The sequence below is a fragment of the Thunnus maccoyii genome, chromosome 10 (genome assembly GCF_910596095.1).
Source record: "Thunnus maccoyii chromosome 10, fThuMac1.1, whole genome shotgun sequence".
In the NCBI taxonomy this organism is placed as follows: Eukaryota; Metazoa; Chordata; class Actinopteri; order Scombriformes; family Scombridae; genus Thunnus; species Thunnus maccoyii.
In genome coordinates, this window is record NC_056542.1 from 14,449,574 (window position 1) to 14,556,816 (window position 107,243).

Consider the following 107,243-nt stretch of genomic DNA (forward strand, 5'->3'; position numbering starts at 1 on the left):
GTCTGTTTACTAGATGCATTTTTATCCACTCTGTGGTTTTGGCCAGCTGAGGAGCTATTGACTTAGTATTTTGTAGTACTTTATAAAACTTTGTGTCAATAAAATACAAAAGTCTTGCTCATGAGGACAAACAATCCAAATTAAACACATGGGGAAAAAAAAGTTCAGTTTGCATTGCAATTAAGAAATTAAGACATTTTAAGCAGCTAACAATAATGTCAAACTTAGCTTGACATTATTGTTAGCTGCTTAACCTCGACAGAAATTAAATGCCTTTCTCTCAGGGAAGAAGACAATTAAACTACAGAGAATATAGTTAAATTCAGTTACTTTAACAACAGCATAAAATTTGCACCTCCTTAGTTTGGTGCACAAAAAGAAACAAGGAACGGATTTTTAAAAAGTTAAAAAGATTAAAAAGATTTATAGTTGTAGAAACTCCAAGTATAAGACAATACAATTCAACAGCACTACAAACTGCAATCTCCAAAATGGCCATAAAGGTGAATCTACATCTCTCTAAAATAGTTTAAACAAAAACTGAACATTATGACTTTCATGAAGTTAAGCTTTATTGCAGGACTGTTTTCTTAGACTACATTACTTTTTGCTAGATGTAACTAATAAACTGGAAACTGAGTGTATATCCTGAGTTGTAAAATAACAAAATGTAAACATCAGATTTATAAATGCATTCATCTAAAATCTGTTCAAATCTGAATAAGAAAGTGTGTAAAGTTGCGTAAGAAAATGTGTGAGAAAAAATGAATGTCAACAGTGCTAATGCAATGTGGTGAAACAATATAGCAGGTAAAGGTGACAGTGGTCATGTTTAGGACTTTGGTCTTTATTCAGTAATGCTAATGATATGAAGTCATGGTAATCAAAATCTTTAATCTCAGTCAACACAGTAAAACAGCCATTGTTAGACAAATAATTCACAGATCATGCTCCTCCTTTGGTTTCCTCCTCTGTGATTGCCTCATCATGGTTTTTCTAAATCATAAGGAACTGCGTGTGTGTGTGTTGCCTTTTCTTTCCCCTTTTTACTACCTCTCGAGGGAATGAAGGAAGTTTTTATAGGCCTCCGTGAGCTCTCCTACAGTGTACTCTCAAACTCTCTCTCCCCTCCCCCAACTCACCCTCGTATTATCACCTTACCTGGCTGTGTTTTGCAGACACACCCGGCTACTCCATATCAACCAATCACTGCTCCAAGAGAGAAACACCAAGGAGGTGTACTTCCTGTGTTTCGGGAGAGAAGAATGGGGCAGGAGAGAGGAGAGAGTTGTGTACTTTTTTCCAGGGGGAGTTCACACAAGAGTTCATGTCGGCATTAGAGTTGAAGGAAAAGGACTAAAGTAGTGGACAGACTCTTGTTTGATTTATGAGAGATCTCCTTTCTCAGGAACAGCGGCTGAGAGAACAAGACAGGGAGGAGGAGGGGGAAGATAAGTGTCAATCTGTTGAGACTTGTTTGGGAATTTGAGGAAGGAGGGGAGGTGGAGAAAGACAGAGAGGCAGCAAGAGTGAAAAGCAAGGAGAGCTCAGGCGTAAACACGAGAGAGAAAGAGAAAAAGTTCCGATTTATTTAGAAAAACAAGGACATTCATTGTTTATTATGTCACATAGACAATGTGAAGGCAGTGGATGAATTCTTATGTGTTGTGCAATCCCATGCTTTTGAGCTAAGCTGGACGGGGGAAGGACCAGATCTCCCAAAGAATATTACATTCAGGTGAGTTGCCTTACTATTTTTTCATGGATTTCAGATTAACGCTTGTGTAAGTTGCTACTGGTTTGAACACAGACCTGGCTTAGTTGTGGTACACATGTTACATGCCGTGCCTATGTGTCACAGGCCCTGGCTTTCTGAAAGACGTCTTTTGGTATGCTGTGCTTTGCAGGTCTGTGCTGCATTCTTAGAAAACTGTAAGAGGGTGTCACCTTTTCTCTGGCCTTCTTCATTTTCTACTGTAAAGCTACTTATATAACCCGACTGGCCTAAAATATCACATGGCGTTTATTTGTGTATTTGACAAAAAAAAAGAAAAGAATTAAAACAGATTGAAAACAGCTAAATTGTTGCAGCAGTCATGACTTTTCAGAGGTAGCATTTATGCTGATGCAATATAGTTTTTTCAGATTATTCATACTCCACTCTGTCATATAAACAAAGTAAGAAAGTATTTGTAGAGACTCCTGATTTTGCTTGGTTCTGACATGCATATTAGTGATTTGCCCCTGAAAATGACTCAACTCTAAATGTGTGATTTAATACTTTTCTAAATTGCTGATTTGAAATGTTACTGTCCTTTAGGTTCTCCAAATTATGGTACTATGGGGACCAAAAGACCCAGCTGCACCCTCTTTGACACTTTATCTAACATAAACATGTCTGACCGCAAACTTCACCCAGGTGGAAAAATCTCCAGGGATCCAAGTCCCAGGCCAGCAATGACTGCCCAGTCGGAGCGAGAGAGAGAAAGCAAACGAGAGGAAGAGTGGAGGAGGGAAAGAGAAACGGAGAAAATGAGAGACAAAGCAAGGTACAGAGATACGGACCCACGGGGGAGATACTACGAAAGAGACAGAGCTCCTGCACCCAGGCCGAGAGAGGGGGAGAGAGAATGGAGGGAGAGAGAAAAGAGGCAAGAGGATGACAGCAGCAGAAATGGGAGGCCGCTGTCAATTGTAGAGAAGGAGATGGAGAGAGAGGTAGAAAGGGGGATGAAGAAAGGCGACACATTTCCTCGAATGAGGAAAAGCAGTGCAGAACGTGGCAGAAGAATGACGTACGCCACTGAGATGGATGAAGATAGAGGGGATCGGAGGCAGAGAGACAGGCCAAGAAGAAATGAGACAGACAACTGGGAGAGAGAAAGACAGAGAGAGAGGTACAGAGAAAGGGAAAGAGATGACTTCCGAAGCAGGACGAAAGAAGAGGGGAAATGCATTGGGAGAGATGAGAAATTACGACAGAGGGAAAGATATCAGGAGTCTGATGCTGCTTTCCAAGACAAAAGGAGAGACTTGGAAGTGGGTGATTCATGGGACAGAAGAGAGAGGGATGCAGCGAGGAAAAGAGAGAAGCCAAGGCCTAACATGGGAGAGAGGGGGGCCAAGATGCCTTCTCCGCACAGGAGAAGAGACAGAGAGATCTACTCGGATAGGAAGGAAGGGGAAAAGGCGCATTGGAGAGAGGGGAGGAGAAATACTAAGAGTGAAGGAGACAGTGATGAGAGGGAGCTGAGGAGGGAAAGAGTGAGGGACAGAGAGAGGGAAGAGTTGATATATCAACACAGCAGAAGCGAGGGGGACAACAAAGGCAAAACAGTGAGGGAGAAAGAGCGAGATAGGCCGGGATACAGGGAGGAGGACAGGCAGAGACACAGAGACAGAGAAGCAGGTAGAGCCAGGTGGAGAAGTGGGGAAAGGAGGAGGGGAGTAGAAAAAGATAGGAGGTACAGAGAGGCTGATGGGGGAGCAGCATTAAGGGAGTCAGACAGGGAGGGAGACAGATGGAACGAAAGAGACTTGAAAGATGACAGACGATGGTCAGGTGACATGAGAGAGAATGAACGATACAGAGAGTATGAGCAGAGGAGAGGCAGGGAAAGAGAGGCTGACCCTAGGTGGGATGAGACAACAGACAGGAGCAGCCGATCACTGAACGAGGCGGCCCCCAACTTGTCACTAAGAGCCCAGAGCAGCGGAGAGTGGAGCAGCGATATGGACAGTGAGAAAAGATACAGAAGAGGCTATGAAGAAAGGGAATCAGGGAGAGAGAGCACCACTGAAAGTGAAAGAGATATAGAAGAAAAGAAAAGTACGAAGAGAGCTGCTGAAAGAGGTCATAAGGAGGAAAAAAGAGGTGTGAAACCAGAGAGAGAAAGGGGAGAGATGACAGGTGGTGCGCCAGAGCAGAGGAGGATGTGGTTAGAACCGCAGAGGGGCAAGTATAGTAAAGAGTCTTCTCTAGAGGAAGACTTTGTAGACAGAGAGAAACACAGAAGGCGGAAAGAAGGAAGGAGAAAAGAAGAGAAGGGTATGGAGACACAGGCAGAGTGGAGAAGAGTAAAAGACGAACCAGAAGAGAGGTACTCGGACCAAAGCAAATACAGAGGAAGACGCAATGAGAGTAGGACTCAAGGAGGGAGAAATGAGTACAGGGAGCGAAGCAATGACACAGAGAGGGAGGCCGAGGGTGTAAGTGTAGATGGAGAGGAGGTGGGCGAGGACTGGAGAGAGGTAGATAAGGGTGGAAAGGAACATCTGTCTGACAGCAATGGAGGGATAGAGGGAAACCGGCGCAGGGATGTACAGGGAGAGAATGCGACAGATAACACAGAGGAGAGTGACAGAGAGGAAGAGGGTGGGAGTGATTACTGGGCCCGCTCTGAGAGCGAAGGAGGAAGTGAGAAAGAGTGGATGCGTGAGAGAGACAGAATGCTGTCTGGGGAGGACGGTTTTGTGACCGTGTCCAGCGGTGGAGATGAGGAGGATGAGAGAGAGGAAGACGAAGAAGAGTTCGAGGACTGTCAGGAATTCTGGGAAGGTGGAGTCACTTCTGACTCCCGCTCACCTGTTGGCTTCAAGGGGCGCGAGGGAGACGAGGACTGGACGATGGGAAAGGAGGAAACGACTGAAAAGGAGGAAGAGAGGAGGGAAAAGCAGCAGAAGTATGTCTTTTGTGTGATTGGACAAACATTGCCCCGATCAAAAACTGGAGAGATGTCGCCATCGCAAGTTGATCAGATTGGAGGAGTGGAAAAAGACAACCCAAATGTGGCAAGTCACCGTCATGATGACGTGACACAGCGACCTCAAGATGACCTGCATCCAACACTGAGTGGAAATGACGAATACCTGATTAACAACAACGAGAACACAGAGTGTAAGAATGAGAGGGACAAATGTAATGTGCCAAGGGAGGGAAAGCCCGCCATTGGAGAAACATCTGAAGTGGACATCAGAGCGTCTTCAGAGTGTCAAGACAGAGAGACCAGAGAGGGAACGGAAAAGGAGCACCCGTATGATGAAATAAGTAGGATTAAAAGAGACTCACAGACTGAGAAACTCCTAACAGAGTGGAGAGAGAAAAATAAAGAACTAACAGAAGGAGAGAGGGAGAAACTTTCGCCAGTCCTGAGCAATCCCTATGATGAAGTTTGTTCTCAGGAGACTTTTGAACAAATTCAACCGTCTTTAGATGGGATTAACATTGAAGCAATGAGTCCAGAAGAGGAGGAGGCCATTCGGATCCGAATGAGTGGGGCATGGAGCATGTCGGAGGAGCCCAAGCGGCATTCCCAAGCCCCCCACCTTAAATGGGCCAAAAATGTGGTGCAGGAGATCCTGGGACACTCTGAGGAACAGACTGTGGATGACCCCAACTCAGAGGTGCATGGAGAGGCAAGGGTCAACCAGTCTAAGACAGTGATTACAAGCAACAAACAGCAGCAGGAGGAAGTTGCACAAGGTACCGTAGAGATTCCTGTTTATAAGCTGAAAGTGGACGAAGAGCACTCAGAGCCAGAGCTGGAGGAGGAAGAGCCGTTGGAGGTGGTGGGACTGAGAGGTATGGGGCAGAACCAAAAAGACATGCATGCTGACCAGTTCACAGCCATGCATGGTGACACACCCACATACACTCATGCTGACACATTGTTAGACACAGAGAAGAAGGAGGATCATAGTCCTGCGATGGACAAAAAGGCCGACCCTTCTAGTGATTTCCATTTAAAGGAAGTAGATATAGAGGTGAAAGAGGAGGCATGCCATAGGGTTAAGATGATAGAAATGGAAAAAGAAGAAAGCAGGCAGAAGGAAGTGGAAATGTATTTGTCTGTGAGCAACACGCTGTACAAGCCTAACAGCTGCCCCATTCTTAATTATGACTCCAAGTCTGACGTCCTGGTACCGCCCAGAGATGGTGAAGGCCAGGAGGTGGGAGACAGAGTAGGCGAAACAGAAAACGAAAGACAGGGAGAGGAGCCTGAGGAGAGGGATACTGCAGAGGAGGTGGTGGGAACAGTTAGCTCAGGGGAAGGGACAGTGGTGGGAGCGGAGGTGGCAGAAGGGAAAATAGAAGGGGAGACTCTGACGAGCAGCTCCATTTTCCGAGATATGGGTTCCAAGGTACGTTTACGAAGAAGGGGGATCCGTAAAACCACTGAAAGAAGAAAAGAAGAGTTTGTAGAGTTGGAAGAGGAGGAAGGTGTTGGAAGGGATCGCAGAACCAGAATATTCTCTACAACAGGTAAAGAGAGAAGATGGAGTCATTGAAAATCTGCTCAAATCAACCTGCCTAAGGAAGCCTCATGATTACCTCATTTCACTGCTTTGACTTTCATTTTTAGTGTCTCTGTAGTTTATCAATCTCTCAATCAGCACTGCCAAATTTCTAATCGTCTAAATCAATCAGACGCATTTCAAACTAAACCGCCCTACAACCTGTAAATGAGCCTAACTTTTGATTCTGTGCAAAACTATCTTTGTGTGGGATATTTCAGAGATCTTTTAGTCACATCCTTTCCTTTCCGATCTGAGCTTCTCTCATCATTTTTTTTGCCACATCAATCAAAGAACATAAAATCTAAGGCAGACATCTACTAATAGACATTATCAGAGTACCAATCTGAACAGACAGCTGGAAACTGCGTCACAGTGTTGTGGTTGCAGGTAGTGGGTGGAGATAAGTGGAGGTGGAGAAAGCGAGGGGAAACCAGAGGCATAAGCTAAAAGACTCAGGTTCATCCTGTTTTCAGACATAACATGAGAAGCGCAACTTTGGAAACACACTAATCTCTTCTGTCATTGTTATTTTAGCAGGGTTACTAAATTAACTAACCTTTATTTATTTATTTATTTATTTATTTATTTATTTATTTATTACTTATTCAATAGTTTTTTATGTATTTTCATTAATTTATTCATTCATACAAATCGTCACTGTAGGTCGTATCTGGTATATTACACTGACAGGTATGCTGCTGTATAGCGTTTCAACGAACGGATATTTTTTTATTCCAGATGAGGATGATCGGAGCAAAAGCTGGGGAGAAGTGGAGCTGAGGTGAGTCAAACAATCACAGACAATGTGATCAATTTGATTGTGTTACAATAACACATGAAAATAAGTAGTGGCAAGGACATAGCTAATGTTTTCACATTTTAAAATTATTTAATTTACTTTCCCTGATATTAAAAAAAACTGTTTAGCAATGTCAATTCAAGTTAGGTCTGTATACTGTGCATATTTGATGCAAATGTTCCACACCAAATGTAGTTTTATACAGTTCTAGGTGACTCTTTTTAACACAGTCATCACAGTTATAAATAAATTGCTGTTGTGACTCTCTCTTGGCACTGTAGGAATGTTTTGGACACAATCGGAAGACGGAAAAGGAACTCAAAGTTTTTCAGTGAGTATCTCTGTTCTGCCTTTATTTTTATCATTCAGGTAACACCTTAAAAGTCATATAAGAACTCTATGGGGACAAAATCAAATTGTCCAGCTCAGCTCAAAAGCATGACAAAAATGATTTGAATATTGCCTATTTTCAAAATGTTATTGTTGCATGGAACTTGTTTTGTTTTGTTTTGGGTTTTATTTCATAATAAATCTTAAGATGATTAGAGTTTGTAGGTGTCACTGCTGACGTGTTTTTGAGATTGTATCTGCTCTGGCCGTGGTCGGGAAAAACATGACACACTTGTGCATTTCCCTTCAGTGTGCATGATTCATCTCTACGTGAATATAGTCTCACTGTGTTTGCCTCTTATTGAGTGCATATTTGTACAAAATTTAACTGGATAAAACTAAAACAAAATGTTAAAAAAAGTCAATCTGTGTGGCAGTTCACTATTGGCTGACACTAATATATAATTATATTTTAAGCAACCTGATATGGCAGTTGGTTCTCTTTAACAGTGACTCACATGGATATTGCGAGAGATGGGGCAGGAGATTATGTGTGTGTGTGTGTGTGTGTGTGTGTGTGTGTGTGTGTGTGTATGCACTGTATGTATATACAGTGTGTGTGTGTGTCTGTGCAAGCCACAGACAGGTTTCTGCAAGAATTCATATCTCCTAACTTGAGGGAAAACCAGCTGCTGCTGTGACTTTGCATTCCGACAAGTATGTGTAAATGGAATGTCAAATGCAAACAACTCCTCTCGGCAAACACGCTTCTCGTCTCTATCTGTCTTCTCTCCTTTGCTTCCTGCACTTTCAAATCTTCCTTTTCTCTTGCTCCCTCCTCTGCTTTTTGTATGTCTTTCTCACTTTGTCTCTTTCTCCCAGATGCTGCCCAGCTCTACCAGCAGTACAGTGAAGCAGCCCAGAACTTTGAGATCCTGCGTCAGTCTCGCTCCGATGTCCTGTCTGTGTGCGAGGACACAACCCCACCTCCTGCTCCCTCGTCACCTCCTGCCCGCAGACCTCTTCCTCCCCTGCCTGCTGTCCCACACCCCCACTCTCTGGCCTACGCAGGCTCCGTCACCAGTGTTAAAAGTTTACCTCTGCCTGAGCCCCCCAAGCATGAAGGAAGGCCGTCCTCCCCACGTCTTTCCATCTCTCTCACGCAGTCGTCCACACTGTGGCGGGAACTGCCGGGGGTCAGGAACAGCACTGAGCTGGAGGAGCTCACAGAGGACCAGAGGCGCCTACAGGAGGTAACATGTTGTCTTACTGAAAGTCTAGTCACCATTTGATGGCAGAAAATCCTTCATACGGCCTTTGTTTTTTGCCTCATTCCTGCCTTGATGGTTATCTTTCACTTTTTCTATAGCTTCCTTTTCTTCATATGTTGGATTTGCACTTTTGAAAAAAATTGTAAGCAGTTTAATATTCCTCAGTGTGTAGTTTTACACTTAATTCACCGGAAAGTTACTGGCACAACATTCCTGCCTCAATGCAATTCAGGGAAATCCTCTGGGCAATTAAGTACAGGAGGGTTATCTTTCATTTTTCTTGCAGTTTAACTCATCTGTATCATTTTCTTTTCCATTTTAGAGTAAAAATCCATCATATGCAGTTCGAGTTTTAGTGAATAACTCCCTCACGCTTCTCTCCCACTTACCTAAATGACTGGGCTGTTTTGGGCGTCATTTTGTGTCAGCAGCTGCTCTTCTGTTCCATTTGATAGTGACTTCTGGGAAATGGCATGACGATCATGAATCAGTCATTCACTGTTATTACTTCACACTTCAACTACTAAAATCACATGAAAATTTCAGACTTGCCACATCCCTTGACAAAAGAGTATCTCTTGCCAAAAGTTGTCATTGCGTAAACACTGTTTTTCTCTGGTAATGTAGGTATTTGCCTGTAAACCTTAAAACAGACGGGTTCCTGTGCTGGATCACTTCCACTCATTGCGAAATCTTTCTCCCTGTTCGTTACATCTTTGTCAAAATACCCCAGCCTCGTGAGAACTGACAATCATTTAGCTAGAATTGACTGTTTTGCTCAGTGTCTTAATCCTTTCTTGTGTATTTCTCTCCTTTGTTTTTTTTTTTGCTTTAGGTGAGATTTGAAGTAGTGACCTCAGAGGCCTCCTACTGCCGGAGTTTAGACATTGTTGTAGAGCACTTTGTCAAGTCCAAACAGCTTGGAGCTCTATTGTCCACTCAGGAAAGGAACTGGTTATTTTCCCGGCTGGCTGACGTTCGTGCCATCAGCCACAGGTAAGAGATGTTTATGATTGTTCACAGTAAATTCTGGATCCACCTGATCAAGGCTTATATTTAGATTTAGATATATTTATCAGGTTGAATCTTATCGTTTAGATCTGACATAAAACACGCACTAAGTGATGAGAAAAACATATCTGCTGTTTATGCACAATATGTAGGAAAAAAACATTTTTAACAGTTCTTTATGGTTTTTGTTTTAGTTTTTTGTCAAAGCTGGAGGAGCGATTGGAGTCTGACATAATGCACTTCACAGTGTGTGACATAATCGCTCGGCACTGTCAGCGATTCAAAATGGTTTACGTGCCCTACCTCACCAACCAGTCATATCAGGATACCACGTACCAGAGACTCATGTAAGTTATTGATATGACTCGATCATTTATATGAGATCATACCATATACTCTGTGAATCTTTCCAATTTCAAGCAGCGGATATTATTTTCAGTTCATAAAACCCTTTTATTTCTCTTTTTCTATCAATAAACTGACTTGATCTTTTTCTCTCAGGAATGAGAATCAAGGGTTCAAGCGGATTGTGGAGAAATTAGAGAGGAGTCCTGTTTGTCAGAGACTTCCTCTTCGTTCCTTCCTCGTCCTTCCCTTCCAAAGGATCACAAGAATTAAGCTGCTGGTCCAGGTGTGTTTGTGTGTTTGCAAAGTTTGAAGGTTCACTGAATGTTCTACCTTCTTCCTTTTGTCTCATTTTAACACACACACACTGTTTCTTTGCAGAACATTGTGAAGAGAACAACTCCTGGCACTGCAGAGGTAACGCAGGCTATCAAAGCTTTGAAACTTTTGGAGAAGGTAAGATTGTCCTTTCACCATTAATGTTGCTGTCAATGTGTATCTGTTTATCTTGAATGCACTCTTTGGTCTCTTCTCTTTATCGGTCTCACTCTTCTCTCCTCTAGCTGATTCAAGAGAGTAATGACAGCATCACCCAAATGAAAAGCATCGAGTCACTGGTCTCTCTTAGTGCTAAGGTGGACTTTGAGTGCAGGGTAAGTAATCAATAGAACCATTATTTTAATGATATGACATGGTCATGGTAACAATTTATAAAATTCTGTTATCCAAATTATTGATTTGAGATTTCAGCAACAAACAAAATAACATATTGAAGTTTTTATTTTTCATGTATGGAGTTTTGTCTGAAATCACACAAACACATGAACATAGAATCAACAACTATTGCATTGAACATTACATTTGGTTTGTCATATTTTGCACGATCATGATATGTCAATATTGGAAAAATAATGCATAATCAACCCTAATGTCAGCCACTGATGACTACATTTCCTGTATTTGTAGTCGTGTTGATGAAACCTTCAACCAAATAAGTAATTTGATAGAATAATCTTTACTCAAGGTCCACTTACTAGCTTTCAACTGCATCTTTGCGTCCTTATCAGCATTAGGAGTTTGTTCAGTTGTTGTCACATGATCTAAATATGGAACTTTGACCATATGATAACATGTAGCCACATATACAACAACTGAGTAATTTCCGTTACAACTGATCAAACTCCATCCACTTATGTAGTGAGATATATTTGGAAGCTCTGGGGGGAGGGGGGGGGAGTAGAAAATTTACCTTGTTTTGTCAAACTATTTAATTCCAAGGTGAAGAATTAACTTTTGTGCTCAAAATTAACAATATGCTGACATTATATGACCCTCTCTCTCTCTATGTCTTCTGTGTGTGTGTGTGTGTGTGTCACACAGACTCTTCCTCTGATCAGTCAGTCTCGGAGGTTGGTGCGGGAGGGACAGGTCACTGAACTGATGGACTTTTCTCTAAAGGATACAGAGAGGAATATTTACTTGCACCTATTCAATGACTACTTGCTACTGTCACTACAGAAAGAGTGAGTCAACACACACACACGTTCTCATGTGATGTTGGAACGATCCATCCCCAAATGGCATCTCTTTGATTACCATTTTCTACATCCTGTTTTCCTTATATCTGCATTCAATTATCGTCCATTCAATCTTATCACAGTGTTTCCTTTCCTCCATCTCATTTTTCTTTTGTGACATTCTTGTCTGCTTCTTACAGAGGGGGGAGATTCACAGTAATAGACCACTCTCCTGTATCAGACCTGCGTGTAGAGAACTGCCGTGTCAAACTTCACTCCCTACAGAAGAACCTGTTCCGGCTGCACATGTCACAAAAATCCCTGCTGCTAAGGACTGACACTCTGTAAGAGACTGAGACAGTGGCGGGGAATATCTGTGTTGTAAAGATGGATATGACTAAATTCCAGCACCATGTGTCTCCGTGTTTGTTACATCACAAAAAGTGGAAAAGGTTACAGAAGATATACCCATCTTTGCTTTTTTCCTTTAGGAGTGATAAGCTACGGTGGATATCAGCTCTTTCCCGGCCGCATCCTGAAATAGATTTTTCTGCTGCACAAGGTGAAGTCTACTTCCTGGTTTAGATGTTCCAAAGTGATTTGTTACTGGTTGGTGGTCATGAGTTGTGTTTGACATCACTGCCCTTTTCACTCATTCAGACACTAAAGATTAATGATTCATTTTGCATTACATTGCACTGTCGGATTTTTTCAAAGATTATGACCCAATTTTTGTTTTGTTTAGTTGTTAAAATAGCAGAAAGTGTGTATATATAGTGCACAAACAGGAGTAATCAAATGCTACCTTCATGTCTTGTCATGAAGAATGAATGAATGAATGAAATAAGAGTGGACAAGTAAATGTGGAAGTGGAAAGTGGAAAAATGTTTATGTCAGCCCCCTCGACGTAATTGTAAGTAGGAGATATGGGGAATTTCTGACAGCTACAAAATCCCCCATGTGGCAAAAAAGAAGTGTGAACAAACCACCTTCACCTTCAGTGCAATGCAAGAGTTTTAGATCTTTTTAAACGTGTTGCATTAACTGTTACCAATGTGTATAAAAAGATGTGGGGGTGACAATCTTGGTAAAAAGGAAAATTCACCTTTCTCACCGTGGACATTTTGACTTTTGAATGAACTTATAACATAAATAATGGCTTCATTCCATTTAGTTATTGTAGTGCCAATGTTTTGGTATTTGGCTTACTGACAATACAGAACCATTAGAGTTACACTTGGGCGTTTCCTGCTATGAAAAGTATGTACACTACTTCTAGCCAACAATTTCACATGCTATTCTTTGCCTTTGATAAGTGTGTAAATTAAAGATATATAACTCAGTGATCGCACAAAATGATGATGATTCCTAAATGTCTGAAACCTCATAGTGTCTGAAACCTCCACCCACATAGAAAAAAACTTCACACTCGTAGCATTTCGAAATTTGTCATGGTGACCTATTGATCTTTATGACTGCAGGTTTAACCCCTTTCCTCTCTTTTCCATATAGACTTCCAACAGATGCAGTGTATCAGAGCTGTTGTTGCCCAGCAGCCTGATGAGCTGTCTTTGGAAAAAGCTGATATCATACTTGTGCACCAACAAAGCAGTGACCGTAAGACCATCTCACTATCTTTTCTATAACGCCCTTTAGGGAGATAACCCTTCACAAATGCTGTGTTTGATTGTAGAACTGCTCTGAATCTTGTATTAGTAGGGAATCAGGCATTCACTTCCACTGTGTTGGATTCTTTCTTCTTTCCAGGTTGGGTAGAAGGGACCAGACTCTCTGATCGGCATCGTGGATGGGTGCCCGAGACACATTTGGAAACGATAAGCAACTCTAGAGTCCGACAACGTAACCTGTCAGATGCCCTTAAACTTAGAACGGCCACAGCTGCTGTTTGAGTGGAACTAAACAGAGAGATGTCCTGAATGTACCGTAAAGGAAAAGACACTCAGATGTCTGCTTCGATCTGTGAACTAGAGAGATTGGAGAGTGGACATTCAGTGCTCCAAATGAGGGTTTCTGTCTTTAAATTGTCCAAAAGAGTGCAGCAACTGACATGCTGTAAGAATGAATCTCAATGTAGCATTAGGTCTGGCTTATTTCTCTTGGTGGAACAACATATTGCTTCAGTGCAGTGCATGAATTGTCGAGGCCTGCCTGGAAGATCTTAAAGACCGTGTGACTCTATTAATTGTTATCTGCGTTACTAACATTATAATAATAATGGACTGGTGTTTTTAGAAAAATATTTTTAAAAGATATCACCTTTTTCCAAGAAATATTATTTTTGGAAAATGTATTATTTGTGTATATTGAAATAGTTGAGTTTATGATGCATGTCTGAAAAGTGGGCGCCTGCATGCAGGAGACCTGACAGTAAACATGCAGAATGTACAACTTCTCAAAAAAAAAATCCATGTACAGAGCTTCATAGGTGACACAGTGAATACATTTCAATAAATTCAGATTAAATACACTGTGCATGTGTTATGGGAGGAAGCTGAGTGTTATTTCTTTCATTTATAAACGTAATGGTGACAATTTGTACATCAACATCAATACTGCACATTCACAGCACGCCTTTACAGTTTTTACAGAAAAATTACCGGCATGTGTCTGCAAGAGCCATAGGTCGGCTCCATAGATGGCAATGTCAGTCAGTCAACTGCTTTAGTCCAGTTTGAAATATGTCAACAACTATTTGATGTATTGAAATTTTGTACAGATATGCATGGTCCCCAGAGGATGAATCCTAGTGACTTTGGGGGTCTTTTGACATTTCATCTATTCCACCATGAGTTTGACTTTTGTGTTTAACTTTGATGTCACAGAAGACTTTTGAGACTTTTTATATGTTTATATTAACAATGGATAAAATTACATTTTAGCATCTTTCAGCTCATTGTTTTGGTTTTATGGTTTCACTGTTTTGGTTCCTTCTCACTGCTTGCATCAACCGTCATAGCAAGCAGCTGTTTTAAATGAAAAGGCTTTGATTAACCCACTGTACACTACCTAGACAGACACAGTTCTCCACTACTGTATGTTCACTCTCTGGTGAACATAATGGAGCATTCTGCAGCTAAAGAGCCAGATAGTATTTCCTCAGGAGTTGTTGGGGACTAAACAAATCTTTGCTCCATGCCTTCTGGATGTGTAAATAGGTAACTGTTTGCTGACACTACAACAGTGTCATAAGGTGATGATATATCATTGTTTTGTTTCCAGCTTGCTGTGCCACCTCCATTTGGCAAAAATCAATGAATGCAGGATTTTTAAAAAATGTGTAGATATGTAAGTATTTTTCTGGTTTTGTCTGCATATATGTAGTCATGCAGATAGCTTCAGGGTTTTATACCCAAATATTGAGATGCTCACACTCCAATACAAAGTCTAATAAATTTAATTTGTGATGCTCACAGCACTACAAAATTACATTTTTAAATTCAACAGCACCATTTTTGCAGAAATACTCAACAGACCTCACTGTTGTAGTCCCTATGAAAACTGTATGTTCTGTGGATTATCTAGAGTAACAAGGACACCGATTCTGGAAAGAAAAATGTAAATTTTAAATGCTGTTGGCACCAAAATCGAAATGCCATTCACATCCACTGTATTGGGATGGTGACAGAAATCTCAGAGGCTCTGCTCAGAATCTGAGCAGATAGAATCAGATAAGTGAGGAAATACAGTATGTTTTGTTGTTTTTTGTTTGTTTGTTTGTTTTTGCAATTTGGGGATCTATGTTCATTTATTGGATAATTTCTACTGAGTGCAAAGTGTAGTCTAGTTAAAAAGTTGAAGTTTTCTGTTTCCTCCAATGGAAATTCATTATTTGTGCATTCATAACCCTTGGCTGTGCAACGGCTCAAACTGGAGAGCCAAACTGAAAAATCTTTGTATCTGACCAGTGTAAATATCCCGATGATAGCATCCCTGTCTCTCTCTCCTCAGGGAGGGAGCACTTTGTTTGTTGACGAGTGAAGAAGCACCGCAGTCACACTACTGTTAGAAAGTAGGTCACTTATCCCACATTTCACTACCATGCCTACAGCAGATGGGTGACGGTGGTAATTGGCATTAGGGACTATGCCACAGACCACAGAACCACATATGGTGTGGTAGCTCTCTCTCCTGATATACCGCATCTATACCTTTTTCTGTCAAAGCGCCTGCCAATGCTGACAAAGTTAAAAAAGACACAACCCCAACTCCTCCCACTCCTTCCTCTCAGAAACACAAGCACATGAGGTCTTGGTGTGATTTATTGAAACTAACTGCAGGACTGGAGCTATTCCAGTTCCATTTTACCCCCCAGTGTTTGCTAAATACAGCTGCTGCTTTGGTTTGGCTCTAATCTGACAAACCTTTATGAATCTGAGACACACAAAAACAGTGGTTGAAAGTAACTAAGTACATTTACTGAAATACTACACATGTACAGATACTTCTACAGTACATCTCACTTTATTTTTTATTATCATTTTATACTTTATACTTCTACTCCACTCATTTCAGAGAGAAATAGTATACTTTTTACTCCACATTTATTTGAGAACTACTTGTTATTTTTCAAAATTTTACATTTAAAGTTAAGATTTACTGATTTATACATTAAGATTTTACATTGCAAACATATGTTAAGCTTATAAAAAATACATGTGTTGCATTGTTAAAGATTGAACAACCATTTTGGCTTGTGTCTAGTTGAGGCCCTTTGTCATGTTTCAACTTCAACTTCTCAGATGGTTTAATTTTTAAATGTCCAAGGCAAAACGGCGGTAAAATCATCCAATATTTAACAAAAAAGCAATGATTACCATAAGGTGTCCCATTGGAGGAGGCCAGACTGGTTGGTTGAGAACTACTGGACTAAACTATGTCACTGTGTAAAAAGTAGTTTAAACTAGCTCCACCTTACCCACATACAATATTGTTGTACTGGTACTTTTACTTAAATAAAGGATCTGAGTCAAGCAGTATCCTATCAGGAAAATATCATATAATGTAGCACAAAAATCACAGTGACATGATAATAATACCACTCAATGTGACTTCATAATGTTCTTTAGAAGTTATTAAAATTCATAATAATCTCTAACTAATGCTGCCATTAAATCCCTGTATTTTAAACCGGCGCCCCTAATAAGTACAGTCACCCAACTTAACCACAACTGTCTGCACCCTCATCATCACAAATCAAGGTCTACACCTGTGAAGCAAACCCCATTAGAGTATATCATATCATCTAAATTGTTCTTCAGCTATCAGAGTGGATTAAACAGGATTTCACAGCCTACATTAATTGTATGTGACTTCATTGGAGTCACTGTCAGCCAGAGCAGTTTGCATCTCTCTCTTGCGAAGAAAGATGGACACCTAGTGGTAGCAGCACCAATGCATTTTCATAATTCAGATAGGTTTAAATGACTGTTCTGAAGCTTTAATCTGATCTATTTTCTAAAAGTAATTGTGGCAATGAACACAGACATTGAGGACAGAGGGAAAAGCATTACTTATTTATATTTCAGAGCATTTTTATCCCTATATGAACGTCTCATTTTCATAGAATTCACTATTTCCAAGGAGAGTATTCCTATCACTCTTTTGCTCTGATGTGTTTCTATCCACTCAACTATTCAATTAATCTGACATGAATAAATCAAATACCACAGTTTCTTCCATGCCCTGAGAGGTCTGAAGGTACTTCAGTAATAGTCTGTTCCCTGAGAGCCGCTCTACCAAGAGAGCTCATGAAGAATTGTCAAAGCGAACCCTTATGGCCACTGAGGAAGAGATTTATGGGATCCTGTGTCAACCACCTTCTTCTTTTTCACCCTCACTCAGGCCCGATGCTGCACTCTTCACTTTGCCCGCCTCCTCAAACCCATACACACGCCTATTAGTTCTATCTTTGCTGTGCTATTGCTGGAAAAAAATATATATATGGAGGTGACTTCTCATGTATCTGCTGTTCTCTACATCTTCTCATTGCTTGTTAGAGATTAATTTCAAAATTTAATTAGAGGATAAACCCCTTCAGATGCACCATCTCGTTTCCGAGGGGGCCCTCAGGCACAAAACATAAAACTAACAACATTTAAACAAAACAAAATACATGAGTAATAAGAATGATAATAAATTAAACAATACAACAACACAAAACAATCAACATAGTAACATCATCAGGGACATACACGTAGGGGAGAATGGGGTTGGTTGTCACATTCATTAGATGTCGTTCCCTAGGGGCGCTGTTAAGAAACGTTGGTACTGAGGACGTTTAGTGTCTTTCATGTCAAAATGTAAATATCCAGGTCTTCGGTGTTTCTCTTCTAGGCTTTTACACAATAATAAAACAATTATTACCATTAAAAGTATGAGTTTAGATGGTTTTTTTCTAAGCTACACTACAACATGTGGTTTTTAGCTTTGCTGGTAGGAAAAAATCCCAGTTGGGGATGCTTGTCACATTCCCTTCAGGGTTGGTTGTCACATTTATGAACATTCAACATGAAACATTTTTAAGATTGCCTCAATTTTTTTTCCTCATTAAAATTATATAGGGACAGCCAACTCCACCATGTGGATGGTTGTCACAAGTGCACAAGACATATTTGACAGTCCACATCTTTTGAACAGAATAAGCTTAAGGAGAGTCAGGTCACTCAATTCCTACCTGACACTTTAGGCTTTCATCACACATTGAAAGGGAATCTATTAAGACAGTTTTGAGGAAAAACGTAGAGTCTACTTATAAACTAAAAATGAAGGTAAATACAATAAAACACAAGAACAAGTAGATTTAAGGTAAACACGTCATGGACAGATGTCATTGATTTGAGTGAGTTAGGCAAATTATTCCAGTCGATGGTGCTTTAAACTTCGTGTCTCCTTATTTCTTCTGGGCACAATTCTAGGCACAATAAAAAAGGGTTGTTGAGTGTGTTTGAGTGAATATGATGATATGAATGGAACTAAAAGCTGTTTTAAGTATAAAGGATAATTCAAGTAAATGCATTTGAAAACAAAGAGTAACCAATGAAAACGTCTCCTAGAGTGAAGTGGTAGCCAGGTCAGTGTGTCATATGTGAAACCTTGAAATGATGACATGATCTTTGCAAATCTACAAATGTTATTGTGAACTACATTTAAAGGCTGAAAATGTGTTTCGGTATATGATATCACCCTAATCAATAATGGGAAATAAATGCTGTTGGACAATTTGTTTTCTTAGAGTAAAAAAATTAATTGACTAATACAGTATTCTAAGAGTAGCATTTATGTTATTTCTAATAAAATCAATTAATAAATAAATTTCTCAACTTTAATAAGTGGAGACCCTGAAGATGAATAACTAAGATTATAACTAGTACCAAACAACATGCTACAAGACTTCTGCTTGTTTAAGATGAGATTGTTACTTAAAAAACATTTTTGAACAAAAGGAAATTCTGATTGCAGGGTGCTCTGCATTTTAGTTATACCAGAGTCAAGTGTGTATATAACCATGTCATCTGAATATAACTGAGAGAAACAGAGAAAAGTAAAGAGGTGACAGAAATAGTAACCTTGATGACTCACTACACTGAAGTCCATTCAGAAAACAGATGCTGTCAACATGCATTTGTGCCTCTGGGAAAAAAAAGAAAAAAAGCCATCATGAATTAATATCATCTTGAGAGTTCTGTGAAACATGTGTATCTATTCAGACATGAACTACATTCCTGATGTTTAAAAGGGAGCAGCAGCCATTTGATGTAACAGCTGTTGTTCAGAAGTCTGTGGATCATTCAGAGATGCAGGCAAGCAGTACGCCAAGTCTTGAACTAAATATAAAATGATCTGTACATCCAGAATGAGCATAATACAGTATTACATGGTACTCTCCCACAGATCTGTATCCCAAGACGTAATAAAGTGTCATTACTGCTCCATTACTCAAATAACTTTAGATAGTGGTTGAAGGATTTAGCAGCAGGAACCATTACAGTAGACAGTACAAAGTGAAACACACCATACAAAATATTTAATGAGTGATGTATTATTAAATTTGTTTCAACAAACCAACACAGTCTCAACTGTAGTGCACCTTAACACTAAAGCAGCTGGGTTTGCCTCTAAGCATCTTGGCACTACAAGTGTCCTTGTTTTAATAACGTTCAGTGTCTCAAATATGTAACTGAAACTAGTTGAAACTCCTAGTGAGAACTCCTGCTGAGTCATCCTGTGTTGCTGTGTGGTTCACCTGTCTTACTGTTTATCCTGCAGGTGGATCATTAGTATAACCTGGAACACCTGAGGTTGTGTTCCCGGGTTATTTGAGCCTGGCTGCAGTGCAGCTGTCATGCTCTCTGACTGACTCTCCGCTCAGCTGCTGCAACTTTGCTCCTCCGTTGTTACTTTAGTTTACTTTGCTTTTATGTGCCTTAAAACTCCCATAAACACATCTTCCACTCATGCACATCACACTACTGACTTTGCTTAAGTTACCTTTTAATTCAGCTTTCATTTGGTTAATTAGTTTAATAAACCTTTCTTTTGTTCAAGTTCAACACGGTGTGTCTCCCTTTTGTTGTGGCCACTTGAGCCAAGTCATAACAATTTACACCCCTTTTTTCCAATTACTTTGTTTTTTGTTATAAAATATTTCATTTTCCCATATATAAAAGTACCTCCCTTGAACAAAGTGAACAAAGGGTTTACACAGTATTTTAATACTTCACATTTTGTCAATAAGTACAGTGTGTTCTTCAAAGAAAATATTGATAAGTGCAGTAGTAAGATTTTCAGTCTCTCAGGTGCACTTCAGACCTTAACGGTGTAAGACTGGAACAGTTTGTATGGTGATTAAGCTCCACTGAGGTCATATGGTCATACTGTTGTCTCAGGTGTAGTAGAGGCAATACTCTGCTGATGGTCTGTTGGCATATGGGGCGTAGGCATTGTGGAAGGGCCTGGTAGCAGCTGTGGCAGCAACATATATGCCCACAGTCCAACAGAATACATTTACATGGCTGACTGAGGCAAATCAAACAGACATCCTTTATGTGTTCCTCAGCCTCATATAGAGGGTCCTCAAGGCCCCCTGCTGCATGAGACGCTCTTGGGGCTTCAGCCTGCAGTCTCTCAAATTCTCTCCTCCTGTGAACTGTTAGAAAGGGGTTTAAGTTTCAGGGTGCTGTCTGTGTCCAGCACCAGCCCACCTACACCTGTGAGAGTTGTACCCACCTGGAAAAAGAGGGATTTGGATCAGTTTATGTTAATATTTGCCCAAGTGGCAAAAAAATGCTTATGCTTCATCAACTGTATAATGAATTAATTCTTGTACTATAAAGTTTAGCAGATTTAGTACCTCATCTAACAACCGACACGGAGCATTTCCTCAGTCTCGCTTCATAAGCTTCTCCCCACTCAGGAATTGTTGGAACTCCTGATGGGTAATCTCCATCACCACTCCGGAGGCCTGCAGAAGGCACAGAGGGACTTGGATTATGGTCTCATCTGATCCCACTAAAAGAAAGGGCACTGAATTCACTCTTTGGTGTAAGAGTTGCTCACTATCCATCCTGCAACAGAAAGAGAGAGCCAATAGGGTCCTTGTATGTTCTGGCAGTTCGTTTTTTGTTTGAAACAATAAATAAATAAATAAAATAATTATAAAAGTATTATATATAATATAATATTATATGATAATAAATAATATCAGAAAAATATTTCCCTCTCTCTGCTTTGACACACTGTTGATATTTAGCCAGGCAGTATCTCGGATGCTGGTAGGATACTTGGAGTTTGTCTTTTTTCCATTTGTACTCTGCTCTCTTGTCAAAATACACAAGTGGTGGCATTAAACCAAGGCTGAATTTTGATTTTAGTTTTTTTTTTTTTTTTACTTTGTGAGGGGTAATTGAGTCCAAAATATTGGTGCAGGTAAAGTTGAATAGCGTGACCAGCTCTTCTGTGTGCAGGCCAGCAGGGGGAGCTCTAATGGCAGCACACAGATGAAGGCATCTGAGTACTTAAAACAACATACTCACCACACTGGGTTTATGAGGATGTTAAAATGTTCTCTCAGGCGGCCTAATTGATACTATTAGAGGTGGTTTTCCCATGTTTCCATGCTGACATGAAAGCCCACATATTTCAATATATATAGCTTATAGATATCTCTTTAGGCGTTTGACGGTATTATAACATGTTTATGTCTATAATGGCCAATAAATTCAATCTTAAATGTTATTTCTCTTCCACTGTTGGCCTACATCTAGGGGCTGCTACATAGACACAGCCATTTAAATGGAGTTTCTCCAGTTACAGGTAATATTGTACTCACTGAATTTAGACCAGGACTAGGCTGTGACACAGCCTCATTAGGCCGGTTTCATATTTTTATTTGTTTGATTTTTGTTCATTTAAAAATAAACATTTTGTTATTCCTTTTCAAACTGGTTGTTGTCAACTGTTGTGGTCAACATGAGCACCCCTAATTATAATTGCTACACACTATATTTTAAATTTATATTGTCATGACTGCACCACTTCAAGAATGTAAAGTTTATGGATAAACTGATTGTGTTTTTGGCTATTCACCAGGATTCTCACAGGGCATGGAAAATCTGGAAAGGGGTGTATGTGTCATGTAGTAAAGTGTGTTTGTTGTGTAGGGTTAGGGTGAGTCTGCAAGATTGCAGCTAGACCCTTCTCTAGTCATCCATATAAAACCTGCCCCATATTAGATAATTGTTGTGATAAAAGTTGTGATTGCGGGATCATGTGGCCCATAGAGCAGTTGCGCCAGACACTTCCATTAACTTGAATAGAGTTAAAATTCAATTGTGCGACTGTTCTAGACTTTCCAAATGTTATTGGACCGAATGGATCAAATTCTGAAAGTGAAACGAGTCATTTCGCGGGGCTGGCACTATGTGGATACACAAAATGTATCCACTATTTTGCAGCCACTCCTTTTCCCATGATTGTGTGCAGGGAGAAATGCTTTTTGGGCCCCTGTTGGACCCGGAAGTTGTAATTCCACAGTTTGGCCACTGTGTCAAGTTGACTTCCAAAAAGCCCCCAGGAACAGCACTGGACTCTGAATTTGACATAGTGGCCAAACCGTGTAATTACAACTTCTGCGTCCAACACATGATGCACACTGGACCAAGAAGACTTTTTTCCGTCATAGAAACTGTAACTCAGCTGATGCATTTTTTTTTGGTGCTACTCCTGAAAAATGACTTGTTTCACTATCAGAATTTGATCCATTCAGTCCAATAACATTTGGAAAGTCTAGAACAGCTGCACGATTGAATATTAACTCCATTCAAGTTAGCGGAAGTATCTGGCGCAACTGCTCTATGGGCCACATGATCCCAGAATAGCCGGCTAATTTTATACTCAGAAGTGAAACCTTTTTGGCTTCATGTGCCACAGAGCAACTTTCACAGGAATGAACAGAGTCGTGCCTCTTACATTGTGTCCAGTTCTCTTTATGCACCCATGTTTTCAAAGCCTGGTGCTGTTCCCGGAGGCTTGGAAAAAACAAGAAAAACAACAGCTTCCACTGCTAAAATCATGTGATTTCCTGTCAATTTGGCGGAGGTCCAAGATATCTGCCTCTGTGTCCACCATTTTGTCTGCAGATAGATACTCCTCTGCTCCTCTGTAGGGGAAGCTTCACACACTATGGCAGGACAAACATTTGGTCCTGGTCAAGATGGAATACATGTTACTGGTCGTTTCAGTGTTGTGGTTGCTGGAAATCAGGATAGATGTGTATGGCAAGCTATTTTAACATTCAATCAAACCACATTCCATCTGTAATTACATTTTAGTTATCCATAATAGCATTTCTCCAAGTCAAAATTGTATTCTCACTAGTCAGAATGGTAATTACAGATATCCACAATAACATTCTTACTTGTAGAAATTGTATTTAAGATATCTACGACTTTGATTGTACTAGCCAAAAATAAATTGAAGATGTCTAAAAATCTTTAAAAACGTGTCTGCTTTAACATTTAATCGCCAGACTGGATATCTATTGCAGATATCTGTAATTCAATTCTTCCTTGTCAAAATGAACATTTCAGATATCCACAATGACATTTTTCCTAGAACTAATGACGTCACTATTGCCAATCATGTGTATTGGGCTTTCAATTTCAGATATCCACAATTACATTTTTGATATCTAGAATGAACAAGATTCAAGTTTAGTTTATTGTCATTTTCTTATATATTTGCATACACAAAAAAACCAAAATGCTGTTTCTCCCAGCCCACAGTAGTGCAACAACAACAGAAAGGATGATGATATACTGTATATCTAAAAATTCCCTTTAAAAATGATTAAAAACATACAGGAATATCAAGAGAAACAAACTAAAAATCAACAAACAAACAAAATAACGAGCAGTTAAGAGCACAGTGCATTAAAGTGCATTTAGAAAGAAAAGTACATGTCTCAGTTCTGGATATCTGAAATAGAATTCTTACTAGCAAAAACTCCCATTTCAGATGTCTACAGTCCAATTGTTAGTAGCCATAATTCTATTTTCAGATATCCAAAATGAAAAAAACATTCCAGATATTCATAACGACATACAGTCGTTTCTTCATTCATAATTTTCAGCAACTGTTAATCCTAATGTTTTATGCAGGTTTGATGTTTTGATGTTAACATTACTGTAAATCTCCAGAAGCAGGATAATGACCTCTCACTCAGAGACTGTATATAAAAAGACAAGAGTTGTTTACAGAACATAGGGAACGGTGCAGATATTGAAAAAAAGGCATGCACGCTATGCACGTAGCCTGGCTGGGGCGTTACCCTACGCTCGTCTGGCCCAATTTCTACGACCTGTGATTGGTTATATGTGCCATCACTCAGAACTAAGTAACTGGAGTAACTGTAGATTGATAGCAAAAGTTATCCAATGAATGCTTGTAAACCTGCCTTTGCGTCCCTCTGATTGGTCATATCCCGCTATCAATCTACACACTCATCTCTGATTGGTCAGAAACATGGTGGGAGGGCTGTGCAGTATTTGTTGTTGTTTTCGTTGAGCAGAAAAAAGTAGACCAGTCGACATCTTTACAAATCGATCGTATTCCAGTACGCTATGTCTGTATTTTGAGCTAGAAATTTCCAAGTAAGGGCGTCCTTTTCAGAAACCAGACGACGGGGGACCAGTGGAGCATTTCTGCACTTGTCCTATTTTGAGTGAAACTTGTTTTTTGTGTCTTTTTTTCTAAAGGTACGTTAACAGGGACGTCTTGAGGATCCGTTAGCTGCAGTGGTTAGCGTTGCCGTTGTTAGCCAGCACCGTAAACAGCTGATTCTGGACAGTGTCAGCAAAACCTCTCTTTTCATGTTATAGTAGACACATAAAAAGACTGTTTATCCCACCGATTCGTCTAGTTAATGTTCTTTTCTGGATACCAGTCTCGAAAGAAGGCGAGCTAGCTATTAACCCCAGTTACGTTACTGTTGTTGTGGAAAGTGACGTGGCCTTGACGATGACCTGTCAAACCATCGTGAACACAGATACTGGGATTAGTGTTTTCGTTGTCAGCTCCAGTCTGTACCCACTGTACTGTACTGTACTGCCGTTTATTGCACCCACAGCTATAAACAGTTGCACACATTAGTCTGAAAAATCATTTTCAACGGGATATTTTGGGGCTCCTGATTTGAAAATATGATTTAGAAAGTCTCCCATTTCTTACACTATGGTTCCAAGGGGTGGGAGATAGTATATGCAGTTTTGTATTGCGATATTGATATATATAGAGTAACATTTTCAGGGAATTTAATCGATAAACTAGTTATTAATAATATAACCACATGGAAATACAATCTGATTGATAATTGCATATTTAAACCCACACTGATATCGATATTGTTGAGATGAAAAAAATCCACCAATGGCATACTGGCGGTTAGTTGCTTTTTTTGTTACAGAAACACATAACATAAATATATTTTATAATTATAAGCTTTGTGACCATCATATTTATCAAGTAGGACATAAAAATTACTACAACAAACTACCTCAAATATATTTTTGGCATTTCTGCACTGATATACATACACTGATAGCGATATATTTAGAACTGCAACTAACTATTATTTTCATTATGGATTAATGTGCCGGTTATTTTTTCCATCAGTTAGTCCTTACACTATCAGAAAATTGTGAATAATTGTCCACAACCCAAAGAAGTTTAGTTGACTATCATAGAGGACAAAAGAAACCAGAAAATACCCACATTGAAGAGCCTGGAGCCAGAGAATTATAGCTTTTTTTTCTTAAAAAGTGACTCAAAGTGACAAATTCATTATCAAAATAGTTAGCAATTAATTATTGGGCAATCAATTAATCAACTAATTGCTGCAGCTTCGTCTGCATTTAGCTAATATTGGACTAATTCTAGTGGGAATGCTGTTTTTGGTCAGTACAATAGATTACATATCTAAAATAGTTAAAATCCTGTAAATCCAATAAGAATAATATAAAGCAGTCCTGCTCATTAAATTGCTAATTACAACCAGACATATAAAGGGATAGCTACCTTTTTATAGACAGTAATGCAACATCCCTGATGGCTGACATTGTTATCATCTTACAATACATATTGTCACATCACCCACCCCTAATATCATAGCCTTCATAAAACATTTGATAAAAAGTGCAGAGACTCTATGTAAGCCTGCATCTTGTATTGTAACAATCAGCATTGTGCTCTCCAGGCTATCAATATCACTTGTTGACTGAATCCACTGGTTGGTGAAGTCAGCCAGTGCTCTTTCTCCTTTGTCTAACTGGTAAATAATGCTGTTGTCAAGGACTTCATGTTTTCTTGTGTTGTTTGTTTCCATTGTGTTGTTTTCAGATGGGCAGTCAGTACCAGCGCTCAGTACCTCTAGAGGTGAGGAGAGCGGAGGGAGAGAGAGTTCGGGCAAAACATCCTGACAAGATACCGGTCAGTATGACAACTAGTTTGTTTTTAATAACATTGTTTATTTACTGTTACTGACTTGACTTGACTGGATTTGATAGACACACATTTGATAGTCACTGATAATAAACTAACCGATTTATGTTTAACCCAGATCATCGTGGAGAGGGCCCTGAGGTCACGAGCTCCTGAATTGGACAAGAAGAAATACTTAGTGCCCTCAGATTTAACAGGTGAAATATCCCCCCCACACACAAATAAACCCACACTAAAAACAAATCAGCCCAATCGCACAGATTGTTCTGAAAACATTAAGACGGTATAGTGAAGGTGACCCTGTTTAAGATTTCAGCAGATCAATCAGCATCACCCGCAGTTTTGTTCCACAAGATAGTTGTGCACTCAATCTTTAGATGCTCTCATAAAATCAAAAACACTGGTATTCTTGAAGAAAAAGGGGCTGGTATCTTCAAACATGTGCAAAACAGCAAACTTCATGCACTCTTGTGTTGAGGAGCATGTGAAATTAGTTACATGGCTTGGACATGAGAATTGAAAAAAACATTTCAACCTTGGCAGGTCTTCATCAGAGTTTCAAATGAAAAAACAACACCTGAGCCTGATCCTTTGATGCGTTCATTCAAGAGTGTGTTCTTAATTGGGTAATTAGGACAACAGGTGTGAGATAATCACCGTCATTTGGAGATTAGTTCACTTAACCCTCACTGAGTGTGTTTACGTGCACACGAGTTCCCAGTTTTGATCATATTCTAGTTATGGTGTTTACATGGAACATGAGAAACCTGGTTATTTATATCCCTGTTTACATGACAGTGTCCAGCTTTCTGATCAGCTGTGTCCAGTTGTGTATTCATTCCTCTCGACCTCTCAGCCTCTCGTTTCTCTACCAACAGAGATTTGTTGTCAGTTAGAAAAGTTACCTGTGACTTGAACAAGATTAATCCAGGTTTTGGATGGCCAACTAGCACCATGCAAAGCTGGAAGGACAACTTGCTGTCAGTGATGCGGGTGGCAAACTGAGGGTGGCGATAATCTATCAGACAGTTTGCTGCAAAGTTAAAACCTGCAGGATTCACACGGCTTGATTTATTGTGTGTTTTAGTGTCACTGCATCTGTCTCTGGACTGACCAGGTCATCTGTGTCTGACTCATGTTTTCTTCCTCTTCATATGAAAAGAAATGAAACTACTGTTGCGTGATCTTCACTGACCATCACATTATTTTCTCTCCTTCCTTTTTTTTTTTTTTTTTTAGTGGGCCAGTTGTGCTTTCTGATCCGTCAGCGTGTGTCTTTGAGACCGGAGGAAGCGCTCTTCTTCTTTGTCAACAACTCCCTTCCTCCATCCAGCTCCCCTCTCTCTGCTGTATATGAGGTAACAGCAACCTTCCACACACACACCTGTTTCCATGAGGATCCTCCCCAACACACACACATATTAATACAAGAACATTTCCCAACATTTGCAGATCACTATCCTTTTGTGAAGTTTTGAATAAGTTAGTCCGTTCGCAGCTCTGAGTTTCAGCTTACAAACCTTGTTTTCAAAATCCCCCCTCAATACAACATCCCAAAAATGTCTTCACAGCTAGACTTCACTTTTTTTGATCTCAAAAATAGCATGCTGGTAATCATGTGTTAATTTAAGTTTAAAAAAACTGACCAAACAGACATTTTGAAAGTGATATGAATAAACAGGGTCATAGCGGGCTAAAAAAAAAAGTTAGTGTGTATTTTGAAGTTGAAAAAGGCAAGGAATTTTTAAACTGATCAAATGAAGGTATCAGATAATTTTCTCACGCTATCTATCATATCGAAACAGTAGCTCAGTTTCGCTTATTGAGCAGTTTTATGTGGTTAGTATGTGTATCACACGAGTTGCACTTTTCACACTGATTTATGTATTATTCTCTGCTTTGTTCTGTTCCAGGAGCACCACGAAGAGGACTTGTTTCTTTACATGACCTACAGTAATGAGAGCGTGTATGGTGCCTGAGGGAGGATGAAAGACTGGAGAAAGAGAGGAGAAAAGCAAGACTGTCTGAGAAGTGAAGAGTTAAAGGCTGTTTGTAACGCTTCTTGGCATTATTATTCTCTATATTAGTTGTATAAGTAACCACATGGTGGAAGAAAGGCTTAGCACAAGGCAGAAGGGTTTTGTTTTTATCAGTGTTTTGGGGTGAGCATGATGCATTTTAGTACACTTTTCATGATATGTTGATTCCTCAGTTGGTGAAAGAGGAAGAGGTGAAAAGAAAGAATGCATTGTAAAAGGAAGTTGTCTTAAATGATTTTGAGCGAGCTCTCCTCATCTTTCTCAGTCATCTGTATTTAATGCAAATATTTTTTTTGTAAATTAATATCATAAACTTTTGTGCCACTTAAAGATGAAAATGCAAAAAAAAAAAATGTGTCTGTTCTTTTTTTTTTTAAAAATACCAACATTGCAGTTTTAGATGTCAAAAGAAACGACAGAAGTGAAACAAATATTTGATTGCACTGATTTATACATTATCATATAATATTTGGCCCCTTTCAGACTGTAGAGTTTCACTATTGTAAATTTCAATCAAAAACTTGGTCATCAGACAGGACAATGCATCGGAGACCTTGTTTGCACTTGTGCACAGTATACATGTGGTTTAGGGGAAGGACAGACGGGAGGAGAATCTTCATGAGGAAGTATTCTGTCCTCAGCGATTGGATGCATCATACATTTACTGGACACTTCTAGTGTTGGGTTTCATGGTTTCAAAACAAACACACATCTTGATACTTTTTTTTTCATCTGGTGTATCAGTGGCAAATATTTCTGCATGAGAAAAGGTTACATAACTTCATTGTCACTTGACCACCAACCAGTCCTGAAAGACTTTTCTGGGCAAATCGAGAGTTAGAGGAACAGAAGAAAGAGGAGCCATGGAGATGGAGAACATTACCGCAGAGAAAGAAAGAAACGTAGAAGATGAAGAAGCAAGTAAAGTGATGCTTGAGGTCAAAACTGAAGGTACAAGAAAATTTAAAAAATAGACCTAAAAAAAAAAAAAAGTGAATTTATGATGCTTTAAATATTTTTTAGCAAATTCCAGATGGTTTACATTTCTGTTAAAATTTTTTTATATTTTTGTTTGACTTTAGCAGAACCAGAAAAAGAACCAGAAAAAGAACCAGAACATTACTCTAAACTACGAAGTACATCTGAGGACGTCTATTCAGAAGCTTATTATGCTGCTTCTCCATTTAAAACAAGACCAGGTACACTTTTATATAAAATGAGTTTGTTCTCTGTTTAATGTGCACCTGAAATGCTCAAAGACGGCACGTTCCAGCATGCCTGCCTCCCTTTGTGAAAAAAAATGTTTTTCATTGATCTTTTGAAACACAATATTGCATTTAAATTGAATATTTAAATTTTTACAGTTTCAATATATTTCCCATATATTCAATTTCAATTTGAAGTGAAATACGTAACATGAGTCGTCCCTGAACTGTTGTCATCATTATGATCTCCATGCAGCTGAGCATGACTAACTGCAGCATGTAAGGAATAGGTGACTCAAATTAAAAAGAAGCAGAAAGCAGAAGCAAAGTTGTGAAAGCATGAAACTGATTTCTTGTAAGTTCTCACCTTAATTATCGTCAGCATTAATATTTACATCAGCATTTTTTTTCCAGTAGCCTTTAAACAGCTTAAATAATATGTTCAGGTCTGTTTTAACTGTATGAACACAAAAACAGTGACCTCAAAGGAATTTTACTTATTTTGACCTAATGAAACAACATTTATGCCATCTCCAGATACACTGATTTCAGTTCTTTATTCTCTTTTTTAACTTTTTAGTAATTTTTTTATTCAAACAGACCAATGTTTGCATTTCTCTGATTAACTCATCACTCTGTTGGTTTATAGTATGGAGAATCACAAATTTGCCTCGATTCGAATTACACAAGACTGGAACCGGCAATGAGTCTGAAACTGACTGTTAATACACAAGTAAACACAAGATAGCAACTGGATATAATTTATTTATGTTTATGTCTGCTTTAAAAATGTTTCACTTGATTCATTTTTGTAAGCATGGGAGTAAAACTATATTTCTAATTCATACTCAGTTGATAAACACAAGTTATTCTTCATCTAGGAAGCAAATTCTTCAATTATACATGTGAACACATCTGTAATTTATAAGGTCAAAACAAAGACAAGACTGGAAATAACAATAGGCCTGTTTCACCAAAGACATCACATGTCACGGCACATGTATAAATAATAAGATTAATGACGACTGAATTTAGCTGCTTCGATTTCGGGGTCCTGGTATTGTGCATGCTGGCTCACTGTCACACTGTCATGGCTTTACTGGGACAGAACGGAGCCATTTTCCTACAGTGACAAGCTGCAAAAAAGGCCGTCATAACATAATCCAGTTGGTATGCTGTAGCAATAACATTACTTGCAAGTTGTTGCACTAGACACGGTATTATATTACAGTGTGGATACAGCTGTGTTCAAGTCAATAACACAATTCAACTGAAATATAGCAAAAGTCCTTAAACTGTTTGTGTGTTGGTGTTTTGAACAGCAAGCCTTAATTGTGATTAACACACAAAATAAAGTAAATTAAACAAAGGAAGCTGTAGCATCACAAGTTAGCATCAGTTCTTCAACTGGGTATAAAATACCCCAATATAACAATGTAAAATCACCCCTCTGCTTGTAAGAATTAGACTGTACTCAATAAGAAGCATGAGACATATTTTGTTTATATTTCGAAGTTTAATAGGTTTAATCACATATTTAATGTTTCAAACCTGTACCACTGCTACTTGTTGTGTCTTTGAAATGTTTTTGACAGAAGCTCTGATCTAAAATGACCTCAAGAAATGAATCATATCTATTGTTTTGGAGTAAAATGTCTCCATCTGCACAATATCTGTCTGTGTTTCACTCCCACACATGCACACACTCTTCTTTAAAGAGAGAGACAGAGGGAGATAAAAGTTTTTTGTAAATTAAAGGACAAGCCGAGCACTGTGCTCCGTGAATATTTTGGGAATCAATGAAGGTCATGTTGCTATGGCTACAAGACTAGGGGCGTCTTAAAACCGCTCTCTGGCAAGCAGTTGTGAGTCAGCAGGAAAAGGGGACTGAGCAAGACACGGTAAACAAGGCTCCTGACAAATCCCAGGACACTTTTCATCATGTACATCAAGTTTTGTCGCAATTATGGCGCGGATAAAAAAGATGAAGCCAATACAAACTTGTCACCTGAGTCCAAGTTATCGGTTGAACTGGAGGGGGAGAAAGGTAGGCCGGAACAGTTTTTACAGACTTGATGGTGGTCTGATACAATATCTCACTAACATGCAGCTGTTGTGTTTCCTCAGCAGGAAGTCAGAATCAGGGAAACGTACTTCTGTACCGTGCAGCATGCATATTCCTGGGCATAATCTGCCTGGTGCTGCTGCTGGTCATTGGTATCCTCTGTCTGAAACGTGAGTATCTGCAGCCACTGATCTGAGTCCAAACCACTAAAGGCTGGATTGTTATTTATAACACCAAACTGGATTATAAAAGGATTGTGAGACTTACTGGCAGTACAGAGACAAGATAATATAGAAGATATGTGCAGGGATCATATTGCAATAAGTGTTTTATTCTAGTAGTCATATAATTTTGCTGTTTTTCTACTCTTTCTCATAACAATAGATGAAACACGAATACAAAGCGTTGCCTGCAGCCTTATGGCGTTGATTTTTCCTCACAACTCCTCCCACTTTGCTCTAATTTCCAGTCCAAACAGGATCCACAGTCTGTGCCGAGACACAGGAAACTACAGCAATAAACAGGCCAACAATTCCCTCATTTGATCGGACGTGCAGCTTCGAGGAGTGCCAGGCTCACTTCCAAATGATTCAACCCAACTCAAGTGAGTGTGATGCCAGGTGGAAGACATAAAAATTCCTTCACAAGCCAAGGAAACATTAAAAAAAGGAAAAACTAAAGATACTCTCTCACCATGACCACCAAGTTTTTAGTGATAGTTCTGCTTTCGCTAATGACCAGATTGCTTTTTAAACAGACCTCAGAGGAAGTTGCTCCTTGTGATTGTTTTTTTAGAGAACTGAGAAAAATGTATTTAATTTATACTGGTATGCAGCTGAGTTTAATCTGTCTTATTATTTCCTCTTCTGTGATTCCACACACACATGTGCACAAAAATTCATTCATGTATACTAAAAATATGGACAAATATTCAAATGAAACCAAAACCATAAGGAAAACCAGAAATAACTGATTGCACAGAATAAACTTTTTTTTTTTTTCCAAAATCATATAAAAGTTTGAGGACATCTTTGTTTTCTTCATTGTATGAGCGTTTTCTGCACTGTGTCTCTCTCTCCTTTTCCAGAACTTGGCTGCCAGCAGTGTGCTAACGGTTGGCTGCGTCTGGGCCAATCATGTTTTTACCTGTCCAGATTCAGGCTTAGCTGGGACGAGAGTCAGAGGAACTGCACAGCTAGAGGAGGATCTCTGGCTGTCATCGACAGCCTGAGACTTCAGGTGGCTCTGATCTCATTTAAACTCTGATCCCACTCACTTCCTTCCATTACCTTGTAGTATATCCATGCAGTTTATAAAAATGACAATGATTTGCACCGTATACTTTTTAAAATGTCAATGCTGCTCTCCCTTCTAGAACTTTCTGACTAAAGAGGGGAAGATGAAATACTGGATTGGACTGAGACGCCAAGGAGCCACATGGACCTGGGTCAACAACGCTGCGCTGCGACAGAGGTGATTCACCAACTGATTTTCTGTCTATGAACTAATCAATTAATGGACTAATCGTCTCAGCTTTAGCTATAAGTTTTAGTTTTTCTGTCTATTATCTCAGGGCAGGAGTTCTGAGGTGTACTGTAGAGTCACTATGAGAGGTCACTGATGTTTTTGTTGCTTTGGTTGTTTTCTTTTTCATGTTTGTGAATTCATATGTGGGATCATATTGTTTTGTTTGGGATGCATACTCTAAGAGGGCAGGTCACATATAAATATAAATATTCAGTACTATTCAACACTCTATTGTAATATTGTGTGATTATATTGTCAATATGCTTTTTGTTTTATTTGCAGTTACTGGGGGGATAATATGCCAGAAGAGGCTTGCGGAATCCTGAGCAGCGAAGGCCCACCTGAGAAGAACTGGATGAGAGCTTCCTGCGAATTTTACACCTACTTCATCTGTCAGGTGCAGCTCCAATAGCTGTGACAGTCTCTTTTTTTTAACAGAATAATGAGATAACCAATATTCTGTCAACAAGCATCAACTCTACAATTACATTTCAAATCATGACTTTTTCCACTGCACACTTTAATCAGTAGTATCCTTCAAAGGAAGAAGAATGAAGCTTCTTAGATAAAAGATGTATTATACTCAACACTAGAAGAGTTTTGCAAGATTTTTGTAGGTTGTATTTTCTTACAGCTTTATGTAGCCAACATGTATGTATTCTACTATGTGACTGTTATGCTTATCACAAATCAGAGTACTTCACTCACTTACTGTACGATTCCATATACAACTGCATGACAAATGAAGGCCAGTGAGGTTGTTTTAATAAAGTTTTATTATCATATAAAAATGTTCATGCAACTACTTTATAAGTTGAAAGTCACTTTACTTTAGCTTAGCATACACTACTGCTACATATTTGTATATTGCTATAAAAATAAGGCACTCTTTTCTATAGCATAATACTGCAGGAATAATTGCACCAATGACTATATAGACAAACTGAGCCAATAGTCCTCTTCTTCATTGAAGCTCATCAACACTTAATGTTCATTTTATATGTTCAGGACTGAAGATGAAACAGAGGACACGCTTCATTCACTCTGTGCAGAATCTCATTCTAGACATACTTAATGTCCTGGTCCTCCTCAGGCCTTTCCTGCTCCATTTGCAAACTTAAAGCACTGTGGCGAATCATATGCCAGCCTGACAAAGGCTTTGTGTTGCTAAACCCACTCTTCTTGTGTCTGAGCTTTGGGGTTCCTGAGATCGACCCCTTCGTTGGGTCAGTCTTCTCCATTCCTTCTATTTCCTTTTCATCGTCTTTGGAGAAGGCCTTGATGTATCGCCGCATCTTTTGCATCATGGGGTCGTTTCTGTCCTCAACCCTGCAAAGTGGATTAAGTAAGTCGCTCAGAAAATCACATTTTTGAGTAGAGTGGGACTTTAATTCAAAGAAGATTTACACATCACTAAATTAAGACTGTTGTTATGAGAGTTGAGTTGTTACTAAATATTTACACCTACTAACTGCCAGTTGGTGTGTACGCTAACGCTGGCTGAATGAACCAACAGACAAAGCTAATTTTAGCTTGCTAATATCTGACCCGTTTAAATTGAAGAGTAAAAGAGGTGTAATATAGAATATGGTCAACATATCTGACCTCACATTTTACATTTCACTGAAAAAACACTCAACACTGAACAAACCTCAAATTGCAAAATTTTATGTCAATAACATTTTTCTAAATTACCAAAGAACTACAGTTAGCTTAGCATAATCGGATATTTCCCCCTTCCCTCATTGTGAAACACATATTCCTTCAGGTATGCAGATAGAAATAAATCAAAATCACTCCAACATTCACAAAAGATTGGCAGTTAAGTTTATTTTATCTTTTTGCCCTTAAAACTGTTATTTTGGAAGCTATGTTACAGCTTGTGATGCTACAGTGACTTCCTGTTTACATAGTAGGTTGCTTCTTATTGGACCATGCTAGTTTGAAACTAGCTAATAGTCACTAAGAACTTTAAACACAAACTTAAACTTAGTGATGGAGTCCTGATGTTTAATATGAGTTATTTGGTGATGAGGTGTAAGTTAATTTTCGGTGGACCCTCAGCTGTCCTCACTTCAGCCCTTGATCTCTTGGTTTTCATGCATAAATTTGTTGTCATAGGTATGTGCAGGTGATGTAGGAGTGATAATAATAGCACTGCATCAGTAAGAGAGCGAGAGTTGTGCTTCATACTCAGCACAACATGTCTTGTGGCTGCGGCACATTGAGGAATGAGGAGGTTGTGGTCAGTGAACACGTATCTTCCTGTATTATTATTTTCAGTGAAAATAGTAAATCTAAAAATACGTTTCTGTCCAGGGACTGACAGCTAAATATATACTGCTGATATCACAGCATTTCAGATTAGAGCTGCACAAGAAAAACTGTCCAAATTATCTGATTCCAGCTTCTTAAATTTGAGTATTTTCTGATTTCTTTCGCCTTCTTTGACAGTAAATTGAATATCTTGTGGTTGTGGACTGTTGGTTGGGACAAAACAGGACATTTGAGGACGTCATATTGAACTCTGGGAAACAGTGATCGACAATTTTCACCATTTGCTGGCATTTTAGGGACCAAACAACTAACCGATTAATCTAGCAAATAATCGACAGATTAATCGATAATAAAAATAACCGTTAGTTGCAGCCCTACTTCAGATACAGTATAATTATATTTCTGCTATATTTGTGTGTTTTGGGGGGGGATTTATCCTTTAAAGCTTCTGTTTGTGTTTGCGGCAATGCAATACTGTCTTACCGGAGATACCAGCGTTCTCTCAGGCCATAGTTGATCCCACACACCCCGAGCCGAGGCCATAAGCAGCGGGGAAGCCTCCTCTCCAGCATCAGAGTTGTGGCCACCACCTGTGGAACATTATCATAGCTGTAACCATGACACCGCATTGCATGCATTGTAATGAGGAGTGTATGTGTATTTGTATGGGTGTGCTTTTTTCAAAGTGTTTGTTACCTGAGTTCTCCAGAGCTCGTCCCTCTCCTGGGCCACCCTCCAGTGTGTGTCACTCATCATTGCGATCAGCAGATTTAGCAGAAGGATGTAGGAAACGACAGAGAAGGCGCAGTGCAGCACATGGACGATGGGGGGTGTGATGATGGTGTGGTCCACTGGCAGATCTATGAGGCCCACACTGAGCTCAAACTGGGAGAAGAGGGTGATGGGGAAGGAGCGATATGAAGGGATGGCATCAGGCTCCTGGGTCATATACACCATCCACAGGGCTGAGAGGGAAAAGACAAGTGTGTGAGGGAGTAGGAATCTCTAAATTGTGTTATGTTAACGATTAAGCTTCATGAGGGTTAAATATTTGTAGGCATATGTCACCCAGAATATACTCACAGGTGGAAAAACCAATGAGCACAATGAAACTCAGCCACATAAACTTTGTCAGGTCTCCAAATATAATCTAGGAGGAAATGAGACACAAGATACCTCAGTCTGGAAACCCAAACAGGTGAACCTCAAGAACCAAAACAACCTGCCTCAACAACATATGGGTACAGGTGTGTGTGTGTGACAAACTACTATATCTAGATTACTCATAAGCTCCTGTAGCTGGTACCACTGCAAATATGTCACACATTTAAGTCCAGGTTGAGCTCTCCCCTACCTTCTGTATCATGATGACATAAGGGCCGAGCATTTCAAAACCTCGGGCGAAGAACATGACGTTGCTCCAGCCGAGGACTAAACACAACGCCATCACCTCGGCCTCTCCCTGCACCCCACTGGCTCTGAACACACACAGAAGCACCACCAAGCAGGCGTAGCTGATACTGGTCAAGACACAAACAGCAGAAAGTTTAGAAGCTATTTCAGAGCAGTATCTTTTATTTTATTGCTCATAAGTTCATTCTGTGCTTACAGGATGACATGAAAGGGGCCTCCCAGTGCTGTCTGGCCAAAGTAACGCTTTGCTCCCACTCGCAGTATGTCAGGGATCTGTTAAAAAGAGGGATAAAGCAGGATGTGTGTGTAAAATACACCGTAATGTAACATACAGTATGCATGAAGATGAAGCACTGTTTCATGAAATTGACCTCCAGCAACAGGATGACTAAAGCTCCCAGGACACTGATGATCTCTCCTGCCAGCCGAAGGTTGTCACTGTATGTCACATAACTCTCCTGAGGCACGGGAAGAAGAGATACAGTTTGTATTAATATTAAAAGCATATTATTATTAATCTTTGTGCCATATGCAGGTGCACAATTTGACATTTACACACATATACATAGGAACAGATAAAGGTTTTTTGTGTTTTTATTGTACTTGTGTGCTTAGATTTTGATTGTATATAACTTTTTCATGAGGGCTATTTGAATCTGTGTGGTCACTGAAATATCAAATGTATGCAATGTATCCACTCACATCAAGTGTTTTCTGGACTCGGATGGTTTTGTCCATGTCTGAAGTTGTGTAGTTCTCTGGAGCGTCCTTTAGAGGGCGATATACACAGCTCAGTGTGAAGGTCACGATGTACAGGAGATACAGAAGCAGCAGCAGTCTGGCACAAGAAAAGGAGAAAAAAACTCTGTAAAAGAAGTCTAAACATGCGTATGGTGCAGATGTTTTACTTTAGACACTGACATCAAACTGTACCTGAAGTAATGTTTTCCATAAAGGTTCCACTTCAGACTAACCAGCTGCCTCACTGGGGTCACCTCCAGTACTCTCCTCGCCTAACGGAGAGAAATCTGATTTAAATTCCTCTCAGCATCTGATCAATCGTAATACCTCTGACACTAGAGTGTGTGATCTCCTCAGATTACTGTATATTGTATTGTACCTCTCTGAGGTGGCTGCCCACGATGAGCTCCAGCACAGACATGTTGTCTGCCCATGAATCGATCTCCGTCAGGTCATACAGGTTAGAGGTCAGGGGTCCCAGACTCCACTGGACTACACGTCTTTTGTTAACAAGGTGCTGAAATGCCTGAGAGAGACAGAAGGAGTCACAGCAGCGAAGATCGGATTAGTGAAATTAATCTGCTCCACTTTTCATGTTGGGTTTTCACTCTGTGTACACCTGTGAGCTCTCCCCCATGCCTCACTCACCACAATGTTTCCCTCTCTGGCAGCCAGTTTAAAAGGTGTAAGGCCACGGTAGTTGGGCACCATGTCAATTGGCACTGAGTGGTCCAGCTCTGCATCGCGTGCCATAATCAGGTCAATAGCCTGGCATGCAATTGTCTTGTGGGGCTGCAGAATCAAAATGTGAAGCACGGTGTTACCTAGATGGAAGACGAGTATTAAGAAAAAAAAAGAGCATAAACATGAGACAAGAAAGAGAAAACAGAAGGCCATTAATAATTCAAACATAAGTCTGATACAAAGATTATAATCATACTGAACTCTCAAGCAAGAGGCAACATTTCTTACCACGGTAATCCTGGACCCTGGTGCTGCCCCCTGCGTCGATCACCATGGTGATAATGTCCTCATTCCCAGTGCACGCAGCAAAAGACAGAATATGCTCACCTGTCAACCAAATGCACATTTTAACAAACACCATCTCTTTATCACATATCACAAAAACATACATTACATTCATTTGGCAGATGCTTACTTTTTTTTTTTTACAAACACGTTCACTAGGAGCACCTTGAGGTTCATTGTCTTGTGTACAAGATCACTACCAGCTGAGCTACAGCAGACTCTCACATATTTTGAGCTCACTCATGCTGACTTACCATAGTAGATGAGTCCTCCTATCCTCTTCCTGAAGTACAGGCCAGTGACTCTCGGTGTGGCCACATCACCCCCACGACTAATGAGGTGATGGACCAGATTGATGTTCTGATTCACCACAGCGATGTGGAGAGGAGTAACACCTGAGACAGAGACAGTAGAAACAGACAGTTTGCACCAGTTCACTGTAAAAGAACCATTTTTAATTTCACTAACTTATTGTGTGTAAGTGACGGTTATGTGCAAACTGATTAGTGTCAATTTTCATATAAATAGTCCTGTTCCTTATGTGCTGAAGAAATGCTGTAACCCATACTTGTGTTTTGTTATGGCTGCACAAACAACATGTGTGCATCAAGTTTCCCACTCTCTCTAATGGTACGTCTGGCCGATGTTAGCTGCTTTTGTGAATGATTCGAATTCAATGTGTTAAAACCTTCACCCATATGGGTTCAGAAAGGTTGACGGGAGTAAAAGTTGAGTGAAAGTTAAAAGGTTGGTCGTTGCATCTTTCACCAGTGCTATTTATTTGCTGTCAGTTACGCCAAAATCCTCAGTTTTCACTGATAAGTTGAACTTCTGTAATAGAGCTCAACTTCGGCACCTTCAGAATTGTAATAAATGCATTTTTAAAAAACTTTTTCTATGCAAACCTAAATTTCGCTTGTATATAATGCATCATTAGTCTTAAATGCAATTATTCACATGAAATATTTCTTCATTTTCAAATAGTTCTTGTTATTCTGAAAAAGAAAATGTGCAATACATCCATATTTGAAGTTAATAAGAGGTCTTATTAACAGAAGTAGTACGAAAACACAAATCAAAATGATTAAAATTTCCCTCAATCCATTTTTTGCTTCTCTTCAACCTTTTCTTCATCTCTAATATCTTATCTTAGTCTGTCCCCATGTTCTCATGTCTACCTGCAGACAGGAAATCTAATGACTATCATGACTGACAGTGTGAAGTGTGTTTGTGCTCGTGTTTGTGTTTATGTGTGTCAACCTTGGAAGAGCTCGGAGGTCATGGGCTCGTTGATGAGTTCGGGAGCTCCGTCCATCAGAGCCACAGCAGCATCCAGGTTGTCGTTCATCACAGCCACGTGAAGCGCCGTCTCTCCCAGAGCACCTGAATGAGAGGATTACAACTTCTTTACTCACAACAGACTCAACACTACACTGAAATAATTACGCAGCATAGTTTAAATTCACAGCCTTACCTCTCTCAAAGATATTAGTGGATGCACAGCTTAGCAGTTTCTTGATGCAACCCACACTGTTGCTTTTAGCCGCATAAAAGAGAGGTATGTCATTCATGCTGAGGGAAGAAAGGCAGAAGAAAAACAACTGATCAAACTGCATGTAACTAATAATTTACTTAGTTGTGGAAAGAAGTGGATAGTGATGTCCGACGCAATTCATTTCATTCATTTCATTCATTTCATTCATTTCTTACAGTTTTGTGTGGAGCAGAAACGTCTCATCCAACATCTCGTTCCATCCTTTCTTGTTTTGAAGGCGAAACCTCAACTGGCTCCACCAATGGTTGAACTCGCTTGGAGCAGATCTCGCCATAGATCGAGACGTTGACACCTGATGTGTGACTGGAAGAAACAAACTGAGGTGAGGTACAGAGAGAAAAGAGAAAAAAATTGTACAAAAAAGAAGAAAGTTTCTCAGTCTTACTGTTGAACAAGGAAAGTGCCGCTCCTCAACTAAGGGTGATACTCAGTCATAACACTGTCAAATATGGCAACAACTCCCATATAACGTCCCTGAAGAGAAGTGGAATCCCTGTGGCATCAGCATTATATATGACCCAGCCACGGGGGAGGAGACTTTTGAAAGGGATTGAGAATGAATGGGTGGAGAAGAGGGAGGATGAGTGAACAGCAGACAGGTGAGACAGAGAGAGTGAGCAGGTAATGAGCAAGTAGACTTTCACCACTGGTCAGGAATCCCACAGGGAAAGTGACACTTTATGGTTCAATCCACCGTTAGACCGGGAACTCCTTTATCATGCTGATCTGAAATTATTGGCTGTATCTTTGTCACCTTAAAAGTGAAGCGATAATGGTCCAGTCCCTAATCCCAGTATATCAGTCCCTTATCACAGGCTTGTCTGCATTCCACTAACTACCATAAAAAAAACCTGCATGGCCACTATGAAAATTCTGCAACATCATGACAGTCAACACATTGCGGTCATTGTTCCTACTGAACCGTTTAGGAAACCTGTTTGGAAATTGCAAGCATGTATGTTATAACACGGGTTTGTAATTTAAAGCAGATATAAAGACACGATTGTCCATGTTGCAGTGTTTTTGTTGTCCTATAACGTGTATATGTCACCAGGTGAAACTGGGATTATATCATGTTATTTGGTTAGTGGAGTAAATATGTGGATGATGTGTGATTTTCCAGCAAACACGCAGTAAAGTAGTTTCATTCACAATGATTTAACATGTTGAGAACCATTGATGTGTCAACAGGAACGATCAACAAAAACATGATAATTGCCACATTACAAAGACCATAATGATCATTTGGAGGTTGGCAGCATCATGTCCGATGAGGGCATGTTACTTTCCTCTCCAGGTGGAAAACAAAGCCAGCGGTGCTTTTTTGTTTTGTGAAATTATATTTTTTTTATGCAAGTAGTTAGTTGGTCAAAAAGCAACCAACTGCATCTGAATCACAGATGTCATTTCCATACAAGTGAATTATTTGTAAACTGCTGAATCAGTCAACTTTTACAACATTTCTGGTCATCTCGGTTGTAGTGTACAGGTATTTTGCTGCACCATTTATAGGTCATGACTAACAGACTGGTCAACCGCAGGATAAACAGGGTTTAGGGAGACTCTGGAGGCCCCGCTAATGGCGGCAGATACGGCCGTCATTCAGCATTGTAGAGATAATAGCTGTTTACCAGCGGCTGAGCACTATCTTAGTCGTGTCATAAAGACCAGTGGTTTCCATTCTGTTAATGTCTTTATAAAGAAACAATAACACCGTAAAAACATGATTTTGTGGTTTGCGTGTCTACTGTTTCTGCACATACATAGCAGTATGTCTTTCACAACACTGTGTCAATTTGAGTTGATACACCACAGCAAACAATCATTTGCAGACGTATTTGGGACATTTGTGACAGCCAACAGATGCTCTTATTCAGAGTGACTTAACACAATAGTGCTCAATTATCATGATTAAAGGATGGGTTAACTGTTTTTCAAGTCTGTCCTAAAACAACAGCCAGGTGCCCATATGAACACTGAAACAGGTTTTGCTCGCTGTAATCATTCCTCCTGTTCATACTGACTATTATAAGATCTCCTCCAAAAGATGGGGACCAAAATCCACAGTCCTCGTTTTGTGTGTCTGACTTGAAAAATTGGGATCCTGCCTTTTAAGAGATAAACAGGACTCTGTGGAGCAATATCATTATAAATTGGGAAAATATAATATTCCACCTCTCGTTTGAGTGATTCTTTTATTTCATTTTCATTTTCAGTGGTGAACGAAGAATTCAAATCCTTTACCCAAGTAAATTACTACAAAATTACCAAATTATCACACTATAAAAATACTTAATTACAAGTAGAAGTTGTGTCTTTAAATTTTACAGAAGTAATCATCAAATTCACTCCCAAGTATCAAAAGTAAAAGTATTTATTATATTATGCTCCCCCTCCTTACAGAGTCATTATACACATTATATTGTTATTATTATAGATTCATTGAAATGTAAGTAGAAGTATAAGGGTACCATAAAATTATATGATAATTTGTGAAGTAAAAGTGTCTTTTGAACGATTCTTTTATTTCATTGTCATTTTCAGTGGTGAATGAAGAATTCAGATCCTTTACTCAAGTAAATTACTACAAAATTGCCAAATTATGACACTATAAAAATACTTAATTACAAGTAAAAGTCTTTAAATTTTACAGAAGTAATCACCAAATTCACTCCAAGGACAATGTGAAGACAAGTTTCTACACTGCAGTCTGATACTATTCTAGATCAGACTGGCAGAATAACGTGGAAGTTGTGTAAGCGTTCTGGTTATCAGTCCAGATCTGCTCTGATTTCACCAGCAGCAGCAGGACATGTGGGAAACCAGTGTTTGTTCTTCGCCTCCTGCTGATCCCAGCAGATCCCAAACCCTGATTCCACCCAAACCTGCTGATCTGAGGAACATGAATATTGTGAAGGTGATATTAGTGCATCAAGGTGAATTTATTTTTGCAGCAGCATTAAAGGCAAAAGCTGGTGTGTGAGTTTCAATATTTCTCATCTATGATGCTTCTCCGTACAGCGAATAAGGTCACAAAGATGAATATGGTAGGGAGTTAGATGGCCTTGCATGATTTTATGGTTTGAACCAGTTTATTAAACATTAAACTCTGGTTCCTTTGTTGGACACCATTATGGACGCTGATGGATGTCTGTTCATTTGTTTTTAGCACCAACCCATCAGACTACAAGATATCTATCAATTATAAACCAATGATAATTTGCAAACGCTCCAATTCCAAAATTTGTTTTCATTCAGTATTGAAAATATGTATGAAAGTTGTGCTCATGATGTTCCAAAATAACTAAACCTGAGAGCGGTGTAGCTGTATGAGCGGCAATGATTGTTGGTGGGTTGATCCACCATTTTGGTCCAGACTGAAATATCTAAACAATTATTGGATAGATTAAATCTTGTACAGATATTCATGGTCCCCAGAGAATTAAACTTACAGACTTCAGTGATCACCTGACCTTTCCTGTAGCACCACCATGAGGTTCATATCTTTGGTTTTGAGTGAAATATCTTTACTGCTATTGGATGGATTGTCATGACATTTGGTACACACATTTGTGAGAATTAATGGCTCGGGGAATCAGTTAAGTTGTCATCTAACATTTTCCATCTCCAGTTTACGTTTTTAATTTGCCCAAATCTTTTGTTTATGACAAAATACCTTCAAAACTAATGACATTCCCAAAAGCCTCATCTGTACTTTGTGCTAATTCACAAATGTTAGCATGCTAACACCTAGATGGTGAACATGGTATACCTGCTAAACAACATGCTGACGTTAGCATTTAGCTTATATTTAGCATATCAGTGCCTAAGTCAAGTCTGTCAGTCCTTTAGCACATGGCTGTAGACTAATTGTTTCCTATGTAATTGGACCTTTTTTATTTAGTGTTATATAAGTGGCACTTGTGAACCTTGATGACATTACAGCATGTTTTGATGATTTTCTCTTTACTTTTTCATTTTCTGTTAAATTTTCATGTCATTACTGTCCCCCAAAATTGACTGGAATATTATTGTTTCTTAATATGCAATTTAAGTGTCAAGTAGACTTAGGTTTGTTCAGATAGATGCCACTGTATAATAAGAAGCAAGTGCAATTTCTTAAATAAAATCATATCATTTATTTTACAAATTTGCACAATTATGGAATAGTGAACACTCATACAAGTAAACACAGCTATTAATGTGTGTAGCCTGACACACTTGTCTCAAACACACACACACACACACACACACACACACACATGGAATTGCACACGCACACACACACGCACTCACACACACACACACACACACATACACACAGCGTCATGTACAGCATATACCTGATGTACACATTAACACAGCCTTCTATACAGCACACATGTTAGAGACACACAGGTACGTACTTACAAAGCATTAGGCCTCCTTTCTTCAAGTGTAAATCAGCTCAGATTTTGTCCATCTTACCCATTTCACACATTCACAATGCTTTAATGACTCAGTGTCTGTACTCTAGCAATCAAACAAAACGAGGTGAAGTGTGGAAGGTACACATAATGGTGGGTGCTGTTCTGCTCCGACTTCATCACAGATGGACGCGCGTGTTTGCAGCTGAGGTGAAGTTTGTCATACTACAGTTTATGAGCTCTGCTGTCGCTGAGAGGCCCTAAAGTGAGAGTGAGTCGTACAAACAGGGCTGCTGTCAGACCATGGATATGTCTTTCAAAGAGGGGAAAACATGGCTTACAGATTTTAAAATCATCTATTTGTTTAGGTTTTGTTTCCCTTGTTTCATGGCAGTGATTCATATCTAACCTCAGGGTTTGCAGAACTGATTGTGGACTGGTGGTTGATTTTACTGGGACACTGAACAAACTATACAAGTTTCTGAAAGCTAATGGTAAAACCTTATAAGGCAAACCATAGGCTGCTAGGTAGTATACTTACACTGTTTTTTGCTAACAGTTTTCAGCATTTGGCGTTTTTAAATAGAGAGGAAGTGATACAACTTTACAAATAACTCAAAAAGTATTAGAAAAGGGTTTTGATTGTCTTCACGCAATTCTTTGAGGAGAGATCTCCATAAGTATTTTCACAAAAAAATATTTTCATAGTTTCTCAATGAGGGTGGGGAAATCGAAAAGTTTAAAGAAATGACAGCAGTGAGACAAACCGGACGTGAGAATACTGAAGAGAGGAGAAGGTGAGAGGTAGGATTGCAGATGGGTGAGGAGAGAAGAAGGCAGACAACAATAAAGTGAAATCTAGTGAAAAACATCGAGGAATCTTTAAAGTCCTCCTTCTCCTCGGCAACTCCCTAACCTCACTTTGATCTGGACTGCAGCTCCCGTAGTGCATCCCTCTTCTTTTATTTGTCTTGAGTGACTGGCAGGAAAAAGTCTGATCCTCCTTTTCACCCCTTCTGTTTGTCGTGTCGGGTTTTAAGAATACAAAGTGGCACTTCATGCTTAAAGAAAAGCTGATTTTGCTTTAGGTTTTGGCTTAAAAATAATGCTCCATCGAAATGAATGCTGCTGCAGAAACCAGACACAACAAGCAGAGGAATGTGAAAACCTTAGAAATCCACGGCACAGGTTGTTCTGTCGGTGGATTTCACACCTTCACCTGACCCTGCGTCAGATGGGCCCTGAGCTGCTGGGCGGCACTGGAGATCTTCCTCTGGTGTCCCAGCAGGTTCACACCGAGATTCTGGATATCACTGAAGGAGAGAGCAGATGAAACCAGGGAGCTTAGTACAACATTTAGCTTGTTTTGTGTCTTAAATGGTAATTTGAAGGACAATACTGGTGGTTTTGCATGTTTTACTCCATAAAAGCCCAGTGGAAATCCAGAAATTGTCTTGATATTCAAACTTGCCCTGATTCATCCTAAAGCTTTTCCTTCATACTGTGCTTTATTTTATTTATTTATTGAAGTGTTATTTATTTTCCTTTTCTTTCATTTCAACTTATTGTGAGGCAGTTTGTAACCTGAACTTTGAAAAGTACCACATATTGAAAGTTCTACTTACTTACTTACTTGTACTTAACAAAGTACTGTGGTAAGTAAAAGTAAGACATAATTTATAATATAATATAAAAATATAATAATATAAAAACAGCTGCTACTCCGGAGAAATATCAAGATGGCTATCCACATCCAAAGCAAGAGACCATCCTTGAGCAGAGACAGGAGCTACTGTCTCTCCCTTTATACGATCACATGAACATGAACAAAATTTCATACCTTGGACTTGTGATTACAACTAAACCATCTCCATGACAACTGAGCAACTCCTTCCTTGAGAAAGGCCACAAGATGCAGTTGAAAACTTTGGAGACACAGAGTAAGTGGACCTTGTGTTGAGATTTTTTTTTTTTTTTTTTTGTTAAGCAGCTGTTTGTTCAAATATGAGCCTGTAAGCTCAGCTGTTACTCAGCTTCCAAAGTATACAAATTGTTGAACATGAAAGTTCCTTCTTGACCTCAGAAATAGATGGTCAGTTGCTCAGTTGTCATGACAACCGCTCTGGAAAAAGCTAGAAAGTGAACCTTGACTTAAGGTTTTCTTTTATTTATTTTTGGTCATTATAAAAAAAATGTGTAAATATACTTTAGTGCTGATGCTGAGGCCATTTTTCCTACCTTTCATGTAGCTTCTAGTTTAAGTTTGTACAAACCTGAAACTTGCTTATGACAGGTAATCACAGTTAACATGAAGTTTTATTGTTGTCAGTGTTATCTTGGCATCATAATACAGTAGTAAGCAGTGATAAGGAGGTCTTTTTTGGTGGCGAGTTTCAGGAAACTTTCATGTAAGATTTAAGTATCAGCCGCCAGAAAATATTTCATTCATGAACCACATAAAGCAAACCAGGAGGATAAAAGTGTTTACTTCAACATAAAACTAAAAAAAAAAGATTGACAAGCTGTCTGCAGGAAATCTAAAATGATTATGGTTTGCTTTGGAAAATGATTGGCAGCAATGTAAAATATACAAGCAATTAATTAGCAATAATTAATTAGCAATTAATGGGTAAAACCAAGCAAAAGCACCAGTCTTTTTTTTTAACCTGAAGGTTAATGACGAACTATACTCACTCCATGGTGAGCCTGCTGACTCTGTCTAACGTGTCCAGGTGCGCTTGATCAAACTCATCTTGATATCTCTCCATCCTCAGGGCCTTCAGCCAATCACTGACTGTTGCCACTGACGATAAGTCTGTGGGGGTGGGGCTGAGCAGTGGCTGAGAGCAGCTTCTGTAAAAAAATATAGAAGAGCATGAGAATCCACGAGTACAGAAGATTATACATGACCTGCTGCCTCTGATATGTTTTGCGCCAGTGTTTGCTGGAAGCTGCAGTCTCACCGAGTTGGCTCTGCCTTGAGCGAGGCAGGGTGCCTGATGAGCCGATCCAAGGAGGACAGGAGGGAGTCGAAGCCTGGCCGGTCCCCTCGATCAGCCTGCCAGCACTGAAGCATCAGTGAGTGGAGGCCTGGGGGGCAGTTGTGGGGGGCAGGGAGACGATACTGGTCTGCTACTGCCTTCATCACCTGCCGGGAGGAGACATTAGACATAAGCAGGGCAGATGGTGCGAGTGGTCTTGAGTAATTGCCTTACATAAAAGGTCACAGACCACTGAGGGCTTTTAAGGGTGACTAAGAGAAAATTATGCAAATTTCCATTGTCTGGTATTTTGTCACCACTTTAATGTGTCAGTTAAATAAAGAGGGGGACGAAGAGTGTGAAGCACATTTATTTAAACAGTGGCAAACATATTTTAGGTGCTGGTAGTAGTCCCATGTTGTAAGCCATTACACTTTTATTCACTTTTAGATTTAAGCATTAAATATTGTACATTTTATACTACTATGTTTATTAAGGGCCCGTAGCTGCTTTGCAAAATGAGAGCTCATAATACATTATTCATTGTTAAAATTTAAATAGAACCAATGAAGTCAAATAAATTTTAAGTCTTATAAAATATTTAAATATTAACAGTTAGTGAATTAAAGTACTGTTTTTGTGCATTTGTACTTCAGTAGTTGTTTGTACCCAGTCAGAGGTTATTTCATTATTGATTAATTGAGCTTTGAACATTATTCCCCCTTTTAAAAGGTACGATAAACAACATTAATATCTTTAATACATATAATGCAACAATAAAACAAACACTTTTTTACCTTTGCCTCAGTAATTGCAGCTTAAGTAACACTGAATGAAATACTTGTACTTTTTTCATTAATTTGGGTGCATATTCATAACTTCATTCAATAGTTGAACATATAACAATGACAGGATATGAATGGAAGCAAACCATGGACATTACGGTTCCCCTTGACCAGTGGTTCTCAAACATTTTCATATCAAGGACCCCTAAACTGACACAAATTAGATCACGAACCCCCCTTTGATAAGAATTTGTTCCAGGATCCCCAAGCTGATCAGCTTTTGCTTTTAGATGTTTTATTACAGAAAGTGTATGAAACCCATGACCAAAATAGTCACACATTCTGTCATTGTGTTACTTATGGAAGCAATTATAGTGAAAATAAATGATTCCCCTTTTTGCTGGGGACCCCCTGGAACCCCCTCAAGGGCCCCTGAGGGTCCCCAGACCCCACGTTGAAAACCACTGCCCTAAACTACCAAGGACTTTTACTATGGCATATTATTACCCTGTATTACACTGCAGTAGTGATACAGTGTGTTTCCATCACTAATTGATACAAATGTTCTCTGCTCAGGCAACATTCTCCTACATACTCACTTCCTGGTTGCTCATGTCCCAGTATGGACGCTCTCCATATGACATCACTTCCCACATAAGTATGCCGAAGCTCCAGACATCACTAGCTGAGCTGAACTTGCGATGTTGAAAGGCTTCTGGTGCCGTCCACCTCACAGGAATCTTGCTTCCCTGATGGAGGACAACAGAGGACCACGACAGTGAAGCAGTGAAGTACGTCACACCGGACCAACAAATCAGAAGCATGTACTGTAAAAAAGCTCCAAGTACATACCAGTGAGGCAGTGTATGTTGGTATATTGTGGTCCAGACCCCTCATGAGTCGGGACAGGCCAAAGTCAGACACCTTGCAGACCAGATTGGAATTGACCAGTATGTTCCTGGCCGCTAGGTCCCGGTGGACAAAGTTTCTCTCAGAGAGGTAACGCATCCCTGCACCAACTCCCCTGAGCATCCCAACAAGCTGGAGGACGCTAAACTGCCCCTCATTCTCCTGAAGGAATCATAGACCACAGGATGGGAGAAAAGAATAGATTTTCTGGTTCAGATGTAGTGAAGCATGTGTGCCAAATATGGTGATTTGTGGGTGTGTTATTGTCGTCTCACCCTGAGGAAGGCGTCCAGGGGTCCGTTCTCCATGAACTCAGTGATGATCCTTTCTGGAGGGCTGCGAGTAACCACACCCTCTAGCTTCAGCACATTGGGGTGGTCAAACTGTCCCAGGACTCCTGCTTCACTGAGGAACATCCCCTTCTCTCTGTCGGACGCTCCCCAGCGTAAAGTCTTCACAGCTACGAGCACCTCCCTGCGACCCAGCGGACGGTAGCGCCCTCGAGAAACCTCCCCAAACTGGGCTGGAGTGGAGAGAAGGTGTAATAGATTACATTGTGTAGACAGTTATGATATATGTACAACAAGATTTAAAAATAAAACAGAGAATCAGGCCCACCTGCACCAATCACTTCCTCAATCTTCAGGTGAGTAGGATCTATCTCACGGGCAAACTCTTTGACCGCCTCACTGGGGTCCTCATAAGTGGATGGATCCACATAATACTTCACTCCACCTGGATAGAAAACACACAATTTTAATCATGGTTTGACATTTTAAAATCTCTGCATTTCAGTCGTTTGAGACAGAATTATAATAAATTATTTGGTTTGAGTCTTTAATCTTGTATTGCTCAGTAGAGTTCCCCTATTTTACACCATAAAATGTACAAAGATTTAATGTATGTATAGGAGTAGATGTTGATCACACATGGAAAGGTTTCTCTTTATTTCTATCTCAAAATAGAGTCTTAACTTGATTATTTACTGAATTTTAAGTATAAAGACTTCATTATGGAACATAAACTGTCAAATATACTCACACTCACCTCGGTTACTGATGTACCTCTGGAGTCTGTCGCTGTACGGACTCTCCCTCCTCTTACTGCAATGTAAACAAAGTAAACAAAATGTGAATGAACATAATTTTAAAAATAGATCATATATGTCTGGTCATGTGCATAGATCAACCACTTACCTACGAAATACCACCACAACCACAATCGCTGCCACGACGAGGAGAAACGCCGCCCCTCCCATCACCGAGCCAACGAGCAGAGGAAGTCGATTCTGGATCTGCTGTGAATGTTCCTCTGACGGAGAGAAAGTGAGAAAGATATCAGCTGTTGACACGTCTCTGAGACAGTCTTTGACTATGAGAGTCTGCAAGTTTTCAACTGTTTCCAGAGCTGGAAACTAAAATAAATACAAACATTGTTGTTACCGTAACTGAGCAGGGTTGTCATGTTGTTGTGCTTCAATGAGCACAGACTAAAATCACCAACTTTCACTCACAATAAATACATATTTGATATTGTGCTCAACTGCTATGCAAGAATTATGGAGCAACCTATAGTTTGGTTTTGTTATGACAAAATCAGGAAGACATTTTACAATATCACTGAAGTTTTCTTTGAACATCTTCATCCATAGTCTGTGAAGAAACTTCCTAATAATGAAAAGCTGGTCACCATTTAACATCCTTCTGCAGTGATGGAGAGAAAAACGATGTTTTCATATCAAACTTGTTACATTATACTGTTGTTACATTAGGATGAAACTGGCTCACTGTGAAGTTCAGAACAATCTTGAAAAGGGTCCTTAAAACAAAATGTTTTTTTAAATGTTTTAACACAATAATCTTACCTTGAGATTATTACTCTCAGCCAAGAACAAAGTAAAGACGCATTTGTTGATCTCACTGACCTATTATTAAACAATTGTTTTATTTTCATAAGTGATCTGAAGAAGAGGACTCCTACCCTAAACACGGTAAATTCCACTGCTTTATATTCTTTATATAGGAGTGGATTTATATATATATATATAATTGGAGGGATTTTTTTGCATTTGTCTCTTTAACTACTATTAAATGAATGTTGTACCTAGAGGCAGCGTGGTGAAGTAGATAGTGTTGCTGTAGGGGCCGTAGCCCCGCTCATTTCGAGCTCTGATCTGGAACGCGTAGATGGATCCGGGAATCAGAGAGGTGACAGTCACTGTGTTGGTCTCACTGTACACACTCACTGCACTGTCCACATCTGAGGCCTGAGGGAGAAAGAAGGAAGGACATTCAATGAGTCCTGCATTGGGTTTGTTTTTCTTTGTGCATGTGGGTCCAGTATTCATAAAATGTATAAATGTTTACCTTGTCATAGTATCTCAGCTGATACTCCAGGATGTCTCCATTGGGCCTGTCTGGCTGAGGCCATGAGAGAGTGATGGAGTCTGGGGCACGGCTCAGCTGGTGCATCATGGGAACTGTACTGGGAACTGTGGGAGACAACAGAGCTTTCCTTGAGAGAGCTGATGATTGACCACTTATCCTGCCTTAAAAACAAACAATCATCCTTCAACTGTGACTCAGTAGGGTTGTGTTGATGTGACCACATGGGGGCAGTGTTACAGAGAACTTGAGGAGTAGATTTAGTAGAGCATGAAGACGGTCGAATGGGAGTTTTTATGGAGCACCAAGCAGGATCCAGTTACAGTAACTATGCTGGCTGGCTAGACCAGTTAAAGGGAATTTTCCAGCATTCCATTCATTTAATCAATAAACTCAGGGAGCACACACAAGTAGATTTTTAGATCATTTAATTTCATAGAGAGCTCTAATCAATCTTGATCAGTTTCTTGGAAAATTGTATAATGGTGTACTTAGTCTGCACAATGCCCCATTCTCCTCTCCTCTCCTCTTCCCACTGGTCTACTTTCATCTCTCTTTCTGTCTATCTTTTTGTCTTCCCATCTCTCATTTGTCCCTTTCTTCCTCTACAGTGACTATAATGGGATATGAAAGGATATTGTAACCTCGAGCAACCTCCTGTCCAGAGAGCAGGAGCAGAAAAGATGGAGCAGAGAGAGAGAGAGAGAGATAAAAAAAAAAAAACAAAAGCCCTAGACACACACACACACACACACACACACACACACACACACACACACAGTATCTACGCAAACATGATCATCAGAACAACTCTTCACTTTCATCTCATTTTTTTCATCCTCTCTCTGCCCCGCGCTCACCTGACTGGCTTGTTGTAAAATTGATGCTTGTGTATCGAGCCGGAAAAGGGCTCAAAGCTGACACCTCATTCATTGCTTGCACCTGTCAATAAGAAGAACACACAGAAGTGACATACAAACCTTTTTTCTACTTACTTTAATGACATGCTTGTCTGAAAAAACAATGCCTGACACATGCAGCTGCAGTTTGTCCGCCGGTCAACAAACACCAGTAAATGGGAAATATCTGCCCATTATGAATAAGATATAAGCCATGATTTAGTCCAGCTATGCCGAGCTAAATAATGAATGCTAGTGTGTATTTGCTGATGTGGAGCTTATGGAATAATACAGTACAGATACAGAGGACACTCCTCCTCTGTGGCTCCAGGAAATCTTTCGCCATTCACAAAAATTTCCTAAAAATAGGTTCCAGCTGGCTCCGCTGATTCAGGACAAAAATTCACCAGTAATCCAAATTAGCCATAAGTGCAGTTTGAAGCAATTATTAAAGCTCTTATAGATCATTTTAGATTAACTACAATGTGATAAGTGATAAGTTTTGTGCCATTCATAGACAGTTTTCCACAGTACCTGTATGAGATAAGTGACTCTGGTCAGCAGGTTGTTGAGGGTGACCTTGGTTTGTTTTAGGTTGGTCTGGGAGGGACTGAAAGTCACACCCTCCCCACACCAGGAGCATGATGCTGGGTTGGTGAAGGTGGCTGAGGGGCAGATGCGACACACCACCCCGTACCACACTTCACTGCGGCCTCCCATGTCAACTGGAGGGCGCCACCTTAAGGACACCCCACCATCGCCACTCTCATACTCCCAGGACGGTGAGACTGGAGCAGATGGAGGAGCTGTGGAGAAGAGGAGAGATACAGAGTAGGAGTTTGACATATATAATATATGTAGTGTACACTTAGATGCTGGCAGAGACATTTAACCAAGGTAAAGTAAAGGAATAAAACAAAGATAGGCTGTGAGAGGAAGATAAATACTAGTGATTAAAAAGAAGAGGTTGGATTTTGGTCACTGACTGTACATCTTGGTTCTCACAGCCCGAGTAAGTGACAAATGACTCCACTGAGGCCCCATGAACACCTCCCACAAAGCCAGGCATAAACAAACAAACAGACAAAGCTCACTTGTGCAGGCAGAGGAGTTGGCATCATTGGCTGCTCGGTAAAAGCCGCTGCGACATTCACACATACTCGACCCCTCCTGGCTGGTTCTGCTGTTGGAAGGACATACCAAGCAGGGAACAGAACCTGAAAGTGGTTTAAAGTAACCGACCGCACAGGCTGCAGAGAGACAGGAAGAAACAGGAGGATTGAGCTTTATTCACAATTCATAATCAAATAAATAAGTGATCTCTCTGAGTCACATTTACCTGAAGTGATAATGATCATCTTTAAAATCTTGAAACAATTTGTTAATGGTGTCGGGAAAAAATTAGAACAAAATAAATGTTAAGCCGAATTAAAACTACAAGATCTTCTATTTGGGACTGAAATGCATTAAAAAAAGTATTACTGCAGTATCAGTTAAGCTTGACATTACTTATCTCTTGTTCTGGACCTTTCCACCATATCTCACATTCTTCATCAACAGATGCAGTTTACTGTCGTACTGTTCCATGATGTCTGCTGATTAAGACTGTTGGATACGGTTGAAAGCTCAAGAACAAGTGAGTCAGTTGACCTTGAGATAAGATTGTTTTGTCAACTATTAGTACTAGTTTTGGGTCAGGTTTTTAAAATGTATTGTATTACATAAGTTACATAAAACAGAAAATAGCAGATAAGGGAATGTACAAATAATTCCTGTGTAAAGAAGAGAAGATTCAGTATAAAAGAATAGAAAGTACATTCGGCATTTCGTCAAGTAAACGAGGGTTTCATAAACAAAATATTTTCCACATGTTGTCTTCAAATTGAATAACAATTCCACATAAAATGGTTATTTTGAACTCTAAAGAAGCAAATACACTTTTTAAATCTCAGCCAAATAAACAGCAGAGGGAAATTCATGAACTTGTAGTGTTTCCCAGTTCAGCCCACATCAGACTTTGTTGTCTGGAGGGACAGTTTTTATTATGCGTGTTATAAAGTCTCATTTGTACTTTTTTTCCCCTTTGTTTTGTTCCATTCTGTCCTCAACAGCAACTATTTTGGGTTAAGCATCAATTTTAACTTGGCTTGTGGTTCCCTTTGAGTCAAAAGTGCATCTCAGTCTCAGCGGTCTGTTGTTTGTTGTTGGCTTTGTCCAGCAGTCATTTATTTGTGTTTACAGAGGAAGTGGCCCAGGTTTGCAGAGAGCAGCAAAACCACCACAAGTTGAAAATGACTACACTGACCCTACATCAGTGTTTTTAATTAAAGGAATAGTCTGACATTTTGGGAGATACGCTTTTTTCGCTTTCTTGGCAAGAGTTAGATGTGAAGATTGATACCAATTTTATATCTGCACAGTAAGTTATGAAGCTGGAACCAGCAGCTGGTTAGCTTAGCTTAGCACAGAAACTGGAAACAGTCAGCCTAGCCTAGCCGTAACCCCCCCATAAAACCATTATGTGTCATTTTTACACTTTTTTCTTTTTTATGGATTAAAGGAATAAGATATAACATTTTAATTAGTGCCTGCATAGGTTCTCTACGGGTGCTCTGGCTTCCTCCCACAGACCAAAAACATACAGATTAGGTTAATTTGTGACTCTAAATTGCCCTTAGGTGTGAAGGTGAGTGTGAATGGTTGTCTGTCTCTGTACTATATGTTAGCCCTGTGATTGACTGGCGACATGTTCAGGGCGTGCCCCGCCTCTCGCCCAATGTCAGCTAAGATTGGCTCCAGCTCCCCTGAGACCCTCTTAAGCAGCAAAGAAAATGAATTAGAGGTGTTGGTGGGCAGATTTTGTTACTTCAAGACAGAGCCAGGCGAGCTGTATCTATTCTTCACACTAAGCCAAGCTAGCCGGCTGCTGGCTTCAGCTTCATACTGTGCAGAAATGAGAATGATAGCTAAGTGTTTTTCTCAAAATGTGTAACTCTTTCCTCAGAGTTTTTTTTCTTCCTTGTCTGAATCAGTATCACAATCACACCTTATTACTTGAGCACTGAAGTTTATTCTTGACCTAACGGTATGTGTGACAAAATAATCTCAACACCAACTAGCTTCTGAGCTTCCAACTGCATTTTAAAGTCGTCATCAGTGAGCGGTGCTGGCTTGAGTGTGAGATGCAGCTGAAAACTCCAAAAAGCTAACAAGCAGACCTTTGAGTTCAGATCTGTTCGTGTGAAAACCATGTCTCATCTCCAAAGGCTCAATTTTTCATGAGCTGAGAAAAACAGCCCAGCTTTGGGAATTTCCTCAACCCATAAAGGAACATTTAGTCCTTCAGTTCATCTGAATAATTAAAAAACCCTAAATTTGGTGATATTTTTGAACAACACCAGTACATGTAATTACTCCCCAACAAAACAGCGAATGGAGGAAAAACTCTACAGGGATCATATGAATAATACATTAATAATGAAATGTATGATTATACTGACATCAAGTGGCACAATCTATTAGAAATATAAAATCAAAATAAGTTCAAAACATGTATTCATTATCTCTCTCTCTCTCTTTCTACACACACACACATTAAAAATGCCATCTGAAACTACAGGCTGTTATCCTGAACTGATGTGTTTTATGTGAAAAATCGGTGAAATGCGCCAATAGTTAATGTCAACAGCAGCACAGCTGAGCACCGAGGTCAAGGTAACACACACTTCACTTCATGCTGCCGCCTGCCAGAACCTCGAGCACCTCGTCCTGAGCGGGACTATGAGAATATTGAGTGTACAGGCTCTGGGTTGGTCTGCTGCCATCCTCACACCGTGTGTTTGTGTGTGAACGCCTAAAGCAGTGTCAGCTAAAGGTTGCATCGTTCAAAAAGAAGTCCCTTTGTTTGTAAGCTAAATGTGGAGTGTGTGCGTGTATATTCTCATACATTGAGGCTTCCTTGTATCTTTGAGTGTGAAAATGGCACACCTGGTAACACCTGACCCAGCAGCCTAAAAGAAAGATCCTGTCATATGTTTTTGAAACGCCGTTAAAGTGCTTTTAGTGCGGCAGAGTTGGAGGACGAAAGAGAAAAAGCGTCTTTATAGGGAGCAAACTGACCTTATTTATATAACCTTGTCAAGAACATGTCTTAAATTTGACAAGGTTTATGTGTGCGTGTGCGAATGTGGATGCAAATGGGGTAGGGGCAGCGTGGGAGGAGAAGATAAGATGGTATGAAGCGAAAGGGAAAAGGGAAAGAATAAACAGATAAAAGGATTTCTGTGTTCTCACTTGTCTCCGTGAGCTGACTTTGCTTTCAAACAGGTGTGAAGAGGAAAAACAGAAGACAGAGAGAGGGAGAAGAATGTCGAGAGATTACAGGAGGAGAATTTAAACCAGGCAAAGAGAAGAAGTGAACATGGAGGATGGATGACCAAAGACAGCTGTACAATGAACAGTAGGATTATGTATATAAGCAAGATGATGGACAACAGAGCAGAAAAGACAGCAGGAGGGCGGCAACGGGGAGAAATATGGGCTTCTTCCATCTTTTATGTCCCGGCTGCACATTACCAGACGTGTTCTCGTACAGCTGTGACAAGAAACATGACTTTGCTACAAAGCCTCCCATCGCAGCTACGAGCTCCAGCAACAACTCCCCCCTCCTCCTCCTTCCGTCCTCATCCACCTGATTACAACAGCCAATGAGAGTACAAGCCCTCTGCCCTCTCGCTTGATCTGCAACAACCCACCTCCCCCCATCTCTCCCTCCCGGCTCCATCCATCCGTCCTTCCTTCACTCTATCTCCGAGCTAAAAAGTAGACAGTTCATGGCCATTATGTACAGAGACACACATGCCTTCACATCAGTAAACCCGAGAGGAACAGCGGAGAACAGAGCAGCTACACTCAGAGCTGGCGATCTACTAACAAACAGATGTGGATATTGTAAAAACAATGACAAATAGGAGTGATTCCCTACTCACAATTAAAGCTGAAATGGTTAGTTGATTGACAGAAACTAAAAGCAGCAACTATTTTGATAACCAATTAATCTTTTCAAGCAACAATGCCACATATTCTCTGGTTGCAGCCTCTCAAATGTGAGGATTTACTGCTTTTCTGTTTTTATATCGCTGTAAGTTGAAAATCTGGGGGGAGTTAGATTGTTTTTTGGATGAAATGTGACATTTAAAGATGTCACCTTGGGCTCTGAGAAAATGTGATGAGCATTCTTTCACTATTTTTTTTTTTGACATTTTATAAACTAGATGTTGAGTCTAGGAAATGATTGCCAGATCAACTGATAATGAAAATATCAGTCTCACAATGTTTGTGAGCTACTGTCAAATTGATTTTGACGGCTTGATAAAAAAAAACCTGATTTTAAGTTGACCTGACAATTCAACATAAAATATATAACAATAGATAGATAGATAGATAAAAAGATAGATAGAGGCTGACATTGGGGAAAGGATTAGTTTGGTAAAGGCTACAGAGAAGGACATTCAATCATGTACAGCGAAAAAAATAAATACAATTGAAAACTAAAATTAATTTCCAAAGAGATAAACAGAAATAGAAATAAGACAGCAATTAGGTGAGTGATCTGATGTTAACATAATACTTTGGTATGTAGATCAGTGACCCAATTTTTCCTCTTTCTCTCTTCCTCTCCCTCTTTCGTGCGCTCATTCCCTCTTTTGGCTCCCAGCATAATCTCTCTTGCTCTCTTGCTCTCTCTCTTTCTCTCTCACAGACACAGACACACACACACACAAACACACACACAGACACACACAAACACACATAGACTCAGTCACAGATGCAACCACACAACATGAGAGATGGGTACACATGGTTCCAAGTGTAAATGCTTTTCGCTTCGTCTCTCCGTCCTTCGTTTTCTCTACATTCTGTCGTTCAGCGCAGCCTGGAAACAGACAAACACTACACATCAAATGTGCTCTAATATCGTCCAGTTTTAAGTACATGACCAAATAATCCTTTGTTGGATTTTGTCCTAGTAACAAGTAGCTTTTCACGGCCCATTAAAAATATACTGTGACGGTAATGTAAGATGGGATTATTTATGCAGTGACAAATGCATGTTTTAGTCTAAATGCTTACAAAAAATCCTAAGTAGGGCTGGGCAATATATTCATATCAATATTGTGATGTGAGACTAAATATCGTCTTAGATTTTACATATCGTAATATCGTGATATGGCATAAGCGTTGTCTTTTCCTGGTTTTAAAGGCTGCATTACAGTAAAGTGATGTAATTTTCTGAATTTACCAGACTGTTGTAGCTCTTCTATTATTTGCCTTTACCCACTTAGTCATTATATCCACATTACTGATGATTCTTTATCAAAAATCTCATTGTGTAAATAATTTATATAATAAATAAATAAGTCAACAATAGTCATCCCATTGCAATCTTGATATCGAAGTATTTGGTCAAAAATATCATGATATTTGATTTTGTCCAGATCACCCAGCCCTAATCCTGAGTAGAAAGAGACATATTTGCACCCGCACACTGAATATTGCAAGCTTTATCCAAGTTTTATGAGGCAAAGACTTCATCTGGTGAACATCCATGTGAAAGAAAAATAAGCTATATGATAGAGATCACATGATGCAAATTATCCTGACTGTAGGTGGAGCTGTGATTTACTGATTTACAAGAGTTAGCCGCTAGCTGGTGAAGAAAGCTAGATATTGCCTTCAAGACTTCTTGAACACCAAAACAGAGTTAAAAGGAGTTAAAAGGAAACACAACTCCAAATGAATGCTAATGTTGCTCCAAGTCTGCAGGATTCCTAACATGTTCACCATAACTACTTTATGTGTTCATACGTCACTGTTGTGTTTACAACTTGTTCTGTTGCCCCCAAGTGGCCAAGAAATCAGTTAATTCTGTTTTTACAGTAAATTCTTGGAAGTTTGCAGTATTCACTGTGCTCTCTTTTTCTTTTGCATGCTGCTTTGGTCCTGCACCTGCACCCATCTGGGGTTCCCTGTGCACATTATCCAGCTTCTTTACAAAAACCTTACCTCATCATCACAAGCATGGCAAAAACAAGCTGGATCTGTTAACCCTTCTCTGTCATTATGCTCCTCTCTCTCTCTCTCTCTCTGATGGTACAACAGGCTCAATAATTTCACTCCACAGACAATTGGTGTGATGGAGTTTGTGAGTTTGGGTGTATTTGTCGGGTCCACCACCCGGTGACCTCCCGGCAACCTCCCCCACAGCGAGCTCCGCCTAACAGTCAATATCGTATCTCATTGATCATTTCGCTCAATTGTGTTTTGCTCAAAGTTTGACTTTTATAGTTAATAGACTGGTAAAGCAATGGAATGTCAGCATTGATTATAAGTGTCCACTTTACATATAATGGTGGGTGACAATTATAAAAGAAAAAAGCACGACTGGAATTGAAAAACTAGTGGAAAAATTGAAAGGTATAATATGTAATTATTCCACATTAAAATGTCTAAAAACAACTAAACCTATGTCATATATTTTGTTGAGTTGTGTACTTAGATTATCCCAAATGTTTCCAACAATTTTCAAACCCAGAGAAATCTAATTTAATCAAAGTAACGGACCGTTTCATTTGGTCGCCTGTCAATGGCGTCATACCTCCTCTACCAAAGAGTAAACACGCACAAGATGCAAACGCTGTGTTTGTCCACTGCAATGGCATCTACCAAAGAGTAACTTACACACATACAAGATAATACATCGGCGTTGTGGTTCTTCCACAGAAACTGTTATAAATGGACTTTTATTCAGTTTTAAGCCACATTTTCATGGTAAATTTAGGTTGCTTTTAACTATATCTTTTAGCCGGAAGAAAGATTTCGTCATTGGACGTCTGGATATTAAGTTATCAGAGAAATAAACTGAACAAGTGTTAGCAGCAGCTCGGCTAATAGCCCGTACCGGACGTCCGGTGGTCGCCGTACATCGTCGGAGAAACACTGATTTTTTAGGTGAAACAGCTTTATTCAGTGTTTTTACCTGTAATCTCCGGGTCCGTTTGTTCTGGAGAGGATACCTCTGCGGGTAATTCGGCTCCCGGTAAAAACATCCCGAATGATCAACACTGGAGTAATCCTATCCCGGTGAAGCTGGTTATTTAACGACGAAGACAACAACTCCCATGATCCCTTGCTACTTCACACCGTCATCACGCTCCGTCTTTTGTTATTGTTTTTATTGAGAGACCCCTAGCGGCTGAAATTACATATTGTGCGTTGAACAAATCCCATCACACTGTCTGGTTTGAAGAAAATATCTAAGGTGTTTGGTGAAAGTGTCTCTTTGGCACCAGAGTAGAATCACTTCTCACACTCAAAATAATATCACACTTGCACTTTAACTTCTTCCCCTGGTCAAATGTTCCTGTTTCCCACTGTAACATGCCTTGGGATAGTTAGTGGACGTGTCTGTGCTAAGAGTGAGCGCTCTGGGTGACAAATCACAACAATCTGACATGTTGAATATTTCACTGTCAGAACACAGCCGCATGCCACAGAAAATATCAACATGGGTCCAATTTAACTCAAAGCCCATTTGAGCATTCAGCACTAATCCTTGTCCCAAATCCTCGACAGTGGCTTATTATTCCAGAGGAATCACACAGAACACAGGAGCTTGTCTGAGAGAGATGTGCGGCCAGCACGGACCTGCTTGGGGAGCCCAAAACTAAAGGACTGTTTCATGTTTGGCTGAACAGGTGTAATTGTGTCTCATGCTCGGTCATGTTTCCATCTGTGCTCTCCGCCTCTCTGTCTGTCTCCCTTGTGAGATGCAAATGTCAAAGGAGGAAAAACATCCCTCTGTTGTTTGGCAGAAAAATAAAATACAGCAGACATCTGCTGCATGTCGTCGGCGTTGGTCCTTATCATTTTTCAAGAGACTGGAAATGAGTTTTCACCCAAAACCAAGCTTTGAATGTCACAGTGATCATATAGACGTCTGATGTTCTTTTAGACTTGCTTGTGATAAACGGCCATGTAAATAATTAAAGAATGATCTTTCAATGTCTGTCAGCCAAAATGTCAACTGTGATTCTTTTATTGTTTGATGTTTCAGTTGGGAATTTAATTTATAATCAGTCCATAATCAGTGTTCAGAGAGTCTGACTAATTAGAGTAATCAGGCATCACACATGTAGGAGATTAACAGGCAAATTAAAGTGTTGCTATCATTCAACTGTTTCATTTTCATTTCATAGATAGTCAGATAGTCATAAGTGCTTGAAAAAGTAAGTAAAGAAAAACATTAGACAATGTTGTTAATACATGTTTTAAAGGCCCGGAAAACCTATTTTCTCAATCAGTTTCTCACTATGAGTGATGAGGTCATACATGACCATGCAATTTCCTGCCGATATTACATTTAGGTTATTTCCCATGAGAGATTTATTATTCTTTTTTTCTGTGCTTTTCCTCATTTTCAGAAGTGGGCGAGGCTCAGTTGGAAAAACACGTACTCCCATGCACCAATAATGTTTCAGCATGTAATTTGGACTTTTGTTTATTTAGTTTAGAGCAGAAACGATTAGTCAATTGACAGAAAATCGGCAACTAATTTGATAATCGAATAATCGTTTTCATTCCTTTTCAAATAAAAATGCCAAATATTTGCTGGTTTCACCTGCTCAAATGTGATAATTTGATGCCTTTCTTTGTTGTACATGAGAGAAAACTGAATATAAAGAGCATTTTAATCACAAAGTGATTAATTAATTAATCAAGAAAATAATCTGCAGATTAAATGATAATGAAAATAATTGTTAGTTGCAGCCCTAATTTAGATATAAAACTTAATGTTATAGAAAAATACTTGATTGCATTACAACAAAGTAAAAAGCTAGTTCAATCATGTAAAGTGTCCAAAGTGATACCAAAGCCTAAATTCCTCCCAATGTACAGTATGTAAGGAGAAAAAGTCTATTTGGACAAAAATCTTAAAAGAAATGTAATGTAAACAGTAGTTTGCCAAGAAAATGCCAAGATAGCTCACTTCTGCACTCACTGTCTACATTATTTAATCTGTTTTAGAGTCTTACATCTGTGCCATATTAATCCACTTTCACAAATAAGAAATACAATATGGAGGAACCCTTAGATCTAAAAATAGTAAGCTATTAGAGCAGTGTGTAGTTAAAGGCAATAATTTAACAATGATATTAATTTTAACATGAGACTGAGTGGAGGAGGGATCTAGAGTCCCTTATTTGTCCCTAAAAATGATGTCTTGCTTGAGGGGGCAAAGTGGCGCTGGGTGTTGTATTCTCACAAGGTTATTAAACAGCTTTAATTCACACTGTGGTGATTTACTTAAATAGCAAGTATGGCAATTCAATTAAGTACTGAAAAATGGGGATGCTACTTTGCAATTCTTCCCCAGCTTGTGTTAGTTTTTGTGCTAAATAATGTGTTTAATGATAATGGCATACTTACAGTAATGGAAATAAATGTCAGTTAACGTCTTGATAAAGTGTTTTTTTTCCCCCAAGAGGTGTTTTAAGTGCTGGCGCCAGAAAAACAATGAATATTTTGCAGACTGGTGTGTCTTTAACTAAAGCTGCAACCAAAACATAAGTTCAGTACAGTACAGCACAGCCTATCATTTGCTCACTTTGTGCTATTATGAAATGTCATTGATGCTAAATTTAAACAAGAACAAAATGTTCAAATTCTTATAGGTAAGAAAGTTCAATGCTCCACTTTCTGGTGAGAACGAGCTACTGTTCATAATCCCTGACGACTGCATCGCCAGTCAACCATCTGTCTCTTTTCTCAACATTCCCAGGGAGCCAGAGAGAACAACATTGTAACGATGCCAATCCACATCATCAGTCAGTTAAGTGATCAACAAAACATAATCAGATGACAGTTGGAACAAAAAGCCGGAGCAGCGTGGGTAGCAATGTGTTAGATTATTCGTAGACAGTCAGCGGAAGCCTTTGCTCCGCAGCCGAGCAGTTCTGAGGGGTGATTTGTCAGTAAACATCAATCAAATGCAGACAAACACAAGCGGAGATGTAAAGCCAAAGAGCATGAACACATTTCACAGCTGACTTGGCAAGATTGGAGGATTAATTGTGCTGAAGGTAGTTAGACATTGAGGGCCCCCATGCGAGGCAGCTGAGCAATTATGGCAAATTCCTGGTAGACTTCGGTTTTTTTACTGTAATCCTGGCATTTACAGTCCTCAGACATATGTGGACAGAGACACAAGCACATATCCGCATCCTATCAAGCTAAACTTATGCACAATCACAACTCACAACCTCACACTTACATACAAAAACTCTTTGCCCTTCACGCCCTCAGAAATGTTTTGCCTGCTCAGTTCTTTAAGTCATTAACTTGCATCCTCCTATCTTTCACTCTCCCTCCATCTCTCCCTATTTTCCCTCCACTCCCCCTCTCTCCCCCTGCGGTTTCTGTCACTTGTTCACAGACGAGTGGCCATTACATCGCCATGACCTAAATGTGTCACATCCCTCTCACTATGGCTCTCTCCCTCTCTTCCTCTCTCCCTCCCCCTCCTCTCTTCCTATATCCCTTCCTGTCTGTCTGGACATCTCTCAAATTTTTTTCATCTCTTTTTTTTCCCGCACTTACACTCACTTTGAGAAGTGTGAACGCTTTTGACCAGTTTTGCAATTGCTGACCTTAGTAATATCTGTCTGGCTCTCAGCTGGGTGCTGCCGAATCTCCTCTCCTCTCGTTTTATTAATAACAGTTTAACAGTAAATTGTCGATGAAGCACTTCTGGCTCAACAATCTCTCTGTATTTCCTGAAGATATGTCTGAAAAGCTCTAGTGATGTCAGACAATATGTGCAAACAACAAATGCCCTGTGTGGATAAGAAACCGTCTTTGCCCTTCTCATCGTATTGCATCTCGACCTGACCTGCCTGCCCTCACTTTCCTCTGGTCTCTGCATCAAACACAGCTGAGAATCAGAGTGACAGCAGCTCCTTTCAGTATTGATCCAGATGTTTCGGATCTCAAGAAATACCAAGAAGAGAACTGACAGAAAGTCAAGATTGACCTAAAAAATTGACTGATTACCAGTCTTTTTCTCCCAGAGTCACGCTGTGCACACATTTTGTGTGCACATTTCCACATTAAAGTCGTGATCAAATTAAAATCTTGCAAGCTATGGGCAGTACTTTTCAGTCTGGGAAGAGTTGTATAATGTCTTTTGAAGATTTGGTAGTAGATTTGGAAAGTCAGAGAGATAACTCTTAGCTCATCTGGGTAATCTGGGGACAACCAAGCCCCCAGCAACAGTGTTACTCTTTGCATTATCACAGTTTCATACATTACGTCCAACACAATCTGAAATGTCAAAAAAAGCTGTATTAGTAAAATATTTTCATGCCATTCATGTGTGTTGGGAGCCAACGAGAAGTCGACAAAATACGTTGTTGGTCGATGCACTGCAGAACAACACGTTCAACAGAATGACTGCGTTCTACAAACCACTGTTGAAATGTAAATACATTCTATGATATGACAACGCTTTGGTTTGGTAAGGTTGAAGCACAAAAGGACTTGTTTCGGTTTAGGAAAAGATTATGATTCGGATTAAAATAAGTACTTTGTTAAGGTCAGGGAAGCATTGTGGTTTGGGTTACTTCCTTAACACTAGGAGACCTTTGTCATCATGGTTACAATGACAACCATGTGTTTAAGATTAAGGGATGATTGTGGTCATGGTTTTAAATTAGGCTAACAGTATTGACTTGCGGTTGGAAACAGGAAACAAACAGCGAATCCCCAGTATTGAAGCTCAACATTTTGTTGACCCATCCATCCACCCCGACCTCCTCTGCACGCAGACTTTGTCGCTACATAATTACGTCATTTGATTTCCTCCTTTGCTCCCATCACAATTAATGGCCACTAGAGGGCTTCAGTTCCTTGAACATGTGTTGTTTTGGGGCACTTCTTGTACGTAAGACGGATCTTGTCACTTTTCTTGGGAGGACAGTCTAAATTATTTGGACAAGATGCAGTGATTATGTGAACCATCCCCATAAAGATCCACCTGATCAAGTCACTGTCAGGGTTCTTCAGACTTACCCAAGCAGGCAGATCCATTGACGTTCGGTTCGTAGCCTTCATCACAGACACACCCTCCTACGGGCACCATCCACTCCCCTTCAGCATTGCAGTGCATGCGAGGGGCTGTGCCTCCCTGCGCTTTACTGTGGGGGACGCATATCCCACTCACGGGCACCAAAGCAGTCGGCTCCGCACCTGAGGGAGTCGCTGGGTAGGATGCCAAGTAGAGGCTGGTGGCTGGACAGCGGCGATAGAAGATAGAGACACCCATGAGGGAAACGCAAGCTCCACTGTCGACGATGGCCAGGACAAATCTGTAACAAGGGTCAGATGTTTAGGACAGTGGAGCGCAGTTAGACCTTTGGGAGTGAGGGTATTATTAGTAAAACACAAATATGGAACAGTGACAGTTACCCATTGCGTGTGAGAGGGGCAAAGCTGCGTGTCTTGATGTTGATTCGGCTGTATCTGTTGGGTTGGTACTGGTGGGGTGAACTGGGCTCCACTTTTGAGAAACTCTTGTCTGCAGCTATGGTGTCAATCTTCACCCAGCCCTCCCTGGTGTCCTTCTCTCTGCTGGACGGCTGTAAAGAGGAAAGGGTAGAATGTGTACAGCAGACGATGGGTGGAGAGATAATGAGAGGTCAAGAGAAAACAAAATAGCATGAGGAGAATATGTGGTTGTCAAGACAGAAGGAAGTAAACAAGAGGAAAATTATGGATGTTAGAACAAGTTGATTGACAGATGAATGAGAAAAACACAGTGGAATAAATCCCAAGAAGATAACAGAAATATGAGGAAAATGACAAGGTGAAAGATAAGTTCAGAGATGTGATGAATTTTTTTCAGTCATCAGTTTAGTGAGAAGAGCAAACGCTGACTTAGATCTACGCAGATCCCAGTAGGGGTTCGTGCTCAAGTCCCCATTAAGACTTTCAGCGCTGCAGTGCTTCCTGCTCTTCTGTGACTCTCCTCTGATTCCTCATCAGGCTTTGATTTGCATTTTTAAAAAGCATCTCACTTCCCTAAGGAGAAATGCATTCATCTATACAAATAGCCTACTGCATCTCTCCCACCGTGACTGCGACTGCACATTTAGCTCATTCAGATTCAGTAGTTCAAAATGTCCCAGAGAGAAATAAATTTAAACTTAATGCATAAATAAGCTAGAAGAGTGCACTTAGTTGAGTGCAGGTCTCCACAAGGTATGTCTGGGGGCATGTATAGTCTCAGTTTTCTTTAAGATGCAGAGAATAGTGTCATGGTGTTGTAACCAAGCGTCCTCCTGGGTTCGCCTAACTGTATAAACTTAATAAGGTAACAATAAATAAGATGATAAGTCCAATCTTCTCAACGTTAACATTGTTATTTATTTAGAACCCCCCCACCTTCCTCTCCTCTCCCAAACAAAGAAAAGTTGACCCTCCCAGCTCCCTTACAGTCAAGATTGCGGTGAAGCTAACAAAAAACAAAAAATGGGGATTTATCATCTTATATTGTGCCTTACTTTAGTGGATCACAACATATCGGGTATGGAATTAATCTGAAGATGCTCCACTTCAAGATGAGACCAAACTTTTCTATGAATGTCAGTTTTTGAGTCATGACAAAGGCCAAAATGCGGCCTGCAACATACTTGTTTTTAGCCTAGGCGATTGCCGGAAATGCCTTTTTCTGCAGTTGTTGATCACTTGCAGCATGGATGTATTATAAGAGCTCTTATAACACATCAATGACTTACGGCCTCTACCAGCCAGTTAAGAGGAGTGAGGAGTTAGCAGTCAATGGCGATATATAAAACACCTTATAAAATAGTTTTTTCAACAAATGTGAGTCACTGCAACCACAACAGGCCCTTGAGCATACAGTCATAAATGTGCACAAACATATAAGGCTGATGGGTCCAGTAGTATGCAAGATTAGCTGTGGACAGATACACGCACAGACACATGCACACACACACACAAGGACACACACGAACAAATGCATGATCTCTCCCAGACTTAAGCTTGGCGGATATAACAAACATGACATGACAAAGACATGGCATGAGGTTTACTGTAGAGAATTTCCTGCAATCAGTGTGAAATGGTTAGTGTCGTTTATTTTATGCCTTAAAGATGTAATTAGTGGAGCTGAAATGACATTTTTAGTCCATGGTAGCACATTTTTGCATTTTGTAAACCGTTGCCCTTGACATGTGCTTCACATCAGTGTGGTCTGAGGAGGCCGTCAATCTCAAGAGCTTTTCGTGGCAAGCACAACAATAATCAGGGTGATTATACCACTACTTCAAGTCATGGGATGATGAGAGGTCATGCTGTTCTGGTGTAACATTAGCGTAACAACAATGAAAGTTGCATTTTACTGTGCTTAATGATTGTGTCTGGAGGTTCTTTACCTCAAACAGTGACAAAAAACAGCTGGAAAATAAACAGAGGAATGAATCCCTCGTTAATTCAGTTGTGATCAGATGCACCTTAATCAGAGAATCTAAATTGCTTTACATTTTCCATTTGATTTAATCTGTTTTTTTGCCCTTCACATATGTCAGTGAAGATACTTAGACAGCTTCCACAAACAAATGAGTAATCTGACTGTGGTTTAGGAAGTCACTGCACCTGAGCATGTTTGGATTATCATGCATGGATTGGGTGGATTAGTTACAACTGTTTGTAAATCCATGTTTAAAGTCCTGTATGTTCTTGCCACTAGCCAGTTGCAAAGTAGCTTGTGATTTACTAAATTTGGTTGCACCAGTAAATCTTAGCCAAAGCACTCAACTGTGTGTGTGTGACAAGTAAGTAAGTCGCTGTAGCATCACAAGCTGTATCTTAACTGCCAAAAATAACAGTTTTAGGTGGGTCAAATAATATATTAAACTTAACTGCCAGTCCTTTGTAAATGTAGGTATTACTTTGTGTTATTTATCTATGCATACATGGAATAATATGTGTTTCAGAATTAGCAGCTAGTAATATTCACCCAGTTTATAATGAGTGGGAAATATTTTCTGATTATGCTAATGTAAAACGAAGCTTTTGAGTCTATTAGTCTGCCTTTATAAAAATAATGTTTGATTTTTTAAGGTATATTTTGTTATTTTTTGTCAAATGTAATTTAAAACCTTTCCAGTTTCCCATGTGTCAGGTCAGATGTGTTAACGATATTTCAAATAATCTCTTTTACAGTACCCTTTAATCTACCACTAAAGCTAAATGGGACATCTATTAGTTTGTGCAACTAACTAGCCACTATAGACTCCTGGACCACCGAGACCCTGGATGCCCCATGTTCACCAATAGATATTTAGGTGACAATTTCCCCCTCTCACTGTGTCACACATTGAGCTGTTTTTAGTCCCCCTGTCGTTTTTAGTCCCCCTGTCTGGTAGGGCTGAACATGACTGATGAAGCAAATAGCTGCCTGGAAATGAGAGTCTGTTACTGCAACATTGTGGATTCAAACTATGCGCTGAAAGCTGGAAAATGTCTCATTTGTGCCAGTCAGAGGAAACATGTGAGGCTAATAAGATCTTTGGCAGAACCTTTTCTGCCACATCACATGGTCCAAGGATCAATTAAGTTTTCATTATGTTAACCTATTAAAATAAAATGCTCCTTTGTGGCACTTAAAGTGAAATAATAATTACCACAAATACAAAAATATGGTTGAATACAATCCTGTTCTTCTGCCTCACCTCAGCTGCCCAAGTCCTCTCCAGTTCCCTCTGACTGTCAGCCTGTTTGTAGTACAGGGTGAGTGTCTCTCGGCAGGTGGGCGATGGTGACCGCAGGCTGGCACAGTCACGCACCGAGAAACGCAACGTGACAAACACCCGTGGAGCAGAGTGGCGGTACAGGAAGGGTGTAGCCAGCCAGTTGTCTTGTTGTCGGGGATTTTGGTTGACATTACAGACCTCAAAGGTTCGTATGAGCTTCCCTCGGTCGTCCAGGACACTGACCTCATCCCACTGAGAGAGACAGAAACAATATTATGAGCTTGTGTAAACTCAGATATATGATCATAAACAAAGAGCACTAAAGTCAGCCTGCGTAAACGATTAAAAACCTGATATGTTTAGGGTTTTTCCACAGTTATAAATCTTCCCTTATATCTTACAGGATGGTTTACATGTTACAAGGTAAATATTGAGGATATTGCCGGTGTTGCTGACATGTGGGTCTTGTCCTTAACCAACATCACACACTGTTGTTTGACATCATCATCCTCAGGGAGATCCATAATAGTTTGTTCTGATATAACATACACTGGTATTGAATCTTTATTGTCCTCACTGCTGTAGGTCATCTCTATGTCCTAGTACTCCAATAGACTTTCCATTGTTTGAAAAGGGAATCAATGATTATAAAACCAGTAAACCACTTTTGCCTTTCAATCAGAGCATGGCACATTTCAAGTGTTGCAAAACTACTATGATCAACATATAATTAATTTCTGCCACAAAAAAAAGCACATTTACATTTTTTCATATAGTGACATCCCACCATGTTGCTTTTATGCGTCCAGGTTTTGAGAAATCTCGCTCAGAGATTTTTGCCACCATCTTATCACAGTGGAGGTGAGTGAAATGTAACTGGTGTTGCTCAAAGCATTTAATCTAAAGAAACAAAAAGTCAACATGTCTTTTCAGAAACCATTTCCTGATTATGCTGAATAATTCACAGAACACAGTGTCAGATGTTTTCAAAGGAACTATTTCTTCAGTAGAAAGTAGTTCCAAAGAAACATGTTCACGGTGAGGTAGGTGAATTATCCAGAACAAGGGCACTGATTCTGAAAAGACACGTTGATGTTGAACATCTTTAATGTTATTTTTCAATGCTTTGAGCACCACAAACAAATTTCTATTCACCTCCATCACACTGGGGTGGATGCAAAAAATTTAAAATCATAGGCAAATAAAAACAAAACTATTGTAGCTGCAGGGACAGAGAGAGAGAGCATGTTTCTTTCTGGTAATTCGGGAAATGTTCAAACAGCAAAACAAACCTAAACTAAAAGATAATGCTGTCATTTTGCAATTGACTATGTTATAGTGGTATAATGTTCTAGGATAAAAACGTGTGCTTTGCTTTTCTCTTACACTGCTTTGGCATTTGCATGTGCACCATTGTTCTCATGCGACGGGTGGCGGACACTTGTGTGTCTGACTTGTGGCAGCTGTTGTGTAACAAGATGAGCAGATTTTGTCATATTTTAGAAAAGCTTAATTCTTGCGCTGATGGATTTGAGTTAAAGATGTGAGTGGTTGGAGAAAGCTGAGCAGCACAGAGACACGGCTCTGAATGAGAGTCTGTCAGATGAGTCAAAATGTAAATGTATGCTCAGGGTTTAGTTTCACCAATTATACAGTACGGTGCCTCCAAGGATGAAAAGGCTCAGCTTGCCTGTGTAGCCCTGAGTGACAAGCAAGGCCTTTTCTGTTGTAACACAGAGGAATTATGTATTAGGCCTCATCATCATTATTCTCCCTGCAACAATGGCTAAAGGACAAAAGGTCTTGACACCCTATCAGGGTGCATTTGGTTTGTGTTTCTGTATTTGTGCATGATCTCTGCATGCACACGTCTCTTTCTCTGTGTGGTTCTGACAGCCAGTATGAACAAAAAAATCTTTGTACCCTCACACATGAGAGAGTGCATTCATATTCGGTCCAATTGGAATAATGATAATATCAGGGAACAGATAGAAAGAATCTGAGGCGCTGTCAGTCTAATGGAGTGAAAGGACAGTTTCTCTCACCCAGGGCGTGATTCACCCTCTGTCAGACATGGGAACGAGGGAATCGGATGGAGGGGACAACAGAGAACACATGGTGGGGTGGAGTGATGCAGTTGGAGAGAGGGCAGTGAGAGAAGTGGGAAAATAGTAAACAGAGAGAGAGAGAGAGAGTGTTTTTGTGTGACAAAGTGAGGCGACTTCAGTAAAAGCCCAACCATGTGGCCAGGTAGAGACTTTCAGGTACACAGAGTAGCCGCTGGTATCCGTGTGTGGCATTGCGTGCAGTTTGTCTCTGTACCTTTGTGAAAAAACATAGCTTTCATTTGTTTTCTGACCTTAAACCCCCTCCACCTCAACCTCCCCTCCTGCTCCTGCTCCCTTTCCCTATTTCTCCTTGTCTCATATTCTCCCTCCCTCCATGAAGAAAAGAGAAAAAAAAAACGGGGCAGATTGGGGAGGAGGGGTGGATGAAGCGTTGGAAAGAAGAAAAAAAATAGGGACGACTCATCTTTGTGATTTAATTTGAACCGAAATGCCAGAGAGCCACGCAATCTCTCTAGTGACAGGGAGGGGCAGGGCCTCGGACACACACACACACACACATAGAAGCAAGGCAGAGCGAGGGAAGCACATATACTCCAAGACATATGCATGTGCAGACACACAAAGCAAACACACAATGGAAGAGAAGAGAGTGAAAACAAGGAGGAAAAAAGCAAAAGACTACATTGTAAAGAGCGGAGAGTCTCTGCAGGTTTGACACTGAAGGAATTGAGAGGAAGAGTGGAGATTGAGTTGGGGGATAAAAGGGAGACTATGAGACAGAGACCCAGTGGCTCTGGGACTGTGAAGGGCAAAGGGAGAAAAGATTAAAAGAAGGAGAGAGAGGCAGAGACAAAGGGGGGGGGGGTTGAGGGGGGACCTTGTCGGTACATTAAAAGAACGGAAAGACTGCAAGAAAAAGCAGGAGAGCACAGTATTGATAGAGAAAAGAATATCCACAGACCCTCGAGCAAAAGAAAAGATGGGATGTGAGGAGAAAAGTGAGGAAACAGTTAAAAAAAGAACACACACACATACAAACACACACACACACACACACACACACACACACACAAAACCTCCCGCTTTCTCTCCCCCTCTCTTGGTCTGTCTTTTTACTTCTCTCAGCTTGATGCCCCAGGTCAAATAACCATATCTCCATCTCAGAAGCACTTCTCATCTAGGGACCACAAAGAAAAAAAACTCATGCAAATGCTTGACTTGCTCACACACACACAAACACACACACACACACACACACACACACACACACACACACACACAGAAATGGATGGCCTCCTATTAGCAGCTGTCATCATGGTTCACAAATTCCTAACACACATGAGGCCCTAGTTAATCAAACATCATGTACAATTATGCTCCGACACTGGAGGCCAGACTGGGGTGATAATGACAGCGCATAAAGCTAAAGTTAAGTGTAAGGTGAGATAAAAGGCTCGATGTGAGTGTGTATGCTTGCCAGATGTTGGTTAAAGACTACTGTGTTTCCATTTGGTCCTTTCTGGTCTGCCAGCATGTCAAATTGTGGTGGTAGATGGTCGCCAAAAGTGGCATGCATGAAAGAAGGGTGAAGCTAGCTATGACTTGTTTTCATTTCATGCGTAGTTTGATATTCTAAATATATATATATATCAGATGTTTTGCACATATTGTCCATGTATGGATAGAGTCTTAGAATAATATTGTTCTGCGCTGGTACAGCAATTGGTGTGGGAATTTCCTGCACAGTAACAAGTATGTTCGTTGTCCCGCACTTTCTCAAATGCCGTTGGACTGATTATTTCAAGGATGACAACAATGAAGACAATGTATGTGTGTAATTATGAGCCATTTTTGAACTGAGTCACAATCACTTACAGATGAATGAATTTAACTGACCCAGGAGTTGACCCTCACACAGTCACGCAAGCACAACCCCCCCCCCCCCCCCCCCCCCAACACACACACACACACACACACACACACACATATTTACACAGCTCAAGGCAATGTGACAAACCTTAAATAAAAGCTCAAGAATGGGAGATCTATGGTTCAATCACTGCAATCTCATCATGGATGAAGTCACACAGTAGAGACCAATAGACAAAAAAAGCTCCAGGGGGTATTTAAGCCCTCAAGGAGGTCTTAAAGGCAAAGTGAGACCTTATTGATTTGGTGTGTGGCACCTGCCAGAAGATCCACTGATCAATCAATGCCAATTTGCAAGATAATACCCCTGACCTGAAACCTACAGCTAAACATAAGAATTCATAATCTCATAACAAAGCAAGCATCAATCTGTAACTTACGTAACACTGTCATCATCTGAAGCAAGAATTGCAGAATTATCCTTCAAGGTATTTTGGAAGCCTATTTTTATTTGAATCATTGCAATCTTTGAGCAAAGTGGATTCTGAAGGGCTCATGCTTTATTTTGATGTGTGAAAGTGTGAACATGGTGAGAAATGAATTGTTTCATTTGTACTGGCTCTGAGTTAAACAGATTTTAAATGTCCGAGCAAGTGTGAGCTAACAAGCTGATCAACATATCTACAGAGATGAATATAGAAGTTTCCTGGAACTGTAAATGTGTTTGTATGTTTTTACGACAATCACCAAGCACACAGATTTAAAGATTTCATAAAAATAAATATTTTGTGTTTAGGTTATTTACTTTATGAATGATTGCAAACTCAGAGGAAAACAGTCCAATAGTGTACATGTATTTAAATTGTCATACAAATGACATAGAGGACCTTTGCCATTCTAATCTTATATCTTATATCATATAAGACTTCACCATAAGCCTGATAATGTAACCAAATATCTAAAGACAACAACCAGTAACTTAAAGCAAAGGTTTACATTTTTCAAGTCTGTCTTAAAACAACACTGACCTGCTGTATGTACATTAAAACAGTTTTTGGTTGCAATTAAAAAATACATTTTAAAGTTTATCTGAGGCTGTAATGAGGCTTCAGCAGTCTGAGTGTGATGAATGAAGTCGGCAGCTCCTAAATCTTCTTAGTTTGAAATTCCTCCTTTTGTTTCCTAGCTGAGCTGCAGTGCAGGGATATTAAAACAAAGAGGGAATTTTGTGCTATAAAGACTTTGGAAGAAACCCACTTTATTTTGTCTTTATATAAGCTTCTGCTGAACCTTATTAAATTTTGAAATTATTTTTTACATATGACTATAGATTTTCTCCCCCTTCACTTACATTGGAATCATGTAAGTAAAGAACAGAGACAATTACAGGGAACAAAAACTGTTTCGATGTACATAATTGGCATGTGAATATTAAAGGACAAGTTCACAATTTTTTAAGTCTGTCTTAAAGCAACAGTCTGGTGCCCAAATGAACATTGAAACAGGTTTTGCTCACTGTAATCATTCCTCCTGTTCATACTGGCCATTAGAAGGTCCATTTATAATGCACATTCAATGTAAGTGATAGAGAACGAAATCCACAGTTCTGGTTTTAAACAAAAATATATCTAAATGTTTGTCTGAAACTAATATGAGGCTTCAGCCATCTGAGTTAGTCAAATAAAGTGAATATCTTCCACAGTTACAGTCTTTTTAGTAAGAAATTCACTCTGTGTCTCAACTGACTGTTTTCCTGTTCAGCTGCAGTGTAACAAAAAGAGAGAGTTTGGCACTAAGACTGTAGCTCTAACAGATATTGACTTGATTTGACTAAATTGGAAGGCTGAAGCTTCATATTAGCTTCAAATAAACTTTTAAATACATTTTTGTACAGAAACAGGACTGTAGATTTTTTCCCCCATCACTTACACTGAAAGTGTATTATGAAGGGATCTTCTAATGGACAGTATGACCAGGAGGATTATGGCAAGAAAAACATATGTCAGTGTTCATTAGGACACCTGACTATTGTTTTAGGACAGACTTGAAAAAGTGTGAACCTGCCCTTAAAGACAGACTTTTGAAGATGTTTTAAAAACGCCCACCTATCCTTTAATGCCTAAACTTTACCATCAGTAACCTAACAGGACTATTTAGCTATAAAAATGTGTAACGTATTGTGCATTATTACAACATATTGCCACTTTTTTCCATGACTATTAGAGATAAACCACATAGCCCAACAAACAAAGTGATTATAACCTTGCTCTCACAACATGATCATGAATAAACATGTGTGCAACACATTTTTATTGGTCTCCCAACAGCGTTGCTTTGATGCTCCAACAGCTGGAAAGCACACTGACAGTCAGCTCGCTACTTGCTTACCCCTGTGTCTGGATAGGTGGTCCAGCCCAGCTCTGAGGTAGACTCTGTTGTGTCCAGCAGCATCACTGACGGGAAAGGAAGCAGAGACAAAGACAAGTTTATCAACAAAATACAACTGATATCTGCTCAACAGTTTGCACATGAAACAGAGAAGGTGCAATAAAAGAAAAGTGACTGTGAAACCAAATTTGAGAGATATTCTGAGATTATGAGATATTCTTTCAAGGCTTGAAAACCTCACTGTGTGATTTTGTGATGCCATTAAGAGCTAAAACATGGATCGGCTCCAATAATACTGAAGCTGAGATGAACTTTGTGAAGTAATATTTTTTTCAGGGGGATACTTCTACAATCAGACTTTTCCCTTTGTCACCAGAAGTAGTGGGAAGTTGATCTACTGTCTGTGTAGAACACGTCCAGGATTCATCCACATTTCTCTTTGATTGTCTTCCCCATGCAATACAATCAGGGAGGACTCCTGCTGTGTGCATCTGTCAAAGCTAATAACTGATTCTGAGTGATGATGCACTTTAGCACGATGTTCTGGTGTTTAAAAAATTAAACTGATTGACCTGATGGAGCACCGTGATTAAAGGTCACATTTTCCAACTTTAAAAGGCCATAACAGTTACTGTCACATTTTGTTGAAACTTCGCAAGTTGATGCTTCTTGTAGTTCAGCTCCAAAGAGAACCGTCATCGTTTCAGTGAGGGACGGTATGTTCAGTGTTGGTTTCCCTTTTGTTTCTGGTTTTAACAGACATTTACTCATTTTCTCTGATCTAGAATGAAAAGCACGAGAATAGCGTATGACTTTTATGTTGGAGTGTATTCTCCCATAATTTGCTTTTAGGTTTAAGTGCTTTAAAAAGCATGCTGGCAAAGAAATCACACACACACACACACAAAGTGACTTTAAAGCTGAGTGCTGCGTGCTGACACATGGCAGCTTCCCACACAAAACTGAAGCCCTTGAATTTTCCATTAGTATTCCAAAACCGTGGTGGCTGCCGTTCCTTCAGTCTGGCACCCATCCTTCACTCATTTCTGTTGAGGAGCAGGCGATTGAACGCGGGCCAAAGTTTGTCGTGCGCGCAGAGGTAGTAGCAACGTCAGACTTCAGGTTCGGATGCTCGCACAGATGCAGAGTTAATGGAGAAAAAAACTCACTGCCAGATTTCATCAAGCACAACACTAATCACCTAAAGGGCTGCAGTCTAACACACAAGCACACAAGTTGGCACTGTGGAAGAGCCATCCTCCGCTGTTTGCAAATAAAGAAATTTTTTCTCATTGTTGTCATACAATTTTTATGCTTTCACTGTCACACAATCGTTCACCAGATAAAAGGAGGCTCTCTTTCTCCTTCTCTCTGACAACCACACAAAGAGCTACGTAATCATCACAGACACAGGATGAGTTTTCAAAAGCTGCCTCATCTCACCAAAACACCACTGAGTGTACCGGCTTGTGCATACACTAATAGACACAATCCCTCTGACTCTCTTCTCTTTAATAACTCAAACAAATAATAAGAAACTGATATCATTTGTGGCTTATGACATGAATCACCCCCACCTCTCTGTTCTCTGACAACGGTGTAAACAGATTTTTTTTTTTTTAAGGATTATACTCACAGATGGAGGCCCTGCAAATCTGTCCTCCAATCCTTCATTTTCCCTCCTCTTTTTTCTCTCTCTTACAACCCCCCCTCCCTCACTCATGTCTGTCTATCTTTTTTTTCACCCACTTGCATGTCTTTATGTCAATCTTACTAAATTCACACATTTTCCATGGAAGTCCTCCAGGATTTGGAGTGATATATGAATTGTATCAAGAAAAGAATACAAATGGACCATGACAGCTAAGGATTATACGCAGCCACAGGCATCAGAATAAATAGTTTTTAGTGCAGCGTATGTCTGGACAGCTTGGCGACTGGAATCACAGAGCCGATCAGGATAAAATCAGCCACAGGGAGAAGACTAAATCCACCAGGCCAGGATGTCTAAGGTCTTTCATAAGAATGACAATCTCCATTAGTGACACACCTTTCCAGCCTTTTGTTTAAGAAAGTGACTGAAGCTGGATGCATACTGTACTTCCACATCATAGCATTCATGGGAACTGCCTATTGATTAGTTTCCCAAGCTCCGTGTCTCTTGTCAAGAATCATCCTTCATTGTGTATATAAAATAATAAAGAGTCATTACATGTATAAACATGTCATGCATGAAACGCACGCACTTACATATCATATATTCTGACCTCATTAAGCGCCATTCTATTTATATCAGATATAAAAAAACACACACGCACACACACAAATGCTGCAAATATGTCATTCCATATTCAATTAACTCTCTGCTTCAGGGTAAAGTCATGCATAAGTAACATATAGCAAACTATTTTGACATTAATATTTATGCATCTACTATTTAGCTTCTTGTTGTGGGGGCCTGGGGGACCACAGGTCCTCACATCGCCTCTACTCTTTCTGGGACAAACCTGTACATGAGGATTACATGGAGGGGTGTTCAAAGAGCTTCATGCATGTCTCATTGCGTGACATTAGCATGCTGAATAATTCACCACGACATCCTCAGTTAAGCATTGAGTGCCGTGTTACACACACCTTTCAAGGATTAGTTCGAGCTGAAGCATGATGACCGGGTCTGGTGTGTGTGTGTGTGTGTGTGTGTGCGAGACAAATTTGAACAAAAGAGAGGGACATTTACTGGCAGGTCCACTTGGCAGTAAAAGCCCCTTTATTTAACTCTCAGACAACCCCTCCATATGCACAGAGCGCTACAGCATCTCTGTCATTGGTCCATCTGACGGCAGAAACACTCAAAGTTTGTCCCTGACAGTTTTGAGAAGTGCTGAGTCTGCAATCTGGACCTGAGTGGTGCATTAATGCACGCTGCTGGCCGGTCTCTCACGTCTTCCTGCTCCACTCTGTTTCTTTTACTCACTCTACTTGATACCTTTCCTCCCTTTTCCACCTCCATCTTGTCCCTTGTCTCTCTCACCCTCCCCATCCCGTGTGTATTATTCATCTAAAAAGTGACAGCAGGGTAGGCATGCCCTGTACGTTAAATAAGGAGACCCACGCTGCTCTATTATTGATGCCAGGTCCTCTGTTTGTTTGGGAAGAGCTGTGATACTCAGAGAGAGAGAAAAGGGGAGACAATAGAATTTAAAAAAAAAGCAGGATTATAAAACAGGGATGAGAGGAGGATGATAGGAGTGTGTTTATGCATATGAATGTGCTTCTTTCATTCTTTCACCCTCTCTTTTTGTCTGTGGTGTGGGTGTAAATGCTCTTTCCTGTTTTGCGGAGGTGACCTGCATTAGTTCATGACTGTCCCCTTTGCCACTGGAGTGTTCACTTCAGCTGAGTGACCCTCTCTCCGCTCTCTCCATCCATTCCTCTTTGCCCAACACTTTTCCTCTCTGTGTGGCCATGCATGCACCGACACTCTCCAGCGCAAAGTGTAGTGCTGTACTTCATGTCACGCCTCTTTGAAGGCACATGTATGCTACTTTGCCACACTACTTTACCCCCACCCTGACACTCAGCAAAGAATTTTGGTGTTAATATTAACATAGGCTTGAGGGGTAGGATTGTGTAAGTGTGTAATATGCCTTAACACCATCCAGGCGTAACAAAGGAAACGTACCCGTAAAGAGTCACAGAGCTCACAGGTAACGGGAAGTCACACAAATACACACACACACATGCAAAGACACATTTTCAAAAAAAAATTCCCACAGTGCCTGCAAGCATTCTCAGCAGCGGTCGGGTCATGTTTTGTCTTTTGTCCACTCATCCACCCATCTCCACCCATCCTTTATATGATCCAGATGCTCCCACCCACAAACAGGCAGTCAAGGACAAGGCCTACACCAAACCATCATTACAAACAACCACAGGGAGAGAGTGATACGCCAAGACACAGAGGCAGCAGGAGCAGTGAGGAAGGAGGGGGATTAACGCGATTCCAGAAATAAGCATGCACATGTCAAAGGGAGTTACCAAAAATTCTCTGGCGGTTAAGCTGAATGAAAGTGGAGCTGCAGCAAACAGTACTTAAACCAGGTTAGATGACAGAGCGACGCCCTCAGTGAATTGCTGAACAGGCAGCAACAGGAACAGGTAACAGGACATTGCTCATCCCACAAAAATTTGCTCTGTCTTGATGACAAGATATTTACAAAAGTAAGACTGATTAGGTTAACTAACTTAAGGAACAGTTTGAACTTTTTGGAAATAGGCTAATTCAATAGGCTAATTTCTTGCTGAGATTTAGACAAGAAGATTGATACCACTGTCATGTCTGTGCAATAAATATGAGGCTACATCCAGCAGCTGTTAGCTTAGCTTAGCATAAAGACAGGAAACTGCTGGCTTGGCTATGTCTGAAGTGAACAAAAACAACTAACCAACACCTATAAAGCTCACTAATGTTATATTTTTTGTTGCTTGTTTTATCCATATAAAAAACAAAGTCTCCTTTACACTTTAGTTTATTATATGAATTAAAGAAACAAGATGAAATGTGTTAATTAGTGAGCCTAACTATGTGAGAACTGTGTGTTCAGACAGAACGCAGAACAAATTTTAGAGACAGATCGATGGAAAGATGCAAGTAGATGTGAATTTGCCTGGGGTGGCGTGAAATTGAAAATGTTTCAACTTGAGCAAAAACATTTTATGAATCTGCTTCATAAACATACAGAGACGATAAAGGAAAGGAGAGAAGCTGGAAATAACAGAAAAAACCAGAGTTTCTGGGTTCAGCCAGAGGCTGAACTGAACACAAACACACTCACACAGACACAGTCGGTGTGTTTGTTACTAGCTAGCTTACAGCTAATGTACAGTTGGTATTTTGGCTGTTTGGGGTGAATAAATACAAACGGTCCAGCGTTCAAACTCACACAAATGACACATGGCAAAAAATTTGCTTCACTTTCTGTCTGTACACAACTTTAGAGGTGCTGGTAGGTTGATTTTTATTTAGCTTTGGACAGTCAGGCGAGCTGTTTCCCCCTGTTTCCAGTCTTTGTGCTAAACTAGGCTCACTGTCACCTGGCTTTAGCTTCATATACTGTATCTCACAGAGAGAGTGGTATCAATCTTCTCATCAAACTCTCAGCAACAAAGAATAACCATATTTCCTAAAATGTCAAACCGTTATTTTAGCCTGTTCCGGTATTCCTCTACCTCAGTCTCCTCTCCCTCAGAGAACACATGATTTCAAAACTAAAAACCAGATTACAAACCTTTGGTTGTTGGCCTAGACAGGCTTGGATTTGGCAAGAATCTAAATCATAAAAGAATTTAATAAGGCCCAATAAACGCTGTGGAAAATCTTCTGGGAAAATACTCATCGATGGTGCTACTGCAGTGAACTAGTTCACTGGAGGGAAATAGGCCTAATATGTGCATAGTGGACATGAAGTATCAAAACCTATGAGCAAAATACAAAAGTTGCCCCCAAACAGAGAAATCTAGACTCCCCCTTAAAGCCAAAGCCAGAACCTGCTACAAACATATTTTCATCACCATCTCCTCCCTTAACAGAAACTAAGAAGAAGGAATGTAAATTTGAGAAGGGCTCAGTAATCTTATTGTATCATTTCTGAATAGCGACGCCTTCAACAATCAAACTTAGCCCTCGCTCCGTTTGGCTGAATCCAACACACAAACTGCCAAGTGCGGCTTTAATGTGAAATTCAAAACTGTAAACTACATTCCAGTGTCACAGAAGTCCATACCACGCGTTCATCTTTCAGTTACATTTTGGCTCTAACTGCTTGCCTGTCCACACGCACAGGCGTATTATCTCTGACGCTATCTGCTTCGACACTGACTGACTCAAAGCAGAGAGTCTTGGCTCGCAGCCCCCCGAGGGCTCCAACCTCCTATATCACAAATGGCAGATGTGTGATTCATTTGAGAAAAAAGCAGCCTAATGTCATTACAGCGCTCTCTCAGCTCACGCTAGCAAATAGAAATGTTATTTTGCTACTCAAAATGAAATGCAAAAACACTGCTAAAAATAAAAGCCTGGTCACACTCTAATGTTGCAGTGTCGATGATGGGGGTGCTGCATCCTTCACTTCCCACCAGCATATGATTTCTCTTTTTCTGCGGCCCGCTGCACATGCAGGCCGGAGGGACGGCAGCAGGAAGCTTTGCAGGGGCTGTTAGTGGCATCCGTCCTGCTGCACTCCCACTGTGACAAGCATGCCATTTATTTTCTTATCACACTTTCTCCAATTTATCTTGTCCTGAAAAGGCGGCTTATTCCACCCTGAAAAAGGATGGTAATCTGCCAAATTAATACCCAATTAAAGCCAGAAACAACTGACGGCAGGAAAGATGGCCTAGATGACCTTAAAGTGAGAATGTCAACATGGCTCGAAGTTGTTACCACCTTTTTTCCTGTTAATGCACAGATAACACAAGCAAATCTTTTCAAATATTTGGATTTTTGCACAGAAAAACATTTTAAACAGTTGTGTTACTCAGAGCCATTTTGGTTTACAGCCTGTTGTTCCATCAAAACTAGAAGCGACTGCCTTCCCGGGGTATGACTTTAAGTTTCACTAATGATAAAAGGTTAATTTCTGGATATGCATAGCTCAGTGAGCATCACTGCAGCTCCACTCATCCATGCCGGAGAAGTGCTGCAGGGGCATCAGGTGTACCTCCTGTGCAGGCCTCCCCTTCTCTTCAGTGCGGTGTGTTAATCCAATGTGAACACGCAATCCTCGACATAGATCCAACCATTTAGAGGCCGGCCATGTGGCTTCACATCAACACCTCACATCAACAATGCATGTGGGCGTACATACCGGCACTTACACAAGCAGCATGTGAAAGTGATAATTCAAAAGCCCTGTCACTCACACACTCTGTAGTTAGTCCGTATGCAAAGAGGCAACCAACTAGCTCTTGTACTCATTCCTGCTACAAATCATTATGGTTTGTGTGTGTGAAAACAGACAAGAATAGGGGGAATACTTCCAAAGCAGCACATAGACAATAAACAATAGAAAGTCAGACAGTGATCATATCACTTAACCATAGCCAGTCAGTCCAGACAGACACATCATTTGCTGCAATCAAAGCCGAGGCAGACGCCAAATCCTCCCTTCGTGACATAACTGGATGTTTCAGTTTATGTGGATTTATATGGACGTCCATGCTATTGGGTTAATACTGTATTATGTAGATCTCTATTTCAATTACACAAACAGAGTCAGTAGGCCAGTAACACCGTGCGGCCTCTCTCACTCTCTATCATTCTGTCTCATCTTTGTCCAGGCCATCTGTTACGAACGTAGCTCGAATCTGTGGCGTGAGGCTGACATATAAGTTACTTCGGTTATAGACCATTACTAACACATGCTGACACACACCTCACAGCAAACTAAAGCCAGCAGGAGATGAGTGTGAACAGGTGTGGTTCTTTCCGACATGCAGCCAGCTCCTTTGAAAGTAATTGCGTGCTGACTGCTGAACCCTCTCAAGTGTTGGGGACGGGATGTATGAGCAGGAGCTATATGTATACTGTAAGCAGACACATGCATGCACCTATAGGGATACACATTCTCACACATAGGCACAAATGCACACACACAAACACACACACATATCAGATCATGGTCACTTTTGGGGACATTACATAGACTTACATTCATTTCCTGGAGACTTACCCTAACCCTAAACATAACCACTGACCCAAAAATCCGTTTTTTCACAATTGGGGACATGGCTTTTGTCCCTAATTGGACAAGCCGTCCCCAATTAACTGGTCCTAAGTCTGGAATTTGTCCCCAAAAGTAGCCTATGACAGACCTCTCTCTCTCTCTCTCACACACACACACACACACACTCAGATACAATATAAAGGCAGTTTGAGTCATCAAGTTATCATTGAGATTTCCCAAGTCAGCCCTCTCTGAACTGACAGAACAAGTCATGGATGGAGTCTCACTTAACTACTAGCCTTTCCAGACAGTCTCCCTCTCTCTCCCTCTCTCTCTTTCTCTCTTTCTGTCTGACTGTCTCTCTCACTCACTCTTGTACTTTTAAAGACATATAATATTTCCATTTATATAGACAAAGCGTGGAGAGTTCAGAGCAGAGCGGAGCAGAGCAGAGCAGAGCAGAGGAGACACATCCGTTGAGGAGACTGTGGAGAAAGGGACACTGATTCTGGAAGGGGGGGAGGGCAGTGGAGATCATGAGTGGCACGGGGGGTGGGGGGGGGGATGAGGTTGGCCTGGGGGGTCGCCGAGTACACAGGCAAAGAGAAACGGGTTATGCAACTTATTATGCATTTGTGTCCTGCCTTATTTCCATATTCTTTTGTTTGAAGGAGCTTGATAGTCCCCGGCACGCACCTGGCACTTCCATGCCAACAAAGTCCTGTGTGATGTGCTGCCACAGTGACACACACAAGCATGTGCATGCATATGTACATGCACAAAAATACACAAACTAAAACACAGAGGATTGTGTGAACAAGGGGAAAGGTGGTAATTATTCAGGGGGGTCCCAAGCTGGAGGTGGCGCCCAAAAAATCCAGGATGAAGTAGACTTTATCGTGGTGCTTTGGCCTTATGTGCCAATGTTTCACACGTTGTCAGAATGCTCTGAATTCCCAGAGAGCCACATTCTTAGAGACTTATTACAGAAGCATACCAAGTGTCCATCCTGCACTTGTGGGCTCATTACAAGCACATGATGAGAGCGCTGTGTGAACTCTCCATTAACGCACACACACACATACAATCATGGATTAAATGTGAATAAATTCAAGTAAAAGTTACTTCTTACCTTCCTCAGCTGAATTAGGCTGGAAAAACAGACAGAGAGACAGAAAGACACTCCACATCTCCACTACAGAATGACACTGACAGAGAGAGAGGGAGGGAGAGAGCATGAAAGAGAGAGAAAGAGGGAGATAGAGTGAGTGTGTGTGACAGAGAGCGAGAGAGGGGGGTGAGAGAGGGGGTGGAGTCTGTTTGCTCCCTTTATCCGCGAGAGAGAGAGAGAGAGAGAGAGAAAGAGAGAGAGAGAGGATGGGGGGGTTGTGGATGGATGAATGAATGAGGGAAGGAGAAAAATATTTACAGAGCAAAACAGACAGTGGCACATACGAGACTGAACTGCCAACGGAGGAAGTAAACAAAACGCTGTTGTCAGAGAAACCGGGGAAGAGAACGGGATCAGGAAGAGTGAGAGTGGAGAGGAGAGTGGGAGAGAGTTTTTGTTTATTCGAGAGAAACAAAGAGAGAATCAACAAGAGACAGAGAAAAGAATTGGAGGTGGAAATTTTAATAAACAAGTTTGTCTGGTCTCTGAAACTACTGTCTAGACATGTCTAACGACGTCCGTTCCAGCCCTCTTCTAATACACAGATTTCTGCAAGGCCGCCTGGCAGACTGTGCCTCAAACTGTGGCATCCCTCACATGTCTGGACACACTGCTAACTTGCATTTTTCAAGCTGTGGCATGTGAGGGTGCCCGACTTTTTTCCCTTTTTTTCTGATCTCTCTCAGTTCTACCTTTTATGGAAAATGACTATTATTTAGACACATTTTTGGATGCCCTCCATCCTTCATGTGGCTTCTTCGTCACCCCCACACCCCATCCTCCCCCAACCCACTCGTGTCTCACTCCCCTCTGCCTCTCAGGCACACTCATCGCCTCACAGGATTGCTCATCCAGACAGTATCTAGACACGCACGCACACACACACACACAGACACACACACACACACACACACACACACACACACACACACACACACACACACACATGCAAACACACCACACACTGGGCTGAACACTCCAACCCCCCCCCCTCCCTCGGCCCGTGCACGCCACTCGCTGGTCAGACTGCGATACTGCTGCTTGTTGATGGGCTTTCATGCCCCAGTTCACTGCAATGAGTAAGACTTGAGTAGACTCTTGCAGGGAGATGTTGCCTATTGGCTTGACACAGTTAGACGGCCCCATTCCCAGCCAGCCGGGGGCCCTTTACCCAAGGCTCTGTGCTCCGAGGGGCTGAGGTACAGAAGGTTAAGTGAGGGGGGAAATGGATCGTGGTGCTCCATTCATTAAGGAGGGATGTTAAACTTGTTCTGCATGAACTTATTCCTCGCTAATTTGGAAAAAAAACAAAACCCATCCACATAAAAAAACATCAGACGATTAGTTGATAGTTCTATCATCAGAGAATTAAGAGGCTACTTCTGGTAATTAATCATTTAAGATTTTTTTAAGCCCCTTTTACCTAATGCTCAGCTCTTAGTCTGATACTTTTAAATGAGAGCATATCTTTTTTGTTATTTATTCTCTTTAACTGCATTGTTTTCTACTTCATACTGTCTGTCCTGCTGCTCTGTTGTTATTGTTGTTGTTGACTAAAATTCACTGGCTTCAGGTTATCAAATGTCAATATTTTGTGTTTTCTTCAATCTTCTATCATAGTAAATTGAATATCTTGGGATTTGGGACTGTTGGTGGGACAAAATGAGATTTTAAGATGACATTGTGGGGTCTGGGAACTTGTGATGGGCATTTTTTGTTATTTTCTGACATTCTATAGTCAAAGTAACTAATCATTCAGTCTGGAAAATAATCCATACATTAAGTCATAAAGAAAATAAATTGCAACCCTAATGTTTTTTAGTCTCCTTCCCCCCTAATAAATCAAATAAAATCAACAACCTCTAGAAATGCAACTCAACTAGGATTTGATTTCTGTCAAACGTGAGAACCACTACACTCATAAAACAACAGTAAAGACTTGTAATTTTAAGAGAATGTTTTCTTTAGGACGACAATGTTAAAGTAAATTTTGGAGGGATTCCCCCTTTTAGGTAAATATTCTCTTGCATCTCCATATAGTACTTGTGCTCTGGCTTTGGCTTTTGAAGCTGTGTGACCCAGGAGGAAATCTGACCTCATAACTCCCCCCCACGCATGCAATCCTAAAAACATCAAGTCTGAACTGCACAGCAACAGCAGCCACAGAGAGACTGAATTCTTGTTTTCAATTCAGGGTTTTATTTCAGTGTTTCAGAGTTGGTTAGCTCTACAGTGTGTAACTGCGCAGCTAACTGAAGTTTTGCCAAGGTGCAGAGAAGGAAATGGAGTTGTTTGTGCAGAAGTGGGTACCAGACAAAATACCACACAAACCTCTCACACTTTCGCTTAAACACAGAGACAGTGGTTACATTAAATATTTATGGAAACAAACTTGCTTTGACTCATAGCATTATAGCAAGAAAAAAAAACCCAGAAAGCTCTGTTTATGCTCATTATTTAAGTCACACATTCCCTTAAAATATGGACAACTTTATTTCCTTTTTTAGTTTTTCAGTCACTCATATTATTACAGCAGGACAACAGAGATTATAAGAGAAAGACAATAAAGGTCAACTCTTATCTGACTCTCACACACACTCAGCCTTCGTCACTTCTCACTTCTGTTTTCCCAAAATTGTGGCGCAACACCGTAGCATTCACCATAGTAACAGTATTTCTAGAGTGCAAGAGAAATCGGAGTGGATGTAACAGATTTAACAGGATTATGAGCAACAACAAAAATTATACATATCCTAACACACATTTCTATCTAACAGAGAGCCATACATAATATACACAATCATTAGACAGTAGTCCGACTGGCAATGTGAAAATGAAGCACTGTTAAGCTAAAATGTTGAAAAGTGCTTCCTTATCAGTGATGCGACTGTGCAAACATTGACACACAACATTTGTAAGCATGAATAATAGCTGGTCATGATGCAGATGCTGGATACTTGACAAGATAAACACACGATTTCAGACAATGACAAACAATTACAGACAAAAAGACATTTTCTGTGCAGTGAAATAAATACAATTCATTAGCGTTTTTACTCAACATCTCACCACACGTCTAATATCTTGCTTTGACTGAGACACGTATATGCTGATATTTAATCATCAGTGGACTTGAATGTGTTGCAATACATCCCTCAAATGATGAAATACTGTTTAACACTGACAAGGACTTCTGATTTGGTGACCTATGATGCAGTAGCTGCTGCTAGTACGTACAGATGTCAAAAGACTTTCATGTACAGTGGTGGATAAGTGCTTTTCTAAACCATAATAGTTAGAAGCCCTGTAAAACAATTAGCCACCTGAGTTTTGGAGCATCAAAATGCTGCATTGCATTTCATATCCAACTGTTGTAATGCATACTGTAAACAAGTGTCATCCAGTCTGTACGCTGCAGTGAAATAAAAAAATACACAAGGCTAGGTCGTGGTTTTACGAGCAGAAAGCCTGTAAAGAGACTTTGTTAAGGCTTGGCAGTGTTAGACTACATCTCATTGTCATACAAATGATATAGTTCTTACAGGCAGTACCAGTTTACAGAATAGTCCTTGTGTTACTTCTTTATCAGCACAAGCTCTGCTGAGTTCAAACACATAAATACCTACATCATCTACTCTCAGAATGCTTAAATATATTTATTTTAAGTCTATACTCAGTGCTTTTTTGTGCACCTGAAGGGGAGAGAGACCGCTACTGTACAGCACCTCCTCCATGTTTACTTAGGACAACATGTCTCCCTTCCCTAAAACACATCAGGCAGGCAGACAGGACAGCAAGTCAGTCTTTTTGGGTCAAACTACTGGGCTCCAAAACCGGCTTTCCAAGCTTGACCTCAATACGTAAAACCCCAAATCCTACAACCTTTTAACACTGGGGGTAGCTGAGGGCCTGGGGTCTTAACACTGAACATATGTTGATCCTCTTATATGGGAATATATGTGGAGCTGGCACTGGGAATGTCAACAAAAATGAAGTACTGGTAATTCATTTAAGTTTGGCCTGTGTTTAAAGCAGGCTTACTGGGACTTCTATCAATTATTTTAACATTTGTAACTAGGGAATCTATAAAAAAAACACTATTTAATTTTTGAAAAGGCACACTAAACAGTATCTTATATCTGCATTAATACACTGAGTTGGCTTTTCTAAACACACTCTGTGGCACTAAGCTGCTCTTTTGTCATTTGCGAGTTATAAAATATAACTCATATCTATGTGCATGAAACCTGTTGTCTTTGTTGTACCCTAAGTTTTCCTTCTTCTTCATGCTCATTGCTTCTCTGGGGGAAGATCCACCATGGGAACCTTTTCTGTTGGGGACATAGGTGCAGGTTCTTTGCTCTCTGGAAGGCCCACGACCACCGCCTCAGGCACCGGGGACTGGGACTGTTTCGCTGCACTGGCAGCGAATCCCTGGGCAATGTCATCAAAGGTCCTTCCTTTGGTCTCAGGCACGCGCAGGAAGGTGAAAATGAAGAACACGATGAGGAAGATCGTGAAGATGATGAAGACATAAGCACCACAAAGTTGCTGAGAGAAAAACAGAGAGAGAGATTTTTGTAACAAACTGAAAGACAAACTCAAATTGCTTATAGATCGAGGTGCAGTAAATGTATTCATACCTCCAGTTTAGGAAAACTTATCCCCACCAGGAAGTTGGCGGTCCAGTTAGAGAAACCAGAGACGGCCATGGCAGCAGGTCGAGGACCCTGGGAGAAGAGCTCAGCCACGATGAACCAGGGGATGGGACCTGGACCCATCTCAAAACTGGCAACAAAGCCAAACACAGCCACTATGGCCAGGTAGCTTAGAGACTGGTATTTCGCCTCCTTAGAGAGAGAAACAGTGAAACAGTCAGAGGTAAAAATAAACAGAATAACAGAATGATATAAGTAAGGCGTGTTGAGATTTTATTTTTTTAAGCAAAAAGCTCACTGAATTTGAGGATTCTTGCAACGGTCACTCACCACCAAAGAGAGGGAGATAGTCATGAGGATGGCACAGATGGCCATTCCAGCGAGTCCAATCAGGTGTAAGGTCCTTCTCCCGGCCCTTTCAACCAGAAAGAGCTGGTGTCCAAAGAAAAAAGGTGATTAATCAATACTCTAATAAATAGAAAACATAATTGTATTAAGATACCAAACTGTAAGTGTTTAAATAGCATGTAGTCAGACACTTACAGAGACGACAGTAAACACAGTGTTGACGACTCCAGCTCCAATGGTGGCGTAGATAGGCTGAGTTACACCAGCCTTATCAAAAATGCCTGTGGAGTAGTAAAAGACCTGAAAGGAGAGAAGAAGAAAGAATTAGTATTATAATGTCTTATGCAGTCTTTAAAAAACATGACAGTGGACGTATACTGTTACACTAAACCAGCATTAATTGATTTTTTTGTCCACTTGAGGGCAGCGCAATAAGCTGTAAACACAACACTGACATGAAGTATTATCACCTTATACAGCTGATGTTAACAAACAGCTGCTTATTTACACATCCAGCACACATGGAGTTACATTAGCATTTATTGGAGCTTGTTTCTGGCCACCTGGCAAATCTATGTCCAATATTTACTCTCTTTTAGTTCTAGTTTGGTTTCCAGCAACTCCTGAGGGAAATATTAAGCTCTTTAGCTGCTAAATGCTCCACTATGCTCACCAGCTAATCGCTAACTTTGCCTGTCTTCTGTTTGGTGGTGGGCAGGTAGGGTGTAGCATGTTTATGAGATGTTTTTGCAAAAAACAAACAAGATTGATGACAGCAGTGAGAGTGAACACAAACAGTAAAGTTGTGGACCTTAAAACCAAAACAATGAGCTGAAAAATGCTAAAATACCCCATAATGCTAAAGGAAAACTGTATAGTCAGGGGGATAATTTCTTGTGGTTTCATCAAAATGAGCAACCCTCTTTCACATGCAAGTAGTTGTGATCCATTGTTAAAGGGGACATATTATGCTTTTTGTGATTTTCTGTTACTGTTATGATGTCAAACGTCTATGTTAAACATAGTCAAAGTTCCAAAACTTGAGGTTAATGTATATAAAATGCTCCCTGCGAGTGAAAAGGCAGGGCTTCAGCCTGCCCTACTTCCTCCTCATGATGATGTCAGATTGTTCCTGCATGCCCACAAATGGCCAACTGCTACATAGTCTTTGTTGCTAAGGTTGTTCCACTGGCTGTTCGTGTCGTCAGCTTGCATATTTCGAATTTGATGTATGGATTTATTTGAGAAGTTTCCATTTCAAGTAAAGAACAAGAAAAAGACGTTAAATCCTACTACTACTGTTTGTTTACATAGCCTCAGGAACAAGCAGAAGTCGGCCATGACACAGCTTCCAGGAGCTGGACAACTGGAACAGAGTGGGCTCATCTGGAGGGAGGCTTTAAAGAAACAGGAGCTAAAACATCCTGTTTCAGACAGAGGCTGCACCGAGTATAAAATAAATAAAGTTTTCTTAACTGTAACGTAGCCCCAGAACATAGATAAAGACCTGGAAATGTGCGTGATATGTCCCCTTTAAAATAAAAATATTGATTAGTGCAGCTTTAAGTTTTTGAATAGTTACTCCACTAGCTGCTCCACTATTGAGTGATATAGGTCATCAGTAGTGTTAATGGTCTGCCAGAGTTGAATTGATGTCGCAGCCTCTAGCCCCAGGCTGCAGCAGCAGTGATTGTCAGGCCAGATGCAGCAACCGCTAAAACATTTAGTCAACTCGGTTACATGACCTTTTTAACAAATATCACTGTGCTTCTCTCTATCCATTGACTCTCAGTGGCTTAAATTATTCCACTCAATCTAACATTGCCTGGAGCCACAAAGCATCCTCTGTCATGCGCTTGTCAGAAAAATTTGTATCATTTCAGTGAATGCTCCTTTAAAGATTCATGTTTGAGATCAGTATGGCGAGTTTAAAGGCTGCCCTCACACTTCACTTCATTTAGAATGACATTTGATCATTATATCCCAATCATGGTGCTCCATTATAGGCTATGACGTCTACTCACAGCGTTGATGCCAGACAGCTGCTGAGAGAGCTGGAGGATGATAGCGATAAGGATTGGTTGACGGTAGTTTGGGGAGCGGAAGAGTTCGAGGATGGTCACTTTCTTTTCCATGGCCATCTTCATCCCTTCCTCCTTCATCTCCTGAATATCATCAGTCACATCTTCAGAGCCGCGCAGACGCACCAGTGCTACAAGGAGAAGAAAGGTTGGATGAATTGAGAGGAAGTAAGTATGCAGATATAATGTAAAGTACATCATATTACATGGTAACATTTTAATAAATCACAGGGTCATCTGATCTATAGGACATGCTTCAATCCACAGATCATTAAAAATACATGAGACATTATATAATATATTCAGTTTTATTAAAACCTGATGTCGCCATCTTGTTTAAACTGTCTCAAGACTGACCTTTTCGTGCCTCCTCCTCTTCATTGAGGACGATGAGCAGGTAGCGAGGACTCTCAGGGCAGAAGAGCAGCATGATGCTCTGCAGTACAGCAGGAAGGGCGGTCAGGGCCAGCAGTAGAGGCCACAGAGACTCTGAACCCAACAGAGACTCCAGACCAAAGATCTAAAACACACAGGCAACAGGAGATGAATCATATAAACCTGATTAAACAAACTCCATTTATTTCTGCTACATTAAATTCTACTTCAGGGTATGTAACCTAATACTAGCACCAATAATATAATCACCATATGACACCCTCGTACCTGTGCCACCAGAATACCAATAACTACACCCAGCTGGTGCAGTGTGCCGAAGGCTCCTCGGAGAGCGGTGGGAGAGATCTCACCCACGTACATGGGTGTCAGTCCCGTGCACAGACCACAGAACACACCAATGACGAACCGGCCGATAATGACCATCTCAAAAGATCGACTCAGGCTCGACAGTCCCATCAGAGCACCTCCCAGTATAGCCAGGATGTTAGATAGAAGCATGGACTTGCGCCTAGTGATGAGACACAAAGAAGAAGTTAGCAAAGACAGAAAAAAATCAAGCAACTATAAAAGCATATATATATATATATATAAAGTGAGAGTGCTTACGGAAATTTTGTTTTTAATTCTGTAACAGCCACATTTAAGTAATGCCTGCTAACGACCCTGAAAAGGACTTGATTGATTTTACTGTCTGCCATCTTACATTATATCTGATGTATACCTAAAGTTCTCACCTGCCAAACTTGTTGACAATGGCTCCAACAGAGAAGGACCCTATCATGCCTCCCACACTGAAAATGGCTACAGAAAAACTCCACACTGTAGTGATGGTGTCCTCGTTGAAAGCCTCCACGTACCGCTCCGTAGACACATTGTGGAAGAAAGCCCGCAATTTCTGTGGAAACCACAGAAAAAAGTGTTAAGGAGTGGCTGATTTTAAGAAAGCATTTGTCTTCTGTGGTTTAACGTCCAAATATTTCAATTAAGGTCTAACAAATGGGACAGAGCATGTTTGAGATGATTTGAGAGTTTTTGACACGTCCACATGGGGGCAGTACAGCTTTTAGCATTGCTATAATGCAATGTGCTCACAACTGACAGACATTAAAAACAGTACGTCTAGAACTACAAGTCAAATTTAGCTCACAAATACAAACTGCCCTACTTGCAAAACCACAGTGCAGAAAAACAACATAAAGGTTTTAAAATGATTCACAAAAATGGCAATTAAAAAGTGTCTTTTAAATCTATATGTATATCTATATATGTGATTTTAGTGACTGCTGCAATATTAAAAACAGAACATGAGAGAGGGTGTAGATATGAATCTATTATTAATCCTGGAATTATGCCCACTTCTTTAAGGGTTGCCCCAGCTGTGTTAAAACACAAAAACACCAAATGTCCATTATAAGAATTCATCCAGCTGTGTGGCCAGCATGTGACAAACACACACACACCTTTTCTGGGGCGTTGATGACCCCGGTATTGTAGCCAAACTGTAGCGAGCCGATGACTGCTGTGGAAACACAGTAGAGAAGGTACAAGGTTACCTTCTTCTGTTTAGGCTGTTGAGAGACAAAAAGACAAACAGATATGACATTAAAACAATGAGCGGATGGAGTTTATGTACAATCATTCCCTCAGTTTGAACGGTGGACATGGCCTGTTCCTGGCTCTATACAAAGCTCTTGTTTATAGTGACACTGGTAATTATACACAATGAGCCTTTCTATATCTGCTCTCCCTCACTGTTTTCAGCTTTCTGCATTAGCAGCTGCAGGCTCACAGCACTGCTGTGAAAGCTAGGTGTTACAACACTGCACGGGCTCCATGATTTACACTTCTGAGGTATTTCTCAGCTAAGTAGCTAAAGACACCCGGAGAGAAAAAGACTGAATCCTATTGTGAATGTTTTTTTCCTGCTGGTTTCGGCATTAAAGTGGGCTTAGCTCATAATAACTAGCTAATACACCGGACATTAATCCCTTGGGGAGTTAAATTTGCAATATGTAAAGATGTCCAACCAAGCAGAACAGAGTAATTGGTTTGAATTAAATTGTAACTCCAAGTCAACTGTGGAGTCGCTCTGTCAAAAATGGAAATCTCAAATCAAAGTTTCACTTTGATTTAACAGCTTACCAAAGAACTAGATCTCTTTTACATTTACTGTAATGTGAAAGTTATTATTTGCATCCAGAGTCTGATAGTCAAGGGCTAATGCCCAAATAGGCTTATTAATGAAAGGAAATCCATTTTAATCGTCCAATTTAATCCATCTATTTTCTAAATCTGCCCGTTTCAACACTAACTCAACTATGCAGCATGAGTGAAACATTTAGTGTATCCACCAGCAAATTAATACATTGCCTAGAACAATTTGTAATCGCAGTAAAGTACAAAAACAGACACATTGAGCTTTGTCCCACCGTTTTACTGTACATGGTATCGCTATCTGCACAGATAGCTATAATAGAGTTCCTCAAATGTAATGAAACGGCATGTTCATTAGGGAACAAACAAGCCTCAATATGAGCTGAATTTTGAAATCAAAGGGCAGTTCAAAGAGTTTCCCTCTCCTGAAATGAACTGTCTGCTCTTTCATCTGCTTAGCCTCCTTCTTTTTTGATTTACTATGTTACAGCTTAAAATATTTGTGGCCATTAAGTTAGCAGTAACCACCACACGGCTCAGAAGGAGATAGCACATAGCAGAAAGAAATGAATTACTTGAGAAAAATTATACTGGACTGATAACAGAGAATGTGAGATAGTGATAGTTTTAATCAGGCTATAGAGGGTCATCATGGCCTTGTCTCACTAAAGTACTAAAACAAGATGAACGTCAGTGTTACAGTTTGTTTTTTTAGTCTCTGTGTGGCACACAGGAAATGCTGTCTGCATGATAAAGTGCCAGCGTACGGGAAATACAAACTGCTAGTATTAAAACAAATGCATGATAAAGATATACAGAGAAAAAGAGGGAGACAAACAAATTAAATGCAGTTACATGCATGTCATCTTTGACTTTTGCCTCTAGTTCATTTCAGGCAACCAGACAGGAGGGTAGAAAACATGTCTGGTTTGCCTGGGGTGCAGCACAGTCCGATCGTACTGGAGATTAGCAAAAAACCCTACATGTGGGCGTGTATCTTAATGCGTGTGAGAAGGATCATCCTGTGCAGAAGTATCAGTTGCATTTGCAGCGACATGCTGATGTTGAGTAAGAATTAGACATCTGCATTCTTAAATCACCCTTTTGCTCTATATGTAGGGAGTGGCCGACTGAGGAAGGCACATTATGTATATTATGACTATCAAGTGACTGAATCAGACGGTGTATAGGCTTGTTCTGGGGAATGTAGTTGCACAAGCATGTATTTATTATATTTATGTGTGTTTTATGCTAGTGTCTGTGTTATGTAGGTTATTTGTCAAATCAACAGCAAAGCAAAAACTGTAGCTCTACTGTATGTCTGCAGCTGTATTCTTCAAAATTTAGAATGCATAGGTTAAATTTGTGTTTGCGTTTTGTGAGAGTGTGTACGACTAATGAATGAACGTTTAATATTCTGCTAATGGTCACGGCATTAATAAAGTTGCATTCATTCAGTTATCTGCTTAGAATTAAAAGAGTGATACAAACACTGACAACTCAAAAACAACAACAAAAGAATGGAGATTTGAACATTTACACTTCTATAACAACTGGGCAAACCCAATCTTCTGATGAAGATCGTGTGATATGATCCAAATCTCCAGAATAGCTACTAAATGGACCTTGTTTTCTCAACAGCTGTTCGGGGGGTCAAGAATTAACTTTGTTCCGTAGTTACTAGACTACAGTATCTTGTTTTGTAAATGTATGTAGTTATATTTGTCTCATTTTTACTCTAATATTAAACAGTAGGGATGTGCAGAGGACCCAGTATTTGTATTTGTATCTGTATTTGTTGAGGAAGCAAAATTATTTGAATTTGGAATTATGCATCCATCTTCCTCAACACTCAACTTCCGCATTCATGTAATTTTGAAATTTTTCTTAAGAAAAGGTTTACAAAATTCAGTACTTCTCTTTCTCACCTACGTTACGCAATAAGTTTTCTTTCTCCTCTGATCTTTTTGTCTAAAATATATTTAAACTTTCTTTTTATCATGAACTTGATCTTTGGTTTTCAATGCTCATTTTGTGCAAACATTTTGTACCTTAGTCAAACCTTTTGCAGTGCATGCTAATATTCACTGTGACTGGGTAGGCAGTTATACCAACACAGTTGGCGTGTGTATGTATGTTGAGTAATGGAGATGAAGAAACTGCATGCAACATGTTTCGAAAGACAAAGTGCAGGGAGGGCATGCAAAGGCTTCAGCACAGGTTTGGAGATAGCGCGCATTTTTTATGTAACTTAATGTATTTTTTTATGATGTGAAAGACACTAACTCTCTTGTGTTGCACATGACCACTGTTCCTATTCTTATTACCAGTAGTCAAACCTCGCTTCCACTTTTCCAGATCTCTTTTCGTCATATTAGTACTCGTTCAACCCACCTTCTCTACCTAGCGTGCCAAACAAAAGTGAGATACTAAAACACAATCAAGTTCAAACTTGCCACCCAACAGTCCAAGTTCCCACTCTTTCACTCTTAGTCATGTCCTGAAACGTTCTGCTCTCATCCCCAAGTTCCTCCCCTTACCAGAAAGGAAAAGTACAGGATTGGCAACCTGTGACTCGTAAATACCACACTCGTATTCATTAGGAGGTGCTGGCTACAAAACAGGCTCAGAATAACTAAACAATGGCAAAAGCCTGGCCGACACTCTTCCTCAGGAAATACTGGGAATTGGGAATTGTATAGACAGCTTAAATTAATGTGTATATTTGAAGAAAAATACAGTAATCTACAGAAATTGTGAAGCAGTGGTTTAAGCTCAGAAAAATAATACATGTCAAAACAAAACTAACAACCCGTTCAGCAATAGAAGTAACAAACACTTATATTTACCTTATCATCCTCCATCCGCTCCATCTTTGCTGCTTGTTGGAAGATATTCAGAAGACAACTACTTCAGATCACAAGTTGAAGTTTATCACGGAAGGAGCAGGCTCTTATTCCAGATGAGCACACACCTCTGTGCACACAGTCAGCAGACGAACCTGAAAATAAACAAACATGACAACCATATGTGACAACCTTATAAGGAATTTCTTTCTAGAATAAAGCATCAGAGTATTTAAATGGATCCCGTTGTTAACGTCTATCAACTACAGACCTAATGGACTCAGATGGTGTGAAGCACTCTTCAGTCCAGACAGCTGAAGCACTTTTCTGCTCTCGCTGAATTCAACAGGAGTCCAAAATGACAGTAAACCCCTCCCTGTTTCCGTATTCACCCTCCTCTTCGGCTCTCACTAATTATGAAATTAAACAAGAGAAAAGTGATGTAACTCGGTCCCTTCAAATTAAATTACTGTCGCTTTAGTTATTTTTATCAATACAAAGCATAAAATAAAATAACATCTGAGATTGGACAGCAGAAACTTCAGTTATCCACATTGTGCGTACGGAGCTGAGGTGATGCTCGGGATGGACTTTAATTATTAAATAAAGTTTTATCACGAGCAGGTGGCTACTTTTATCCTAGTAATATTTTAATAACTCTACAGACATTGAATTCAGCCGCTCAAATTAGCACGAGTGACATTTTTTCAAAATGACAAACCACATGAATGACTCTGTGTGATGAATAAAAATAAATGTTTGTTTACCGTTATTTTGAAAGTTGTCAGTCTTTATGTAGCTTTCCAATAATCCTTTCCAGATCTGTTTGCTATGTCAAATGTTCAGCCCTCAATCCTCTCTGTGTGTTTTTATAGAAACTGGTACAAGATCACTGACACGTTTCTGTGATTTGACCTCTCTTATACAGATGTTACACCCCACGTGTGTAAAAAAAAAAAAAAAAGCGCAGGCGAGATTTCCGATCCAGTCCAGTCACCTCTGATGAAATTCAGTCGTATTGGCGATGGCAGCTGCGCAGATGCATTTCCGCTCAGCTGAAGAAAGGGGACGTGCTCGAGCGAGCGTACAGCAGAGAGGAGGAGAACAAACGGTGCCGGTGAAAGGAGTCTCTGTGCTGCTGCTGGCCCGTCGGCTGCCCACCGGGGGCGCGAGAACAAAAGGCAATGAGCGCGGAGTCCAGATACAAAGCCTGGTCATGCAGAAATCATGAGACCGGCTCAGTGGGTGGCAAACAAACGGGGAGTCCTTCTAATTCTTCATCAACTATTTCTAATCTTCATAGCCCACCTAAACCCCCGGGTGGAATTTGACATGTTCTCCAGAAAAATGCGAGGCCCCTTGGCCATTTTTAAATCCACTTGGAGAGCAGAGTGGGTTCTTCTTTTAGTGTGTTTTTAAATATTAAAGGATAGGTTCACAATTTTTTTTTTCTTAAATCCATGTGCGCCCATATGAACACTGAAAGAAGTTTTCCTCGCAATTATCATTCCTGGGGGGCCAAAATCCACAGTGTGTCCACACAGTCATTTTGTGCAAAAATGCATTTAAAAGTTTATCTGAAGCTTATATGAGGCTTCAACCGGCTGAGTTAGTCATATCTAGTAGCTATCTGGTCTTTTTAACATCATATTCCCTCTTTGTGTTTCCCTGTTGTGCTGCGGTGGAAGTATAGTAACAAAAAGAGGGACTTTGGCACTAAAAAGATTGTAACATTGAAAGATATCTACTTGACTTGACTCATTTGAACGGCTGAAGCTTCATGTTAGCCTCACATAAACTTTTAAATACATTTTTGCACAAAAGGGGGCTTGTGGATTTTGACCCCATCACTTACAATGTAAGTACATTATGAAGGGATCTTCTAATGGTCAGCATGAACAGGAGGATTATGGCAAGAAAAACCTGTTTCAATGTTCATTTGGGCACCTGACTGTTGTTTTAAGACAGACATGAAAAATAGTGAACCTGTCCTTTAAGTAGAGTTTTATTAACAACTGTAACTGGACACCAAGGACTATTAAAATATTTTTCTGTTTTAGTAATTTTCTTAAATTGTATTAAACAAACAGAGGCCTCTCACACATCCACCATGCTAACAGAAAACAACTTAAAGGTGTGAAAAACTGCTGTCCTAAATGGTATTTACAGCCCTGGACAGTATTTATATACTCACTAATTAAGTTGTCATAAATGAAGAAGTATGAGTTGACTTTTGGTTGAGGCCAAAAGACATATTTGATCATGTAAACTGTAGGTAATAGTTAAGAAAAGCAGAATAGAGCCTTCGTTAGTGTTATAAGTAACGCCTGTGCTTTTCCTAGAATGACACTTCAAATGTCTTTCCATTTATGTTCATATTTGATGATCAATAAAGTAAAGAAACACGCTGAGTCAGATACGAGTTTTAAAAAGGCACGTGACTTCCTAAAAAGGCAAATTATTTTTAGGAATATTCACAGGTGACACCTGTGTGAACTTCTGTTGACTCATGTCTGAATCTGAAGCTATAAAAACACATTGTATCAGAGTTTAGACAATCCACTCATACATGCCTGGAAGAGATGTCACGGTGATGTAAACAGGAAGTGTTGCCAAGAGATGTTCAGAGTTCACGCTTCAGTTCACAACTATGACTGAACCTGAAAACATGTGATATTAACTTATTACAACATATATGTTAGAATACCTCAGAACCGCTAAGTGTACTTATGGACATGTGGCCTTACATCACAAGTTTGTTTTTTTTGCTTAACCAAGATAACACCACACCATTTCCTAAGGTCTGTATCAGACTTAAATCAACACTAATTAATTTGATTCATCAAAAGATATGGGTGTTTCTGAAGTGACAGGAAATCTGTTGTAACAATGATACCAAATCCGGACCTTTATCAGAAACCTCAGGTTCCTTCTTCTTGTGGGTGATTCTTTTTCTGTGCAATACAGTTTTTCGTGGAATTTCAATGATTCAGTCTTACCTCAAAAGAAAAGAGAGAAAAAAAGGAACTAACAGACAGGGAACGTGCAAATATTCTCGTTCAGTGTCTTCAGAGCCCTGAGAGCATGTGACCACATTCTTCATTCTTTCTGTTCCAGCATCCCATCTGTATCCTGTGAGCTGTTACCAAGGAAACCGATCCTGCAGCATCTCCCTCAGTGACATGGTCTGAGTGAGCAAATCAAATTATAAGACATCTGCAAAAGAGCAAACACATGGACACAAACTCACTGACAGACAGACAGACAGACAGGAAGACAGACAGACAGGCAGACAGACAGGCAGAGTGAGAGGGAAGGAAGTGAAGAAGGTTAGAGGTACTCACTCTGTTTCTGTCTCTTTCTCTCTTGCACACAAACACTTGTGTTTCCATCACTTCAGAGGACATTACATTGACCTATATTACATTTACATTATGGGGACTTGCTTTTCGTCCCCAAAAGGGAGGCAAGTGCCCACAATGTGACTGTATAAACTGATTTATGTCCCCACAACATGCATAATTCAAGTAAACACACAGCCTATCACAAACCATATCCTGTAGCCTGAGCCTGAAACGCCCATGTGTATAGTGGACTGTTGCCAATGACTTTCATAATTTTTCAAGAGAAAAATGTTGTCATCTGTATAAATTCACTTTTTGCTTCTGTTTTTGCTCCTGGCTGGTATCACCCAAAGGAACACTTAATATAAAATCAACAAGCACAAACTGTTTCTTCCTTTGATTGGCTTATTCTGAACACAACAGTGTGCACCATGGAATATGTATATATATATATATATATATATATATATATATATATATATATATATATATACAGTGTATATTTTTAAAAAGATTTTACTTTTCAATTGTTTTATAACAGACATTTTATGTTTTTAATTTAATAATCTTTGTATAACTACTGTGCAACACAAAGCACTGACAAATATGAATATGTAATATAATGAACCTCGCAAACCACTGATTTTCCCCTGAAATCTTCTGTTAGATGGTTTAAAAGTTGTAGAAAGAAAACATTTAAAATATTAGTTATATATTTTTAATACTCCTATTCCTATAGGCCTGTGGTATATTACTGTAGCTCAGTCTAAAAAAGTTTCATTTTAAACATATATGTAAATAAATAGAGATGAATAAATAATCTTCAGTTACAGTTCATAGTGAGTTAAAACACGCTATAGGCAGATGAATAAATCTTTGTCATTGTGTGGGTGAAGTTCATGCAGTTCAAGTATTTTGTTTGCTGTACACATAAGAGTAGCGTGTTTATCGCACCCAGCATAGCCCCAGAGGGCCTAAAGTTATCCATCTTTACATTTTGTTAATTGCAATGGTTGTTACCAACTTCTCAGCCAATTGGAAAGGTGGAGGGGTGGGATGAAGAGTAAAGCCATGGGCTAGTCAGACGACAAATAAGAGCTGTGTTAAGATTGTATACGCTGTTGAAGACTGTATATGTGCATGACTACGGTGGATGTGGGGTTTACCAAGGGTGACGGGCATAATAGCAACCTGCAGAGAGTAAATAACCTCTGTGTATGTATGTTTTGTATCGCTTCATCACGATGTACTGTGTCAAAGATAGATGCTAATCGTGATTAGCACATTAGCGCACTAGTTATATTAGCACATATTTCACTGTAGTAACAGTTAATGTTACCGTTTGTTGCTAGTATGTGTTAATGTCAATTAGTTTAAAGCTCAAAATGCACACGGCATGAGAAGTCAAGGAGCTTTAGGACGAGTTAAGTGACTGAGGACCAGGAAACACTACTTGGACTCAATGGAAGAGTAGGTGTCTCCCGCTCAGCTTTCACTTCATCTGGACTGATGTTGCCCGCCAGCCTGTAACCTCACTCATCGATCCCCTCGTCATGTTCCCATCCATCGCCCATATTTCAACTTCGGGATTTGTGGGAACAACTAACCAGTGCACGTGCTATTTTATTAGGCAACTTGCATTTGCAAGTTAAGCGGCCATTTGTTTCAGGTCTCTACGCCCCCCGAGCAGCGAGTCAGGCCTGCAACGTTTTATTTTTGGTTTAAAGGACACATTTTTATTTTGGTTGCAGAGTGACTGTTTGCCCTTTAGTTAGGAGCTTCGCTATTGGTAAATAAGATAGAAAAAGGTCATAACTTCTGAGAAAGGTTTGAAAGCAAAAGGGAAACGCATTTAATTTTTGTATAATATTTTTAATACACATTTTATTTTATTAATTGGTTTACATATATGTTTCATTAACTAAATCGATTATTTACATTTAAAGTACTCTGTGTGTGTGTCATATTTACATTTCATTAAAGTGTGATTTGAGTTTAAAACCAGGAAATAGGCTTATTAACACATAATTCTTAGTGGGATTTAAAATGAGTAATTCCTACTATACATTTCTTAGTATGAAGGCACCACTATATATTTGTAGTTCGTATTCTTGTTAAAAAAGTTTAAAAGCTGGTAATTTCATTTCGGTTACACAGGTTAGCACAGCCAGGCACAGGTAAACATACTCAGGGCCCCGCCTATAGTATTACAACACTTGTTAGACAGTTACTAACTAAGTAACTACATGGGACGGGTTGGGATAATTGTAAGTTAATCCCAGTTTTGTCAGAAGTAGACCTTAGATGTTCTCAGATAATATAAAGCTAGTTCACTGAAAACATGGCAAGTATGAGTAGTCTTTCACAGCCAGAGTTGAGTAACTGGTGCAGAGGTGAGGGAATAGACTTAGCACACGCACTAATGGTACATGATGTTCCTGAAGATGAAGACATCACTGGCATTGAAGAAGCTATAGAAACCATAAATGCATTGGGCACAGTTAGAATAAGAGACAAAATGTTTGATGCCAGACACCAAATTGTAACAATGTTCTGTGAGTGCCGTGAGGCAATCGACTCCTCAGAAGTTCCAAAATAGATAATTCTGCCCATGGGAGGCGATAACTGGAGAACAGCGATAGCTCAGCCAGATGCCAGTTCAGACTCTTTCCCAGAGAAATTAGTCAGATTTCTTCAGAAGGAGGGAAAAACAATGGACAAGATCCAGAAGTTGTGAGCGCCCAGCCCAGTCTCGAGTCTTATCATTCAACTCAAGAAACTCAAGAAAGAGACTCATCAGCCATTTCTCCGTTCTCTGTTAAAGAGCGGCTGACATTGACACTAAAATGAGAATTGTGGTCCACCTTAAAAGTCAGTCCACCTTAAGTGAGCCTGGTCAAGCTAAGCTAACGCGTTGTTGCTAACTTTGGGGCCAACCCCCTTCGATAAATTAGTATTTTCTTTGTCTTGAGGAGCTGCAGCATTTATTAACTGACAAACTGTAGTCTGCACTGTATATTTACTGCCAGATTGACAACTTAATGCTAAACTTTTCCTCTGCTCCGCTCACATTCACGTCATGTTTCTGCCGCTTGCCGTTTGTGCTCACGCAACTACACACGCACATTTACACACACATACACACACGCACTGCCTTATTCCTTATCGGAGTTACGCTACTCTTGTACCTTTCACATAGATGTCCTTTGAAGAATGAAGAGAGGGAGGATGACTAAAAAAAATCCACAATAACGCAGGTTTTTGTGCTCACACAGTGTACGAGTGAAAATCATTAGTAGCCCGTTGATATTAATGATCGCCTGAAATTTTAGCAGCGGTGCTCATAATTTTGCAGGGGCGGTGCACCGCTGCTGAATGAATATAGGGGAAACACTGCCCCAACATTCTTGGACTTGCTAAAAGAGATCTGCAAAGAAGAACGTGAAGCAGCTAGGCCCAGTCTCAGAAACCCTATACAACGCTAGCATGTGCATACAGTGCAGGTAGATAAAGAAATAGAGCCAGACATGTGTCAGCAAACTGATCTCAGAGCTGAGGCCCAAGAATTAAAAGCCAAGTAAAGTAAGCCGAGGAACAAGCCGTCTCAGTCTGCAGGTGATGATTGCTATGCGAAAGAGTCCAAGGATAAGCAAAAAGCAAAAAATGAGGCAAGCAGTGAAATACAGTCACTCAGCCCTACAAAATCAGATAATTGTGATGTCAGTGAACTCAAAACAAACTCAAGAGACACAATTGAGTACTCCAGATACAAAGCTGCTTTAAAACATAAGCCTACTCAATTCAAAGTTCAGCCTGCCAAAGAGTCTGCTGAATACTTCTGCTATAGATGTGGTGAAAATGGGCATATTGCATCAAAATGCGCTGCTCCTGAAAAGGCTCAGAAAGTTATCAAAATGCTCATACAACAAGTGCAAGGAGCGACAGATGGACATAAAGACAACCCAAAAGACAGAGATGAGTGCATTGCTGGGGTCAACAAAGTGGAAACCCCTGACACAGACACTGACTTACCTGAAGGGCTTGTGGGTCCATCATCTATTGCCATGGAGTTAAAGGATCTGTTGTCGTTCTTGCCCTCATCTGTCCTGAGCCACAACATTGCCACCAAGCCCCTGTTATCATAGGCAGAGATGCTTTCCTGTTTCTCAGATTGTTTGAACTTTCCAAAGAGAGTGCCAATGAGCGTAAAGTACACTCTATGAGAATACAGGCAGTGTATGAACAAATACAGTCACAAACTCACCTTCCTCAGTCAAAGGCAGTGGATGATGTCATTGGACAGGTGAAATGGCAAGGACCTGGTCCACTCTCAACAGCCCCAGGCGAAAGGTATTACGCCATCTGCAAAGTAGACAGACTGACCACTACATCAAAAGACATTGTGCTGATTGATGCACTGTCTGCATCGGCACTCCCAGCTGGCGTGCTTGTACAGCCAGGTGTGCTTCCGAATGCTGAAATAGACACAAACCATTTCACAGTGCTCATTCATGAGTCCCAAAAGCCCACCTCCATTCAAGTTGGGATAGATATGCAGAGATGTATGCTAGATACAGTGACCTCAGTCCAGCCATCTGACCTCTCAGCAGATGTTATAGAACCAGATCTTTTTGATTTCGGTGAATCCCCTATCCCAGAGGATTGGAAGAATCGGCTTCACCTGAAGCTAGCTCAGAGATGAAATGTATTTTCCTTGCATAAGTGGGATGTTGGCTTGGCCAAGGGTCAAGAGCACCAAATATGCCTAAGCAACCCCACCCCGTTTAGGAAAAGATCATGTCGCTTGGCACCAGCTGACATTGACGATGTGTGACAACACTTACAGCAGCTACTAGCAGCTGGAGTGTTGAAAGAGTTCCGAAGCCCTTATGCCTCACCAATTGTGGTGGTGCATAAAAAGGACGGAACCATCAGAATCTGCATCGACAGTCCCACTATATCAGACCAGTACACAATGCCTCGTATCAATGATGCCCTAGACTTTCTCTCAGGCAGCAAGTGGTTCTTGGTACTTGACCTTTGGAGCGGCTATTACCAGATAGCCATGGCTGAAGAGGGCAAAGAGAAGACTGCATTCATCTGCCCTCTCAGATTCTGTCAATTTGAGAGAATGCCACAGGGCATTACTCAAGCGCCAGTGTCAGCCCAGAGTCAAGTATGTAGGCCACAAAGTCTCACAGTCAGGTATTGCCACCAACCCAGAAAAAGTGGAAGTGGTAAAAAACTGGCAAGAGCCAACAGATCTCAAGTCCCTGATGTAATTTCTTGGCTTCTGTGGATATTATCGAAGATTCATTTCAAACTACTCCACCAATGCCCACTAACTGAGCTCACAAAAGGCTACTCACCAGCTCAGAGAGGGAAGCAAGCAAAAGACCCAAACAAGACATACTTCAAAGTTGGGATCAGGCTTATCGAGAGGTTTTCAGAAAGATCATCGACTGTCTTATACATGCCCCAGTCTTAGCCTTCGCTGACCCCACTAAGTCCTACATTTTACATGTAGATGCTAGCATGAATGTCCTATCTGCAGTGTTGAACCAGGAGTATCTAGAGACGCTACAGGATACTCTCCATATTTCTTAATGTCCGGGAGAGAGGCAAGGCTACCTGTTGACATCTGTTTTGGTAGAGTTGGCACTACAGAGTGAGGAATCACCCGATGATGCTGCCTCTCATCAGTCAGAAAATGAGGAGGTGCAAACCAATGATACTGCTGAAGACACTGATGTAGAGCGAGGAGCTCACACAACCCCCAACATCACAGTGAAACATCCTACTGAGGAACCTGTGACCATTGTGCATCAAGGAATGGTTATTCAGTTGAACCTTAGTTCCCAGGACAGAGATGTTAGTACATCAGTCAAAAACCCTAAACCTTCCAAGAACCTGTCAAGCAAGGCGAGAAAACACCAATCCAACCTACGTATAAGATACAGAGTCAGATGAGGACATCTAGACTTTTAGAAGGGGGAGGGTGAAGCCCAGTCTAAAAAAAGTTTAATTTTAGACAAATAAATATGTAAATAAATAGAGATGAATAAATAATCTTAAATAATTAAAAAGTATTCTATTAAAACCAGTTAAGTTGCATGTTTAATACAGTTCATAGTGAATTAAAACACGCTATAGGCAGATGGATAAATCTTTGTCATTGTATTGGTGAAGTTCATGCAGTTCAAGTAGCTAGTTGTACACATAAGAGTAGTGTGTTTATCACCCAGCCTAGCCCCAGAGGGCCTAAAGTTATCCATCTTTACATTTTGTTAATTGCACTGGTTGTTACCAACTTCTCAGCCAATTGGAAAGGTGGAGGGGTGGGATGTAGAGGAGACGCCGTAGAGTAAAGCCATGGGCTAGTCAGACGACAAACAGGAGCTGTGTGAAGATTGTATGAAGACTATTTATGTTCATTACTTTGGTGGATGCAGAGTTTACTGAGGGTAATGGACATAATAGCAACCTGCAGAAAGTAAATAACCTCTGTGTATGTATTTTTTGTATCGCTTCATCATGATGTACTGTGTCAAAGATAGATGCTA

General features: G+C 40.2%; 6 protein-coding genes and 1 long non-coding RNA gene across 13 annotated transcripts; 3 read left to right on the top strand and 4 right to left on the bottom strand.

Moving 5' to 3' along the window:
* Positions 1 to 1,243: 1,243 nt before the first annotated feature.
* On the top strand, positions 1,244 to 14,072 carry arhgef5 (Rho guanine nucleotide exchange factor (GEF) 5). Of its 3 annotated transcripts, none has more exons than XM_042422875.1 (15): positions 1,244 to 1,738; positions 2,321 to 6,262; positions 7,036 to 7,078; positions 7,378 to 7,427; positions 8,309 to 8,679; positions 9,533 to 9,693; positions 9,903 to 10,055; positions 10,210 to 10,339; positions 10,435 to 10,509; positions 10,617 to 10,706; positions 11,434 to 11,576; positions 11,771 to 11,914; positions 12,062 to 12,132; positions 13,083 to 13,187; positions 13,338 to 14,072. In XM_042422875.1, exons 2-15 carry the CDS (start codon positions 2,341 to 2,343, stop codon positions 13,478 to 13,480), a joined length of 5,601 nt encoding a protein of 1,866 aa, XP_042278809.1. In that variant the 5' UTR covers positions 1,244 to 1,738; positions 2,321 to 2,340; the 3' UTR covers positions 13,481 to 14,072. The 3 variants fall into 3 exon arrangements, with proteins under 3 accessions (XP_042278809.1, XP_042278811.1, XP_042278810.1); XM_042422877.1 differs by having other exon boundaries at positions 2,321 to 5,581; XM_042422876.1 differs by having other exon boundaries at positions 2,420 to 6,262.
* Positions 14,073 to 24,640: 10,568 nt separating this feature from the next.
* zgc:92606 (uncharacterized protein LOC100000242 homolog) lies at positions 24,641 to 28,969 on the top strand. Of its 2 annotated transcripts, XM_042423078.1 has the most exons (5): positions 24,641 to 24,844; positions 26,484 to 26,573; positions 26,704 to 26,782; positions 27,825 to 27,943; positions 28,499 to 28,969. In XM_042423078.1, exons 2-5 carry the CDS (start codon positions 26,484 to 26,486, stop codon positions 28,562 to 28,564), a joined length of 354 nt encoding a protein of 117 aa, XP_042279012.1. In that variant the 5' UTR covers positions 24,641 to 24,844; the 3' UTR covers positions 28,565 to 28,969. The 2 variants fall into 2 exon arrangements, with proteins under 2 accessions (XP_042279012.1, XP_042279013.1); XM_042423079.1 differs by lacking the exons at positions 24,641 to 24,844; positions 26,484 to 26,573; positions 26,704 to 26,782 and adding an exon at positions 27,251 to 27,476.
* Positions 28,970 to 29,424: 455 nt separating this feature from the next.
* Positions 29,425 to 34,206, top strand: si:dkey-26c10.5 (uncharacterized protein LOC563797 homolog). 4 transcript variants are annotated; one of them, XM_042423045.1, is made up of 7 exons: positions 29,425 to 29,575; positions 29,707 to 29,823; positions 31,957 to 32,064; positions 32,364 to 32,498; positions 32,982 to 33,133; positions 33,270 to 33,367; positions 33,704 to 34,206. In XM_042423045.1, exons 1-7 carry the CDS (start codon positions 29,488 to 29,490, stop codon positions 33,831 to 33,833), a joined length of 828 nt encoding a protein of 275 aa, XP_042278979.1. In that variant the 5' UTR covers positions 29,425 to 29,487; the 3' UTR covers positions 33,834 to 34,206. The 4 variants fall into 4 exon arrangements, with proteins under 4 accessions (XP_042278979.1, XP_042278980.1, XP_042278982.1 ...); XM_042423046.1 differs by having other exon boundaries at positions 29,710 to 29,823; XM_042423048.1 differs by lacking the exons at positions 29,425 to 29,575; positions 29,707 to 29,823 and adding an exon at positions 31,623 to 31,876 and having other exon boundaries at positions 31,960 to 32,064.
* On the bottom strand, positions 34,080 to 40,754 carry trpv6 (transient receptor potential cation channel, subfamily V, member 6). The gene is made up of 16 exons (XM_042422921.1): positions 40,592 to 40,754; positions 40,356 to 40,453; positions 40,142 to 40,264; positions 39,136 to 39,276; positions 38,825 to 38,923; positions 38,501 to 38,676; positions 38,232 to 38,378; positions 38,045 to 38,124; positions 37,814 to 37,949; positions 37,483 to 37,569; positions 37,308 to 37,384; positions 37,053 to 37,218; positions 36,782 to 36,848; positions 36,395 to 36,663; positions 36,182 to 36,288; positions 34,080 to 34,750 (listed from the first exon to the last, which is right to left on the bottom strand). The coding sequence occupies exons 1-16, from the start codon at positions 40,708 to 40,710 to the stop codon at positions 34,483 to 34,485; spliced, it is 2,160 nt and encodes a 719-aa protein (XP_042278855.1). The 5' UTR covers positions 40,711 to 40,754; the 3' UTR covers positions 34,080 to 34,482.
* Positions 40,755 to 44,560: 3,806 nt separating this feature from the next.
* ephb6 (eph receptor B6) lies at positions 44,561 to 84,920 on the bottom strand. The gene is made up of 19 exons (XM_042422898.1): positions 84,815 to 84,920; positions 75,959 to 76,023; positions 69,612 to 69,884; positions 66,325 to 66,494; positions 65,929 to 66,224; positions 53,895 to 54,050; positions 53,335 to 53,606; positions 52,762 to 52,843; positions 51,884 to 52,008; positions 51,621 to 51,783; positions 50,714 to 50,828; positions 50,565 to 50,620; positions 50,136 to 50,252; positions 49,793 to 50,040; positions 49,461 to 49,679; positions 49,208 to 49,357; positions 47,806 to 47,990; positions 47,537 to 47,695; positions 44,561 to 46,155 (listed from the first exon to the last, which is right to left on the bottom strand). The coding sequence occupies exons 1-19, from the start codon at positions 84,918 to 84,920 to the stop codon at positions 46,050 to 46,052; spliced, it is 3,063 nt and encodes a 1,020-aa protein (XP_042278832.1). The 3' UTR covers positions 44,561 to 46,049.
* Positions 84,921 to 87,327: 2,407 nt separating this feature from the next.
* slc2a3b (solute carrier family 2 member 3b) lies at positions 87,328 to 98,640 on the bottom strand. Its single transcript, XM_042422981.1, has 12 exons — positions 98,104 to 98,640; positions 97,608 to 97,746; positions 97,340 to 97,491; positions 93,797 to 93,904; positions 93,071 to 93,231; positions 92,604 to 92,844; positions 92,298 to 92,460; positions 91,884 to 92,071; positions 90,055 to 90,159; positions 89,842 to 89,943; positions 89,497 to 89,703; positions 87,328 to 89,404 (listed from the first exon to the last, which is right to left on the bottom strand). Exons 3-12 carry the CDS (start codon positions 97,361 to 97,363, stop codon positions 89,144 to 89,146), a joined length of 1,560 nt encoding a protein of 519 aa, XP_042278915.1. The 5' UTR covers positions 97,364 to 97,491; positions 97,608 to 97,746; positions 98,104 to 98,640; the 3' UTR covers positions 87,328 to 89,143.
* A 1,272-nt stretch (positions 98,641 to 99,912) lies between these two features.
* Positions 99,913 to 106,705, bottom strand: LOC121905092. Its single transcript, XR_006098339.1, has 3 exons — positions 104,945 to 106,705; positions 104,713 to 104,813; positions 99,913 to 100,585 (listed from the first exon to the last, which is right to left on the bottom strand). It is a non-coding gene; the product is annotated as an uncharacterized LOC121905092 (long non-coding RNA).
* Between the last annotated feature and the right edge of the window lie 538 nt (positions 106,706 to 107,243).

Coding starts and splice junctions, on each gene's coding strand:
- si:dkey-26c10.5 (XM_042423045.1), top strand. CDS start 29,488: ATGGAGATGGAGAACATTACCGCAGAGAAAGAAAGAAACGTAGAAGAT. Junction 32,065..32,363: donor TGGTATCCTCTGTCTGAAAC/GTGAGTATCTGC, acceptor TCTAATTTCCAG/TCCAAACAGGATCCACAGTC. Junction 33,134..33,269: donor TCGACAGCCTGAGACTTCAG/GTGGCTCTGATC, acceptor TCTCCCTTCTAG/AACTTTCTGACTAAAGAGGG.
- zgc:92606 (XM_042423078.1), top strand. CDS start 26,484: ATGGGCAGTCAGTACCAGCGCTCAGTACCTCTAGAGGTGAGGAGAGCG. Junction 26,574..26,703: donor AACATCCTGACAAGATACCG/GTCAGTATGACA, acceptor TGTTTAACCCAG/ATCATCGTGGAGAGGGCCCT. Junction 26,783..27,824: donor AGTGCCCTCAGATTTAACAG/GTGAAATATCCC, acceptor TTTTTTTTTTAG/TGGGCCAGTTGTGCTTTCTG.
- slc2a3b (XM_042422981.1), bottom strand. CDS start 97,363: ATGGAGCGGATGGAGGATGATAAG. Junction 93,232..93,796: donor TCATCAACGCCCCAGAAAAG/GTGTGTGTGTGT, acceptor TGGTTTCCACAG/AAATTGCGGGCTTTCTTCCA. Junction 92,461..92,603: donor TTGGTATTCTGGTGGCACAG/GTACGAGGGTGT, acceptor TGTGTGTTTTAG/ATCTTTGGTCTGGAGTCTCT.
- trpv6 (XM_042422921.1), bottom strand. CDS start 40,710: ATGGCGAGATCTGCTCCAAGCGAGTTCAACCATTGGTGGAGCCAGTTG. Junction 38,125..38,231: donor TGGGCAGCCACCTCAGAGAG/GTACAATACAAT, acceptor TCTCTCCGTTAG/GCGAGGAGAGTACTGGAGGT. Junction 37,385..37,482: donor TAGTCATCCTGTTGCTGGAG/GTCAATTTCATG, acceptor TCTTTTTAACAG/ATCCCTGACATACTGCGAGT.
- arhgef5 (XM_042422875.1), top strand. CDS start 2,341: ATGGGGACCAAAAGACCCAGCTGCACCCTCTTTGACACTTTATCTAAC. Junction 11,577..11,770: donor CTACTGTCACTACAGAAAGA/GTGAGTCAACAC, acceptor TGCTTCTTACAG/AGGGGGGAGATTCACAGTAA. Junction 13,188..13,337: donor GCACCAACAAAGCAGTGACC/GTAAGACCATCT, acceptor TCTTCTTTCCAG/GTTGGGTAGAAGGGACCAGA.
- ephb6 (XM_042422898.1), bottom strand. CDS start 84,920: ATGCTCTCTCCCTCCCTCTCTCTCTGTCAGTGTCATTCTGTAGTGGAG. Junction 53,607..53,894: donor CAACTCCTCTGCCTGCACAA/GTGAGCTTTGTC, acceptor TCTTCTCCACAG/CTCCTCCATCTGCTCCAGTC. Junction 52,009..52,761: donor TTTTACAACAAGCCAGTCAG/GTGAGCGCGGGG, acceptor TGTCTCCCACAG/TTCCCAGTACAGTTCCCATG.